The sequence below is a fragment of the Perna viridis genome, chromosome 1, assembly GCF_037379345.1.
Source record: "Perna viridis isolate PV_CMFRI_1.1 ecotype Kerala chromosome 1, ASM3737934v1, whole genome shotgun sequence".
NCBI classification, from domain to species: Eukaryota; Metazoa; Mollusca; class Bivalvia; order Mytilida; family Mytilidae; genus Perna; species Perna viridis.
This window is the reverse complement of record NC_142445.1, coordinates 26,853,925-26,962,805: the sequence shown is the minus strand read 5'-3', so window position 1 is coordinate 26,962,805 and position 108,881 is coordinate 26,853,925. Positions and strand designations below refer to the sequence as shown.

General features: G+C 31.8%; 4 protein-coding genes and 1 long non-coding RNA gene across 14 annotated transcripts; 2 read left to right on the top strand and 3 right to left on the bottom strand.

Annotated features, from left to right (window-relative positions):
- Positions 1-9,927: 9,927 nt before the first annotated feature.
- On the top strand, positions 9,928-39,179 carry LOC148628017 (serine/threonine-protein kinase B-raf-like). Of its 2 annotated transcripts, none has more exons than XM_088583338.1 (16): positions 9,928-10,058; positions 17,351-17,452; positions 18,630-18,851; positions 19,715-19,818; positions 20,406-20,520; positions 21,709-21,872; positions 23,778-23,889; positions 25,932-25,968; positions 27,680-27,831; positions 28,554-28,750; positions 29,884-30,060; positions 31,384-31,430; positions 32,166-32,284; positions 32,865-32,996; positions 33,726-33,860; positions 35,180-39,179. In XM_088583338.1, exons 1-16 carry the CDS (start codon positions 9,954-9,956, stop codon positions 35,363-35,365), a joined length of 2,106 nt encoding a protein of 701 aa, XP_088439464.1. In that variant the 5' UTR covers positions 9,928-9,953; the 3' UTR covers positions 35,366-39,179. The 2 variants fall into 2 exon arrangements, with proteins under 2 accessions (XP_088439464.1, XP_088439455.1); XM_088583329.1 differs by lacking the exon at positions 23,778-23,889 and adding an exon at positions 23,173-23,344 and having other exon boundaries at positions 9,929-10,058.
- A 2,251-nt stretch (positions 39,180-41,430) lies between these two features.
- Positions 41,431-79,380, bottom strand: LOC148628016 (cadherin-like and PC-esterase domain-containing protein 1). 6 transcript variants are annotated; one of them, XM_088583309.1, is made up of 21 exons: positions 79,300-79,380; positions 62,492-62,824; positions 55,955-56,090; positions 55,648-55,718; positions 55,227-55,311; positions 54,815-54,944; positions 53,037-53,181; positions 52,248-52,372; positions 51,436-51,508; positions 50,903-51,040; positions 50,373-50,471; positions 49,628-49,857; positions 48,677-48,735; positions 48,194-48,410; positions 47,388-47,559; positions 46,507-46,639; positions 45,460-45,817; positions 44,816-44,917; positions 44,124-44,211; positions 43,570-43,716; positions 41,431-42,687 (listed from the first exon to the last, which is right to left on the bottom strand). In XM_088583309.1, the coding sequence occupies exons 2-21, from the start codon at positions 62,774-62,776 to the stop codon at positions 42,574-42,576; spliced, it is 2,907 nt and encodes a 968-aa protein (XP_088439435.1). In that variant the 5' UTR covers positions 62,777-62,824; positions 79,300-79,380; the 3' UTR covers positions 41,431-42,573. The 6 variants fall into 6 exon arrangements, with proteins under 6 accessions (XP_088439435.1, XP_088439411.1, XP_088439402.1 ...); XM_088583285.1 differs by lacking the exon at positions 79,300-79,380 and adding an exon at positions 78,940-79,081; XM_088583276.1 differs by lacking the exon at positions 79,300-79,380 and adding an exon at positions 73,043-73,182.
- A 1,836-nt stretch (positions 79,381-81,216) lies between these two features.
- Positions 81,217-87,850, bottom strand: LOC148628015 (uncharacterized). Its single transcript, XR_015919329.1, has 3 exons — positions 87,685-87,850; positions 84,880-84,938; positions 81,217-81,350 (listed from the first exon to the last, which is right to left on the bottom strand). It is a non-coding gene; the product is annotated as an uncharacterized LOC148628015 (long non-coding RNA).
- Positions 87,851-89,270: 1,420 nt separating this feature from the next.
- LOC148628014 (uncharacterized) lies at positions 89,271-99,437 on the bottom strand. 2 transcript variants are annotated; one of them, XM_088583254.1, is made up of 3 exons: positions 99,301-99,437; positions 93,981-94,121; positions 89,271-93,049 (listed from the first exon to the last, which is right to left on the bottom strand). In XM_088583254.1, the coding sequence occupies exons 2-3, from the start codon at positions 94,017-94,019 to the stop codon at positions 92,780-92,782; spliced, it is 309 nt and encodes a 102-aa protein (XP_088439380.1). In that variant the 5' UTR covers positions 94,020-94,121; positions 99,301-99,437; the 3' UTR covers positions 89,271-92,779. The 2 variants fall into 2 exon arrangements, with proteins under 2 accessions (XP_088439380.1, XP_088439387.1); XM_088583261.1 differs by lacking the exon at positions 99,301-99,437 and adding an exon at positions 96,726-96,835.
- A 96-nt stretch (positions 99,438-99,533) lies between these two features.
- On the top strand, positions 99,534-108,372 carry LOC148628013 (uncharacterized). Of its 3 annotated transcripts, none has more exons than XM_088583242.1 (4): positions 99,534-99,632; positions 101,106-103,274; positions 104,273-104,440; positions 105,268-108,372. In XM_088583242.1, exons 2-4 carry the CDS (start codon positions 101,141-101,143, stop codon positions 105,972-105,974), a joined length of 3,009 nt encoding a protein of 1,002 aa, XP_088439368.1. In that variant the 5' UTR covers positions 99,534-99,632; positions 101,106-101,140; the 3' UTR covers positions 105,975-108,372. The 3 variants fall into 3 exon arrangements, with proteins under 3 accessions (XP_088439368.1, XP_088439360.1, XP_088439354.1); XM_088583234.1 differs by having other exon boundaries at positions 99,534-99,651; XM_088583228.1 differs by having other exon boundaries at positions 99,534-99,693.
- Positions 108,373-108,881: the final 509 nt, after the last annotated feature.

Genomic DNA, 108,881 nt, shown 5'->3' with positions numbered 1-108,881 from the left:
TCCTCTTAAACTGCTATGTGGAATTTGATTAAACTTTCCCAAAATGCCATTGCGCAACGCAATCAATTTGTTCCTCCGACTACATGACTTTTGGGTCTCCTTAAGATCTATCGACCAAGGGCCATCCTTATGTCAGCAACTTCCCTTACAGCGCTAATTGACTGCCATATGAAACTTTCTCAAATTCGAAAATTTCTAACCACATGAAGCAATTTTACTATTTTGGTTTTTTTCATTACGAATGATGTTTTGGTTTTCCTATATTGTGTCTATGTGGGAACATGGCAGGGTATGAATAAGTGGGATTTGCTCACATTTCTTTTAGGTTTTTTTGTCTTGTTTGCTTTTATAACTTTTTATATACTTTTGGCGGGAGGGGTGACTAATTATAAGAGACCTTTAAGTGTATTACTTTAAATAGATATAAGATTCAACGCTGAAATTAATATTTAAATTTACTTGTGAAATTATTGTGTCACTCTTGTTGCAATTATATGAAGATTAACTCGAAAGCGCGAATAACTATGATATAAACACGAATGTCGAAAATTACCCAGATTTAACGAGTGAGCGGAAATACGTGGGTAGTTAGTTTAGGTTTTAATGGCATATAATAATAGTTATGTGTTTTTATTTTTAAGTTTTATTTTCATGTGTTTATGTGTTTATATGCATTTGTTTTTATTTCACTTTTATCTTGATATACACATGTGTGATTTAATTCGAGTTTTCAGACTATAAGTATTTCATAAGAAACTGTATAAAAGTATGTCATAATACAGCTAACCTCCAAAAAGTTCATTCATGTATCTTATTAGTATTTCAAAGTTGTGATCCGTCTGAAAATAAAACGGTTGTGACAGGTCAAGTTCAAATAAGTTCCTCTGTATCTGGAAAGTTGCCATTGTAACACCTTCCACTTGTACAAAACAACTTCTTACAATAATTTTTTCAGTACACCATTATATCAGAGTATTCTTGTTTATGTCATTTATATTTGTCACACTTCATCTAAGGGAAATCAAAAACCAGGATTAGAATTGTATTCAAAAAGAACATAACCAACAGATAAATACTAGACAAAGAAAATACAAACATACAACCAAAAACATGGATATACATAACATGAAATAACAAATAACCAAAACAACAGAAACAAAAACGCATAGAAACGAAGGTCAATGACCAACCTGGGCTCCGCTAAGAGATAGGGGTCATCGACGTGGTGCACCGTTACAGCAAGCTTTTTTTATTGTGTTTTTATATTTTTTCTGTCCTGTAAGTGTCAGTCTCTATCAGAAGAAGGCAGTGGATGGAACATAGAATGAAGGTCATTACTTTGACAATGGGATTTAATTGTTTCTACAATAAAAATCACTGAGAAAATTATTCACATTATTTTGATAAAATGAGTTATAATTTAATTGGAATGCACTGCAAAGGAACATTTTAAGAGCAGATAACTCAACCAAAACCTCAATTGTGTAATATTCTAATGAAACTTTATTAAAAATAACCAACAATTCAGAGGATAGATAATGTCTTTTTTAAATAGAGAAGTCTTTTGTCGGAGAAATTATCGTTGCTTTCTTTTACAAGGATTTTTCCGGTTTTTCTTTATAATTTGCTAGGTCCTTTTAACATCTTACTTAGGAATAAGAAGCAAAACAAGGATGGTACTGCTTTTCTATTTGTTAATTTTTTTTAATTTCTTTTTGTGGAATTAGTTGGTTTTGTTTGTTTGTTTCTATCTTTCTTTCTTTTTTTTGTTTTGTTTTGTTTTTTTTTTTTTATTTCTTGTTTTTTGATTGTTGTTGTTTTTTTATTATGATTATTTTTTTGTTGTTGTTATGTTTTGTTGTTTTGTTTTGTTTTGTTTTTGTTTTTGTTTTTTTTTGCGGGGGGGTTTCGGAAGTATTTTGTCGTGTTTTGTTGATCTCATTTACCGTCAATAAAAAAATCTTATATTAACAAATGGTAAACATATATCCGTTCTTGTAAAAGTCATTTTTGTATCTTTTTTTAATGGATGTGATGATTTTACTGGCATATAACTGTGCATGTTAAGATCAAATAAGTTCTACAACAATAGTTATTATGTACGAATAAACCTTGTTTTTGTTGTAAATTTTTAACATTGATATTTTGATATTTGTTTTCTAAAATTAATCTTGTTTAACTTTATGGAGGTAAAGGGTTGCCTTTTCGAAGTGATAATTTTCCGTCATTACTGAATGTTGTAGTTTTTTTTTAATACATTCGTACAAAATAGCACATATTTTCTGATAGCTCTAACAAAAAAGAGACATTTGCAAAGTGGGACTTATGATTAAACAATTATTGACATCAAACCGTTTTTCTTGAGTTTTAACAGAATCACATTCGGAATCGGATTTTTTTTTATCTCAGAGCCACATATCAAACAGTCAATTGGAATTACAATACAGTGTTATAAAACGCATCCTAAAGACGTGTGTCAGCATCCTAAATATCATTATATCATTGAATTAAACTCAAATATTCGTTAACAACACAGTACTTTTTTAGATTGTCGATCTTATAGCCGCAATTTCTATTAAAAAAAGAAAGAATGAGTTCTTAAATAAGGTAAATAACAAACATCCAACATCAGCTTGTGTAACTTAATTTTACGTAATAGAAAGGTAATGTTGACAATGGTCATTTCAAGAGATAAAAAAAGTACCGTATTTTTCAAAGAGTAATCAAGGGAACCAAGATTATAGCGGTAATCAAAAGAATGTAATCCAGAGACAAAGACCAGACATGGAAAACAGACACACACAACAAATAACATAAAGTACCTAAAATCATACATACAAAGTAACAAAAGTAAATGAGCAACTCGGACTCCACTAAAAACTGGGAGTATGGACCAGGTGCACCGGTAGGGTAAGCGTCCTCTGCTTTTCTAGAAACACCCGCCGAGTTACTCATAAAAAGTCAAGTCCGGGGTAGACAAACGAGGAAAGGCAAACTATGACCCGTTGAATAAATCAGTTTTCATGGTACTGATGGAAACATCATAACGATCCACGAGTTCATGATGACGACCATAAAACTTCTGTAGTGATGACTTCAATCTTGTAGCAACGTAACCTTGTTCCAGAAGCCTATTTGTTAGAGTTCTAGCGCGATACAAAAAGTCTGCGTAGTTTCGGCAAGCTCTGGCATAACGTATGAGTTGTGATATGAACACTCCATACGCAGGAGCCGAAGGGATGTTGTCACAGATGAAAGGAAAGTTGACAATTCTGAATGAAAAGTCATCGTGTTTGTCGTAAAGTTTGGTCAATAGTTTTCCTTTACCATCGATTTCTAAGTGTAGGTCAAGATATGAGGCTGACTTCACAGTCAAACACTTGAATACTTGCCACAAATGTGCGGATTTCATTATTACAAACTTACTCTTTGCAAAACCCGTTGCTCTCGAAATTTCTTTCATCTGAATATAGCTTTTTATAAGCAAACTAACAGAGAGAGGCGATAAAAAAACAAGTGTATCACATTCTGTTTTGGAGAATTAATTGATATAGTGTTGTATATACAACAGTTTTAATTATTTTTGTGTTGTGCACTTCAATTATGATGAATCATTAAATATGTCCTCAAATTGACGCCTCCGCATCTCAAAAACAATCTAAGATTTTAAAGAAGCTCGAAGAAAAAAACTGTTCGTGATGAATTTAATGATACAAAAACTATAAATGTCCTGAAACGTGCCATAAATATATCAGACATATGAGTAATGATATCGGAAGCATTTGTACAATGTGTATCACCCAGAAAATGAAAACATGGAGTTAAGAAGAATCAACCACGGGATCCTTATGCGATCACGCAACCGAATGTTAATTATACATCCAAATACATGTATTTTATCTTGATTTTCCGACAAAATGTTAAAATAACCTGGGATTTACCACATAGGCGTTGATTATATAACAAGATGTGCTTAAACTGTTTGAAATAACCCACTCGTTACAATCTAAATATATATATCCATTTGTTTGTTTTTTGGTACTTATTGCTTTGTTAAGATATTAAGATATTTGGAGGCGTTATTATCAACGTCACAAAATTATTTTAAAAATTGAATAATTTAAAATTATAAAAGAAAAGTAATAAAATTGTTCTATCATACAAAATTCGTTACTTCCATTTATTTCCATATTTTTTTTATTAGTTTCTTTATTTTTTTTTTTATTTTTGTTGGTGGTGGTGGTGGTAGTGGTACTTTATAAGGGAAACCATGCAGAGATCCTCTATCGGTACTTAACTTAATCATACGGAATGCCCTCAAATTTTGGCCTCCGCATCTCATTAGCTAGATTTCAAGAATGATACAATACATTGAATTTTGAAGCATGTGCATGAACATCTAATCATAAAGCCGGCCAAAACTATGCATCAGCCGTCCTTTTTTCTTATTTCATGTTTTAAATTTGGATACTTTTTTTCTAATTCATTTTTTATCCGTACGGTTAACTGAGTCATGTAATTTATTTCTTTTTAAAAATTATGCACCTTATTTCTTTTTAAAAATTATGCAACTTATTTCTTTTTAAAAATTGTAAGTTCTGTTGTTTATTAATGTTTCATATATTGACGTCACCAGAAGAACCCACTTACTACTTAATTCTTATATGTGGCATTCGTACATCTATCCCAATCTTATTCAAGGTTGTTAATACAAAGGTACGGTCGCGACAGTTTATACCATGTCAAGTTCAAATTGCTTTCTCTTTAACTGCAAAACTGCATTTGTAACTGTGTTCAGTTAAGTGTACAAACCCACTTCTTACAATGAATTTTGTTAGTAGGTTATTACATCAGAGTATCAGCGCTTACATCATTTACTTGGTCACTTTTTACTAAATAGATTTTTATCTTGTTTATTGTTGTTTAATATTTTAAGATTGTTTTTGTTAACAACAAAGTAATAATCTTGCAATATAAGTATGTCACTTTTTTATTATTATTTTATTGTGTGTGTGTGTGTGTGTAAACGGGATATTTTAGGGCACTGTTTCACTGTTTTGTAGTGATCTGTCGATCTTAATTTTGCGCCAATCAATGGGCAGGGATTCTTTAGTTTTTGGATTAGCACTGATGCTAACCATAGGCAGATGTATTTTTTCTTGTGAAAGTCTATCTTTTTAACAGGTGTGATGATATTACTACCAATAACTGTCCAGTAGGATTATATAAGTTCTATAACACAAAATTTTATACTCGAACCAACCGATTGTCTGGACTATTTTGGTTGTTCTTCATAACATGTTTTTTATAATTCTACTGAGTAAATTGTTTTACCTACTAAGTCTATTGGGGATAGGGTGTTGTCTGTCAGAAGAGATTCGTTACGGCTCGACATTAATGGTTTTGATACTCTCTTGAACTTGTTGTTTTGTGACATGTTTTGTGATTTGCTTGGGTGTGTGGCATTCTCATTAACGTCAGAAAATTGTGTAAAACTGAATAGTTTAAAATTATAAAAGAAAATTAAACATATTCATTTCTCATACAAAAAACGGAACTTCGGTTTATTCAAAACTTTTGTATTTGGGTTTAGTTTTTATTTTTGATCATTTTATTTGTTTTATGTTGTTTTTTTTTTTTTTTTGTTTTTGTTTTTTTTTTTTTTTTTTTGTTTTGTTTGTATAAATGAGATTATTTGGGACACTGTCTGTTGGGATTTGTCGATCTTTCCCCGAATCAATGGCCAGGAATTCTTTAGTTTTTTTTTTTGCGACAAATATGAGGCAGATTTACTTTTTATAGGAAAGTCAATCAATTTAAAAAATGTGATCAGCCATTCTTTTTTAAGAGGCTGTCCATGTAAACATCAGATAAATCCTGTGATATAAGTGGCACAGGGAAAATTTTATCCCACTTTTCAATGAATTTCATTGTTTTCTATGCAATTTATTTTTCTTTTATCGTTGCAATTCAACCAAAACCAACATTCAATTTTGAAAAAGAATGTATTTGTGATATGAAATGGGGGTTAAAAATAAAATTTGTCATGGGCCACTCACTGTCTGGTTTTTTGTATGGTCTTAAATGTTTTATTTGTATTTATATATAGTTGGATTGTCTTTTAAAATTTATATTCTTTTCATCCATACGGTTATCTAAGCAATGTCACAATTGATATGTTAGTTTTGTATAAATATGTATGTTCTAATTTCCAAAAATTGACGTCATTATAAGAACTCACAACTTAATTCTTATATGTTGCATACCTACATCTATCCCAATCTTATTCAAGGTCGCAAAGGTTTAAAACCATGTCAAGTTCAAATTACTTCCACTGCCATTGTAACAGTTTTCAGTTAAGTGTACAAAATCCACTTCTTACAATGAACTGGGTTAGTAGGTCGTTACATCAGAGTATCTTTGTTTACATAATTTCCATGGTCACTTTTTATCTTAATAGATTTTTATCTTGTTTATTGTTGTTTAATATTTTATCCTGTTTATTGTTGGTTGATATTTTATCCTGTTTATTGTTGTTTAATATTTTATCCTGTTTATTGTTGGTTGATATTTTATCCTGTTTATTGTTGGTTGATATTTTATCCTGTTTATTGTTGTTTAATATTTTATCCTGTTTATTGTTGGTTGATATTTTATCCTGTTTATTGTTGGTTGATATTTTATCCTGTTTATTGTTGGTTGATATTCCATTGTTGTTTCCGTTAAAACAAAGTTTTAAACCAGCAATTAAGTATGTCACAGCTTGTTTTTATTTTTGTTTCGTTTTGTTTTGTTGTGTTTTGTTTTTTGTTGTTGTTTTTTGTTTTGTTTTGGTTTGGTTTGTTTTTTATGTTGTTGTTGTTTTTTTTTTTTTTTTTTTTTTTTTTTTTTTTTTGTTAAACGGGTTTTTTTGTGAAGGGATTGTTTTGTTGTTGTGATCTGTCGATCTTGCATTTATGCAAATCAGTGCACAGGGCTTCTTTCTTTTTATGATAATACTGATGCTAACAATGGAGCTACATTTTATGTACAAGCAAATCCAATATCTGAATTATTTAGTTTTTTGTTTTGTTTTGTTTTGTTTTGTTTTGTTTTGGTTTTTTTTTTCGGTTTTTTTTTTTTTTTTTTTTTGGTTTTTTTTGTTTTTTTTTTTTTTGGTTTTTTTTTTGCTGTTTTTTAGGGGGATTTATCGATATTTTGCATTTATGGTTTTGTTGAATATGATCACATTAAGCCATATCATTCATTCTAATTGTTTTAATTAAGAGATAAAAACTTCAAAAGTAAAGGAAGAAGGTTCATAACAAGGAACAACGACAGCAAAAGTACAAACAGGGGCCGGGAAATTATAAAGCAAAACAATGCTAGACACACCAAAGGAACATATGAGACAATATGAAAAGAATAACTCGTACGACACAAATAAATAATAAAGAGAAAAACGACCAGCACGAAATCCACTAAAAATAAAGTGATTCTGCTTCGTGAAAGCCACCTGCCATTATGACAAAGGTAAAGATTGTTTTGCTCATGTTTAATACTAAAAGTGTTGGATGTTGATTACATCTTTCTCGGCTCTACACGGTTGTTCTTACGTCGGACACGCAAAAAGGAGAGTTTGTCAAAGAATAATAACCAGATTTACCGTCAGCCATTAATTTTAAAAGGGACGCCCAGCACAGTCTGAACATCAATGGTGAATCTACAAGTTTGTCTGTACTTAATACGCCTTGTCCAATTCCAGCAGAAGATTTCCGCTATTGATGCCTCCCTCTTTGGTCACGAAAAAATCACCCTTTGGAATCGCACAAAATGGGCTCTCTGTTGAATATCGTAGACTGAGTAGACTTTACCTCATGCAGTGTTTTCATTTGCGTGTTTTTTGGGGGGTTTTTTTTTGTAAGACGATATGTGAAAAAATTAATTGTCTGTATCAATGTCGCAATGGACGTATAATTTATGTATTATTGTCCTTTTGGTAACTATTTTTACCAGGATAACCCATGAAAATGTTTTGTTAATTTGTTTTGCTTTTTTTTTTTGTTTTTTTTGTTTTTTTGGGTTTTTTTTTTTTTTTTTGGTTTTTTTTTATTTTTATTTAATTTTGTTTTTGTTTATTTTTCGTTTCGTTTTGTTTGTTTCTGTTTTGTTTTTTTTATTTATTTATTTTTTTTTTATTATTATTATTTTTTTTTTTTTGTTTTTTTTTTTTTTTGTTTATTTATTTATTCGGGTGAGTAATTTTGTTTATGTTTATTTTAATTATTTGTTGGGCCTATTTTATGCAATATACGTTTCTGGGATGCAGGCGTCCATTGTCAGGGCTGTGAGTAAGACATTAGAGGGTGGTGGTCTCATAGTATATACATGTTGCCTTTATCCACCGAAGGCGGAAAAATACTGTATTCGCCAGGTTGCTTCTGCTTGGAATATTGTGTGCACTGGCCTGTGTGACATCGTTCCTGGCTTGGACTCTGTCATTGCTTCTGGTTCGAGATATGTCTTTCTTCCCTATGTGTTCGGTTCTAGTGACGTTTGAGGCCTGACTGGTTGCTTCCGTTGCTTTTTAGGCTTTATTAACACAAATGGCTGTTGGTTATCTTACGTGTGTGTGTGAGATTCTACGGCGGATTTCAAGTGGGTCATCGCTAGTAGATGTGATTTCAAATTACATTAGCCGTGTCAAGTTTAGTGAAGCAAAGTGTAAGTTTAGTTGATCAACGTGTTTACACTGGACGGGTGAAATTAAACACTTTGAGATTTCGTGCTGGAGAACTTCCAATAGAAATCGAATACGACAGAAACAATAGATACTTATTTTTCCCTTTTCCTTTGATTGATTATAGTTATACCTCTTTCTAAAATATTCTCTGATTGGGGGGGGGGGCTCTCCCTCAAAATTGATAAAAAAAAAAAAAAAAAAAAAAGATAGAATCTCCCACATAGAAATGAATGACCATGAAATGTGTAATCTATTTTTAAGATTTTAACTGACACTGTGAAAGGTGAAGTATGATATTTTGAATATTAACAATACAACCAAAGACATAGTTAAATGTCTCTGCTATAACTTATATATTTCTAAACAACATTTTAGATCTCGTATACGTTTGGATTCATAAATATATGTCTCTGCTATAACGTATATTTCGAAATAAAATTTTAGATCTCGTATACAGGGGCGGATTCAGGTGGGGGCGTGCGCCCCCCTAAAATTTGCAAATCATGGGTTGTCAATGGTAGATTTAGGCGGTTTTAGGTTGAAATTTCTCGCTAATTTTACCACAAAAGATATCTACATTGCACCCACTCTAGAAGAATATTCAAAAATTTAACCTCAATTTTTTTTTGCTTTCGAAATTTTAACTGGGCATCCCCCTAATTTAAGATCTTGGGATCCGCCCCTGGTATACGTTTGAATTTATAAATATATGCCTGTGTTTTAACTTATATATTTCTAAATAACATTTTAGATCTCGTATACGTTTGGATTTATTTTTAACTTTCGTGATTTGCATAAGACTATTGTCCACTTTTTTTCTTTTTCTCAGTAAGCATGCTTTCCCATATTGACTTCCATTCTTGCCGACTTATTAAGTCAAACCTCATCATTGATTTTGTAAGCTTAATTTTGACTTTCTTCCACAAATATAATCCATCAATAGTTATTTTTATCGGGATAGCACATTGTAAAACTATACAAAGAAAGGTAACTCTTGTGGCTTTAAGTATTCCCTGTGACCCAATGCGGACGTCGTCGAGAACACCCTAATAAATAAATAATCGTTGTTGAAGTACTTTTATTTTGAACTTTAAGAGCGCAAACAATAGTAACCTTTTTTTTTATTAAAACGAATGCTGTCGAACTTTAAGATATTCAGAACTCGTCTAATTATCGCGTGAAAATACGATAATGTAAGAAAGGTCACGTGAAAGCCTCTTAAAGAGGCAAAATGGCGGTCGTGCACCAAGTGACAATGCCGAATGGGGACATTCAAGACCTGTCAAATGCACCGCCTAGAGACGACACTTATGAAATTGCAAATTTACCAGACCAGGTATTAATTCTGTGCCGACCAATACCGGTCTGAATGAGAATATTTCATGGAATGCTGATGCTGTTGTCATTTTATTGAGACGACATTACCCATAATTATTTGGTTTCATTTTTGTTGACAATTTTTTTTCATAAATACAGAATACTTGATTCATCGAATGACAATAACATCTTCTCAAATGAACTGTTAAACGTCGTATTTTTAGTTCTCTGGTGTCATTTAGATGAGTAAACTTTGGTTATTTATAGCAGATCCCTAAACGTGTGTGACAGCCCGTTTCCCTGAATCAGCTGTCTAGTTGTAAAATGTATACCCTTGTTACAAATTTTTACAAATCTGCCATTTGCAAATAAATGTGTGCATCATATAAATTGACGTTATTTGAAAAAGTTAGGTGCAAGCATATGTATTTATGCATTTATTGTGTAATGTTTAAGTGGACAGATGAAAGTGTTGAGCATGGAAATTTTTGAAAATATAAATTATTGATCAGATAACCAGATTTTTTACTGTACACATTTTATAACCAAAGGATGATAGGAATATCAGATCCTTATTTTCAACATACCCTCATTTATAAAAACAAAAAAACTGTATATGGGGGTTACCACTCTCCATTTTCTTGTGATCGTAGTGTGCTAGTGAAATATTAAGTTGGCCACATTTAGACCTTTTCATTGATGTGGAAACTAGATGCTTTCTTGTGTTAATCTCTAGAAAATGTATTTTACCAATGCTTTGGTGATTGTTGTTAAATAGAGTAACACTATTTATCAATCTCTTATGTTCCCTGTGGAATACTTACACTACACTCAGCGACTCTTGTTTTGCTAACACTCAAGCTGAAGTTTTAAATCCATGTTAGTCGGTGAAACACTGTGTCAGTCAGACTTTTTCACGTTGAAATGTGAGTGATATACCCACCCATCTGGAACATAGTATATTCCGGTTGTTAATATTGTATGGATAATCACTGACCTGAGTGTAATATTCACCCAGCATGGTCAGGTTTATCTCATTGATCTCCGCAGACAATATAGTCATAAAAACCCTAAATCCCAGGTCACTGATATCCAAAATTCATTGGGGACCCCTAAAAATCACAACAGGGGAGTCCGAGGAATTTGTGAAAATTCTTAATCCAATCACCGAAATCCATACTAGTAACACAAGTCGCTAGTTGATTTGTCCAGCTTCAATCCAAGCCATCGGCACACAGGGGTTCGTACAATAAAACAGCCAACGAGACAATGAGCATGTGGTATTAACGATTGACAAATATACAATGAAAATCTTTGAAAAAAAAATATTTATTGTTGATACATACTTCATAACTGTCCTGTATTGAATAATAATTAATTGTAGTCCATTTGATGGGTAGACACACATCAGAGACATATTGTAAACAATGTGTTCATTTATATTTCTAAAAATAGACAACTATATATGTGTGAGATTCATCAAGGGATTATTTTTATTCGGGAGTAAATATAGGTTGGCATCAATGAAAGTTTTATTGATTGATTGATTGTTGGGGTTTGACGCACGAGCGGCAGTATTTCAGCTATGTTCAGGAGATGAACATGTAAGGGATGACAAAATGAACATTTTATATTTCTAAAAATAGACAACTATATATGTGTGAGATTCATCAAGGGATTATTTTTATTCGGGAGTAAATATAGGTTGGCATCAATGAAAGTTTTATTGATTGATTGATTGTTGGGGTTTGACGCACGAGCGGCAGTATTTCAGCTATGTTCAGGAGATGAACATGTAAGGGATGACAAAATGAACATGAAATGATGTTGATGAAATGAAAAAAGGGATGGGACACAAGGATAATAGCATTGATAAATTTTGATTGCCACAAGATAAAAGGGAAGGATGGGTAGGGTCGGGCAATTTAGCCTCCTGCGGCCACAGCAGGGTTCTTGGGTCCTCATGTGTGAGGAACAAGGCATCTTTCCCAACACAGTGCATCACTATGGTTTGCAGTCAGGTTTTCCATATTATAGCCTGACAACCCCAGCATGTAACATGCCAGGGGTACCCCCCCATTCCACCACCTGGGGCACACATTCCAGTTGCTCTGTGGGCAGAGCACCTAGCCCCTGGCTAGGGTTCTGAGCACTATTAATCGCCTTTTACAACAAGCTTAGCCCTGCTGCAGGCCTATTCTATTGACACCCGGACCTGCACGGGGAATGAAAGTTCGAAATCATTGAACAAAACCTATCACTAAAATAAAGATACATGTAGGTTGTATTTGAAATGTACTTTAAATAAGGTATGTGTCAAAGTTAAATTTTTTGCAGTCGAAAACAACCGGCTGAGGTCACCGTCTTGTCCTCAAATGGACAATGTATTGTAACTTATAATTATTACTGACAATGTTCGCAGTCCTGGTTAAGGGCTTCTACTTTACAACTCCTGTGTACACATGATAAAGATGTCTTTGCACGTGTCAATTAGTTTCTTCTATTTTTGGAAAAGCCTTTCAATTATTAAAATTATCAGAAATTAAAAGTGTCACCAGACTGTTTTTACAAGTCTGTCACTTGAATCAAATTACAACAATCAATACTTTCAAAGTGTTTTATTGATAATTATAAAGAGTAATTATCAATTTAAAAGTGCAAAATTAAAATTTCAAAAAATTGCATTATTACTTGATAAAAACACAAAGTAGTATTTCTACATGATATCTCCCACTCATTGGACTAAATTTTTATCTTAACTGGAGTGCTCCGAACTACCTGAAAAACAAAAACAGAATATCTTACAATGTTACAATGAATTCCCTGTTGTGCTTCATTGAATTTTACGACTATTACAATGTACAAACGGTCGGTGTTGGTTAGTTGGAATCTGGATGTTAAACACTCAATATGTCGGTGTAACAACCGTTACCAGGTTTCACTCATGGCAGACTTAATGTTAGAGAATCATTCCACTCTGAGTGTAGTGTATTTTTATACCCAGTCTTTGAAAGTGGGAGGTATAATTGTGTCCATGGTGTGTGTCCATTCATTTGTTCATTCATTTATCTGTCAAAAAACACTTCTGTAAGTTTTCTCTGCAACTACTTTCACAGAAGCTTCAGCAGTTTAAATTCGCACGGGTCCTAGGTTTAGGGCCACATATTTCTGAAGAAGGAAATTTCATTAATTCAGGATATGGACCTGTGGCAGGACAGCTGACCTGCATTGTAGTAGGTAGTAAGGTTTTTAAAAATAGCCAGTAAATTGACTTGGTTAAAGGATTAATTCTTTAGCCAAAACAGTTGTCGCTGGCTTGTCACTGAGCCGTCTGGGGTTCGATCTTTGTTTGGCAGAGTATAATTTTGTGAGTCCAATCACGCTGTCCCATCACATATGGCACCCAACTGAAAAATCCATAGGCTTTGGATAGCTGCTTGAGCTAGTTTTGTAAAAGTTCTACATGGAATGAAGACTCTTGAGGTGGGGGAAGAGTGGCAGGACAGCCTACCATCATTATACATGTAGTAGATTGTGAAATTTAAGTAGCCAGGAAATTGACTTTGCTTAAGAATTAATTCTTTAAGCGAATTGGTTTGTCGCTGACTTGTTACCTAGCAGCCTAGGGTTAGATCTTAAGTGGCAGAAGTATAATTTTAAGAGTCAATTATAGACATACATTTTGTACCATAATTTACATGACTTATAATTGAGGACCTTTCACCCTTTTCTTGTGGTCTTTTCGTTTAAAATGTATACAATGCATTGAATATCCATGACCTTTCACTCTTTAAAGGAAATTGAACCCCTGAGCTTTATATAGGTACAAATGTACAATGTATGCCACATTAACTACCTGTTTGAAATATTGTTCCAGCTAGGATTTTAAAAAAAAGCAGGAAGAAGTTCTTTAAAAAGGGCACTTTATCACATAAATTATAATGGCAAAAAGGGCACACCCTATTACTCTACATTAACAAGTATAATAGAAAATATTCAAGCAACTCAATAAACTGAATACATAATATTTGACATTGTACATATATATTTATAATTCCTCAAACCAGGTAATATTTAATTTTCTTATCCTTCATTATGAAAATATATAATTGCTCGAACCAGGTAATATTTAATTTTCTTATCCTTCATTATGGAAAATTTTCAACCACTGTGAACAACACACTGTAAACAAATGTCATCACAGTTGAGTTCAGATTTACTTGTAAGATTACGGTTTCCTGGTTTAACCAGTTTCTATGCTCATTTTTGACCAATTTGACTATAAATACTCTCCACCACTTTCAACATTTTTTCACCTGGTCCATGCTCCTAGTTTTTAGTGGAGTCCGAGTTGCTCATTTACGTTTGTTACTTTGTATGTATGATTTTAGTTACTTTATGTTCTTTGTTGTGTATGTCTGTTTTCCATGTCTGGTCTTTGTCCCTGGAATACATTCTTTTGATTACCACTATAACCTTGGTTCCCTTGATTACTCTTTCTATTTGTAGAGCTGATCTTTCATCTCTTTCATCCATAGTGGAAGGGGCTGTTCCATTTCTGAAAATGTTTAGCCTTTTCTTAATATCCCATATTTTTTACTTAATTTTTTAATTCTCACTACTCAATATAACACAAGTTGGCACAGCTTTTTTAAATTTCTTATTTTTTTTCTTTTTATCATAAGGAGTTCAATATAGTTTGTCATTACCTTAATTTCATATCGTAAGTTCATTTTGGAAAGTTGAGAAAAATGGAATTTTTCACAGAGTCCATTTGCAAACTAAGAAATAGTCATAGAAATGAAATAGGACCAATGTGAAAATAAATTCAACAAGACTCACAGCAGCTGAAGAAGTCATTCAGACTGATTTTCCTCTCTCAACCTTCTTTCACACTTGGGTATTTTGGCAGAAATGAATGAAATATCATCCAACACCAAATTTATTCATTTATTGAGTTCAAATCACCTTTGGTGTGTTAATTACTAAGATCAAATCAGTATGCTATCTGCTTATCTGAAAATTGCTAAGGTAAACAGGTCAATATTGTTTAGGCCTAAAAAAAGACTCTGTGTTTCCGGTAACATCTCCTTTAAAATTAGGGTCGGTAAGCTGGTGTTTCAATTTTTTTTAATTTTATAGATTTGTGGGACATTGAAACCTACTGGCTTTGCGGCCGCTATTATGACACCGCTGACTACTGAACTAGTCATGGCCATTGCCATGTGGTTTCAATTTTTTTAATGAATTTTGAACCTTCACATCAGAGGGCAAGGCTGTTCTAGTAAAAAAAATCATAACGAAAACGTCAGAAAGCAGTGTTTTTGGGTTTTTTTTCTCTTTTTTGTATTAAAAAAATTAGGGTTACTGGAAACAGAAATTTTTTTAGGCATAAAGATGTGTGTGCAAAAACAAGAAAAATGGCAACAATGAATATAAAATTTCTGATGAGAAATCAGGAAAAGTGCTGGTGGATTGACCTCTGGAAAGGGCTTAGTTGTAACACACTATATTGTGATGGTTTAGTTTATGCAGGGGTATTCTTTAGTGTCCTTTGCTAACAGTTCTTTTTGTTTGTTTGTACAAATATTTAAAAAATACTGATTTAAAAAAATTGGGATGGTTACATTCCTCCTCCTCTAACTTCCTGATTCTGGAACCATGATAATGTCTTGTCTTGTAAAGACTTGTCATCATATTTTTTCTAGAATGGAATGAAGCAGAGAAACTAGAGACACATGGATCTCCCATCTTTGCAGCATTATTATACAGGGATGATTTTTTTCTGCTTTTTAGCAGAATTTCGCTATAACAAATCCGGATTTTACTGTTGAGATTCTTTTTTTACTGTATATTTACTTCCAATTTTGCCAATTTCTGCTTTGTTCGTAGACCTTGTAAAATGATCCCAGATTATATGAACGTCTTTAGGACATTGAACCCTCCTACATAATGCTATTTGGAGAGAGCACAGAAAATTTCAAATAAAAAAATATTTCCACTGATCAAAAGTAAGGATAATCCTAAAGTCTGTGATGATATAACTACAAGTAAAAGAAATTGGCAGGGTTTTGGTCTTAGATTTGCACACCTTAAAACTTAGATTTAACTCATCATTTTGTTTGAAAAGCCTGTACCAAGTATCAGCTGCTCCGATGGTGTAATATCTTTTTTTTTCAAATTTTAATTTGGACTTGATTATGGATCAGATTAGTGTTTGTAATTTGTTTAATGACAAGAAATTTGAAAGGTGGAATGATTTGATTTTAATACATAAATTATCATTGTCATGGATGTACAAAATGTTGAGCCAGAATGCAGATATTTACTTCATATTTTCCTAAGCATCTAGGGCCTTTAGCAGCATCCAGACCCTATGTAGAATGGGTACCTCGTTTATTTGAGGGTGCAAGATTATTTTGTGGTCCCCATATTTTTTTAGGGACGTATATTGCCAAGAATATATATTTTAGGCTTCATCTCTTGATGCTTGTTCCATTGTAAAGCTTTCATACTAAGAGTTGTACAATAAACTAATTTTTGTAAAGATTTGATCTGGTATCCATGTAATATTCAGCTTTGGTTGACGTGGATTATTTGTAGTACTGCTTTCTTCAGAGTACTATATGACAAAGTATTAGCAATATTGAAGGTGTATTTACATGTAGGGAAGCTGATAACTCGACCCCACTTGCAGCCCATGCTTCCTGACTTTTAAATCCAAACTGCGTATTAATACAATTATGAAGTTTTGATGGTGTTTTATTATCACCAAATCTGTCTGTTTTTTATGTATATGTACCTCGTAGTGGCAATGGGTTTGAAGTAAACTTTAGATCAAGGCTGAGTAGGCATGCATTAAGCAAGATAATTTGGAGTTAGGCTTGTAAAGGGAGATAATCCAAGCTAAAGGACATTTTGTTTTTAGACTGTAACTATAACTCCTTTTAGACAGTTCAGTGGATTTTGATGATACAATCTACATGTATCTATGTCTTCTTGAAGTTTTATTGATTAAAAATGATTTTCCCATAAATTCTGCTCTTAGGTTTTGATGTGATGTGTTTGTAGTTGCAAGTTTAAATTCTGAAAATTCTTAGACTTGGAAATAGGAATTACTTAATAAAAGTAATTTAGTCTTTGCTATTCTTTAAGTCAAAATCCTGGAAAAAATTGTGCTGAAGGGACTTTCCTTTCCTCTAAATTTGTGTTTTATTAATTGGTAGCATTATATTTCGATGTCTTTGATAGATCATTCTCATATTTGTTGCATGTCTTACAGAATAAGTAATGGCAACCTTCATTTTTCAGATAAGAAATGTACAGAATTTACTCCGATTGACTAAAGAAAATTTAGAGGCTTTAAATGCAAAGTTTGGAAGCAAGCAGCAGCCTGACCCTATGTATCTACAGGTAAAATGAGTGCTCTGAAAAGTAATAAATGTTACTTGAAAAACTTAGAATTGTAAAGGTTCAAAGTTCAATTCTTTAAATCTATATGTTTAAAAGTACTGAGTAGTAATTAAGAGGTGATCTTCACTAACTTTGAAGTGTGTAGACGAATTGAGAATTTGACATCTGATTGCTTTTGAGTCAAAATAATGCATCAGAGGATGAAGGTTTTTTTCTCATACAGTCTTTTGTTTTCATGATACATCAACTTAAAAATCACTTCAAAGTATTTGTTTAATGAAAGCAAGGCTTATCCTAAGTGCACATATCACAGTCACATTGCAGAATGCATGAAATATTTAGGAATGGAAATAAAACTGTAATCAATCAATTGATTATTGTTTGTTTCAATGGTAATTTAATGTGATGAAATGAATATGTACAGCAAATATGTATATCTTCTTTCAATATGAATTGCTACATATATATATGATGATAATGAAGTAATGAAGTTGAAAATACATGTACTTCTATTGGCATGTATCTGATTCAAGTTAAGTCATCATGTTAGATTTGTACCTCAAACAAGATGAAGGCTAGAGGCTTCATGAAAAACTGCATTTTCAGGGCTTTATTTAGACTTCAGTGACAAGGAAAATTTTTTGTAAATTCTATTTGAACAATTATAATATTGGCATTTTTGTCTTTGTAATCTATCACTAAAAAGTAGGAGTGTAACAATGTATTTTTTCCTCAAACAATACATATTGCGATATTGGATATGTTTATCGGTACATATCACGATACATTTTACGACGTGTGTCCTTCATGAGCGCCCGCCATGTTTTACAAAATTAAGCCGCTTATGCTCAAGGAAATAACAAATCATCCCAAAAATACCTTGATTTTGGTACATACAGTGAATCATTTCCCAGATACAAAAATGTAGCACAAACAAGGAGAAGTTTTGCTTATTGCTTCTTCTGGATTAGGCCCTGCATTTTGTTATCATATGAGGTACCTCACATCTTCTGCTTTCAAATAATATTATATTTTTTAAGTTTCTAAGTGATTGAGACACCGTGTAAATAGCATTTAATATTCAAACATAGATCACACATGTATTTACTTCCCATTCATACATGAAAACAAACATTGAGAAACATGCATCCTTACTGAATGTCTTGCTTTGTTTTAGGAATATGATGCTTTAACTAACAAAATCCATGAGCTGCAGGAGAAAGAGTCTCAATTACTGACAGATTATGAACAACATAGTAGTGAATCATCACCACCTGAGGATCCTGAGCCCCCACCCCCGCCCCCGGGGCCCAAGTTATTGACAGTGACTCAACAACCAAGTCCTACTCCTTCTAGACCTATACTCAGAGTGAACTTTCCTAATGACCAGGTTTCTTCAGTAAGTTGTTTTGTTTGTTTTTCTGAAGAGGCAGATAAAATGTTTGTGTTTTTTTTTTTATATTTTTTTTTATTTTTATTTTTTTTTGGGGGGGGGGTTGGTATGAACTATGAATGTACATAAAATTTCATGTAGAATTAATTAAAAAATGTTTTTATCCATGTTGATAATCATCATCAGGGTTTGACACTAACAGTAGTCTGGTAGTCTGTGCCTACCTATATTGTAATTTGTAAGAGGACTGCCTTGAAATGTCAATGGGTAGTTCTTTAAGCTACAACAATTACTGTATATACTCGCCTATAAGTCCGATTTTTTTAGGCTGATCAACTTATACTCGAGTGTATTTAGTAGTTCTTACAATTTCATTAGTCCTATGAGTTACCTATCAAAACAAATTAGTGTCAAACTCTATCAATGTAGGATTTTTGTACTGTTGTGCCATAGAAACTAGGTTGTCTACTTTTGTACAATGTACATGTAGTTGGTATTATGATGACTTCCAAGCATCTCTTTAACAACCCATTCTAGTATGATTTCAAAGACAGTAACAGTGCACTGACTTGACAAATTCTTGCATCAAAGTTTTTGTCAAGTCAGTGCACTGTTACTCTGTTAATACTACAACAAAATTTGAAACGAAAAATCATGTATTAAGCAGTAAAAACAACAATTTTTATTCGAAGCAGGAGACATCCTTTCAACTTCAAAACAAAATGATGTTTGTGACGTCACAACAGAAAGTTATATTCAATCAGTGACCGTATATCACTTGTAAATATACAGTTAATGCATTTTGACTACTCAAATAGACTGGATGCAGTATATAATGAAATTCCCTGACATTTTGTACTTCTGTACAGGTTAGAATAGAGGCTGGCAAAACACTGAAGGATGCATTGAAGAAACCAATGAGTCTTAGAGAAATAGAACCTGAGAGTTGTGAAGTCTATGATGTTAGAACTAGGTAATCTACTATTCAGAAATTATTGCCAGTATTTATAATTGCCAGTTTGTTGTATTTAATGTGATTTTATTTTTTGCATTTGTAAACAAATTTTCTACATCCATCATGATTTTTTTCAACATGCGAGTTATTTAAGACAATTGCATTTTTCACTAGAATAGGAACATAGCTATAAGTTTTGAATTAACAGTACCCATTCGTGGAAAGTAGTACATGTAAGGCATATTACTCAATTTTTTAACATGTGATATGATATAGCCTGGTTTGTGGCAGTTTATACTTAAAAACTGCTAAGTGGTTTGTAAAAAAATGTATAAAGTGACCTGAAGCAGGTTATTTCATAGAATTTATTCAAAAATTAAAAACCTTCTGTATAATTTAACTTGTAATGGTGTCCAGTCTGAATATTTATTCATTTGGTTTTGTTATCTTTAGTTTAAGATTGGAATGGAATTAGTGGAACTGCTTTACTCTATAACTGTAAGAATGCAGACTTGATAAAGACAATTGCAATCAGCATGCTTATGGTAGAACTATTGCTTTTCTTCTAATGGTAAATCACATGTTTTTCTTCCTTTATCCTATAGGATGCCAATATCCTGGGATATAGATATAGGTAGTTTAGCCAACAAAGAACTTAAAGTCCAGTCCAAATCTCATAGACTACAGACAGTGTCTCTACCTATGTTTACACACAATATTGTAAGTAATCTAAAAGACCCCAGACAGTGTTGCTACCTGTGTTCACATACGACATTGTAAGTAATCTAGCAGACCCCAGACAGTGTCTTTACAGATGTTTACGCACAATATTATGAGTAATCCTATAGGTTTCAGACAGTTTCGCTTCTGCTGTTCAAACTGAACATAGTAAGCAATCTAACAGACCTAAGACAGTGTCGCTACTTGTATTTACACATAACATTATAAGTAATCTAACAGACCCTAGACAGTGTCTCTTCCAATGTTTACACACAATATTATAAGTAATCTTACAGACCTCAGACAGTGTCGCTACCTCTACTTACACACAATATTGTAAGTAATCTAACAGGCCTTATACAGTGTTTATACCAATGTATACACACAATATTGTTAATAATCTAACAGACCCTGGACAGCGTCACTACCTGTTTTCACACATAACATTGTAAGTAATCGAACGTACCCTAGATAATGTCTCTACCGATGTTTACACACAATATTGTAAGTATTCTAACAGGCCTTAGACAGTGTGTCTACCAATGTTTATACACAATATTGTTAGTAATCTAACAGACCTAAGACAGTGTCACTACCTTTATTTACACAAAATATTGTAAGTGATCTAACAGACCTAGGACATTGTCTCTACCATAGTTTTCACACAGTATTGTAAGTAATCTAGCAGACCACAGACAGTGTCTCTTCCATTGTTTTCACACAATATTGTAAGTAATCTAACAGACCTAAAACATTGTCTCTACCTATGTTCACACACAATATTCTAAGTAATCTAACAGACCACAGACAGTGCTACCTGTGTTCACACACAATATTGTCGGTAATATTCACAGTATTACTAGAACACTAACAGACAATGTTTTTGCCTCTCATTTTGTGCCTAAAAAACTTTCCTGAAATGAGAAAAGGCATAAAATTCTTTCTTAAAACAAATAGTTGAACCATGCCATGTTAGAAATTAGTGATTTTTAACACCACCTTAGATTCCCTTATGTTCATTTCAGTCATAAAAAACAGCATACATTTCAAAAGATGCCCTCACATTAGGTTAGGTGACAAAAAAGCAAAATGTACATCACAGAACATATGGTATAAAATGTTAATGTATATGGTAATGTCTTATTTGATGACGTCTTAGTGTCATATAAACAACTATTTCCATTTCAGGTTCGAAAAACTTTTTTGCTTTTAACATTCTGTGATGGCTGTGGGAGATCTCTATTCCAAAGTTTACGATGTCAGACATGTGGTATTAGGTTCCATCAGCGGTGTATCGACAAGGTCAATCCTGTCTGCTCATGGGATAGCATGAAGGACTGGGCTCGGCACAAGTATGTTACAGTTGACTTGGCACAACTTTTTGCATGTGCCAATACTGTGATGATTTTACTGTTTTCAGTCTTATTCTGGCTGGAGACCAAAACAGAGATTGTAGTTCTAGTTTTGCCTTACAACTTGTGCTTGTCAGATGGAAGAAAAATTGTCAGGACAGTAACTCGGGGTTCAAGTGGTTGGGTTTTTTTTTTTTTTTTTATAAAATCAGAAGGATAGCTATGATTATGTGATTTTAAAAGCTCATTAAGGAGGTAGACCTAGGGGTAAGGGACACAACTGTTAAATTTCATTGGTACGTTTGTATTCAGAATTTTACATCAATCTTATGTAAGCAACTAATTGACTTGGATGAATTTTATTCTGCTTCAAACGAAAGCTTGAGAGGTTTGGTGAAATTGATTATAATACAAACATATCACTGATTTCATGAGTTATGTCCCTTACCCTTGGTCTACCTCCTTAAATTGTTTATTTCATCATTCATTATATGATATTATTGGGAAAGGTTATGTATTAGGGAAATGATAATGAGTATACTATTCATAGTCTTTATCCTAAAATTAAAGAAATAGTGTTATACAATATGTTATGATCTGCAAACTGTGAAAGAAATTTTGTTCTGTGACCCCAATTTTCATGGTTTTCACACATTGATCAAACCACATAATTTGCATCACAGTATTTATTTCACATAGACATTAACCAAAGTTGTATCAAATCAACAAATCTAAGATGTGGGTGTTACAAAGCCTCAGATTTAAATTTTCATTTGTAAAAAGGTCATGCAAAAGGAAACATGACAGTTTACTTCCACCATTATAAACTGTCACAGAAAACTGTTGTCAGACTGAATACTTTGTACAGTTCAAAATGTCAGTAGGATTTGTAATTCTCTTACTAGTTTCATTTTCCTTACTGGAACTTTGATGTAGAACATATTGAAATCCGAAGACTGATTTGCATTTTATTGTTTACTTTCGGGATCCCAGGATGCTACAAAATCTTCTATTTATTGCTTTTTCTAACAATTTTACCATGTAGAAATATCTATCTTTCATTTTTGATGGTATTTTTACACACTTAGAAAGATGCTTTACTTTAAATTCTGAACTCAATGCCCTGTTAATTACAAAGTTTCCATGCATTTGAATGGTACATAAGAACCCATTCTTGTTGATCCACAGAGTCACCTGACGAGACTTACAAACCCTATACATGTAAAATTGTAGGTTCCCCATTACTATTCCCTTTTTATAGTTACTAAATAGTTGTAACTGTCTGATGTTTAAATTTCAGTAAACTTCCAGTGGATACATTCACTCCGTCTTTTCAATTTCACAGCCGAAATCAGGCCTTACCTGTTATGCCACATACACCTCAGCGCAGCAAACCTGCACTGGGGCAGAGAGATAGGTCCTCATCTGCTCCCAATGTGTGCTTAATCAACCCGGGTGAGATCTCCAATGAGGTAGGTCGGCCCCCCTCAGTCTTGCTGTCATGTTGTACTAGTAATTATTTTAATTTTTTAGCATTTTTCAAACAGTAATTTTTACTGGTTCTGCGCACAGTGCACGCCATGGCTGTTTCTTAATGGTTGCAATTTGATGCAGACTTCTGTGCATACTAATAAAAAAATCCTAAAATCTGTTTCGGCTTGGATAAGTTTGATCAGGGTTCCTTCTCATCAATTCAAAATTAAAATTTTAGAACTTTCTTATAAAGTGATTGTTAAACTGGAAAAAGAACAGTCATTTGCTGTGTTTCCACAACTTGCTGAATCTTCCTGATCAAGCCTCTTTAAGCCTTTTTTCTTGCCAGTGCACAAAAATTACTGTTTGATAAAGCTTGTTCTTTTAGCTATTTATTTTTAGACACTAACATTTTATTTTTGATTTGTGTAGATTGCCGCCAACAAATCCAACACCCAAGCTGGTATCTACCGGTACTCCATTACGGCATGTTTCTCGATCCGAATCTGTACCCAACGTTTTTTCTCTAGTCCAAAGTGAAGAGGTATGTTTAATGAGGAGGGAAATTTTTTAGGACCAGGATCAGTTATTAAAAACAGCTCTTTAGATTTGGGTATTTTTAGATGAATATAGGATATTAGTTTGGTTTTGGGACCTTAAAAAATTTTAATTGGAATTAGGATTAACTTTCATATTATTTTCTTTTTTAAAAACATTCAACCTGATTGAGTTTGGGTGCTATCTAAAAAGTTCTTTGAATGCTTCAGCAACTGATGGCTTGCATGGGTATTGCATCAACGCTAGCTTTTCTGTCTATTAAACAAAGTTGAAGAAAACTGCTCTTCTTTTCTCTAATATTTATTAACAAATGAAAATTACATTTGCCTAAATTTTTATTAAGTTGCCTTAAGTTTTTACAGTAGCATTAAGGTGTTCAATATGGCACTGAAGTAAGAGGAATAGGTAAAATCAATGTGGCTTAATTTGCCTGCACTATTATAGCAGAATTAGATTTTTCATTTGAATGATATGCTTGCAATTAGTGATTTTTTCCTCCCCAATATATAGCCACCTAGCATGAAGTTTATGTTATAACAGATCAAATTCCCAATGTATTGTTGTTATGATTTTTTTTTGTTCCGTCCTTTTGCTTAATTAGATACATGTACATGTATTACCATATCTTACATAAATTATTTTTGTATGTGTGCTATATGAAAATGTAAAAGTAATATACTTATGAAGTTTTCTTGTTTTAAGGTGGTAAAAGAAACTTTTATTCATTTATATAATATTTTATACAATATTTTCTAAAATAGACTTAGGGTAAGGGACACAACTCTTGCCAATCATTGGAACGTTTGTATTCAGCATTTGGCATCAGTCTGATGTAAGCATCAAGCTAACTTGGATTGATTTCATTCTGTTTCAATTGAAAGCTTGACAGGCTTTGGTGAAATTGAATATGATACAAACATCACTGATTTCAAGAGTTATGTCCCTTACCCTAGGTCTACCTTCTTGAGCAATATTTGCACCAAGTGGTCTGTCCTATTGAGATCAAGAAGTGACTGTCTAGATTTTGGTTAGCACAAAATATATTCTGTATAAAACTGTGTATGCACTATGGTGTAGGATTATGCAAAGGAAATGGTCTATGAGGACACATTTCTGGCTCTTGAGATGGTTCTGTATTTTAAGAATTAATGCTTCAAATGCTTTTTGAGTGCATGTTTGAGTACTTAACAACAAAATAATTTTTGTCAGAGTTTACATTTACTTTCAAGAAGGAATGGTCAATGACCTTTTTCAAATTTCCAAACAATGCTCCTCTTGCAGAGAATCTGAGGGCATCAATTAAGTGTCAATGAAAATAAAGGAACGTCCAGGTCCTAGGAAAGTTAATTTCAAAGGTCCATGGTTAGAAATTGAGGGGCCAAGACCATTGCTAATTTGGATCCCTGTACAGTATAAAAGAAACTTTTATTCATTTAGTTCAAGAATATTTTTCTAAAATTGTGTTAATTGGTAAAGCAAGAATTTTGATAGTTACCACAATGTAATTCAGAATTTTCTTGGTTCAGTTTGAACAGTAAAAAAAAATCATGGTTTGAATTAGGAGATGTCTTGTCACTGGTACAATTCCATAATTTTCCCAGCTATTTTGGGTTCCACATCTGCAGTCATATTCTGCTGCACTTGGTGGATTGTATTGGTGAACTTTGGGGTATGTTACTTTTTAACATGCTCATTCTTTCAAATGATAACAATAACATTTTACACTGGTTTCAGACCATTAGTCATGTTTAGGAAGGCTTGCCTATCTATCTAAACAAATTTGTTGCAAACAGATCTTAAGAACTTCTCAGCAAGTATGAAATAGTCAGAACATGGCTCAGTGGAGGAGCATCAGGCAAAATGATTGTGTTTACCTAAAAACTGATTATTTCTTTGAAATCGTCTGCTGTTGTCTGGAATGAGTTATGAATACTAGATCCTGTTTGGAGCTTGTATTCCTACAAGTAACTGGGTCACAAATGCTTGATGTTACATTGTAATGAAATTGACCATTCTCTATTATTACAGGATAGTAAAGTATTACAGGAGGTTACTAACCATGGAGGTAAGTGGTTGATGTTTACTGAACTCAGGTAAAGTAACGATAAGATTACAAAGTTGAATTATCATAAAGTACTTTTTCTTAAATTTCTAATATTAAGTTTTGTTCATACTAAAAAACATAGAATTGTATTTTAGTAAAATCTTCACCTGGTTATAATCAGAAATGGTATCTGTGCTGAGTATTTTTAAGACTGCTTAGTATGCTTTTTTACCCCTTTCCTGAAAATCAACATTTTTGACTATTTGGTTTATATCCCTGCCTTCATGAATATTTTAACTTTTTTCATTATCAAAATTTATTAAATTGTACATTGTAGGTAAGTTCATCTACATAGAATCCAAATTATGTAGCAACATTTCATGTATAATTGTGTCACCCTTCTTGCATATTTCACACACAATGTCAAACATTAACATTATTTTGTCTCAATAATAAATTGCTTTAATTGTATCTAAGCACTTTTAACATGTTTAATCTCATTATCCATTTTAAGTTTCTTAAAATTTTGTTGGAATGTCTGTACACAAGTTACAATGTGTGAAGTTAACATCTGTGAGTTCAGTACTTTAAAATAAACCCAACTTTTTTTAGATATAAAATATTTTCAGGCCATAATATTTATAAGGCAAAACGTCACCAAAGTGATGGTGGCAAGCCTTTACACCGAGGTAATTCAAGTTTAGCTAGTGTGGTTATGGAGTGTGATCATTAACATGAGTTATCTTTTGACCTTCCTACTAAACTTTTCTAAAATGCAGCATGACTTTGAAGAAACAAAATGTTTTTGGTTTATACCTTATTATTTTTGTTTTTCTTGAAATGATGGATTTTTATCAAAATAACTTTTATCTAAAATTTGGATTTTTTTCTTATTGTAGTAGGCTAATCAGTTAGAAGATATTCATTGCTAGATTTTATTTTATTTGAATGACCATATACATTTCAGTTCCATTTATAGCTATCAATTTATTTAGAAAATTCTGTTCAGAATTAACAAAAACTGGAAAATTAGTTAAAAAGCAAAACATTAAATTTTGAAAGAAACTTAAATTTGTTTTTCACATCATCAAAAGTTCCTTGATTGATAGTAATGATAAATTTTTTGTGACTAACTTTTTTGGTGTTCTTTTATTTCCCCATGTAATGAGCCCATTCATCTTTCCAATAAATAAGTTGTGTGTGGTTTGTTTGCCGTTATCGACCATTATTTATGGGTTTTTTTTGGTTTTTTTTGTTTTTTTTTTTTTTTGCCCTTAGTTGTCACCCTTTGCTTGATTCTGGGTTTAGACAAGTTGAAAAAGAAACCTTATTATTATAAATTGATTATGTGGTGATGATTTAGGGCTAAATGATATAAAATCAAAATAAGTCTGGTTCCTGCTACCAGCCAGAAAAAAATAGGGTTGGTAGGTTGGAATTTTTTTTTTTTTTTTTTCAAAACTTGAAAAGGTATTGGCACTGGAAATCCGAAAAAATTCAATTTTGTAACAATTTGTTAAAAAAAAGTAAAAATGGGTCAGTTGGGTAGCAGAAAAAGACTTTTTTTTTTTTAGCCTCATTAAAGTTCACAAGATGTAGAAACAAAATTTTGGCTGTAAAGTATTTTGAATTATGTACATTATCATCTATGAGAGTTGATTCAACTTTTAATGATTGACTTAATTTTATAGATGTCAATTACATCAATTTTCGTAATTTTCTATGATTTCAGGTCATGCTGGTGTTCATACATTACCAATACCTAGTTCACACCATGGACATAGTCCTGGAAGTAGTCCTACGGGTAGTTCACAACATTCACCGACGGGTGGCGATAAACGACAGAGGGCAAGCTCTGTTGAGGCTGACCCAGGAAAAATTAGGGTGAGTGAAGTGTGTACTATACTATCACTTATGAATGTCCTTTCAGATATTCTTTTGAGTCAATACTATTTACTTTATATGATGCCATAGATATACGTAAGGATTTGCAGTCTTAGGAATTTTTAATATCTCATTGTATTTTACAATGAGTGCACAATTCATTCCTTGACATAGTTTTCTTACGAATTTTTAGGATAAAATATTCACCTTTTACTTCAGTATTAAAGAAAATTGTTTATCGTTTTATTTTTTTATTTTTTGCATTCAAACAGAAAATTACTAAAGTTAGCATAGTGTTAAGAAATTAGGTTGCTTCAAAGTAGACAGTTTTTTTGAGCAAGGGAGATATTTTGTAGCTTTTTGTAGTCATTCTGTTATCATTTATTAAAGAATCCCCTTCTTGTGATGTCGGAAAGGTTATTTAGCATTTGGGAACAAAAAATGTCATAAATAGACTGTAATTTTGGGAATAAGCATGATTTTGTAACAAATTTGCTATTTGAAACAGCCTGTATTTTTCAGGTATATTTGAAGAACAGCAGCTCTGATTCCCTAATTTTTTTGTTTTAAATTGTGGTCCAACAGGGGTTTGTTATTCTGTATTTGATTCAACTTGAGGAATGATCAATGCATTTTTAGTTCATTATATCATGGTCTTTTTCCAGAGGCTTTTATTGTTCATCTTTGATTTTAATGTAACAATACCATTTTCTGCTTTACAGAGACAAAGGAGAGATTCTAATGAAGACTGGGAGATAGCTGGTGATCAGATTCAATTATATTCCAAGATCGGATCTGGTTCCTTTGGAACTGTATATAGGGGACATTATCATGGCTTTGTAGCTATTAAACGGTTGAATGTAACAGATCCAACACCTCAACAGTTAAAAGCCTTTAAAAATGAAGTAGCTGTGTTAAGGTAGGATTCTAGTACTATAATTTCGACTTAGAAAATTGATTGATGATATGATTAGTGGCTAAATATCGTTCAGTATTCATTCTTGCACTATCAGTGAACATGTGTAAAAGAATGGTACAACGACTCCAGAGATCTGGCGAACGGAAAGCAGTGTCCAGTAAACTTTGTTCTGGTCTAGTAAAAATTTTACAACATGAATTCAATGTATTGCAATAATGTAGAACTGCTGTTAACCTATGTAAAATTTCATGCATACATGTCCATATGTTCATAGCTTTTATAATGAGTTAAAGTTGAATATCGTAAAATATCAACTCAGGGTATTTAATTTCACCATCAAAACAAACAAGCCTCACCGAGATATGATTTTTTGCCATATTCAATTATGAGTTATAAAAACTTTTTCTCTATGATGCCTTTGGAATATTTTGGACGCTTGACATTGGGCATCTAACATGGTAGAAACACTAGCAGATGTCATCATCAATAGTGTCAGATGAACAAAGTCACTTTCGACCAATCAGATTTTATAGAAAATGCTACACAATCACACAACCAATCACAACGGTGAATTTTTCATATCACTAGTTTATATCATATCGTCCATGGTGTGATATCATAAATATTTAGCTGCCCAAGTAGATAATAGGATAAAACCATAGAGAATATGCAATACATGTTTGCCAGAGTGTTTGTCACAAAATAGAATTGTTGCTGTATAACATAAAAATAAATATCTACGAAAATGAATTGGTTACATTAGACAGGTGGTCTTTATATAAAAATAATTTTACATACATGTTGAATCCACTTTATTGAAGTAAAAACAAAATATAGCAGGGCAGACAGACATGTCTAGTAAAAATATAGCAGGACCGACAGACATGTCTAGTAGAAATGTAATAAATAGTTTTTTTTTTCATTTGCCCAAATAGTAAAGAAGGAAAGTACAAAGTATGAGATTCGGTCTGGTAATCTCTATAACTAATTTCGCATACACTGATATTGGGATATTTTAATCATAGTCTTTGAAACAAGTTATTGCTAAATAGAGGTGGTGGCTAAGACAGGTTTAACTGTATAAATCAGTGTAAACTTGTTAACTGCACTTCTTTTACTTTATTTTATCACAGAAAAACAAGACATACAAATATATTATTATTTATGGGTTGGACGTCGAAGCCATGGTTAGCTATTATAACACAGTGGTGTGAAGGTTCCAGTCTGTATAAACATCTTCATGTCCAAGAGAACAAGTTTGATTTGATAACACTGATGGAAATATCCAGACAGACAGCTCAAGGCATGGAGTAAGTTGTACTAGTGTTGAATGTTTGACTATTGATAATGGGGGCGTATAGTAATTGGGCTGTCCATCTTTCTTTCTGTTCATACTTCCTTCCTTCCTTCCTTCCTTTGGTAAAACAGAGGGTACCCATCTCTTATCTGTTATACCACTGAATGGTATTTAAGGAAACTTTTACAGAATATTTGTTTTTACCATTGTGCACTTTCTTTTAAGATTTTGATCCAAATTGGTTCACTTAGCAAAACATGGACTTGGTCATTCATTAATATGGTGAAACAGAAGTACCCATCTTTAATCAGTCATTCCTCCTTTACCATTGAAGGTTATTTAATAAAACTTAGACAGAATCTTTATTACATATTCCCATCAACAGATCCTATTTTTAGTTATAAATCCAAACCAATTGGGTGGTTTCACATAGCAAGACATGGACTTTTCATTTATGAATATTAGGACACGGGAGTATACCTATTGCATACAAGAATCCTTTACTCTTACTACACCAGAGAATTGAATTTAACTGAACTTTTACAGATCTTCATTAAATGATGGATATGTGTACTTCCTATTTATGATTTTGATCGGGATGTTTTTGAGGTTTTACTTAACAAAACATTGACTTTGTCATTCCCTGACATTGGGGTACCCATGTTTTATCCGTAAATCTACACCCCAGAATTGAATATAATGAAACTTTGACAGAATCTTTATTGCATATTCCCATTGTGTACCTCCTGTTTTTGGTTTTGATCTAAAAACAATTTGAAAGATCAAAAGATGCAGTTCCATACATTAGTTGTGTTCTTCCTTTACACTGTGAAAGAAAATAATCCATCAGCTTGAACAAGTGAAAAAAAAATCACAAAACATTGATATTGTCAATTGTATATAAATGAGAATCAGTTTAGCTTAATGGCAATATCAGTATAATTTGTTCATATAATTGAGTGTTCACATGCATTTCGTATTCTAGAACCTTGTTTTTTATGTATTTGCTTAATACATGTAGGTAATATTTGGAAGGAAATTTGACAAAGTTAAAATATATTTTATTGATTTTTTGTTGTTGAAAAGGTTAAGATCATCAAAGACTCATGAGTTTAATTTCAAATTACCATAGTACAGCTTGTGTATTAATATCTGGTCAATTTTACAAAAAATTGTAAGTGTAAAATTTGTAATTTACGACTAATTTTACATGTACGATTTTTTGTGAAATTGCCTGCTGTTTCTTTTTTAATGATGAAAAATACTTACTGGAATGAGTCAAGTAGTCTTGCTAATGAAGTAGAAATGTAATATACTGGTAATGTTTCTTTTTCAGCTATTTACATGCGAAGTCAATAATTCACAGAGATCTCAAATCTAACAGTATCCTTTATAGAAGATAGATATTAAATCTCAAGGGTATTATATGGAATTGTTTTGAAAAAAATGAAAAATAACTTTACAAACCTGCATTGAAAGTACTATTTGTTGATAATTGTCCACACTTGCATCATAGCACTACTTTTTAGTGATGTATAAATACACTTTATATTCAGTTATTTGTTTATCTGTTATTTCAACTTCCTGTCATAAATTTGACCTCAAGAATGACCCAAAATCACAGGAATTACCAGGCTCTTTTTGGCCACAGTAGCACTAAAACAGCCTGTTCTTCAACTTAGTTATTGGAGTGAAAATCCTTCTCTGGCATTTAATGCAGCTCTTTTCTTGTATTATATTGAATAATGATCTAATGATTCCATCTTGCTTGCTTTAGTTTAATACATGAGCAATAACATTTACCTGACTTCGGAAAAGTTGATTAAAAATTTAGGATATTCCACTTTAAAAAGTAAGATTTGTGGGAGGATTTTTGGTTAAAATTACATTATTTTCTGTAACAAATACTAAAATATTGAATTTTTTGTTAAAAACTTGCTTTTACGTTTAAATCTCCCACATCAGAGACAGTGTCAATGAGGGAGAATTTCCCACATGTTAATATGTATGGGAGATACACAAAGCTTTCCAAAGCTGGATAAACAATTTATTTAGGTCTGTAGATTAAAGTTACATGTAAATTTTTATAGTTCAACATTTCCTTTACTTCTTCCTCAGACATATTTCTAACAGACATTTTAACAGTCAAAATAGGTGATTTTGGTCTGGCAACGGTGAAAACACGGTGGAGTGGTTCACATCAATTCCAACAACCAACAGGCTCAATATTGTGGATGGTACGGTTTAAGTTACAGGATCCCCTTGGAAATACAATTTCTTTCATGTTTTGTTTGAGGCTTACGAAAAAATTTCATAAAGGTCCATTGAATTCCATTTCGACTACAGAGGTTCAAAACTAAATTAGCCTGATTTATGGGACAATGATCCTCTACAAATTAGTATTAAAAAGAACAAAAAAATGTCGCTTGTGCATGTATCAATTTTTCCCAAACTGGTTAAGAAATGATAACATTTGCTTAAAATTAAAAATTAGAGGTAGGCTACTGTATCCAAAAAGTTCTCTACGCCAATTTATACACAGGAAAAAATGCAACATATGTTCAGGACTAACAAATAATTCGTGAAAAAAAGTAAATAAAAATCAAATGGTAATTATGTCTTCCGTGAAATTTAATATATGAAAAAATGTATGGTTTCATATAATTTAGAAAATCTTTTGTCTTCATGTGATTTTATAGGCAAAAAACAAAAAAAACTGTATCCATATGTCTTAAAACATAAAAAAACATATGATGTAATTTTTCCTGTATATGACTAATTTGGGTTTACTATGTTATCCTTGTGTTTGTTTTCTAGGCACCAGAAGTGATAAGAATGCAGGAAGATAATCCCTACACAAACCAATCTGATGTGTATTCCTTTGGTATTGTTCTGTATGAATTAATGACAGGACAGTTACCATACACAAACATCAGTAACAAAGATCAGGTAATATGCTACTGAAGCTGGCAAATATGACCAAGATGCCAAATTTGATATACATGGGGTATTTATACTCCTGCTTCGAAGGATGAGGCTATACTGTTTTACACTTGTATATCTTAGTGGGGGTTTTGAAAAAAAAGATCTGTAGCATGACGGAACATACAACTAGATATCTGGGGTTACATGACTTCATGTGGACAAATCAGCTCATTTCAATCTTTGCACATTCAGAACACTGACTTTCTTAAGACCAAGAAAAATATTTTGTTGGTATAAAAGGCCATTCTTATATTATGTAGTTAAAAGTCACACTATTGGAAGTTGAACATACCTACCACTATTGATTTATTTGACACTTTTTTTTTAAATGTGAAAGTAAGATTGATGTACTTTCAATAGACTTGACTACAGATGAAATATTTAAACCACCAAATCTTTATATACTAAATTCTAACAAAGTTATAAGTCCATAAGACAGAAATACTGTTGTGTCCAAACATCAGAATTTCTTTGATGAGTCAGTAATTCAGTCAGTACTGCTGAAAGATTGCATTAAAACTTGAAAATAATAATGATGAGTTTTGTTTTGAAAATATTTTATTTGAAAGTTTTGAATTCACAATTTCATTTCTTGCAATTGCATACAGAAGGTTAGTTGTTCTTTTTATCAATATATAAATATTACCATTTTTTTTTTGTCATGTAACTTGAATGTGTCATTTTTCTTTGTAGATATTATTTATGGTTGGTAAGGGATATCTGAGACCAGACTACAATAAGATAAGATCTGATACACCTAAAAGATTCAAGATTTTATTTCAAGACTGCTGTAAATTCGAACGAGAACAGAGGCCTTTATTTCCACAGGTTGGTTATGTATACATTATGTTGTACACTGGGATACACTTAAGTAGATGTCTTTGTAAGAATCATGCAAAATCTGAAAAATGTGATACACCTCAAAAAAGGCTATATATTTTTATTTTTGTAATTAAGTTGTTTTATGGGTCTGTATTGTGAAATATGTGATAAATCATTCATATCTGCATGCTCTTAGGAGATAATCTACATTGAAAATCCAATAGATTTTATTGTATTTGAGTGTCATTTACAGAGTTAATTTTGAAATCTATAGTGCATTCTATATAATTTTTATTTCCTAAGAACATGGATTGTATGAAAAACCACATGTTACTTTCTGTTTGCTATGACATTTTAAACAAAATATTAAAAAAAATATGTAGGCTTTCCAACCATGAATCACATTTTGCATGATTCTTAGCTGAACTGCTACTTAATTGCTTACCTGTTAATTACATAGGAACTAAAAAAACAAAAAAAAAACATTTCCCATCTAATCAATGTAAAAAATGCTGGGTTTTTTTTTTGTTTTTTTGTTTTTTGCATAACATAAGACCAAAATCAAGAGAATTTCTCTTAAATGCATAAATATTTTTCAAAATTTACTCAGTAATGTATCTTATTAGGTAAAACAACAAAACATTTTAGTGAAATCCCACAGTTTTCTTAAGAAGTTTGTTTTTACCTCATTTCCTCTTTTTGATGTCTATACATGGCAGGAATCTAATTGGGCATGAGAAAAGAATATTTCCCAGTTAAACATTGAAAAGATTGCAGATTTTCCTATGAAATGACAATTTCTGTTTATTGCATTTTCTTTCTGACAATTTGGGCTACCGACTGTTGTAGTATAGTAACTGGTTTGTATTTGCTAACATACATGTACAATAACCACACTTAGACTGCAGAAGGTCATGCATTCAATCTTTTGTAGCCTTAACTAGTCATTTAAAAAAAAGAAGTTGCTACTCTGCAGGTCCTTTTGCAAATAGGAAGTAGATATATGGTTTTTAGCTACAGTAATATGTCTTACAAGGATAACATGCTTCTGTTGGCTTTAACTTCTGTAAACTGTCTCATACATGTAAAGGAACATCATTAAATATAGCTAAGGCTTGCAAAATTCAGAATTAGCTCTGTTAATCAAATGCTCCTACTTTAATATAGGTATAGAATTCTGCAAATTGCAACATGCAAGTTTCTATTTGATAAAAAGAAAATTACTTCACAAGAATGCTTTGTATTTGATATATTTAGAAGTAATGGTGTTTGTTTGCCCTCTTTTTCAATTACGCCATCATTTTTTTTTGACCTTGACATTACAGATTTTGTCAGTGCTGGAGACCTTGGAAAGATCGTTGCCCAAAGTTCATCGGAGTTCGTCAGAACCTACATTAAATCAATCTCACACAGAGGACTATGATCTTATGTATATGTGTGCATCTCCAAAGACTCCTATAAATAGCCAGTACTCGCAGTTCATCTTTTCTTCACCTACGCCAGCTTATTGATGTTTAACATTTTCTACACACTACCAAGTCTTTCTCTTTTATGTTATTGATCATATGTACTATTCTTAAGTCATGGGTTCATGTGTACTTTTAATGGTTAAGTTTGTAGAAGTAGGTATAATAGGTGTATCCTAGTATCACTTTGATCTATATGTCAAGTGTTATCATAGTGTCATTGTAATTATTTTGTTAAGTGCATTTGTGTCTTTGAAGCTTATATCAAAATTGAATTTATTTGTTTATGTTAGTGTTCAAAATGAATTTTTCAACTTAATTTATTTTAATTTTGTTTATGATTTCGATAGGAAGATCATGGTACCATGAAAAATTTATTTATGGGTACAGATTGGTTTTGGTTCCAAAGTATTGTACCCTTAATTGAAAGTACAGAAGCTTTTCTTGGTCAGTCCTTCTGTATATTTAGTGTTGACAAAATGGACTTAACATTGAAAGAAAATACACAAGAGTATATTACTAATATTTCATCTTCAAGGGATTGATTTTTCACCAGTAAACAATATACAAGTACAAACTACTTTGTTAATAGTTAACTGAATGAACTTACAAGAAGATGACCTTATGTCTCTTTAGACATCTGTACTTTTAAGTTGATATGAATGGAATATAGAAATAGTCTCTTAGAAATGTAGCTTATCATCTTACACATATATGTCAGTACATTATGTACAGTTATGTCTGAACATAATATGCTTAATAGACTTGAAATACTTGTTTCTAGATATTCTGTACAATATTTGAAAATGAACTTTTACAGGTTTAAAATGGTGTAATTCCATTTTGAGTACACATGGTCCTGACTTAAGCTGTTTGTATTGTTAATCTATTTATTTATTTTATTGTATATAATTCATATGTACTAAATCATTTTTATTCCTTGCTTTTTACTTCCTTAATACTTGTGAAGGTCATGTCAAGGTTAATTTCATATTCATCATTGCCGCAGAAGTAAATTTTCGGTAGGTAATGTTGCCTGGAGCCCAGTCCCCATAATTTAAACTGATATATTGACTATTGCTATTGTGGAAATTTTTGCAATTAAATACATGATAATTTTAAAGAGTTGCATTTGCTAAACTGTTTTATGTGTTTAAGTCTGGTATAATACGGCTTATAGCTTTGGGAGGTACCGGGGGGTCATAACAAACTCCCCTCCCCCTTGTGGAAGCAAAATAGTTCAAAAAACTGTTATAAACAAGCTTAAATTACTTATAAAGCACTTTTAGGCAGAAGATTATTGTCTAAATACCCCCTCTTTAAAAAATTCTGGCTACAGTTTGGGAAATCTCCTCTACAGATAATTATTTTCAACAAATGAGTTTTTTAAGGACTGTTATGTCTCCTCAAATGGAAGTGATATTAAAGTAGTGTTGTACTTTAAGAGCTATTTATGGTCAGGTCTCTGACTGAAATGTTTACAGTTGACATTCCTTTGAGGCACATGTTACTTTGACCTTTAACCTTGAGGATACTTCTATATGATGTTGAACTTTTCACAATTTGAACATTTCCTTAGGTATAGCTACGATCACTACACCCACAAACAGCTTTACTATCATCCAACGGGTTTGCCTGAATATAGCTGAAATATTGCTGCTCAGGCGTTAAACCCCAACAATCAATCATCCAACAGGCTGAAGGTGTTTTATACTGTTAATCTAACAAACATGTGAATAGGATTATTTCAATATAACATTTCATGCCTTTAAAAAAGAGGCTATTTCTTAATCTTCAAGGATATGCATTGTCAGATTCATCCTACCAAACATATCTTTTCCATATATTTGATAAAATTTGAGTGGTCCAGAACTTGTAGATGTAAAGATTTACAGGCTTGCCTATTGGTAAAATGGCCAATCCGTGTCAAGTCAGTGTTTTCATTATTTTACAGAAAAAAAAAAATTGTGTCAATAATATCATTGGCTCCTGAGTCAAAAATTCCTGGATCTGCCCCTTGGCTAACACAGTATTAAATATGTAAAGTAAACACTATAGTATATCTTGTAGAAACTTTTCTTCCTTGTCTCTTACACCTTGAGCTGCAATATTCATCAGATAATTTGAAGGGTTCTCATTTATTTTAAGCATCATTCTCATTGATAAGGCATTATGATGAATTACAAAGACTTTACTGTGATTTTTTTTTTTTTTGTCTTTGTAAATAGTCTTGTGTGTTTCTGTATATTTAAAGAATTTTGTGTGTGTGAATGATTAGTTACGTTTTAAACTTCTGAAGTTTTTAGTTGTATTTGTCTTAATGCTGATTTTGTGTTGCTGGAAATGTTTAGGAATATGTTGGTTTCTTGAATGTAAAAAGAGACAAAGAGATTTATTGTTTGATCATGCGATCAATAAATATGTATGATTTGGTCATGTGACTAGTATGAATGGATTTTTAGGTCATGTTACTGATATATCAGGTGATTTGCTTTTCAAAGTACCTATTCTCCATTTTGGTACTTTTGCACTGATATCAACTTGTATTGTAAGGGTCATGTTCACCATAATTTATGATGGTATCAGGTATATTAACTTAAAGCTGTAGTCAATTTTGTGGTTTGTTTACTGATTTTAAGTGTGAACTTCTTTTTCAATGTTGAATTTTGCTTTTTTAATTTCAGATTTTACACACACAAAAAAATTAATGTATTTTACCAATTTAGGCTTTGTTTGTTAGGTCAGTGATTTACTGGTTGAACTAATTTTAGAGAAACATTATGCATTTCTTTTGCAGAAGCTTTTTTGGTAGAAGATAGGTGAAAAAAAACAGGGAAATTTATTTGTCATTTGTTTGAAATTACTTGAACATTGACTTTGTTTTGATGAAGCTGTTGGAAGGCAATGCATCTGAGTGTTAGTATACAGAGGTCTGTATAGGCAGTTAATTTTATAACTGTGGGGTATTTAAGAGGAGAGGGAGTGTAGTGTGCAAGGATTTGTGTTTTATCAGAATTTTCTTCCTGAATGTTTTAGCAATGTTTGGCAGGGTGAATTAGATGAACTATTTATTTGTACATAAAACTATTCCAATTTTAACAGAATTTGTGCTCACATGGTTTTCATTTTTTTTGTGAGGGGAATGTGCAATGTCTGAGGCATCTACACAAGCATTGTAGCCATGTGTCTCATGGGTGTATGGTTTATGCCAGAATGTATGTATTTTATGGATGTAGGCATGGTTGTATTTTGTGTGGTTATATAGTATGATAGTTGTTGGGAGTTTTAATACTTTTTGTTAGTTTCTCTTTGAATGCTACCGAGGTCATGTCAACCAATGGTCTGTTTCAAGAAAAAATGTGAGTGGTAAATATATTGTTTTTATCACAATACAAAAAATTGTGATGATTTGTAACTGATGAACAGTTTAAAAAAATTAACCATTGCAGAACAATTTTTTTTTATAAGAAACAGGTACTTGAATATTTTGGTAGTGACTACAGTTGTTTCATTTAAAACCATTGGAAGCAAGAGCAGTCTTTAAAAAAAAGGGGGGAGGTCCCATTGTGTATTGGACCTGATTCAGAATAATTTTTGAAGTTATGATAATTTCTTGTGACTTTACTTATTAATACTTTTAAGTACAAGTATTAATTCACGTTTAATTGGATTTTCGTATTTTGAGTTATCTTTCTTTGAACCAATTTGGATTTTGCAGACAAATTGAGGAACTTTTTTTTCAATTTACAGTGAAGAGTGTAAGCTTATAAGAGTTTTTATTTATGGTGTATTTGATTTGTGGATGAGAAGTGTGACTTCTTGAGTGTAATATTTAAATGCAAGTAAAACATTTCCTTTATGTTTTGTGTTTATGTTATTGTCAAGAACTCCTTCATAGTAAAACAAGGGCAGATAATTTGTTATAATGCACTGGTCTATATTCTTTGCCCCTTAGGCTTCTATAGTATACCTTAAATTTTCATGATTTTTTTAAAAAAATAAACAAGGAGTTTCAATCTAACATATGACCATGTTTTTCAATTAAGGAAATGTCAAAAATAATTTTTAGGTCCATTTTAGAAAAAAAAGGCACAAACTTTGGTATACCAGGACAGGTCAAACTAAAAATAGACTTTTTCTACTTTTACTTTTATTTTGAGTTCTTAAAAATAAACCCCTTTTCTGAAGTATTATTTTTCATGAAAATACTGTTTTTCCTCAAAAACAAGTTTTTTGTGTCATAGCTTGATATTTACCCTGTACTTCTGATGAAAAATTAGTCATTTGCCAAGGAAGAAATACAAGAAAAGGCAAAAAGGAAGCGCACTATATTTTTTAGCCTCTATGTTTTGATGTACACCCACTCAGGAATATGTAATACAAGACTGATACCTATTGAATGGCATGGTCATGGCCCTAAGGTATGAGGTAAATGAACTAAACTAGTCAAGGTAGTAACAAAAATGAGGGACAGGTATATAGGAAAAAGTCATATCTAATTTGTCCAACAGATACTCCACATTAAGAACATAGAAGGATAAATCCTTATGATTAACACATCAAATTTGTTTTATCCTTGTGAACCATCCTTTCCAATACAATGTACAGTAATATTCCAGCTGCACATGCATATGGAGATTTGGTCTCTCAACTCGTACACAGAATCTGTGACCATTAAGTTTTGAGACAGAGATCAGCAACTTCCACATGATTTGTTGCCCGTAGTTTCACAAGTTCTACAGTCATCACCTACACCAATGTGGAGTGTCTGTTTCCAAATACCTGTCAACTAGTTATGTTTAACATTTTGTCTTCCTCTATGTACATTTTATACCCTACCACACAAAATCGTAAGGTACTATACTAGTTTAACCTATTTCTGGTGTAATTACAAATTGTTTTTTTTTTTTTTGTAACAAAGAGCATAGATTGTATGTCATTAAGGTCAGGTCAAGGGGTGTTTACTAACATAACATAAATCAGCTCAACATTCCATATATAGTATAATATTCCTTTTACAAGTTAGCCATTGTGATTTACTGTACACCCTAAAAATTGTACGCATTCAAAATTAAATTAAAATGTTAACATTGATCTTCAACCTACAATAAATTAAACAGAACTGATTAATAGTTTGCTGTGTAGGATGCATTCGTCACCGAAGTCGGATGATAATAAAATGTACACATGACCGAGAATTTCACCTTTGCACCATAAGGTGTCCATAATTGTCGTTTTTAATTTTGATCACAGGTTCAATGTATGGACTACCGGAGTAGGGTTAACCGGTTACATGTGCGATCCTCTGAAAGGTTGAGTGTCCATCCATATAAATACTATGCCTTTTAAATCCCTATTTTTATAACTCAACCAGAAAGTTGCATATGTGGTATTAGTTATGTGGCAAGGCTTAATGATATAAATTATCTGATTTGTTCAGAATGGCCACTCAATAAAAGTAAGGTTTGGGGGTACATGTATTTGAATAGAGAATATGAAATTGTATTATGTTTAAAAACCACAAATGGATAGCTGGGATTGATTATGAAGTAATTTAAATTGTTGATGAAAAAGTCCAGACATTGACCTGTGTAAGTGAATGGATCTCTTTGAAATTGTTGTCATGCTGTGGATGATTTAGGTTTGTGACCAGGCTTCAAAAGCCATTAACTAACATATTCCTGATGTCTGGACAATATCTTGAGTAAAAGTGAATTTATTCAATGTGGCATATCACTAAACAATGACTAGGTTAGATTTTGATTAAATTCAAAGCTAAATCAAGGTTGAATGGGTGTCCATACTTGCCGCGACTGTTCAGGGTTCGACCTCTGCAGGGGTTATCAAGCAGCACCCCAGGAAGCATTTTATTTCTAATGAAAGTTTAGCATAAACAATCTTAAGAAGGCAGTAATTGTGGGTATGTAGCATTGTTTTGACAATTTGAACATTGTACTTTTTGAAGTATCTGCAAAACCTCGTTGCCTGAAGATTCTGGTAAAAGATGAGAAAAATATAAGGGTAGTTTGAGTATTAGATTTTACTTAGAATAATTTTTCAAAGTTGTTGACATGATAAATACTGAAACATTAACAATTTAATAAAAAACCTTTAGTATTTGAATGCTTTAATTGTAAACATATAAATATATATTGACAGATATACACAAATACAAATAATCTGAAAGACATTTGGTTATTCAATAATGGCATTACAAAAATATATCTGTAATATTTTAGGCATCAGGTTTCCTCCAAAAAAAATTAAACTGACCATTCATTATCAAAAGAATAGTAAGACATCACATAAAAAATATTTGTTTAAAAACTAACCAGTTTATGTTAGCAACATAAACTGATATCATACAATTTCTGCAATTGTAAACTTAAAAGCCAAAAAACTTTAGAACAATTTTTTTCATCAATATATCTGCTTAATCTAAAAAATCAGCTGATGAATACTTGAAGGTATGTGAAAGTGGTTAAGCACTGAAATTGACATACCCCTCCCCAAAGACCTCATTCTAATCTAAAAGGGGGTCAATTCCCATACAGTATTAAAAAAAAATGATTTTCCCAATTTTCCAGATGAATTCACTCTCAATTCAATTTCTAGAATATTGTTTTTAATTTGACTATTAAATTACCAAAAAAAATCAAATGATGTTTAAATAAATGATTTAATTAATTTTATTCTGAACATAATTGTGCAAAAGAACATAAAGAAAGACTGTTAAAAAAACTTTGGCATCTTTAAAAATTAACATGGCACAATTTGAATTTAGCACTGTTCAACAAAGGACTATCCAAGGCATAAAATGAAATTAATTCGATTAACCTAAGCTATTGGCTGATCTAGAGGGTTAGATAATCCCTAATACGTGCTTGTGATTGAAAGCAGTCTTCATTTTGTACATTTTGAGGGCAAAATTAACAAATATTTGCCTGGCACCCCCCCTTTCCAAAATTTCTAAATCTCCACTTGATGGTACATTGTGTTTGTAAATTCTTGGGTAATTCAGAAATTCTTCTGACATTTTTACTTCAGTTGGTAATGTTAAGATGAATTTTTCTGGATCTCACACAAATTAAAATCATATTTTGATCTTCAGAGACAAAATCACAATAATAAAATGCGCGCAGTCAGTACATGTATTTAAATTTAAAGTGATAAAACATTGTTGATGGACACTCCAGGTGAATTTGCTCTAGAATAGCCCTAAGTTTCAAAGTTTACTTGATCAGTAGCACTTTTTAAACAGAATGATCATGACATATAACATCAATAACTATATCTGAATATGCTGCATTTATCTCCCCTTCTATGTGGTACTGTTTACGCCCATGCATATTTCTCTTCTGTGTTACCTATGGAGGAGAAAAAAATAGAATTATACACAGTTAAACAACAGTCTTAAAAGGTCAAATATGAACACTTAACAGATTCACATAAAAAAAATATTTTGAATAAAAAAAACAGAACAAGTCTGCAGTTAACATTGTAGCTAGAAATTTTTTAAGGGATTTAAAGGGGATTGTTGAACAATTAAATGTCCCCAACTTTAGAAGTACAAATGTACTCCACTCAATTCAAGTTGTTTTTTTAAACAGTCTTCAACTCAAAACACATTTTAACATCCAAAGGAGTGGGGTTAATCTACATATTCCTGCCTATGGGTACATATTTTACATTAAGTAAGGTGAGCAATTTGAAAAAAAAACAAGATATCTGTATGGGAACAGTTATCTTTGAATGTTACATAAAAGTGAATTAAGTGGTTTAAAAGAAATTTCACATTTTATTTCGATTTCATCATTTTAGACAAAGATATAACCCTTGGAACATCTTAAAAAAAAATCCCATTTAAAGTCAACCTTTAAAATATACCAAAATGCCATCATAATTATTGCAAAAAAGCAGATAAGGGGGTGACCGTTTGACTCTGAGGTGAGAGGAGGGGTTGGCAGTTTATGGAAATAAATGTTCTAGTCCTGAAAAGTTCAGAGAAAAAAAATCTTGCCCACACCTAGAAAATAAATCAGTTTTCTGATCTCAGTCCAGATACTTCATACAGTGAAGTAAGTGGAAACAGATAATCTTGCTCTGATGGGGTTCAAAATGAATTTTCTGACCCGCAAAATTTCAAAAATAAATATTCTGCCCCCACAAAATTTGCCTGCCCCTATGATTATGGTTGTGTCCAACACCACCATTTTCGACATCAATAAGAGGATGTAACTATCACATACCTTGTGGAAATGACAAGCACATTTTCCTTGAAGAAAATCTTTGTATCTAGACATTGTCATAGCAAATGTAGGTATCACATGAAAGCCATGTCTGTCTGCATATCTTCCTACTTCTCTTTCTTGAGTGTATAACCTCTGTTGGTGGTCCTGATGTAAAATTTAGGATTTGTACAATTTTGATGCAATATAATGATATTAGGAGTCATAGTTAATACAATGCATTCAGATAAACTTGAAGTTCACAGATTGTGCAAACATATTTTTTTAGTAAAGCATGTGAAAAAATTACACAATTTTTACTGGGAAGTCATGTGACTGACTTCTGAGTCAAATAACCATCTGATGTCAATCAAAAGGACATATGTTTGATAACCGCCTTAATAGTACTTCCACCGTAAAAGAGATAATAACTGACTGTCAAAGAAAAATTCAAATACATACCAGTATATAGAAGATTGATTAATATTTTTCAATTGTGTAATTTTGAAGTTACATAGAATTTAAGCCAAATTTTCTTTTTTAATTCATATTTTCTATAAATCAACACCCCTTACCAGATCAGCATAATGTACACCTTCTACATGTTGATGGAAACCAGCTCCATGTCCTTTCATTACCAATCTGATTCCAGTTAACCCCTCTCTAAAATGACCAAAAACATATGATTGAAGAAATGTGCCAAAGCTTTACAATTAAAAAGTTTGGTTTCAATTGGTCAAGTAGTGTCAGAGGAGAAGATTTTTTTAAAAAAATAACATTAAAATAGCAAAAATCGTTGAAAAAGGGCAATAACTCCAACATGGCTTAACAGATTAAAACCAAAATTTGACCAGAGATAGATCTCATCATGCTGAACACTTTTATACATGTCAGAATTCAGCTAAACCTAACAGTTCAGAAGATATATGTGAAGAACCACTGTCTGACCCCTATGTTCTATTTTTAGTAATGGCGGCCATGTTTTTCGACGAATAAAAAATCCTCAAATCAGTTCTATGCAGGATACCCCAAGAAACATTCATACCAAGTTTGGTTCTAATTAGTTAAGTAGTTTCAAAGGAGAAGCATTTTGTATAATTGTTAACGATGACGACAGATGCTAAGTGATAGCAATAGCTCACATAGCCTTTGGCCAGATGAGCTAATAAATAAACTGTGAAGAAACAGAGTTATCTCTCCTATCATATTGACATACAGCACTCATGTTTTTTTCTTGAACATAGGTATTAGAAAAAAAGTAACTTACCTTTTCAATGCATTCAGAATGACATTAATATGCTGTTTCCCAAGCCAATGAACTCCTCCAACAACTAGAACTGTATTACTATTGTTTTCTAAAGGTGAAGTCCTGAAATATATCATCATGTATATCTTACAGGGACATATGCATACTTAGGCCAATATTTTGGCAAAATTTCATATAGAAGAAAAATAAACTACTAACAAATTTTAAATGGTAATGCATAATATCATTGATAGAGTATTTTAATACTGTAGTTAAAAAATTATTGCTAAGTTTTTTTTTGTTGCAAAAAATGTTCAAATCATTGAACATTTATCATAACAGATGCTACATTTTTCTCTTAATCATAAAAATTAAAATCACTTTGGCAAAAAATACAAAGTTGCTTACCAAATACAAGCAATAAATTATAAAATTTAAAGTAAATTGTGCTTCATGTCATGTGTGTTGATGAAAAAAACAGCATGCCATTTAAAAATACGATTTCATTGGTTCACAAAACCTATCAAAATTAGCATGGTGAACATTCACAATCTGAAATAGCAGCTGATGATAGTATATTGTTTTTGTATTCCAACATCCTAATTTTTCAATCCTAAAATGATGTACAAAGAACCAGTATTTATGATCAGTTAATATATTCTTACCATTTGATCAGTTGATAAACTGCCTTGTCAAAACCTGGTCTATGGTTATTAGGCAACCAGAATTGTGGGTAATATGCAAAACTCATTGTGGTCTGTTTGTTATTAATGCTGGTATACATTTTTAAGTCATGAGTTTTATCCCAATCAGTTAAACTTCCATTTATTTTCTCTAGAATGTAGTGCATGATGCCTCGATTAGTTGAATCACCTATGAAAAGAACCTTCTTTCCTTTAAAACACTCCTTGATCTCTGCTGCATTGTGGGATACATGCTGACATGATATTGGCTGCCATCTTGCTTGTTGCCAGTAGCAACTATTTTGATCTTCACATGATTTACATGGAACATTCCAAACAGCTGAAAATGTCAATAAAATATATATATGAATGCTGTGTGCCAGGCTAACCTTACAAAAATAGATACATGTTTGTAGTATTACCTTTAAAAGAAACTCATATATTGGGAATATGCCAAGAACATCATATCAGAGACCTTTCAAGGTCATGTATGTATTTTTATCAAAGGGAATCATGGTTTTCTTGATAAAATGTGAAGTATAATTCACTCCACTATAAATTTCTTTTACAACTGATATATCAAATAATGACATAACAAGAAAAGCACTTTTAACCTTGTTAAACTAAATAGAGGTACTCATATTACAGGCATTGTAGATGACTGTTGTAGCCTTATAAAAATTAATTTCATAGAATGGAAGTGAATGAGTACAGTACATGAACCGATCCATGCAACTGTAATTGCGATCGAAAACTGATTAGTTTGTAAATATGTGGATCTAATACATGTATCTTCAATTTTAGGTAAATTTAATATGGTATTATATTGGATTCATTCCAGTTGAAATTCTCAGATTTTCACGAAACAATCATCTGTCAGTTTACTTCACAAAACTGTGATTAGTTCGGTCACTGGTCATCAGTTATCAAACCATCAGTGATCAATCAGTCAGCCGTTATCGATCTGTCATATAGATCACAGATTGGTTCTGGGATGGTACCTTTACAAAGTTTGACATAAAATGTTACCATCGAATGAATTCAGGTAGTTCTTGCAGTATGGTAATCTTATAGAAGTTGCTACAAACTGGTTCCAGGTTTTAAACTGTTCTGATGGCTTTAAACCACATTCCTCACCAGGTACATATTTTAATGCACAGTCCTACAAGGAAACAGTTTTTGTTTTATAAATAAGGTAAAGTGAAACCTGTGTACACTGAACCACTTTGGAACATATTTTAATTCTGATTAATCAGGTGATTGAATTACTTAGGTTCACAATGAAAATCTTCAAAGAGTATCTCATTTAGACAGGTTTTTGGATTATTCAGGGTTCAGTTTAGACAGGTTTTTGGATTATTCAGGGTTTGGTTTCGACAGGTTTTTTTAATATTCTGGGTTTGGTTTAGACAAGTTTTGGATAATTCAGAGTTCTGTTCAGACAGGTTTTTTGGATTATTCAGGGTTTGGTTTAGACAGATTTTTGGATTATTCAGGGTTTGCTTAGACAGGTTTTTAGATAATTCAGGGTTCTGTTTAGACAGGTTTTTTGGATTATTCAGGGTTTTGTTTAGACAGATTTTTTGATTATTCGGGTTTGGTTTAGACAGGCTTCACTGTAGTTAAATTGCTGAGTGAATTGAAAAATATCATAACTAGACTCTGTTAGAATCCGTCCTCACAGATTTGGAGAGCAGGCAATTTCAGCCTAGGTCTTTTCAAAATATTTCCATCAAATATCAATTTACAACATCAGGATGATACTGCAAGTTATGAAATTGTTGCGGGCTTATCCTGTTTCAATATTTGCAATAAGAAAAACAATGTACTTCTGGGAAAAAAGGTTTGTTTCATACATGTATTCCATGCTCATGATACAAATGACACTATGGAAGGTTTGTTCTTTATACCTGCTTGAGGACACAAGTTCTGAGCACTGACTGGGATGAGCCTGTCTGTCCACCATACTGTCTGTTTACATTCAATGTGTATGTGTTGATTATTACTGGTTGTCTATTTCTGGTATCAACTACATGTATCTTAATCATATTATCTCCTAGTCCAAGAGTATAGTTACTCTGTCTACAAAATATACAATAGATTTATTAAATCAAATCCTCTCTTAATAGACTATTACATAAAAATCAAAATGGATTGAAAAGAAAGTAATGGTAAAAAAGCACTGATTGATTATTTGAAATATTTTAAATACAACTCAAACTAAGAATCGTGCAGAAGATGATAATTCCAGATTTTTTGTCAAATTTTTATGTAGTGTAAATGCATCCAGTATGTCCCATCTGAAATTTAAGGGCTAATAAAAGTTACGAAAAAAGTTGGGAAAGTGAAGAAATAATTAACTGATTGAATAGGGGAATCGGACATTGTGCCTCATGATGAATGGTACCATCCAAGGATGGTTAAAAATATGCCATAACAATGTACAACAAAGATAATGAATGTCGTGTTGTGTACTTTGTCAGTCTGGTCACCAGCTAACATCAAATCAAATTGCTCAGTTTAAACACATCATCAGTTCAATGAATTAATGAGCTAATTATAATCTACATACATAACTGTAAAAAACTGACAAAATGTATTTTAGGGTAGAAGAAATTGCCTTTGGTATTTATACAATTGCTGACTACATATACATCCTGTTAAAGTCATGAATGATAATTTCATTTGCAGCCTGTACAATAGCAACTATGCTTACCCTATACTACCACTAACATCATCAAATCTGGCTTCAGAATGGCATCCTTTGGCCTTTGCATGTAATGTTAGAACTATATTATCATATTTGACCTTGATGTCATAGTTCAAATGGTAGGGGTCAAAGTCGACCTGGTGAGATGGGTTGACTTTTAAGTGGCTCATTATTGCTGCATCATCAGGATGCATACTGCATATGAAGTCTTCATCTTGGTATTCTGAAAAGAAAATAAGTACCAGTAGTGTATAAACTTAATTTTAATAATGCAGCTATTTTTTAAGCAAGACAGAAATACCCAAAATTTGTTTTCTTTAAGTTAACAAAAGGTGTAAATGCCTGTTACTTAGCATGTGAACAGACAAGAAAGACAGAAGGAGACACAAATGTTGTTTCTTTTATTCTCATAAAGCTTTGTTTGGAGGGAGGGGGTTAAATTTGTTTCAATTACAAATGTATTTCAAAATGACTTATTTGATAACATACCAATGTAATCCTTTTGATCATTGCTCTTCAGATGTCGCTTGATGTTTGATACAGGTAATCTGGAAAATGCATGTATAACTACAGAAACTCATTTTATAATCAGGTAGGACATTAATGTTGCAAAATTAGAGCCTAATGATAGGGTCTATGACATTGGTCATATGTTTATCAAAATTTTACCACAGCTGTGGTCTAAGGACTCCTAAAGCATGAAATCTTAGAATGGTACATAAATAGATAAGTTATATGACAGTCGACTCAAGTTCAAGCACAAACATTGACTAGAATGTTCTCCATTGAGTGAATCTTAATTTCAAATTCAGATTATTATTGATATATTTCAGAGCTAAATGCTTGTCGATGGGTTTTTTATGCAACATTTAGAACTGTTCTTCTTCAGAATTATTACTTTATTATCTTCTGAGTTATAAAGAATTAAAGTACAGTATGTTACTTTGTAATTTAGAAAAAAACAAACAATATTTTCAGGTTAACTCATACCTGATAACCCCCCACCTAAGGGGGAGACTCCCAAACAATTAATGAAAAACTTGGAATCTTTTTGTATTAAAATTACTATATTTTCTGTGAAAAATACTAAAAAAATTGAATTTTTACATAACAAATTTGCTTTAAGAAAATATCTCCCACATGAGACATTGTCAATGGGGGAGATTCAAGCTACCAAATGAAGTACTCCTAAGGTTAACAGGTATGGTTCACTACATCTAATAATATCTTGGACTCAAGCTGTAATCTGCTTTTCCTTCAACAATGTCTGACCAAGACAAAATAATATTGTATAAGCATATCCTACAGCAGAAACATGTACTGACAAAATCAAGGAATTGAAACCCCAAATATTTTTAGAAGGTAGCAGTTTCACAATCAAAGAAAAATGCTCCTTGTGTAAGATTTTTGCATATCAATGATTATTTTTTTGGGACGTACAAGTTAGATCGCAGTAAGTCCTCTTCAGCATAATCAACATTTGATGAGATATAGCTCTCCACCTGGTGAATGAGATGATGTATATCTGGTGTACTATGGAATTGTGGGATAGCGCTGCGGTATTGTAATACTGTCTGGTCTTTCAGGTTTTTCAAGGATCTATCAGACATCCAGATCTGCTGTAGTTTGTTAATAACAGGAGAAAAGTCATCTCTCAAGGAGGGATATAACTATTGGTAAAACAGAAATACTATGTATAATTAAATTTTGTATTTCATAGCTTCCATATTAACAATGTATTTCTGACACACCCATATTTCGTGATACTGCACACTTGACATCATGATTACAAGTGATATTGTACAAGTGACATCAGTTGATTACATCCACGATGGGCCTCGGTCAATATCTGTTTTAAGTGTCCCATAAAACATGATAACACATGCACTGAGCTGCCATAATTGTATACTATTAAAATTATTTGAAAGCTGTATGTTGAATGTAATATCTACAAAGCAAACCATAAAATACTGTAAAACAGATATATGTTTATGAATACCAAAGCCATCCCCTATGCTCACATTGCATTTAAATATATTCAATTTTCAAATATGTATCTAGAACATTGTATATTCAGTATGGTACATTTTTATTTATAATTTGTTTACCAAGAAATTTGTCTTTTCTAATCTATATATGAACCGTTTCTAAAAAGTTAAAACACTCACACCACAACTGTCATTACCTTTACAAACTGACCACCAGCTTTACTTTCCATGGCATTGTCTAGTAGGTATATCATATCAGATTCCAACAAACATTCACCATAACTTCTTACACATTCCTAAAATAAAGTACTCTTAGTATAGTTTAAATGAAAAAATGAAATGATACAAGTTTTTAGCTTGACTTTACCGAAATCTGATCTTGTGTTGGAAACATTACTTCCAAAAGTTATTTCCTCTTACACAATAAGGCTAACAAATTACAAATATTACAGTATTTATGATGTTCTTGTATGTAAAAACACTATAAATTTCATAGATGAAAGAAATACGGTGTTCAGTCCAAATTAAAGCCTGTGTGGCCCAAGCAGTTGAAATATGAAAATATTTTCTATTAGCATGTGTACCTGTACATTTACAACTTTTTAGTTACATTTTTTACATTTTTCATGAGCTATGCTTAACCACATTTAAATTTACATATATATTGACATGTTTATGAAGTGATCCACAGCTCAGTGTATACAATACATTAGAGAATTCTACTAACCTGCCTTCCAACCAAAATCTTCTTGTTATTTTCACCAAGAGCTATGGCTACATCCATAGACACATTCTCTTCTAACACCAACATCATTGAAATGTCCCTCATCATGTCAGGATTATTAGAAAATGCATACGGTTTTACCTTGAAGTAAATTTAATATCAAAAATTTCTTGGGTGTTCAAACTGGACATTAACCTCTAGAATACCTGCCGAAATGGATACAACAGAATAGTCACAGAGGCGTAGCAGCCCGAAATTGATTGGTACTGAAGAAGGAGTTAATTACCATGTTTTGTAGTTTTTTACAGAAATTTTAGGTACAGAATGCTGTACCAAAGAAAATTATTGGTACTGCTCTAAGGTGCTATGCCCGTCAGTCATTACAACCTATATATAAAGGGCACACCAGATTTCTGAGATACAAAGCAAATATTTTTGGTTTTAAATAGCAGGAATTTTTTTCTTACATATTTCTCCTCTACATCAAGAAATTACTACACGTTGTTATTCTCGTTCTAATTGCTTAAAATACATACCTTTAGAACTATAGGCTGTAATGATGATGTAAACACAACATGGTATTCTAAAGTTTGAAAACACCTACACTCTCTGTAAGTATATAGGACAAAAATACATTAGAATAAAAATAGTACTGGTAAGACCATAATAAAAAAATTCTTAGATTCTCATCCCAGACCAAACTCAATTTTTCATGCATGCCAAATTTTTTTATTTTCGAATTTCCAGAAATATTCCATGTCTTGTCCCGACCTGGTTTATAACAGTTATTACTAAGTCACTTTCAGTTTGTAAAACACAGTTTTCACTGTTATTTTTTAGAAAAATTGTTTCAAACTGATGAAAACTGATAGTAACTGGTGAAGAAGTAGAGACACATATACTTTGATAGAGCTATATCTATACATTTGTGCTGGTAAAATCTATCATCAAGCACAAGTAAATGATGATAACAACACTAGTTTCCAGCTGGATGAGAATCTAGGAATTTTTTGGTAATGACCTAAAGCAAAAGTTTCATTATGCACTTTCATTTTTTCTACTACAATGGATGGGTCAAAAGATGATTCTCTGATGAATTAAACAAACACAGAAATGTAGTTATTATCCAAAGAAAGCTTATCCTAACAAAATAAATGTAATTCAATAATAATAATAATAACAATAATAATAATAATAATAATAATAATAATAATAACAAACACAAAGCATCATATATCACAATTCATTGGATATATGTTAATGTAATAAATCAAGTAATTAATTAGTGGACACTCTAAAACACTGCAATTGTTTGAACATTTAAAATCTAATATAAGAATTGTCATACCCATGCATTTGTTTGATGTTAACAGCCAGATATTCTGCGACTAATAAACTGGTCACTATTGACTGCTTCATGTTTTTATACCATACTGCGGCATCTATCTCACCATACCTGCTTGTTATAAGGCCCTGAAAACAATATTCAAAACTTTATGAATGTAGCAAAGGAAAAATGTTTAAAAGGGATATGTGAATATTTTTAAGCTATTAAATTAGAAATAGTGTTAGAAAATAAATTTGCAAAATTGAAGCATTTACTATAGGCAGCTTTCAGACATTTTCTCATTATTAAAAAAAAAAAATATTTGTAACAAAATAACAAGTGTATTGTACACAACATTTTAAACTGCAATCATTGACTGGAAGCATCCAAATTAAACACAAAAGCAAAATTCAAATATCTGAATGAAAGTTGCAGTAACAAATATGGACACCTATTGTGATAGTACTATTATACGTGGGGTACAATTATACATGGGGTATCAGTTTTCTTTTTTTTCGTGTTCAGTTCCCAACAAATAGGAGATTCTCTTTGATGTGTTTATTGAAAACCTCAAAACCACAATTTCAAAAATCCACGAATTTGTGTTTCTTCCCTAATCGACAAAAATTAGTACCCACGAATAAAAATACTTTCACAGTATTTGGAAATCTTGAGCTCATTCTATATCTACATTTAAGGATCCTTTTAGCTTGAACTACAAGTGTTTTTGCTATAAATCAGAAGTCATTAAGTATCATCCCTTTTTTTCAATCATCTTTAAACTTAAGCTTATTTTTGAATAAGTCTCACCTGTATTTTCTCTAAGTGTCTAATAAAATGCATGTATATTCTCAGTGGAAAAATAGATGTTACAAAAACAGGAATCTTTAGAATTATTGCTTCTCCATCAAGTTTCAACAGTTCTCTCTCAGAATACCAGATACTATTTGTAGATCTGAAATCAGATGTTTTTGTAGTTATCAAACTAAAACATCATAATGGGTATCATCCACAACTCCAAAATTGGTATTGTCATTAGTTGGATTATCTCCCCATACAAAAATGCAACTATTTTAATAAATTGTTTTCTATGTGAGGCATCTTATAAAAAAAATCATAATCTATCTTGCCTTATTACACTAACACCATAACATAATGGTACAGGAGACCAAAAATTAATCAAAGTGCTGATAGCACTGGCAGTTTTTGATTCTTGTGAAAATTATAGCATTGACAAAATTTCAAAGATTATATGATGTAAAATAAAATTGTGATCATACATTGCATTTTAAATAGTATTAAGAACTGTTTTTTTTTTTAATATGTATAAACTGAAAGTCATCTATACTACCGATCCAACTTCACACACATTTACAAATTTTTGTTCCATTTCACCTTTTTCCCAAATTTTAAATCTATCCAAAAGTTAATGTCCATTTACATTCAAAAGCTATATCAACAGAGTATTTATCCTATATAACAATTAGACTTAAATAAAACCAATATCAGCTTAGGAAAATAAATTTCCTTAACACGAGATTTTCAAAAACTAGACACTTTTATCAATTTGAATTTTGCCGCCAATTTTAATTGTTTAAATCACTGCTCTTCATTTCATGTTTACAAATAGCAAAAAATTAATGATAGGATGGATAATTTGCCTTATTATTGTGTTAAAATGAAAATATTTAACACATTTTATTCTTCCAGACACATTACTGCAAGAAATAAATTCCCTAAATGTAAATTTATTACTAAATATCTTTCAAGGCCAAAAAGGAGTCCCCTCAAATCTTGAGTTGATATGAAGACTAGATCTTAATTTAATTTGCATAAATAATAGAATATTATTGAGCAGATAAATTGCAAGAAACATATTTACTTGTTATAAAAGAGGTATTGAATGATATAAAAGAAATTACATTTGGAATATATTTCTGTATAGTGTTCAGAAATAGTTGGGAAGTTCCAGTGATAGACTGGTGACATAAGGTATTTTGATCCTGAAGGATCAAATACCCCAAAAGGTTCAAATTTTGGGGGCATGGCTACCTTTGGGACACTGTAATTTATACACCATAAGAGGTACATCTGATTGAAAAAATAATTTTTTAATCATGAAAACAAGAATATTATATTATTACTATTGCCATAAACAATGAAAGATTTCACTCATGCGCAGAACAAGTTCCACACTCTCATTAAATCTAGACATTCTATGGCACTCATGATCATATTTTGGTGACTGACCCTTTCCAATGAACTACCCATTATCATTACTGCAAAGAGTATTTTCTAGTTTCGATGAATGCATTTCAGAAAAAAAAGGTTCGCAAAATATTTATGTGTATCACTGCCTACCCGAATCTAATATGGACCTGTCCTTAATTATTTTCTAAAGCATGTTCAAAAACATGTGTAGGTTATCACATCAAACAGGTACCTGATTAAGAATGATAAAAACAAATATGAATACTTTTAAGCTGAATCAAATATTCTTGTTTATGTTAACATAACATAAAAACCCAGAAGAATGTATCACTGTTAATTTATAGGGTGAAAAATGATAACCTTAAAATGCTTGATACCTGATTAGCTCCAGATCTGATGGCTTCTTTAGTTGTAGTTCATCACCATAGGTAAAATATTTGTAGTTTTTGGAATTTAACTTCTCTGGAATATTTGATGATGCATCAATGCAGCTTGTGTTGTATCCTTCTGAAAGTAAATCAGGGAGAAAAATGTCTGATTATAAACAGACATACAAGATTGTGTCTTGTTTAATTTTTTAGACATAAAACATTAATAAACAAAAAACATTCTATTTATGAATTCAATACAAACTTTAAAAAAATAAATAGCGAACAGAAAACTTTAAGAAAACATGACTTAAAATTTATGCTTAATGAATTACAAATTCAACTTTTGACTTGTTTATGTTTCATTTTAAAATAAAGTGAATTATCTCCCTTTGAAAGGGAACATACAAGCTGTTCTTACCTGTTATTTTACGGTGTACATTATTTAAATAGCACAAGTAACCTGGACTTCGTAACACTTTCTGCAGGACTGGAATATGGTTGTACTGAAAATGTCAAAAATCATAATAAAATATTTAATATTACCAGTAGTTTTTGTCAATACTACCTTAACAGTTATGGTAACTTAGAAACTGGAATATTATCAAAAGTCCTAACTGAGTCATAACTGCAGTAATTTGAACTAGCACTAGTTTCAATATGATTTTTTAATCAAAATTTTATCAGAATGACACATGAAAAAATGGCAGAAGTAATCCCTTATTTACAACTATAAGGATTAATATCTTTTTAAATGTATCATAAAATCTAATGATTATCAATTTCTTATGGTTTGTTTTAAATAATCATGTCTGAACATTTTTTTTTCATATTTTACTCACTTTCTGAAACTTTTGAATTCCTCCATCATATGCTTTGGATGTCCAAACCATTGACCAGTTCCCATTTGTATCTAAACGATAGAAGCATCTTAATAAACAATACATTATTTCTGTCAAATTCCAAAATATAAATGAGTTTTCAAATATAATACTTTTTTTTTTCCACTTAAATTTAGCCAAACTAGAAGTAGAATTACTGTGACCAAGCTCAGCAACAAGAACTTCCCTGCTCACTTTAATATATTAAGTAATATAAACACATGTAACCCCATAATTTTATTTTTTTTCCCTATAAAAAAAACCCTACCTATTTTACTGTCCGCAGAAGCTACTGTATAATTGATGTTTGTGAAGATCTTTGTCAGAACCTGTGTTTGGTTGGTACTTAGTCCTGAAGACAAGACTCTCCTATAGTTAGAAACTCTCTGTAGTCTTGCTTCAACCTGTAAAGGAATAATTTTAACAGTTACTTAAAGTTCAGTTACTTAAAGTTACGTTCATCATTCAATAGAAAAATTTCCTTAAAAAACCTGCACAACTGTACCTTCTACTTCTTATGCACAACCAATGCTTCTTACCTTTGAAAGAATAATAGGTTTTCACATGAGTGAAGATTAAACATCTTTCAGGAGTTTGAGAAATACAAGTCCTTTTCACGAGCTGTGCATAGCGGAACCCGTGAAAAGACCAAGATTTTCTCTAATGAGTGAAAGATAACCTGATCTTTGATCTGCAACAAGTATAAGTACCTGTTTCTTCTGTAAAAACATTTATTATTGGTTGGCTTCTCCTATACACCGCAGCAATTTCTGGAAATTTTTACACAGCATATAGTGATATCTAAATTTCTCTTGCATTTGTTTTGAATATGACACTGCACTATTAAGACATTTCATTGGATAAGAAAATGAGTTAAGATGAGTGTGTGTGACCTCATCTTATGCAGGTTATTTCAACTTGCAAAGGGCCATTTCTGGAAGAAGACTGTTACCCACCTCCCATCCTAACTTCCGATCAAACCATTTAACTAAAAGAAAATATTTCTTATGTAATCTTATGAATTTTTTATCTTGAACTTAAGAAAAAATCGTCTATTTGGGATATTTCTAGTAGAAAATCTGATGCTATAGGAGATCAGTTTATATGCTTTATTAAATGAACTAAGAACTTTTCTCTTGGCTGAACATCAAAGCCCACCCAACCTATAACTGGAAACAGTTTCATTTCTGGCTTTAACTTGAGCATATTGCGCCTGTTTTCCCTTTCTATATTTCTTATTTTCTTTTAATCTGTTGTTGTTGGGGTTTTTTTTGTCAGCATGAATTTAATTAAGGTTAGACATTCAAGAAGACAGGATGCAGAATTACATCTTACATCTCCACCTACTGTCACACAGGGAGACATCAGACTAATGTATGACAACAGGCGTAGATTTAATTCATACTAATTACAGTATTATGTTGAACTTTGAATGTTTAATGCATTGTAACCTGGTAATGCAGGCATTTATAAAAAATCCATCATTCATTTTAAGCATTTTTAAGTCTCAATTTGATTGTGTATACAGTACATTGAATCATCAGTTTTCAGTTTAATTTTTTTTTTTTTGGTTCAAATGAAAAAGGCAAGTCATTTACAGGGGAAAGTATGAGAATACATGTATTCTGTATGAATATTATTTTCTTTTCTTTTTTTTTTTTTGGAACAAATATCTTCATTTACCCGCCACAGACTCTTCAAGTAACAACAATAATTTCAGAAAGCAATAAATAGTAATGATTTGTCAGAATTGAAACTTTATAATGTCATAAATTATATATTGTAAAAAGCCCTTGCAAGAAGAGTTTCAAGCAGAAAAAATTGGTTAAGGGAAAATTGCTCATTATGATAGATATCTACATATAATACTAAAAATAAAAAAATAGAAAAACTTCTGGGCAATTTTTTATTGCAAATTTTTAACACAGCATTTAGTATCTGAAACCACAAAAAGCACTTTAAATTTATTACAAAATTTCATTTTATAGCTAAATTTATTACAAATGTGCCTTGTGGAGTGAGGAATTTAACAAGAGAAAAATGATGCGAACAATTAAATTGTCACCCCTAGGTACATAGCACCCTGGGGCACTGTGATAAATTGAATGTTTACAAACAAAATGACAGGTATAAATCACCTGTAAGCAGATAGTAATTACAGGTTGTAACATTTGGTATGAAAACAAATATCCCATGGAAAAACAGCTGGTTTCTAAGTCAATTATCCCTCCTTCTAGCTAAACCTACTTAGTATTCCATTTCAAATATTTTTCATCACTTAATCTATGTCCACCTGACCTTATTTTTCCTTCAAAAATGTCAATTAGTATTTTGATCATTGCTTAAGCTGTTGATGTTTTTTTCAAGTACATTATAATATAATAATATCTGGTGAAAGCAAAAAGGAAAAGAAAAATAAGCAATACTGTGAAAGTAAAATTGTTCTTTCAGTACCAATTTTTGTGGTTTTAGTGGAAAGGCCAAACCACGAAATATGGTTCCCATCAAAAAGGAGATTTCCTTTGATGTGTATACTGAAAATCTCAAAACCAAGAATTCAAGAATCCACTAACTTGTGCTTCTTCCCTAATCCATGAAAATTGGTATCCACAAATTGAAGTAATTTCACAGTATCTGAGGTACAATATAAAAAAAATCCTGGGTAAAAACAATAGCTGTAAAACCAAAAGGACAATGTGTATCCAACACTAACAAACCAAAAAGTACACACAGTAAAACAAAAAAGGACAAACCAACTAAAAACTGGGGTGACCTCAGATGCTCCACAAGAGTGTGCAGTTCCAGCTTCTTATAAAGCACCTGCCATGCTGATTGTTTAACATCAACTTTCTTAAAAACAGAAAATATCAGACTGGTCAAAATGGAAACAAACACTCCATATTGGTTAATCAAGTCATGATGACAACTGAATAACTTAAGATATGACAAATTTAATATATCAGAAGTGCATTATCCTTGTCCCTGTAGCCCTTATGTAAAATACACGTCAAACCATATCTTAGTGACCACCTGTATTCAGCAATAACCATCTTAGTGACCACCTGCATTCAGCAATAACCTGTCTTAGTGACCACCTGTATTGAGCAATAACCTGTCTGAGTGACCACCTGTATTCAACAATAACCTGTCTTAGTGACCACCTGTATTCAACAATAACCTGTCTTAGTGACTACCTGTATTAAGCAACAACCTGTCTTAGCGACCACCAGTATTCAGCAATAACCTATCTTAGTGACCACCTGCAAAAACCCTGTCTAAAAAGACTATGATTAGAATATCCCTAAGTAGTACATCCTGTGTAGAATCAACCTGTATATAAAGACCACCTGTCTTATGTAACCATGATTTTGCTCTCCCTTGGACAGTAATTTAAGGCAAGTTTTACTGTATGTTACTTTTAAATTGGGAGGGAAGGGAGGTAATTATAATGCAGTTCTAGAGACAGGCATGTACCTAAAATGAACTACCTGTCTGTTATTCTTCCATAGAACTAATGCTATTATCCATTTAGTATAAGAGTTTGTTTATTTCTTTTCAATTTACAACAGGAACTGAAAATCATGTTTGTCATACAACAAATAAAACACAATGATAGAATAATTTGCAATAAGAGATTTTAATGGATATTGGATGTAGTATCAAGAGATAGCAAACAGAAATAAAACATTTTTAATGGCATTGATAGTGTCATTTCTAGCCTTCTATCCTTTTTTTTGTAGAACTAATGCATTAACATGCTTATAGTCGAGAACTAATGAAAACCAACAGAAATATTTTGAGAGAGGTCTCAATATATTTAACAGAGTTATTCAAAATGTTATGGGCTCAATTGATACCTTATTCCAAAACCTAATGCAAAAAAGAAAATAGAAAACTGGACTTTTAACAGGTGTTATCACAGATAATTTCTACAGCTTAGAGAAAGGCACAACTTAATGCAGTTTATTATAAGGAAGATGAAAAATATGTGACAGCAGTTTAGTATGCTAAAAATTCAAGGAAGTTCAAATCAATGTTGTTATGTTTTCATTTTATGACAGTCATTACCTAAAAAAAATTAGCACCCCATGATAAAACAATGTATTCTTTCTTTGTAAAAATTGGAATGACTTAAGTTGCTACTGCTTCAGGCATACACTAAAAGATGGCTTGGCCAGGCTAGAACATAGGATTGGGAAGAGTGAATTTTTTTTTCTAAAATGCTTGGGCATGAGATAACAATACACCAGAACACTTCTACGGTTTGAGATTTGTTATAAAGATACACAATAATGGCACTGGAATGGTCATCCCCTTAACATAAATATTTTACATTTCAAACATTTAACTGTTTTGGACAAATTGGGTAACAAACACTTCACGTTTACTTTTATTGAAGGAAAGAGTTAAGAAAGGTTTCATGATAATCTCAAATGAAATGTTCAAGACCAAAAAATATTCATGCAAAGCAAAGCCATTAAAATATCAAGATCAAGCAAAAATTTCAAGTAGACCATGTTTAAGGGTATGCCAAAGCCTCCAACGAAGGGACAACAACCTAGTTTATATTGAAGCCTTGAACAGAACAATCATATTTTTCAATCAAAACATCAGTCAGCAGTCAATTTGGGATTTATCAGAATAAAGAAAACTTTCTAGAGATTTACAGAAGTTTTTATCACTATAATTCACATGTAGAAATTCTTCATTTTCCTGTTTATCAACAGATCCATCTGCTATTTGAACCATCATACCAATTATTCCATCTGTATTTCAGCCTTGATTCTATTATTAGCTTTTAAAAACAACACAAAGTACTCGAGTAGAAAATCCTCAGCAATTGGGAAAAATTTCATTGACAACTTGAAGTGTCCTCATTAGAAATCAGTAAACAAATGATACCAGTAACATTCTAAATAGTCTTTGATAAATTGGACTACATAGATGAAATTCTCCTGGGAAGTCTTTAATAACTCTCCAGCTAAGAATCATGCAAAATGTGATACATGGTTGGAAAGCCTATTATTTTTTATATTTTGTTTAAAACGTTCCGGTAAACAGAAATTGACATGAGGTATTTCATATTACTTATGGTCTTAGGGGATAAAAATAATAAAGAATGTACTGTAAAATTCAAAATTAAGGGAGATAACTCTGTAAATTTCTGTAAAATACAATAGAAACTGTTGGATTTTCAATGTGGATTATCTTCTAAGAGCAGACAGATTGGAATGAATAATTATACATTTCATCGTATAGACATATAAAGCAATTTAATAACAAAAACAAAAATGTGTAGCCTTTTCGGGGTGTATCACATATTACAGAATTTGCATGGTTCTTACAAAGACTGATACTTAAGTACTGTAAAACCAATATAAACAGAACCTCTCTCTGACTGTAGGACTTTTTCATTTAAGACAGGATTCTTATTTATACTGGTTTAAAAATTGTACTGTAAATTAAAAAGTTGTCAGGGTGTTTTTATTATTGATATAAATTTGACTGACTCAGAATCCCAGTATTTAAAAAAAATAATTGTGATATTAAATTTTAACATAATTCATTGGGCATTATTTTTTCTCAAAATCACAAAAATTAATGTTGCATTTTGGTCTAAAATGGCAAAGTTGCAATATTAAATGCACACTAATAATTTCTATTATATGTGTGATAGGATTTCAGAAGATATCTGATTTATTGAGGTTTTTAGTTTGATTCTGGATTTATTTTGATAGATTTCACTTTACATGTACCTGGGCAGAGGACATTCCATGGTAATTTGCCAATTTAGAAGCACTGAACAGAATTCCTAAAAGTACATGGACCCAAATACTTTATGGTGCCTTGCCAAGAAAAGTAATATTTAAGTTTGTCACCTATTCTATTGAAGTAATAGATGCATTGGGCAAGACTTACAAATAAAAATACATGTACATGCACTCCTTACCTGTAGGCAAAATGTTAAAGATGTTATCTTTAAACAAATCCATCTTTTAATCTCAAACAACTTTGAAAATCAAGTCTTTCTGACAATATACTAAAGCTTTTTGATATTTCATAAATTATAGTACATGATGTACTACTTTCTCTAATGTTTATTTTCATTTTGTATGGAAGTGACACTTTAAAAACCTATGTTCTACAATAAGAGAATATCTACTTTTTGCTGAACTGTATATGATTCTTCTAAAAAAACTAAGCTAAAATATTTTATTTTTTTCTTCTTGCAAAAGAAAAGTCAAACAAAAAAAAATATACAATTTCAAAATTTTCCAAAACTACATGTTTATGATACATTGTAAAAAAAAATACTTGAAATCATATATTGCATGCCCATGCTAATAGAGGCCTTTCACAACCGAGTGTCTGTAACATTGTGCCAAAGACCGGTAACCAGTTTCATGAAAAGTGCAAAAACTATCTTAAGCCTTGAAATCACAATATCTCTGTTATTTCATATCAGAGAAGAATAAGCTATTCTTATTGGTTAAAACATGGTCATGTGGTATTCATTATTGTGCATTAAAATGTGAGGACATTATCATGTGGTAATGCCTGGGTCATTATCACACAATAACATTGCCCTCTACTTAGTAGTCTTCTTTGAAATGAACACAATAATTCCTTATGAATAGGGCATCATTTTATGGGAAGTGATATTGCCTTCAGCGGCTCAGGGCATTTTCAATGTTTCAAGCAATATCACTGTCCTGCGGGAAGTCAGTTTATCATGATAATGCCCTGTAAAAAGCAACTGTTGCACGTTGCACCAGTAAAGAAATCTAGAATGAAAAAAACTAACCTGCTTAAGTCTAGCCAATATATCTGAGACCTGCGAGTTTTGGTGCCTTTGAATGTCAGGGTCCTTCCTTTCCAGTCCCTGTCCAACTAGTACAGAGTCTACATGGACCACTTCCTTCATCAACACACGGTTCATCCAGACATGGTGCTGGACTTCTATCTGGGTGTCTTCAGCCCATGGCAGTAACATTCCTATGTGATAAGTTACAAGAGATGATAGTCCAGCTATTATAATTAACCACAGAAAAGTCCTTTTGACTGTTGTCTTGGTAATGCACTTTGACATTGTTTAAACTTGGCTAAAACTATCCATCAAAATAATCCATGTCCAAGTCTGAAAATGAAAACAAAACCATTAGCAACAGTATGAACTTCTCCTGACATATGACCACAGTTTTGAATGCAAATGTTATGCTTTATATTAAAATGTTTCCTTTTCATTGTCTACAGTTTGCAAAATGCTGTTGACTGTGTCACACTGCAGACTATATACATTTGTATATATATGATCAAAACACTGTTTTTATTACATAGCACATAATAAAAAAATGTACTGCAGAGACAAGATTCTCCAATTAGAGTAAAAACAAAACTTTTGTATACTTCATCTAAAATACTAGAAGTTGAAACTTTCTAATCCATCAATTGAGTATTTCTGAATTTTAACCTAATCTGACACTTTTTGCTAACTAGTTAATTGACAATTTCATTTTTTTTCAACTTGTGTGTCTATTCCAGCAAGTCATCCTATACCCTTATACCACATGATCTGCCAGTTCCAAGATATATTGGAGTAATACTAATCTCCTACACAGCCAACCTGCACAAAGTATATTAGCTATTTTAATGTTTTTAGACCTCTGCCCTATTCAGTATTAAATCCCATTTTCCTATGTAAATTAATACAGTCTACCGAAAAAAGGCTTTCAGAATTACTAAGAGCTTATAAGCTAGTGGTGTGATATGTAGTACATCAGTATTTTGAAGGAGATACTACTGTATTTATATCACAGTACGCTGGACTAATATTTGGCAATCACATTTCCATCATGCCTTAAAATAATGTGACACCTACAAATTCCAGTTAAATGTAGTTAATGAACAATGACATCCTCAGTCTGCTACAGTGAAACCTGTCTGATAAAAACCAGAAACTATCCAAACTAGATTCCCTTTGAAGTCCATTTATATCAATCAGGGGTAGATTCAGGCAGGGGCATAGCAGGCATGCACCCCACTAAAATTTGCAAAGCATGGGTTGCCAGGGGTAGATTTAGGCAGTTAAGGTTAAAATTTCAGTTTCTCGCTAATTTTACCACAAAAGATATCTACATTGCACCCACTCTAGAAGAATATTTCAAAACTTTAACCTAAAAAAACTTTAACTGTGCACCCCCGCCCCCAATCTAAAATCCTGAATCCACCCCTGTCAATTTCAATATTATTGAAACTGTATAAACCATACACCTTCCAATACCAAACATATTTTTAAGTCCAATAAAAATTCTGATAAGACAGGTTTCACTGTATAGAATTGGCTAAAACTAAGCCCTAATCCAAGAGGAGATAATAATAATAAACAATGATGAACTGATATTTTAATTTTCTTAATGATGACAAGATTATATTCTAAACTGACAATTTAATGTAAAAATATGGCAATTATAATGGAGTAAGGCCCCTATCATTAAAATGTACATTGTCAAAACATGACAGGGGTTCAGATTTCGTCAAATTACTCAATGTTTTCAATAAAAATATCTGATTTCCCTAAAAAGATGACAACAGATAATGTTACTTAGTGACAAATCCTATAAAGCTGCATAATATTTACAATCAGGGAATTGGATGCATAGATTCTCCTTCAGTAATGAGTGCTTTAAATTATTTCTCCATTCCAAAAGGTAAAAACATGCAAGCTTTAGCGAGCATGTTAAAACTTAATTTTACTATAGAGAGGGGAGAACTTATTTAAATCCAAAGGCTTAAGGAGAACCCGTTTCTCAAAAGAAACCTGCAGAAACCTTGGAAAATGTAAAACAGTGGTAAATCTCTTGCAGAAATTAAATCACCGCCTGGTAGTTAAAAAGTCACCTGCATTTTTTATACCCGTCTAACAATGTAAAAAAATTACTTTTTTTTCTCTTCATCAAAACTTCTTCAAATTAATGGTACATGTATAGCAATTGGTATTGGCAAAGAAAGAAATGACAACTTAGTTTTATTCAAATATTCAGGTTTTACTAGTAAAAATTTCAACATCAAAGGAGAAGGGTTCTTCATGTTGCAACAAATTTATATGCATTACTCTACTATGACAAAATTGTTTTTCTAAAAACACAGATTAATACTTAAACTTCGAAATTATATTTTCAAATTGAAATTAAGCTTTTTGGGCAATACAATATTAGTAAACTACCAAAAAGACTCCCATAATACAATACCTAAAACTGAGCATTTTAAGTTAATTTATCTAATAAAAAAAAACATGACAAACCTTAAAAGTCAATGAAAAGACTATGACAATCCTATGAGAGTTACCCCCCTTTTTACATAAGTAAATATACAATGACCAACAGATGACAATAATGTGTTCCATAAACAACACAGGACATTTCATCATTTGTCAAAATGACCAATGTACACAGTGACTTAATCAAATTATACATATCTTTATGTCCAATTAATGTCACTTCATTTTGAAGTCAAGAGTTATTTATGTCCAATCTATTGAATTAAAAGATACATGATGTTATGTGAAACAAATGAACATGGTTTCATATGAAAATTTATACATGTAAATTGGAAAGTTTTCATTTCAAATATGGTTATCCATTTGACAATTTTCATTATTTCATTATAAAGACATCTAAAATTTAGCTGCTACCAACAAGAAAAAGCACTTTACAAATAAATAAAAAAAAATAAAATTTCAATTACCATAATAAATTTGTAAGTATAGTGTGATATTCTTGCACATTATTTCAAGGTTACAACATAATCCTCAATTTTAAAAAGCAAGCATTGTTTCCAAAAGCTTGGAAATAAAGAGTAAATTATGCAAATTTTTTGGATAAAATCTTAAGTTAAACATTGAATGAATACTAAATACATTACCTAATATAACAGTTAAACAAATCCCACTTGTATATAATGCTACATATTGTAAATATTTAGCCTTTAACAAAGCCAGAATACAATCACATTAAATTCCTTTAACAAAACATTACATAATGCCACAAACTTAAAACAGCTCTGTACAATTTCAAAACTGGAATTAACTTTCCTGACATAATCTAAAATTTCAACAAATTCACATTGTAAAAGCTATGCTCCAAATTACAAACAGGATATAACCAATCAAGAAACTGTATAAATTTTATCAGAACTTTTCCTCCCTATAGGCTGTGACTTATCATCCTCAGATAAAAGTCTTCACGGCTTTTAGTAATTTAGTAAGCCATGAAAGTAACAATTATAAGCATATCTTGGGTAACAATAGGTGAAATAAACACTGCCCCCATGACATAACCTCTTGTGACATCCCCTGCTGGTAAGCTATAATTACAATGAATTGGTGGGAAAATAATTCTTTAATTTTCAATAAAGGATAAATAACCAACAATTAATGGATAAATAACAGGGCAAAAGAAGTAAATTACAAGGGCTAGAAGTTATTTATAGAGGGATGGTGAAAATAATGTTTTTTGTTCTTGTAGACAGTTCACTGAGCATGAGAGCCAAGTGGCATGGCATACTCTGAAATCTGGAGTGGCATTTTTGGCTATTGATTGATTGTTGGGGTTTAACGCCCGGGCAGCAATATTTTAGCTATATTCAGGCGATGAATTTTGGCTACTGAACTTGTTTATGTGATAAGTTACAATAGAACTTGTTTTTTTTTTAATCTTCAAGTGGGGTCATTCTAATCCATTGCCATAGAACCCATTATGGTTAGTACAGCTTTGGAATACATGTACTACCTTATTGGCTGGCATGGATAACTGAACAAGTATTAACAAAGACACTTTACAATTGCAAAACTGCAGTAATACTGCTTCCAATCTACCACTATTTTAGTAGATGCTACACCTATGCAATAATAGACCAGGGAAAAAATAAAGTCAGGCAAAGCAAGGCCAGGCCAGACCTGATTTTAGAGAATGCCAAATGCTACAGAATGAACATGTAAGATCTATACATTTGTATCATTGTAGATAGCTCAGATCAATTTCAAAACAAGTGCCATATAAAAGTTACAATCCAACCTAAAATCTAAAATTACAATGTTTACCCATTTCCTCTGAAGTGAAAATTTTATCTTTTGAAACCATATAAAAAACCTTTACTGCTTCAAGTAAGGATTCAAATTTAATTCTCTGCAGCTGATAATGAAATCCATACAATTACATATCTGTTCCAATATCATATCAGTTTAATTCTCAATTTACAAAAAATTAGAGAAGTTGCAGTGTTCTTGGATCTTACGACTTAATGTATGTGAGGTTTGTCAATGCAGAAAGTTCAGGTTCAGTATAATACTGGCGGCTTTTATAGTTCGTGATCTATCTTTGATCATCTTAAACCCACTTTATTTACCTCAGAGTTTACAGTAAAACCTGTCTGAAATGAACCTTGGACAAACTGGAGACTTGACAAAACCAGACTCCTCTCCTTGACACTTCAAAACATTTTCAATTCATTTTGAACCTTGTTCTAACCAAACCAATCAGGGTTTCAGTTTGGATTTAAAATATGTGACAAACTGTCTAATCCATTCCACCAAGGGACTAAAAACCTATGTTGGCTAACGAAACAGGTTGTAAAAATAATGATGGTATCAAAATATGGAGGAAAAATTAATGGAACCAGAGTTTAAAAAATATATTCTTTAACATTGGAAAAGTGGTAAAAAAAAGGCTGACATACATGTATGTATGGGTTCTAGTTTGAAATTTATTACATTGATGATTTGATAATTATCCATGAACCATTGTGAAGGAGGTGGCCATGTTTATGCCCTTGTTGTTATGGTCTATATTCAATGAAAAAAATGGTCATTTAGAGAAAAAATAAATAACCTTACATTACATATCCATCATAATAAGCAAATTTAAAAAAGTCATCTAATATATATCAATACCATAAACACATCCTAAATCTTATGCATTTATAAAATATCCCATTTCATGGCCACATGTAAAAAAGCTTTTAAAATATGGTAATTCAAGACCCTTTAAATAGAAACAGTTAAGTTTCTTTTATACCATTCATCAAGATTTAGTGACTAGCCTCAAAAGAGAAATTTAACCTAATAATGTATGCCCCAGCATGCCACATATTAAGCTCGGTGATTTATATATGGAGTTTATACAATGTTAGGTCATCAATTTTCAGAGCTAATCAATGTAAAGTTTTCTATAACTGGTTTTCATCCATACCGATTTTTTTTTTTCACGAAATCATTTGTTCGTTCAACACCAAAAGTTCTTTTTAAATACAAGCAAACTAAGGTTTGCACTTATTGTGATACCACACCAATGGTGAAAAAAAGGGGATGGCAAAATGTTCAAAATTGCTTAACTCCAAAACTATGAAGAAAATTAGATAAAACTGCTGCATAATTAAAAGGTTTTCCACAGTGCATTTCAACTAAATTTGACCTATCAATATCTTAAAAAGGCAAACTTAACAAACACTTTGACAGTTATTTCTTGAGGTTATGAGGTATAAATAAATGGATAATGCCATGAAATCTCTGCATTTTTTCTTCATGAGCCACACTTTATACACATTTTGCCTGATTCTTAGACGGAAAAGTACTTAAAAACTTTGGGAACCAGCTCATTAAACACTATACCGAAATGCTATTGTTTTGTTATATTTGGTTATAATCAATCAAAACCAAAAAAGTTTTAATTCCTACCTGTATAAATATTACATGTACTAGGAAGTTTCCACTGCTTCTAGACACAGAATGAATACACACAACTCCTATCATACAATGTGATCAAAACTATCACAACCAGAAATTAATTTAAAATATAATTCCGAAAGTCAAACTGAGAATATTCTTACCTTTCTCAATTTAATTGATACTCCAGAAACGAAGTTAATCCACAATAATCACTGTTACACGAAAGATTAAAGAAAAACAGATTTCCTTCATGTCATGAGGTTACATGTTGTAAACATAGAGAGTAATAGACTGTGAAATGTTAAAGCTGGGAGGGGCGGTCATAATTATAATCCCTGACCCCCAGCAATAGTAACATGACAATGATAAAGTGCAGTGGGAGGGACCACCTGTACAACTTTGTAAACATTGTGAACAAGTATGGTCCAATTTGGCCAAAGGCATAATTTTCTGTATCACTTAAAACATGAATATCATATTTAAATCACACCGAGATTTTAAATTTCAAAAACTTTCATTTTTTTCAATAAAATGTGACCTCTTTCAACATAAAATCAGAAATTTTAAAATGGATGAGTTTCTTATCATCTCTGAATTTCTTTCTTAAAATGGTCAGTTACACTTTTAAAGAAAGAATTTAGTATTTTTAATTTTGTGTGAAATGTGTTGAAATTTGAAGCACTTGTAAAAACTAATTGGTTTCCTAAAAATTTCTTTTTTCTGAAGTTTTCTTAAACTCACATTCATCATTGTGAAATAAGATATTGTGTCAAATCTTGAAAGGTATTGACATCTTTCATTAAAAAAGACTTTTTTCTGTTGAAGTCTTGAAAGGTCATGAAATACTTTAGTTTAAGTACCAGTCCACATAAAATTCAGACACTGCTAATGGTAAAGTGATTCATGGTAAAGGAAAACCCACCGAACAAAAGATGCTTTTTTAGTCTACATATGCAATACTTTCACATTACGATAATCATTTCTGCACTTAGATCTGCACTTTTTAGAAAGTCATACATTCATCTCCCACTGATATCAACCAAATGAAACCAAACCAAGAATAACTCTTGCAAATTACCAACTTCATGTACAATTTAAATACAAATGTAATTTTTATCTCAAAAGCGCAACAGCCAAATGAAAAACTAAGACTGGTCATGTGATCAGTAACTGTTTCTGAACAAGAAATAAAACTGAATTTGATGGGTTTTTGATATCATTTTCTGTCTGATTTTCAGAAAGACTGGTTGTTAAGACTATGACAAGGAATGTGTATGGTGTGACACTGAAGAACTAAAGTACTGGTCTATCTGATCATCAAAAATCATTTTTGATAAAAATACCTAACCCCATTTTCTGATGGGGCAACATGTTACATCCCAGAAATCAAATTATGAAAAGTTATGTAAACAATCGCCTTACAAGATATGAATTAACTGAACTGCATGCAAAAACTGTTCAAGGTTTTGCATATGTGATTCATTAAATATAACAAAGAACATAGATAGAAATACCTACATATAAACCGAAAAATAGTATACAAAATGCATCCCTACGACAGAAGGGACACACATGAATGCAGGTAAAACTTTCGAGATTGAAGGAGATGGGGGAGGCATATTGTTTTGGGGCTGCCAAGTGGTGTGAGGGTTTCCTCAGCATTCATCAAAGAAACCATGGGTGGATTTCAGCTGGCATGTCTAATTCCAGTGGGGTTGTTGTCTCTTTGACATAGTCACCATATTCATTTTCCTTATATATTATATTAAAAACTAAAGAAACATTAAAAATCCTATTTTTGTGTAAAAAGGACACTATCAAGCCATGATGTTACAATAGAACTATTACATCAAAAATTGGTACCAATATTTTTGGATAATTACTCTAGCTAATTATTTAATAATCCATATTCCTAGTAATTAAATCAGAGCTATTTACAAGTAATTAATAATAAAGTGACACAAGAAATGAAATACAGAGGTAAAATCCCATATCACTGATAAACACACTAAAATGTTATGACAATGTTTGTAAATACATAAGAAAAATCTTAGAAGCAGATTCTTAGACATGCTGTGAAAAGATGAAAGGTATGCACTTTCATATCTACTGTAATCAAACCTTAACAAAACCCATGACCACCAGAAACCTGTTAATCACCCCCTGTCTATCATAAAATTATCTCCCCTTATATACAGATGCCAGTGGAAAAATGAAATACTAATGAGGTCTATCACTATTAAACTGTCTCTAATTATTAGATCCTATCTGATTTATATTCATTATGTTACAAGTTATTACCATACTGTTGAATGTTCATTTTAATCACCACAACAAATTCTAAATATGAGCTTTCTGCATTATGGGTTTGTGGTAAACCATATCTGATACTTAATGCAACCACAATGGTGCACTGTGGTTACCACGTTCCTCAAGCTTGCCATGGCTTGGTTTATGGGTGATAAGAAAGATTAAAAAATTAAAAATATGACTTGTTGAAAAATGTTCACAACATTATTTTTTTACTCAACTCTTTGCTCTATCGGTCTGTGTTCTGCTAATGTGCATAAGTAATGCATGACAACAGAAGAAACTAGAAAAAACTGTGAGTAAAGCTCACTTGGTGATACCCATGCTCCCCTCAAAGTAAACTATATAGGGTACCCATGACGTTATTTAAGCATTGAGATGGAAAAACAAATTAGGAGGTGCACAGTGGGATCATGTAATCAAGAATCTGTGAAAGTATCATCAAATTTTATTGCGTGATTTCAGAGCAGTTGTAGATGAGAAGAGGGGACAAACAGACTAATAAACCGACAGACACCATGATCACTACATACCTCCCACTTCACAAGCAAGGGGTAGAAAAAGTTCGTAATATTTAGTAGAGAACTGTGACAAATTTAACTTATCAATATCTTTTACCAATTAATGCAAGTTCAAGTAGATACTGGGAAAGTACTTTTATTTCAATTTCCCAAACAAAAGGACATTGGTTTGGGAAATCAAACATTATTTTTTAATTTCTATATAAAAATTGTTAATTGAAATGTATTTACTGCATACAGTAAAGATTTCAATATTATACACTTATTGATAAAAATATTAACATTGCCCAATTCAGAGAAAATTTTCAAATTCATTTAGTACTTTTACAAAAATAATTTTACCCATATATCTATTAAAAACACCTTACCTGTCCAATAAAGTGTCATAAAGTTTTCTCTTCACATAATCAAAATAAAAGCTACAACCGTGCAAATAAGTACCCGTAATTCTATAGACAGAAATAATTTGTTATTACTTCTCCTTTACTAGAATAAACACCTTCACTTTAAGTATTTATACTAAAAATCAAATAGAGAATTTTACCAATAGTTGAACTTGAGAATTAACATACAATAGAGGCTGCATCTGTGTTTAATAAGAGATTAAAATTTGTTAGGTTACTACCAAAATAAATAATCATCTCTGTCACTAAAATGTTTATTGAACATTTTTTTTGCAGTTAAATTCAGCTTTTATTTTCTTTCTCCAGCCAAATAAACAAACAGCTGTTTATTTTTTCTGTTTCCTTTCTTTAAGATTGGTATATAAAAACCACTATTGTCATTGAGTCATAACAGTTTGAGAAAATGAATATATAAAATCCAGAATACAGCTATACATTGTTGTATTAACCATAACAAATTTCAGTGAAATCAACTTCAATGCAAAGTTCTAATTCAATTTGAGAATCTAAGAAATTTTTAAAAACTATTAATTAAAAAATGCAGTAAAGTAAGATATAAAACACAAGGATTATTATGCAATGCTAAATTCTGAAAGCAAAAACAAAAATTAGAACTATATTAAGAAACATGAATAATGGGAATGAGTGACTTGGGAGCATTTTTAAGACCTTCTCCCACAATGACTCACAATACAGAGTTTGTATGGTGCATCTCTGGAAATTGTACATCTACTACTTATGATGCTGTGGCAGGGCAAAAAAGAACGGATGTACAGACTAACAGACTCTGAAGTGGTGCTGGATATTTCATGCTCCTATGACTAAACCACCACTTCATCACTCTGCCTACCAGCTCATTTGTATTTTCATGTTTACAGGATAAAAGTGTAGTTTTTACATGAAATATTGATTTTCAACAAACTTCTCCACAAAATGCTTGTCTCTGCTTAGCAATGTTTTTTTTTCTTTTCTAAAGTACCCGGTAGTGTTTGAGTCAGGGTTATAGAAGCATGAAAGGTCTTTTCAAGCACCATTTCTGAGTCTGTCAGTCTGTACTCTGACCAATTAATCAAATCAGTTACAGTTTTGTAAGTTTTGTACTAGACTGGGTCTGTATAATTGTTTTTACAAAATACTCAATCAAGTGCATCTAGATACCTAAACACTTTGAGACAAGAATGGAACTATTTATGAGCTTGAAACATGACTAGTTTAAACATGATATTGTCTCCATCACACAAAATATTGCTTATTACAAGGGTACATTCATGGCTTAAAATTTAGTAATTGATTTCCTATGATTTCTTTAAATTTTTAATGAATTAAAAAGATACATTGTAAAGCTATATAAAATACATAAAACTTAAAACTCAAAACAAAGTGAAAGCTAATCATCCTACCTGCTACAAAATGTAGGCCAAAAAAAGCCACCACCAAAAACAATTTTATATTCTATAGTACTCCAGCATTTATCCACAATATGCATTGAACAAAAACTTCACTGATATTAACAAATGACTCTGTTTCTTCCAATTATCTGCAAGAAGAATATTTAATCTTCAATGGGATAAGAAGTTTTAAAGACAAGTGATGAAAACTTGACTTGACATGGCACGGCTGATACTTGTCATATGATACAGTCCTGGTTATAACATATACATGTTCTGGAACATGTAGAGCAAACTTTAACTGTTTCTTAAATCATTAGCCTTGTCAAGCTAGCTAATTACTAATTATCTCAATTAAATATAATTTCCATAAATTCATTTGTCACTTGGTGAAGAAAATGATAATGGACAATAATATATAATGGCATGTATTTCTTCATGTAAACATCGAGTACAGTAAAACCTGTCTATGCAATCATGTATTAATCTAGAAACCTGTACAATCAGACACCTTTCGAAAAAGAAATAATAGCAATTTATTTATGTTACGGGTAATATAATGGCATGTATTTCTTCATTCAGTAATATGTTGAATTGAAACCTGCCTTGTGCAACACCTGTATTTAACCAAACACCCCTATAATCTGACACCTTTTGAAAAAGAAATAATAGCAATTTATTTATTTTATGAGTAATATAATGGCATGAATTTCTTCATGTAGAAATATGTTGATGTGAAACCTGGCTCATGCAATACCTGTATTAACCAGACACCTCTACAATCTGACACCTTTTAAAAAAGAAAGAGTAGCAATTTATTTTATAGATAATATAGAATGACAGATGTTTCATTGTGTAGACTTATTTCTCTGAAACCTGTATAATCCAAACCTGTATTAATCCAGGGACCCTATACAATCTGACACCTTTAATAAAAATAAATGGTAGCAATTCATTTATTTTATGGATAATAATTCAGAATGACATGTATTTCTTCATGTAGACTTCTGTTACAGTAAAACCAATCTAATGTAATACCTGAGTAGTCCAGAAACCTCTACAGCCTAAAATCTTTTGTACAGGATTACAATGTAAGGATATATAAACAAGACATTTCCCCTAAAAGGACTAATACCCCTGCAGCCTGTTGAACCCTGAACATTTGGGGACGAATGTGAACATACTATTCATACCGGACACAATTTTTTATGGGGGATTGACTAAGAACTCCAAACAAATATCAGTACAATTTTTTTGTTGTCGACGACACAGTAACAGAATATTACTGCAAATTTACTGTAACCATAAATTTCTGACAATATGCACACGGCAATATGATAATCGAACACTTCATTGACTTTCATTACCATCCTGCAATTCATCCGAGAGGAGCTGTGTACAACACATGAGACCAAGATTTGCTGACAGCGTCATTTCTACAATTTTTGCCCAAACATAAATTTCTGCCAGTATGTACATACTAATATGGCAATTAAATACTCCATCAAGTTTCATAACAATTCTGCAAGTCATTTACCAAATTTTGCTTAAAAACAATTAAGTCTACCAGCCGTTATTTCTACAATTTTTGCCCAAACTTAAATTCCTGACAGTATGCTCATCTCCATGTGGTTATATTTCATCTCACAAAGTTTCATAAAAATGCTGCAAGCTACTTAGAAAATAGTTGCAGACAAACAGACGGACAGACAGGGGGAAACCTATGTACCCCCACCCAAACTTCATTTGCAGGGATTCAATTATGTTTTATTTCTGTATTTCAGTAAAATGTCTAATCTGATTTAATTTGGGGACTTAGAAAACTTAGAAAGCTCTTCTCATGTCCAGATCGCCCTGTACTTTCGGTCCTGTAATTCATAGCACTGAACAATCTAATATCATTCTGACTAAAGCCAAAAATGAACTTTGCAACACTTACACCAGTGAAAACCATGTGATCTCAAATGTATAGACATACAGGGTTTCACAGTTAAACCATTTCAGTTTCAATATCCGTGAGATTTTTTTGAGAATTGCCTGCATCCTTTACATTCCTTTCAAAGTTTCAATCTATAGAAAATAAAGTACTAGTATTTCTACCAACATCTATCACTGTAATAATCCCTTATCATAACAGTATCGTATAAGGAGATTACAGTCCAATACATTTCTGTGATTTCATATAAACATTAAATATGATTAAGTGTGTTAGACCTAATCAAAGCCCTACTTTTTCATGAAGGTATTGTTAAATAAACTATGCAACAAGAATTATATCACAGTTTTTATTAACACTCAGATCTTAGTTTTCTCAGGTGAAAATTTTAAGTTTAGGTCACCATGATGTGTTATGCATGATGGTAAGCTTCTCTATTGGAGACTGAAAACAAATTACACAATGTTCTGTTGTTTTTTTGTGTTTTTCTCTTCTAAGTGAGCAACCATTTGAAATTTATGTGTGTTTGTTGGGGGGGGGTGTGGGGTGGAGGGAGGCTATGATGATTTTTCTATCCTGCTTTTTTCTTGTCTTTTTCTTAAAAGACAAGTCCTGCCATTTTATTTCAAGTTCCATCCTATTCCCCACAACTCCTCCATAACACCCCCATTAAAATCAAATGGTAGTTCCCTAAGTTTATTATAAAGCTCTCACCTGTACTTTTCAGTCAATATTTTTTTCAAGATTAACATCAAAAAGTACATGTACAGCTGTTCTTAACCTTCAGGATGAAAAATGCATTAAAAAGTGAATTAAGTACCAGTCCATATAAAATTCACTGCCAGTGGTAAAGTGATTCGTGGTGTAGAAAACCCCACCGAACAAACGATGGTTTTTCAGCCTATATATGCTATATTTTCACTTAACGATAATCATTTCCTTATTTAAATCTGCACTTTTGAGAATACCATATATTCATCTCCTACTAAAATCAACTAAATCAGGAACAGTAACTCTTGCAAAGTCCTAATTTCATGTACAATCTATATAAATTTTATCTCAAAAGCACAACCCCCAAATGAAAAAATAAGACAGGTTATGTGATCAGTAACTGTTTCTGAACAAGAAATAAAACTGAAATTGATGGGTTTTTGACATGCATGAATCACCTCCCATCTGATTTTTGTAAAGACTGCTAATTCATATGTGAACAACATGTGGATGACAAGAAGGCTAAAAAAGGCAGAATTTATATATGCCTTACCATAACAAATTCTAAAGAAAAGCTTTTTTTTGCAAGAAATTATTCCATCCTAACATTTCATCAATGATGATGACAGTGAGGAATACATTTAAAAAAAAATAATGAATATGTAATGAACAAGAAATGATTTAGCATAACACTGTACTTAATCTTTTTTCCTCTAAAAATATCATGGAAGTGTTAAATTGCTCTGCTTTTTCCCACATGAGTAACAAATCTTGAAATATAATAGTCATTATTTCAAATGCTATCCACTTGACTCAAATTATTAACCTCACGACACTGGACAATACGAATATCCTGGTTAGGACAATCCTTTAAGCTTTAATGCTACAAACGTGATAAATCCTTGGGTGGTCAGTGACAAGATAAATTAATCTTATAATTCCAGGTTTGATACCTGTCCCTAACGATTAATTTACCTTTCACAGGTGTTAGGTTTGACAAGGGATACTAGTCATTTTGATTAAATTACAAACTTTTCCATGTGAAATATGTTCATCTTTGACCTCCTATTGTTCACAGCATCTTCATAATAAATTGACAAAAATAGGATCAATGGTTTTTGGCCACCACTGGACCCCTAATGATTCATTATGCTTCCCTAGCACCTTCCTTCATTATGGTACAAATTTAATCAACCATAATCAACCGTAGGTTTTTAATCATGGTTTTTGCCTTGTGTCTAGTTTCTCTCTGCCAATGAACAACATTCGGAAGATAATTTTCATTATGTAACTAAAGATGTGATATAACTTTTCCAATTAATGAAACTGGACACCTACAGGTTCAGCCACTTGACCAACTTCATGACAAAGATCAATCTGTATCATTACTTGAAGCCAAATGACAACATTAGAAGTATAAGTTTTAAGTTTCTTAATAGATACTTTCTGTCAATAAATAATCTTTAATTTCTATGATCATCTTTGTTGTGTTTACTGAGGATATGATATAACTTTACCAATTAACGAAAGCAAGAACACCCACAATCTCCGTTACTTGACAAACTTCATGACAAAGCCAACCTATATTTTAAACCAATGACTGTAAGAAACAATGGTTACCAAAAGCATGCAAAAACAGTTGCATGGCAGCCATTATCCGATTTAGGGCGCTTCCCTAAAAATATGAGGGGAAAAAGGGTTATATCCCCTTAAAGCTCAATCCCCTAACCCCTGCAGTTTTGGATTTATATCCAAGAAGAATATAATGGTGCCTTTAAAGCTAAGTTTTTCTCTTGCATTTAGTTTCTAAAATGAAAGTAAAATTACTAAATTGATGACATATTAGGTAACTGACTATTTGCACCAGTTATCATTCTTGATTTGGTTTGATCTGGTTGATTTTAGTGGGTTATGAATGTGCAATTTCCTCAAAAATGCAGATCCACATACAGAAAACTATCATCCTTACGAAAAGGAATAGCATAAGTAGACTGAAAAAGCATCATTTATTCAGCGAGTACATCTACACAATGAATCACCTCTACAATGGGCAGTGTCTAACTTTTATATGAACTAGTACTTGAGAGCTTAGAAAAAGGGGGTCTTCATTTGTTGCTACAAGCTACTAAATAACCACACCCATAATACTTTTTTTAAATAGTAAAAATGCATGTATAGTATGTAAGAGAACTGTTTTTTTATTATTCAAAGAAAGTTGGTAAATGAGTCTCAAAAAATGTGCTAGGCAAATTTGTACATATGATGCAAAAATGCAAAAAAAGTTTTCAGTTCTGGCAGTGAAAAGTTTTCTTCAATTATAATCACCAACAAACTATATGAATATGTCACCTAGAAAATACTAAAAGATAGACCTACATTCCATACTTTAATTTTACCACAAAATTAAGGAGTTTATATGACAATCAATTTAAGATATTATTCTTGGGAAATATGAAACTAATACATTCAGATAGGTGGAATGTTTTCATAACAAATATGGAAAGTTTACTCAACATACCCAATATGAAAGTATAATATTAAATCCCAGCTATCAATCATAATTGAAATTTTCATAAAAATACTTCAGATTAAAGTTTTAAACTTACTCCAAAGGTCATGTCCTTAACCTCTGCATCAAATTTCATGCTGGTTTTTCATACGGATCTAAAAATTATGCATAAAGGTTCACTTTCACAATGGAAAGTAAACAGTAATAGAAATTTAAGATGATCACCTTTTGATCAATGTGACACAAATGTGTCAAAGTACCTGTATTCGTTTGCTTGAGAAGAGAGCGACAGAAACACTTCAGCGAGTCTTTTCATCTCGTAACTTATTGTACCATCACTCGGCCATCATCCTATAATCGTTTGTTCTAATTATATACAGTTTCGCTATTTTGCAATTTATTACATCCAATACATTGATGTTATCAGTGTAAAATATGATTTTATTTCTGACATGAACCTTTGTAGTTTTCTCAAGTTTCTAACTTAAAGTTTCATAACTCACCAAAAAGAATGTAAAAAATTGGCATTTAAAGATTATTAACAGTGGCTAGATGTGGTTTAAATATGCAAAAGAAATACTTATACAGTAAAACCTGTTAAATTAAACATGGTCAGTCAGTAAATAGTAGATTCAAAAGGGGAGGAGTGGACACTCATCCCCTACCCCACCTCCAAAATTGTGAACCCCCAAATAACATTTTGCACAATGCACTGCTTGGAGATTGTTGAATTTACACCCTCTTCCAACTTACCTCAAATCCTGGATCCATCCCAGTAAATGACCAAGTTTCCAATTATGCGTTTTGTTGGACTGCATGGTTTGAAAAACAATTTCACTAATTTAAGTCTTAAAACAACGTTAGTCTTATTTATCGCTATTTTCTTTAAAATCCCTTTGATCTTGCCAGACGATAATTTTCAATCTCACACCAGCGGAGTGAGAATGAAAATTATCACTAGTTTCTATGTCCTCACATGATATACAATCAACAGCGTAGGAATATTGGACGACCCAAATAACTGTCTGTTCATTTACTGCGTGTGTAATAATACAGAATTTGTGGCAATATTTTCTCGTCTACAATGGATAATGATTTAATACAGTAACTTACCCGATTAGAATGAATAAATCTCAAAATTATTCCAAAAATTTTAAACACGACCATCATAGTTAACCGATTTTTTTTTTCAAATAAAGTGTATCACAGCTGCACAACATACGTGACATCACGTAGCACATCACCTAACAATAGAGTCCGAAAGGAAATTTTGCAGCGCTTATAAAACTTTCATATTTGGGTCAGAAATGAAAGTAAAAGAAAATTAATACCTTACAATTCAGCAAAACAGAGATAAACAGATTATTAATATTTTTTTCAACTTGCGGGAGTTTCTCATGCTCATCTCATCTTGCGTCAAGGCTGCCCGACGAGATAAGCATGAGAAACTCCCTCTCGTTGAAAAAATATTAAATAATCTAATAGTCATACTCAGTTTTTTATTTCTTTGGTGAATTCAAAAGGAGCAGATACTGGTAAAAGTATTAGTACTAGGGGCCATATTACATTTGTAAGGAAAAAGAAATTGTAGTTTGACCAATCTTACATGAAAACCATGAAAATTGGTACCAAATAAATAACAGTTCTTATTTAAATGTCCATTTACCTATTACCGAAAACCTTTTTTTTTCTGTGCAAAAATATCCATTTTCCTTGTTATAAATGCAAACCATTTCCTGAGAGTCCCTATACCCTCATAGTATAAAAACTAAACAAAATGAATGTATTATTATTATGTACACTAGACAAAACCAAAAATTACAGAAAAAATGGAGGACTTCCCCCCGAACTCAATTCTAAAAATTGATATCCACATAACTTCTATTAATATCTTTCCAATTACAAAGAAAATTGTCCATACAATGCATATATAAACTCTCCTTATTACTCCAACAATGCATTACTACTAAAAGCCAAGAAAAGATAACTCTGACAAAGATGAAATAAGCTTTAATGCCTTTCTATTCTTTCAAAGTAACACTGATTTCATGACATTGTGTATGTTTCACACATTTTATTAAAAATATTGTTTGATTTATGGCCAAGAACTAAGGATTGGCATACTCAAAACTGCACAAAGACAGCTGTTTCAAATCTTTGTCATAAAAGGCTACAGTTTCTGTGTATCAAAAGACAAACACTTTCTAAGATGACATAATACATGTGTATGTCTGTACACCAATAGATCACCTAAACCCAAGGACAAGAACTAAAACACCATAGTTTTCTATACAAATAAAACTCCTGATCAATGTAGCATAGATTAGACAATAGTACATCCTTTAAATAAAGCAGGATACATTTAATAAATAAAGGACACATTTAATTGATATGGTGAAGACTTGTCCTTAATTTCAAGCCTTATGACATGTACAGTAAAAAATTGTCCAAACTCCTTTGGACTTTAAGTACTTCTCCATCTAAGAATCGGGCAAAATGTATATACGGTGTGGCACATGAAGGGAAAAAACGCAGATTTTATAGCATTAATCAATTAATTATACCTGATAACCACCAGAAATAACCATCAGAGTGCTTGTAAAAATTGCCTTTTTAAGATATTGATAGATCAAATTTAGTTGAAATGTACTGCTGAAAAATGGCAGGAAAATTTTCCTGCACTTTCCCTATATAAGCAGTCAAGATATATCTATGTTACAGATGCTTCAGGATAATCTATATTAAAAATCACCATTTCAATGCTTCCAGACAATTTAAAATATAATTTTGTCAATTCAAAATTTGCTCAACATATATTTTTCTTCAAAAATGTCAACAAAACATGCATTTACATGATGAAGCAAAGTTCCTTTTTTTTTCAATGTATTTAAATGTAGTACATGTAAATACATTGCATCTTTCATTTTTTCTCTCTTTTGAAATGCTAACTATATGGACCTCAACAAAAAAGTAAAATGATATATTTCACAAACACATAATAATATCAGTTCAATATACATACCATTGAACAAAATACAAGTACATGTAATTTATTCCTCAACCATCTCCAGAACTCATGCAATATCTGTACAATATTTGGACAACAATAGGTAGAACCAATGACCTACACATCTCTTTATCTGATAAGTAAAGCATGACAGCTGCTGAAATAAACAGATAATTAATTTGTATTAATTAGAAGGAAATTTACTTGAATTGATAAGGACCATTCATCCAGAATAATCAATGACATGTATTTAATGTTATACACCTGATGTGACGATTGTGACACTTCAGTACAAGATGCAAGTATCTGTTACACAATTATCTCTGTCAGCTGATAATGGACATTCTGTATGGACAATATAAGCGTTCATAATAATGGCAGGGAAAATATCAAATAATGGAGTTAGGCTATTTACTTCAAATTTTCAGTTTTACAATTAATCTTTCTTAATGTAAGAAAGTAAGAGGAAGATGAAAATATTATTTACTCTTTCCAATTTTCAATTGCAGATGAAAAGTATTTGGATAAAGATTATTTTTTTCTGAATTTTAACAGAAGGAAAGGTTCCATGATGAAAAAATAGGGCATTAATGGTACATATACACTGAGTGATACTCCACCAGTTAATGGTGAAAAAAGGGGAATGGCAAAATGTTCAAAAATCACATTTTATATTTTGCTGAAAAATGAACTGTATTTACAGTGAAAATGAAACTGGATATGTTAAGTCTTTATAAAAGCTCATGAGAGCTTATGTTTATTGTTAATATGAAACATGACTATAAATAAAAAATACTTACTTTCTTACCTACTTTATGATACTAAACAAATATGTAAAGTTTCCAAAAAATTCATTTATCCATTCTCTATTTATCATCTAGAAGCTAGCTTTTGGGGGAAAGACAGATATGTAACTTTTTGAAGGGTATCATTTTGTGTGACAGGGTATAAAAGTAAAATGGGTTTGGTAGGAAAAAATGCATCTGATGAGAGACAACATTCAGACTGATCATAAACAGGGATAAAGATAAAAAGGCCCTTCAAAACTGGAAATTGTTATACTGGTATTTGCAAATTTAATTTGTTGCTTGTAGCCATTATATATTTTCACATTTAATGCTTTGCAAAAGGTTCAATGTCTACAGGAGGGAATAATTGCCATTTACATACATTATTCAAGACCATCAAAGCCAATGCAACAAATTATAACTGTTTAATCTTATCTAAAATCCAAATATTTTATGTCTTTTTAGTTCACAGAGATTTCACATAATGTGTCTTAATAAGAAAAAAGGGTATTAATGGAACATTAAGTGGAACATCCCCATGTAATAGTGAAAAAAGGAGGATGGCAAAATGTTCAAAATGGCTTAACTCGAAAATACATTTTGGATTTTGCTGAAAATTTATTTTAACTTGTATTTTGTTGTATAAAACAACTGTGCTAAGTTTTAAAAAAAACATTAGTTGGGGCAGACAGACAGACATCAGATGGGCATGCAAGTTTCAGAGGGTATATCATAATTAATACCTCCCCACTTGTGTGGCAAGGTATAAAAACAACTATCAAGAGATTGTAAGATAATAAATAGTTGAATACCTTTAAAACAGTTCTGCAACAACACACAAAAACGAAACGTACACTGAAAAACTATATTCAAAATACAAAGCAAACAGAAAAAACAATGTACCCTAGTAACATTTCAACTTGTACTTGAAATTGGGATTATATTTCCCCATAAAGTAAAAAACAGTGCATCTAGGTGCTTTTTTGTTTCAAAAATAATCTTGATCTCTGGAAATTTAATTAATTTTAAGGAAATATCACTATACTGACAGGATGAGATAAGATGAGAGATTTGTTAGGGCATTAAGTATCTACTACTTTTATGTTTTCTTCTCATGTTATGGAATATCAACAAAAACTGAACATTTACAACTAACTCTGTCAGCTTTCCTGTTTTTCCTCCAGGCATCTTTGATAATTATTACATTAAGTTTAGGGTGAAGCATTTTCATGTCTTGGTTTCAGAAATCATGTCATATCAAATAGATGATTGTATACATGGAAGATTTCTCCATTTACTAATTTTGAAAATTAAGTATTACCAGGGTTTAATATTTACTTTAAAATGTGAAAGGTCCTGGACTTTATTCAGGGTCCACTTGATGGAAATAAAAAGTTTTAAAAAGGTTTGACAGTCCAGGACTTAGCTAACTAAAAGTCCTAGGTCAGAGGTTAAGGGTCCTAGACCTCTCACCCTCACTAATTTAAACCCACGATTACATGTACTTCTAGTTCTCAATACAAATACTTATATACATGCGTAGGTGCTACCAACTTAACAGTACTCTACCAGCACAATGCATTGTAGTACAAAATATACTGTATAAATTTTAGTTTTCATGGATGCTCTTATTTGTGAAGTTTAAGCAGTCAATTCTCATATCAGAAAATGTTTGGCATTTTGTGAAATTTAAGCAGTCAATTCTCATTTCAGAGAATGTTCATGCAATATCTGTACAATATTTGGACAACAATAGGTAGAACCAATGACCTACACATCTCTTTATCTGATAAGTAAAGTAACTTTCAGGTTACTTGAACAAAGTACACATTTTTTCACATTTCCTGAAAATCAAGTCCCTTTACAGCCAATTATCTCCAATTTAAATTCAAATTATAACACTGTATTTGCTCCTTTATTGCAAAGGTTTTACTTTTAGTGAAAATTACTTCTTTCTTTATTAGCCCTTATGCTCTGTCAAATCTGTTACCCCCCCCCCCCTTTACAATGAACAGGTAATTTTGTTACTTTATGATTACAATAGCTTTATCTTCCTTTATGGGGAAGGTTATTTTTCTTTGTGTCTGTTACTGCTCTTCATAATTACAATTTTATACTAAAAACTTTAGTTACCATTTTTGTTTTATAACATTAGGAAAAAAGATTCATTACTAATTTCAAACATAATTAAATGCCTAATTGTTCAGAAAAAAAAATTATATTATGATCATGTTTGTAAAGATAAATCTTTGATTTCTGCTCAAATACTTAACATTTCAAATAGGAAAAATTTTAAAAAAAGAATGACAGCAGTAGTGAAGTTCATGCATACAATCAACTCATCAGTGACAGATTAGTATTGTGAGTTGCTCTACTTTTTTATTAATTATAGATAGGCAATATTCTAGGATTCCACTTTCCCATCACCGGAGACAAGTGCAATTTCAGCATGTGAAAGTTATTCATATAGTTCCTTTTTTTTTGCAAGTAGAAATCTTGATTTTTTGAAAGGATATGTTAAGCATGGAGAGAATCCTTGCATGTTGTGAGCAAGTTAATTTTCATTTGGACTTTTCCTGCAGTAACCAAATTTGTTTTATCCTTAAACACTGGATACGGTAGATAGCTTAAACCAGCTTTCTACTTTAAGATCCAAATATTTTCAGGAACAATAGTCAGACCAGTTTAAACTGGTGTTTAGCACTCACAGAAGAAGAGAAACCTCAGCAGCACAGTTTCTTCCACATAAAAAATGACCTTTATATTTCCACAAGTGATGAGAATCCATTACCAGCTGATGGGTGTGTGTTATAAAGTGATTAAATTTACAAGCCTTCATTTTACTTATAATAACAGCTGAGATGTGGGAACAGCAGTTTTAGGGTCATATTTCATTACCTCATTCTCATCTGACTCCTTTGATTATCTCCGTCTTGCTGCAGCACAGTGGTACATCTCTAGAAGAGAGAATTAAAAGAGTTGCTAAATGAATTTGCATGTTTCATCAATAGCTGCTTTTTTTTTTTAATAAAACTCTGTTCTGTGTAATAGTAGGTGTTGAGGAACATCACAAAATTAAATTTTAAGTTATACATTACATGTGCCATTTTGCCAAATGAAAGGGAGATAATTCAATCTCAATTGCAGGAAAACTGTATCACTTGACACTTCAAGTTGGTTATTTTAACTGAAAAGTTAAACTGAAAATAATTAGGCTTGTACCTCATTAAATGATAATTCGGTGGCATTAAAACAAGGTATATTACAAGATGCTACATCTATTTAGACAGCCCACTTAGAATTAAATATATTGGAATATGTATTTTTCAAAGCTACACAATTTATCAATTTATACATTTTTGTTAATGCTTGTGAGAAAATCTGTAACTGATCTAGAAATTTTCAGAAAAGAAGTGTTTTGTTGACTAATAACTTTTCAAAGTTGGCAAAAAATATGTTTTCCTCATCTAATACCAACTAGAAATAGCTATAGGTGAATGATTTATTTTGTAACATGTAATTGGTCTGAATGTCAGAAACCGGCAACAATGATGATGTTTTTTTTTACCTAGAGCACAAACAAATAAAAACAACAACCTGGCTCGTAATTCAAACCAATTTTTTAACAATATAGAATTAATTAAATTTGTATCCATTTCTACAAAATAAGTGAGGTACATGTATCAAAAACTTTATGTGTGTCATAAAACCTACTGTTCTTGGGTAACCAATTATTGTGGTTTTTGTGAGTAGGCCAAACCATGATATTTGGTTTTCAATGAAAAGGAGATTTCCTTTGATGAGTATACTGGAAACCTTAAAAACCCGAATTTAAGAATCCACAAACTTGTGTTTCTTCCCTAATCCACGAAATGAGACTGACTGAAATAAGACTTTTAAGTCTTGTTTCTGAATCCTGTAATTAATTTGCTATTGTTTGTTTCATTCTATTATTTTGGCTTGATGTAAAAATATGCAAATAACTTACTTAATAAAATATGTTTGAAATAATCCACAAAAATTGTTATCCATGAGTTAAAGTACTTTTACAGTACTTATGAAAGGTTTTAAAAATGATAATAAAAACCTGGAATGTTGGATCATAGAATTTTGCTTTTTATTTGGTAATATTAGATCTAGAGGAGCCTGATGGGTTATTTTTATTCTTTGTGATCGGCGCATTTTCGCTATCGTGATCCACTTTTCTACAGATTTATTTTTCGTGATTTGTGATGAAAGCATTGTTCGTGAATCATTTTCATTGGAGTTTTATGTTCATTCTTTGTGACTGAGACATATATTTCGTTCTCGTGATTTTTTTTTCCATTTTCGTGATCCGTGATCATGGGAATTTATTTTCTGTGAATCGTGACGAGACACCCCCATCAGGCCCCTCATATTACAAGCTGTGCTCAGATTTGTAAGTTTGGAAAGCAGATTTTAATTGTTGACAATTTTTGTCTTTTGTTACTCCACATAACATCTCAGTAGGAACAATAGCTGAAAATTGTGTTGTTTTGATTTTTTTTGGTTTTTTTTGGAGGGGGGGAGGGCTTATACATCCACATTTACCATTATATTTTTTATTCTCTAGGCCTTTAGCAATTAGTCCTAAGCCTTAACTTTAAAAATCGAATGTTCTTCCATTAATATATTAGCCTTACCAGAGACAAAAATATACAGGAGATTTGCAACCAACTGAAATCTCATATTAACACGCAGCAGGAAATGAGACCTCATACTTACCAGTACTTAATCAACAACAAATTGATTTAAAAGATCATAACTAAAAAAGCAACATTGCAAATATTGAAATAAAACTTTCAGTTTTCCATTCTACTATAATTTAGCTTCATGTTAACCCATACCAATATTTCTTTATCTCTTTGTATTATATATCTTTGCAGGGAGTGTGTATTGAAGGGAGAAGTCATAGATAATAATCTATATAGAACACTGCCATTGCTATTTGGCTGTTTGTTAGCCAATTTTCTCAAATTTCTCAAATTGAAAATAAGGTAACTTTGCCAAAAAACTTTGGATTGATTTTGATGAGTGATGCGCCAAATTAAAGACAAAGGACTGGAGAATGGCAACAAATATATTTATTAATTTGAAATAAGAGGAATATTAATATTTCCCAATTAAAGTCAGGTCCTTTTAGACAAATAAACAACAACAAAAAAGTCCATTGTGTGGCATAGGTCATCAACTTTAAATCATCTTAACATTTCATAATGATATGAAGATTAGTGAATATGACATCACAAATGAGATTGGTGAACTCTCCAATATACAGATGTGCTGCTGGAATGGATCTATTTTTCTATAGTTGAAAGAAATGACTGGGTCATAATGTTTTTCCCTTTCCTGTGTCAATGGGCGTGTCATTTATCAGTGGGTCATTTTTCTACAACTGTTCTACAATTAAATGTATAATTTATTATTCTGCAACCTGCTGGAAACCTAAATGGTCTCTTAATTCAAAAAGGAGTAAGGTACACACAGGGAGTGAAATATGAAGTCCCTGGTACACAGTTACTATAGTAGAATATATCAATGGGTATGTATTTCTTGCAGACAAATATATGAATGGGGTGTTTTTTCCAGCTCCAGCTGCACCCTGTACCAAATTTACACAAAAGGGCCCTACCTCGTGCTCTGCCCTTACATATATGTATCTTAAATTCAAAAAAATCCTACCATTGAAATGCGATTGTATTGATCTTCAAGACGATAGTAAATAACAGCACAAAAGCCACATGAAAAAACATTTGGATTTTCGTGTGTATTTCTTCACAGCACCCAATCAGAACGACCCAGCATTACGTTTTTCTTTTGTGTAACTAGAAAGGCTGCGGAGTTCTGATTGCATAGTACCAGAGAAGGGTAACCGGATGTTTCTTTTATAACAAGAAAAACAAAGACGGGATTGTTCTGGTTTGAAGTCGGAACATGCTACTCGAGACCAGCGAGGCGGTTATTATAGATCAATCGAGATTCATATTATGTAATATGAGGATTAAAAAACTGTGCGAAGTCTTAGTGCCATCTCACAATAAAAAAAATCCAATCTCGTGTGTTTTTAACCAAAACCTTTCACTGTTTTGTTGTTGTTTCAAACCGTGAGGCATCACACAACAAAAACCTAACTTATTAAAAAATAACCAGTTCCTTGTGATCACCAGTACTTTTTTACGTTCATTTTCGTTTCAACAAACTTTTAATCATCACGATGAAAAGTTGCTTTTGTTGCTTGTCTGTCTACGAATCAGGCAGAATGTGTAAATATAAGGTGTGGCAGATGAAGGAAAATCGCTGACATTTTATTGCATCATCCATCATACCTCATAACCTCCAAATATAATCATCAAAGTGTCCATTTTGTTGAAATGCACTATATGGTAATATGAAAGGAAAATTTTCCCACCCTTTTTCCCTAATCTTTCTTAAGAACTTCACCGAACACCATTGGACTTTATCATATTAGCTGCATGATGATTGATACATGTACTAGAATATATCAGTAGAAACTAAATGTGAATGGTGTTTTAATTACGGGTACTGGTGTTTGATTTTAATAGTGAATTTGAGTTATAATATTCAGTGGTTACTACACTTTTATTTCTGTGAATTGTGGAACTCATTCACAACAACTAAAGTCAATCTTTTCAATCATGTATTTTCAGATAAAAGTATAAGTATGATTGATAAAAGAACGGATAAGGTGAAACACAACGAATGCACCAACCTATATCCTTAATACAAAACAGTAAATACTTTCAGAGACCACTATAAAGTCTTTAACATTTTAGATGACAGAGGAGCAATGTCAACCAAACAGCAAATCATAAGAGGAATACCAAGCAAGTATTCAGATCTCCACGTGGAGAGATCCCACAGTTGTAATTATAAAGTTGATATTCATGTTACAATTAAAGCAAACTGGAAGGCAAAAAATGCAGGAATCATTTGGAGAGGGCGACTTACAGAAAAAAATTAAAAGGAAATTTATGACACATTTAGGGGTATACAGAAAGATATTTTTCAGTTAACATGGGAAACAAGAAGCACACCTTTACTCTTTTTCCTATTTGAAGCCCAATAACTCTGAAGCAGAGAAAGCAAAACAATGAAAATGAAAAAAAGCTAAGTGCCATAAAGACAAAAATTGTTCCAAACCACCGTTAACATCCTTCAAAGCATTTTTGTGTTATCAAAACATGTGGACAGATGGACAGACAGCAGTATACGAAAATATTTTTAAAATTGAATAAAAACTTATTGGATTCGTTGTTTAATGCTACTTTATTTAGAAAATTTTAAATACATTGTATAATTTCTATTTTGTTATTCAGTGAAATCACATTAATGTATAAAAATATCTCTGCTAAATTAAAACAACTAAAGAACACTTGTATATAGTTCCCTGCTCCAAAAAACATATAACAACTTTCACAAACACATTTAAAATGAAATACCTACAATGAGTTGTTGGATTAACCAACAAGAAGTATCTCAGTAACATTAGAAGGTAGATCCATTTAGGGAGGAGAGAGGCACAAATCCACATAGGGGCAGACACAGCATAACATCCCCAAAAATTGGGAAATTTTGGGCTTGGTGGGGGGAAATCTATCCCCAAAAATTATCTTGCCTTGCTTCACTCAGCATTTAATTGTATTAATGGTCCCCTCATCTGAAATCATGGAATCCCCCCTGGGAAAGGTGGGTTGGGGGGGGGCAATTTATTGTGCACCCCAAGAATCTAATAACTGAAAAAAACATGCAGAAAACATGCATGTAAAAATAAATGAAAAATTATAAAACATGCATATCCTTACATATCCTGTTTGAAACCAAACAAGAACATATCATTTATCATGTTCAGAAATCATATAAAATGGATGGACATTTGAATTATGTAAATATTTTAATGTAAGCAACCTTTATTTGTCATGTTCAGGCAACTTTTGATATTTACATTGCATATAGTTTAGCAACTATCTAAAATTTCTGTTCTCATTATTTAATTGTACACATACTACACTCTCATTGAGAAAAGAAGTTTACGTCAGCAAGATATGAAAATTCAGATGCTAGCATTCATTATATACTATGCAAAATTATAGTTCACAATTTGGTGAATGGGATGAAATCAAAGATAAAACTGAATGCATATAGGTCATGTTTTACTTCACAAACTATACATGCAAGGTTATTGAAATTAGTGATGAAGCAATATCAATCCAACAATGGCATTGAGGTTAATTTAGCTGCTTTTAGACCTTAAAGATGAGCCTCAATTATTGTTCTTAGAAATGCTTGATTGATTTGAAAATTGCTACTAGAAATGATGGTTGAGTCAAGGGCATTCGAAAAGGTATTGTAAATAATTCGGCCTTTACCGGACCCCAAAAATTATGAGGGTAAGCTACATGTGCATTGCAAAAAGCTCTGCAACTTTTTTTTATGCTTTGTGCCCAACAAAGAAATTAAATTAATTACATGAAAAATTTAAGACCATAAAATACCTAAAATAATATCAGGAACAAAAAACGAACTAACAACTTAATCATAACTCATGTTTTCTTCATAAACTATTGCTATCATAGCAGTAGAGCAAACACTTTCTAACACTAGTTGATTCTGAAATTGTCAAAGTGGGGATCCACAACTGCATTAACTGTATCCATAAAAAAGTTTGAAAAATACTGAGTACTGAAACATTTAAATCAAACAATATAACAAAAGAGGGATAAAGGCTTGGACCATTATGGACTCAGGATCAACAGTGGGCCAGGTTCAATAAATCAAAAATATTCAGTTGAACCTTAGGTTACAAATCCAGTTTAAGTCTGAACTTCAGTCATGGGTATTACAAATCTATATAATCAACTTGAACGAACAAGTTAGTGCATAGAGATTTAAATTGCTACTAGCTACACCATACAAATGGAAAATTAATATACCAAACAATTCAAATTTATATTTAACAAGTATATGGTGCGGTATATAAAATCATAATCAATAATAAAAGGACACTTGATAAAAAGCATTAATTCAAAAGTCAGTTTGGCAAATATGTTTTAAATGATTTATTGACACAAGGACACTTTTGAAAAAAAAAGTACTCTGATAATATTTGTAGATAAAATTGAATTAGTTTATTTGGCTTATGTTTCCAAATGCTGCTTGTATAAATAATATAGCTGTAATATAATGCTAGGAACTAAATATTATGTTAGAGTATGATACAATACAATGCTGAAAGGCATTTTTGCAAAAGCGCATTGTCCTAGTGACTACTTTAAGAATAGTATTTTTTTAACATGCTTGGTTTTCAAGTATTTTGCCAGCACATTGATATCTTCATTACCATGGTAACCAACATATAATATAACAATCACCAACAGACAAACAAGAAGGCAAGATAACTTTACTACAGCATTCTATAGTATCAACAGAAATTCTTAACAATCATACTTTGAAAAACATGTACTAAGGCTGATGAATTCATAATTAAATATACAGTAACAACAAATAAGTACCACTCTCTGTAAGAATTAGGCAGTGGGTGGAAACAACCAGTCTGAAAAAGGAAATTAACTTTACTAGTATATACTGTTATTTTTTAAATAAGTAAAAACTTTGTCATATTTTTCAAGAAATGTTTTTTTAAATGAAATACACTGCAAATGAAACTCAGGAGCAGATAACTCAATCAAAACAAAAAAATAGGTTATACTGAAATAAAAATGTATTTCCAAATTTTGCACAGTTGTAGAGGACATAATTCACGGTACAGAAGGCCACTTTTAGAGAACTATGATATAATATACTGCAGAGTAGTTGGTTATTGACATGATGTTCAAATTATTGCATGGTTCTTACAGATTGAGACTTCAATTAAAGAAGGCATCAGAAAAATGTAAAAAAAAATTAAGTGAAAAGCTTAACTTTAAAGTTAAGTTTTCATTGTCTGTAAAAGGCACAAATCATCCATAATTTAGCGGACAACATGCTCAATAATTAGTGAATGTTTGTATCAGTGAGAGAGAGTGCCTAGATTTCTATTGATTTTATTTTATTTTTAATATTTCTTGAACTTTTTTCACAAGATTGGTGAATTTTGTGAGGGAAGTTTTGGGTAAACAGACCTTCATAGACTAGAGACTGTAGGCCTGGGATAGGGGTAAATACCCTTATTTTATTCCACTGATTTTCCTAATTATTTAGAAAAGTTGGAAAATTTCATAAAAACAGTTGATTTTCAATGAAAATTACTTTCACTTGGAAATATGATTTGACTCAAATTCATCAAAATTATAAAAAAAAATTGTACCCAATGAAGGCAACAGTTCCACAGCAGCATCATAATCTGTTTATTTATTTAATGACTAGAAGTTTAAATTATTGGTAATTACTGTACAGAAATAGTGAGATTCTTACTATGCCTAGCATATTTCTAAGTTGCAAATGACAAAACAAAAAACTCTCCACTCTTCATACATGACACATATTAAACAAGCAACTTTGGCAGCGTATGTTGTAATTTGGCATCTGAGATGACTTGTGTAGTTAAATAAATAATAATACATGTGTACAGTACATTCACTTTGTAATAAAATTATTATTGTTACATGTGTACACATTTAATCGCCATAAATTTCACACATTACTCATCTTACATCCATGTCTTCACTAAAGTTCTAGAACATAACAATCTCTCTTTCATTCTGTGGCACATGGACATTAATTCAGAATAAACTAATTTAAATATCGTAAAGTGCTACTCTCATTTCTTCTTCTTTTTCCCCTTCTTTCCTTTCTTGCCTTTTGGTGCATCTGGCCAACCAAATCCTCTTTTGTCAAGAGCATCTGCAGCATCATGAGCTATGAAATACAGATTTTCCATCGCTGGTCCACTCATAATATCAGGAGGTCCCTCCCGTTCACTCTTTGCTGACTTTGCTGATCCTCTAGCTGATTTCTTACCACTCTTCTTCCCAGACTTTTTGCCCGACTTCTTCCCTGATTTTTTACCTCCTCCTTTTTTCTTCCCTGGCTGTGAAATTGAGAAAAAATAATAAATTGGTTTACAGGTTTGTTCAGACTCCTAAATTACTCATCCTATAATGAAATGCCAAAATCTCTTGTCATTGGAATACCATTACAGTTTTTTTAAACAAAACTTTTGGAAAAAACACAAACAATAGCTAAACCTGTCTTTTCCAGCACATTGTGTTAAAACCAGAAATTGTAATGGGTAAGAAGTTGTTTAAAGAAAGTACAGAGATAAGAAACCAATGAAGGCATCAATTTTATGGTACCATAAAGAAGTGATTTGGCAAGTTCAACTGTATTCATATTTATAAACAGGACATATAGTGTACTTAACCCGAACACACCGGATACAGGCCTGATAATATAATATATTAGGACCATAGTGCCATTATTCTCAAGGAAGCAGTGAAATTTTGATGTCCATGGTGCATTCATAAATTTACAGGGAAACACTTAAAAAGCCACATTATAATATATTTATTTTTCATGAAAAATTAGCTTCAGAGATTTTATTTTTTTTAATGTACATCAACTTTCATATAAAATATAACAGTCAGAATGTACATTGAATTAGCAAAATAAGTTATCTCCCCATATTAGAACATGTCAATGAGAGTAGGATACCTTTGGTGAATTTCAATACTCTAAAGCATTCTTGATATATTTTGAAATAAAAACTATTTTGTGATCTTTTGGCCATAAATTACTCCATGCATGATTGTTAATTGGTAGGATATCTACTTAAATGTCTTGACCAAAAGTGTGATAAGTAAGATCATCCCTTTAATATAGATCTATGAAGGTTGTTGTAAATCCACCAATAAAATCATTTAAATCAGCTAGGATGTCTGACACACTGTCTACAAGTTTTGGATGCCTGTAATAACAGGTTAAATCAATGTCTCTATAATACATGTTCAATTACGACTTACCATATTTTCAGTTACAGCTGAATTTGAAGGGATATGCATTGAACACTGGGTCCCTTGTCAAGACCATGTATACAGGTATTTGTTAGTTATGTCCAAATATCAGTCTGTGCTAGCCTACAAGGCTAGATTCTGTCATATATTCTGAAATTATAAAAAAAGAAACCAACATACTTTTAAAGGCTACTTTTGTATTGGTCTTTTAAATATTTTCTGTAAATATAAATCATAGTAAACAAAATCTCTAGACCTGATATAATTGTGAAAATATTCTTATGCAAAAATTCCTTGTTTAAAAACTTTAAGACCTCTGACTGCAAATTTACACCAAATTTGCAAATGTACCAACTAACAAATCACAAAATAAAACTCCCTGAAAAATTTCCATGTTCAACGTATCTGAATGAAATATTAAAAACAAATTTTACCCCGTTGCTTTCAATGCCAAAATTAAATCAGTACACACAGTCCTTTCACCATGGAATCAATAAAATAAACTGACATTAAACCTGTTTTAATTTCAAGTTTGCAGATTCATTTCAAAGACGGCGAAATATCCCATTGACAGCAATCAAACATATCTTAGATACGATACAGTAAGATCAATATGACAATGGTGATGACATTATTGAAATATTGCAATATTTGTTTTGGTGATGAAAGTTATTTGTGACCATGATTCAACACTATTCTGATCAAATATTATACTTTTGTTAACTTCTGAAAAGAAATCACTACAACAAAATGAGGTCCTATTGATTAAAAGTCAAGTACTGTCTATACATGTAACTGATTAAAGCAAAAATTCAAGTTGCAATATTCTGATTATACAATTTAAACAAATTTAAAACTTTTGCAGCAAGTTTAATATTGCAAAAAATAATTTATGCTAAGGGAGGGTATATCAAAGAATTTTTTTTGAGAGTAATTTTATTCAAATCTATGTAGCATTCATTCTATATATTTTCATATCATCAGGGATCGAACTAACAGTAGTCCAGTAGTACTGTGCCACCCAAATATTTGAGCGGACTACTTGAAAATTTTTCATGGTAGTCCTATGGACTATCTATATTTTGCCTTATTTTTCATAAGATCTAAGAAGACAACCGTCATTACCGTCTTGGGACTACCTGTTTTACCTCTGAAGAAGTCCTGTTTACCACCAAACAAATGTAGTTAATGTCAAAACACTGGTCATAGTTTGAGACTGAAAGATTCTTGTCCTACTGGTTTTGTAAACAACAGCCAGGTTTGCAGCTAATTTATGAAATAAATGCTGGTGATATATCATAACAGTTATAAAAATTACCCATAAAAAATCAACAAAAAAACAGTGAACTTTGTCAAATGACATTCCAAGGGAGATCAAAATCATAGTCACATAAGGCAGGTGGTCTTTATATACAGGTAAATAGGTTTGTATGCAGGTAGATAGAATACATTGCTCTGGGATATTTGAATCATAATATATTTAAGACAGGTCACTGCTGAATAGAGGTGGTCACTAAAACAGGTTTGACTGTAAGTAAATGCAACTTTATAGAGATTCAAAGCCATGTGGGAGTAACCCAAGTTCCTTATAAACAAATTCCTCCATCACATATTTTGCAATCAGAATTCATTTAGTATCAAATTTCATACCAGTATTTTTCATTGAATTTCAACACTTAAAAGCATTTTAAAGGGATAACATCACACATTAAAATTGCTCATAAAAGTCAAAATCTATTAAAGTGCTTAAAGTAGCATAATAGATAATTATCACTTTTCAATAACCTTTAATTTTACAACATGAATGAATGTAAACATTAATAAAATATTTTATTCAATAGATAAAGACCTACTGATCACGTTGTTGATATTTAACAAATGATCTTGATCCTTTTCTTCTATCTTTCTAGACACCAGATTGATCTAGTGATATAGATGCACTAACAATCATCAAACAATAAATTGAATCACAAGTTTATACATGCTTTAAGCATGTTACCATGTATAAGAAGATATTATCTTTATCAGACTAACAAGTTGAAAAAGTACAAGGATAGAAGTAAAGACCAGTAATTAAGCCACATTTCCTTACTCTGACCAACATGACCACAATGCATTTTATCCAGGGGAGGGTGAATCCAAGAACAGGCACGTGCGGCATATGCCCCCTTAAATTTGCCCTTTGAATAGGGAAAACATTTTTTGGCATTGTTTGGGGCATGAAATCTTGATTCTTTGCAATTGTCTTGTCTTGTCTTGCCTTACTTCAGTTAACACACTCTCCCCCTACCCCACCCACCTCCTGACACTCCAAAGCTTGCATTAATTTTAGATATTGTCAGGGACAGACACTAACAGTAGTCCAGTAATCCTGTGCCACCCTAATTTTGGGGAGGACTACTTGAACATTTTTTCATGGTATTCCTATGGACTAGCTAAATTCTGCCTTATTTTTTGTAAGATCTGAGAGAACCATCTTTACTGTCTGGGGACTACCTGTTTTAACTCTGAAGTAGTCCTGTTGACCACCAAACAAATGTAGTTAGTGTCAAACCCTGATTGTTTACTAAGGGAAATAATTTATATTTGGAATTTATTTATGACCTACAAAAATACTTATTTTGGACCTGTAAATCAAAAGTTAAGCGTGAAGACTTTTTAATATTTAAAATCACATTTAATTTTTAATGGTTACAAACTAAATTTTCAGAAATTGTACACAATTGTAAATAATTAAATACATTTACAACATACCTGATAAATAGCAAAACTTCCTTTTCCAAAAATATAATCTACCATGTTAAAGGGATTACATCTTATAAAAGATTTGTCAATGTTTTGACGCAAGGTTTGTTAGAAACACGTTGTTTTAAAATCAATTTGAATAGAGGTTTGTGAAGTGTGACAAATAGACAATGGCTTATGAATGACGAACATGGTGTCAAATGTCAAAATTCTTGAAAGTAAGCATTAGTACTTCAAAAGAAAAATGCACAATATACTGGTGTGCTTATTATAAAATATAATTCAAAAGATACACTGGTCAAATTAAAATGACACTATATCTGTTTTTACTATACATCCAACTCCCAATAGCAATATCATAAATTTAATAAAAAATCAAAAAGAGCTTACAAACTTTCCAAGCAAAAAAACTATTCAGTGTGACAACTTGAACTTCAATACTAAAAAACCAGAATTTTTAATCACTCAGCAACAGTCTGTTTTCAAAAGGAATACACATATGCCAAAATCAAATCCTTACTTTGACAAGTAAAAACTGTATTCATACATGTACATGTCAATAGAACAAATGTTTACACATTTATCAACAAAGATATTAATATTCAACTGAAGATTATATTACCTAATTGACATTTTGGATTGTTTAAAAAAGTAGCAACTTACATTAGATGGGACCATTTCAATTTTGTATAGCAGTATTACTACTATTACTTACAATTTACCGCCAAATCCAGACTGCTTAGCGATAATCTAACCAAAAAATTCAAATCCATGCAAAGTTTAAGTTTAAAAAATAACTGCTAACTTAGCAGTGAAGTTTGAAAACAAAAAACAAAAAACCAAGCATACCATGTTTACAAAACTTTTGTAAATATGGGATGCTTGGTTTTTTTTTTTTTTTTAAAGGATGAGAAAATCCCTGAAAATTCATGAATATGTCTAAAAACAATCCAGTTTTAGCCAAATGAGTTAATTATAACAAGTTTTCAGAAAAAAGTAATTATCATCCCATTAAACAGAAATACTAAAATGTGAATATCCTTGGATTTTAATCAGAGAGAAATAATAAAGCAAGCTTGATGAAACAGAACGGTTTGCTAATCTGAATGTCTTATTAAACAACAAAAGAAATCTGTCCTAGCACCATTTTCAATTAGAAGCAAATAAAGTAAGACAGACAAAATTTAGTGTAGAACCATCACAAATGCTAAGGGAGTCCAAAAGATGATATTTGAATAAAGTATAGACTTTAAAGAAATATTCTTCAGAAGACTTTGTTGCCAAATATGTATTATTTAATACTATAAAGTGTTTAATAGCCCAGATACTAAAGATGGTCAAAGGAACTGCATAAAAGTATGTCACAAAATAGTGTAATATATGATACATGTATATCAAGAATGAGATATAAATGCCACAGAACAGTTAACCACACTTACATAAAATTGTATAAATTTTCTTTCTTCAGTGTCTATCACATGTACATATATTTGGATAATAGACAAGAAAAAAGCAAGTGATTTGTATTGCTCCTTTTATTACAAAATAATAAAGGGGTCAATAATTTGAAATAAGAATAATGTAGACATTCTATGAATGTGATTTTAAGCTTGGTCATAAAACTTTTAAAAAGCTAATCCATGGCAACATTGCTTAGGAAAGCCGATTCATTCATATATCCAATTTAGCAAAAAGTCTGACAGCCTGGCAGCAAAATCAGTTGTAGACTTGTTAAATTTTGCTTTTTAAAGCCCAAAGGGCTTGCAGATTTTTTGCACTCTTGTCTTTGGAAAGTAGTGCATGCTTTAAAGTAGACCATCAGTTTGTGCCATAAATTTATATGTGACTATAATTTCTAATGTAAACTGGATCTTGTCAAAGAACTCAGTCTTTCCAAAGGTTCGTCGGACCATCGGATATCACTGGTAAAAATCTGGAACGCCAGACTGGAAGCCGGGAAAATTTCCGATATTAGTCATTCTTAATTCAGGTCAAAATCGACAGTAAAACTTGGTTCTGTCCTGAAAATAGTATGTCATCTTAGGACCAAATGTCCTGATAAAAAACTGAACCTTTGGAAAGACTGAGAACTGTATAAAAGCAACTATATACTATATTACTAGTACATCTCTTTGGCTTGGATAAAACATTTAATAGTGTAAGTATATACTATGGTGCTGATATAAGATTTACACATCTGATGTGTTCCCTAATAGTACTTTGTTGTTTGTTTGTTTTTGTGTTTGTTTGGGGGTTTTTGTGTGTGAGTGTGTGTGTTTGTTTGTTTGGTTTTTTTTTTCATCTATTTGGTAACAAGGTCAATAAATTCTTCTTTCAACAGAGAAAAAAGGGGTACTTCAAAATTAACGACTCCTTATCGTTTAATTATTAAATTAATTAAACGAATTCGCAATAAGAGCCGTATGGAACTTGAAAGTCCCAAACTGGCAAAAGATCTGATGAGAAGTTCGTCTGCAATATTTTTAATTTTATTTATTTTTGTTTAACAAAAAAACAACATGATTCTTACGTTTTGTTGCATACTGATGAAGGAAAAAGCGTGTATGTGAGCCAATTAACTTACTGTCGATTGCATTTTAACAGCCAGTTATAATTGGTTTAAAGGTCGAAATCACACATAAAACTCCCAAATCCTTCTCATCGAGTCGTAGTAACCATGAGCAACAACTTCCGCTTCCGTTTTGTAATAAAGTTTAAAAATAAGAATTATTTACCTCATGAAGTGTTAGTGTTATGCTAACATAAAAAAGTGAAATACATAACATCAACATGACAATTAAGGATCTGATTTAAACAAAACGAGTTATTTTTGGAGACTACAATATGACGTCATTTCCGCAAGGTGGTTCTTATTGCTGGGGACAATTTCAACGGTTGAAACGAAAACCTTTACAGGTTCATATCTGGGGAAAATGTCAGTTCACCAACACTTATCAAAAGTCAGATAATTTGTATTGTAAGGTTCTGTTTTGGAAACTACCCCAGTATTATATTTTTGATTTGTTCTTTGTTGTTCATTAAGACACGTCAACAAACAATAAGATTAAGAATACATGTCACATATGATATGTAGTTTGCACCAAACAAAATTCAAAAAGAAAGAGGGGGAGGACAAGATAAAATTTCTATTAAAAAAAACACCAGTGGCAGATGCAGAAGGGGGTTTTAGGGTTGGAATCGCCCCCTTTTGTTGGAACATGGACAAAAGTGAGCAAATGAATATCATTTCATTTTTTAATCTGATCCCTCTGATCAGCTAATTAATTTTCATGTATTTCAGCAGTGGTTGACCCAGAGAATCATGTAAGGGGGCACACAAAAAAATTCTTGATAAACACACTATTTTTTTTAATGTTGCAAATTGATAAGGTGCTGACCTCCCTTGGATTTGCCTATGTACATGTACATATCAGCTGATGCACATACATGTATAAGAGTACCTTCATTTAAGAGAACATGTCGCAAAATTAAAGGAATCATCATTGAAAACTGTAAGGTGACCTGTAGAAGTTCAATTGTTTGTTGCTTGGTATTTGTTGGATGACGGTCTCTTTGGCAATCGTACCGCATCTCCTATTTTTATATTAATCAGCTTAATACATTGTACCTGTAAGCATAATTTACTTAGAGTACATGAAATTGACAACTAACATGGAGAAAGAATTATGAAGATTATATTGTGTGGACTATGCTTACAAGACCCTTTTTAAGTAGCTAATATTGTTAGCAACTTCTTACACTCATTATTTCAGTACTTTACATTGGCGTATGATTTACATAATTATATATTACTACTCCACATTAAGTTGCTGATAGGTGCTGTGTTTACTATCATAACTTAAATATCATACACATGTGTTCTAGGCGTTTTTTTTTTGCTAGTATGAGAACAGGACTTTTACAGTAAAAGATGAAATTATTTGTTAGCATTGAACATTACCCTGTTTCCTATTGACTATATAGGTCGTCTACATTATCAGGGCCCCAATATATACATGTATATATATACATAGCCATTGCCAGTTGTTTAATCTGCTTCCTAATCTGGACTATATCATAAGCAACCCAAATTCGCTAAAAATATTAGATAAACTTGTGGAAGGAAAACATTACCCACACTTCCTGTTAATCAGTTGTTCTGCTTGAAAGACATTCAGGTCATGGTTACAAAAGAGTAATCATATCAAGGGACCCAAGATTCTGGTGGAAGTCACCCAATTTAGAGCATATGACATTCGTGCCATTTCAGATCTTAAAAGCAAGCCAAAATCAGTGGCATAGAATATTTGACAATGAGCAACTTTTTTTTTTTTTTTTTTTAAATTTAGTAAGACTTAATTTCATAAACTGTGTTTTTTATCTTTACAGGCTAGTTCCAAAACCTAATTAAGAAGTCACCAAATATGTCTTATAATGCTGGTGATCCAGGAAACAGTCAGCCAGTTTACACTAGTTCTGGAATGGATGCCTCCATGATTACAGCCAACCATCCCCTTGGTTACATTCCTGTCACTAATAACATGGATATCATCCCACAGAATGTCATGTTTCAGGCCAGCTTGGGCACAGGTTACCCTCCACCTAATTCTTCCATCAATACCAGCAATGTTGCTAATGCAAATATGATGTCTATTGCTGATAGACCAAAGCCACCTATTATGATTCTTGAACGCTACAAACAGCTTCGAGATGAGGGGAGGTACTGTGACTTGTTTATTGATGTAAAAGGAATGAGGTTCCTTGCCCACAAATCTCTTGTAGCAGCTTGGAGTCCATACTTTGATGAAGCTCTGACTTGCACAAATTATGTTGAGAAAGATTTGTTGATTATCCACTACGATAGTTATGAAGTTTTTTCAGATCTATTGGAGTTTCTCTACACTGGTTCAATTGCACTGAGGGAAACAAACTTTCTTCAGCTGTTGCATCTTGCAGTTAGCTTTAAGATTGACCTGCTAAAAAGTTACTGTGAAGAATTTTTACGATGCAATTTACATTTAGGAAATTTTATCAGTACATACTTCCTCTCGAGAAAGTATAGCCTTGATGAACTAGAAGAATCGTTAGTTGGATTTCTAGGTTCAAATTTGTCAGATGCTGTGAAACAGAGCGAGTTTCTACAAATGAAAGCTGAAAAATTACATTCTTTGCTGTCAAAGGGCAAAATGATCAAACTGAAGCCCGAAATGAAACTGTTTCTAGTTATAAGTTGGGTGGGCTTCGATGTTCAACCAAGAGAAAAGTTTTTAGTTCTTTTATTAAAGCACATAGACTGGTCTGCTGTAGCATCAGACTTTCTACTTGAAATAAGTCGAACTGACAATTTCTTCACTACACACGAATCAAGCCTGTATTTATTGCTCCAAACATTACACAGCTCTGGTATATCACTAGGGCCTTTTTCAGAGACATTCACATCATTGAGACACACTTATTCTCACTTACTGACTGAGGTTGTACAGCATGGGGTTATAATTCCAGAACCAGATGACTTTGTTCCAGTCATTGCTGTAGGGGCTACAACAAGGAAAATTAAATTAGATACAGCTACAAATACAGACTTGAAGTTACCAATCAAGGAATTTTCCCAACCAATTTTTCCTGAACCTTATTCAAGTAGACCTGTTCAAGAAAATTTTATTGAACCATCTACTTTAGTAGGAGAAAATCAGGCATCCTCTGAAAATGTTGGTGATGAGGACAAACCTGTTCTTGAACTAAAATTTCAAGCTCAGCCTCAGGCACAGACTGATTCATTTGATACTGTTACCAGAATTGAAAATGCAGTAGCACCTATGGCTGACAAAACTCCAAAGCCAAAGACTAGAAAACCACCAGCAAGGAAAAAGAGAGGTCAAACGAAAAGAAAACAATCAACGTCTCCATTAGAGTCAAGGGAGGCACAAGTTTCTAAACTGGAACATGATAATGAAGTTTCTCAAGAGCATCAAATTAATGATGAAAATTTCACAACAGATGGGAGGGAGCTTAAGCAAACAGAGGAAGACAAGGAAGATGATGAAATTGTTGAGAATGCTATGGAAAGTAGTGAAGGTAAAGATGAAATTGAAGACAATGATGAAGATTATCTGGAAGAGGAAGAAGAAGAGGAGGAGGAGGAGGAAGAAGAAGCCTCAGATACAGAGGTTAAGATCAAACCTAAGAGGAAAACTGTAAAAGAGGTGCTGAGTAAAGTGAAATTGGAGTGTTCACATTGTAAATATTATACTTACATTAAAAGAAGACTAGAAAAACATGTAAAATGGAATCATGAAAATGATATAGAACTGAAATGCACTGTCTGTAATGCATTTGTTTCAAAATCTAATCGTAGCTACATTGCTCACATGAAAACTCATTTTGATGGTCCACCCTTCAGTTGTGAAATTATGGGATGTGATTATGTAACTGATAAATTTCCCATGCTGCTGACTCATAGAATGAAACATTTCGAAGACAGACCATTTTCCTGTGATTTATGTGGTGCTAAGTTTAGAACCAGGAATAATGTATATGCTCACAAGAAAATACACCAAGGTAAGAATTGTTATTTTTAACATGCTTTTATAACCTATTTAATAGTGGAAAAGAAAGTAGGGGGGGGGGAAATACTACATGTATTAGACAGCGATGCATGTACAAAATATACATGTACATTCCTTTATAGCAAGTAAAATGACCTACAGAGGATGTGAGAGTGTGGGTGAAAGTTATATTTTTTTCCCTTTTCTATGTTACATGTATATTGAAATATTTCTATAGTATTTAAAAAATGTTTTTAATACAGTCGACTCCACTTAATCGCATATCGCTTAATTGCATATTTCGGTTATTAGCATAATTTTCTCCTGCACAAAACCATTTCCTATTATTCTATTAGAGAAAAAATCGCTTATTTGCATAGGCCTTGGAGGTGCATTTCGGTTTATTGCATAGAGAATTTTGTAGTTAGTGTTTACCTCTACTTTGTGAATCTTTGAAGATACCCCAATACACCATGGTCATGTGGTGATGGCTAGGGTTTTTTAATATAGCACAGTGCTCATAGTGCATTCCAACTAAAATTAATTACTGATAGCACCGTGCTATGGAAATCATAGCACTGCAAAGTACAGCGCTGTAATAGTGTGGGGAGAACACTGTGTTGAAATGTAAGTACATGTTCATTATGAACATGTATGACAGTTCATTGTGTATTGGTAACTCAATCACAAGAAAATGAACTTTATCCCAAGAATTTTTTTTTTATTTGCTGTGAAAATTCTAGTTGAAATAAATCAATCTGAGAACGCTCATATAATATTTTGTGAAATTGTTAAGAATAATATACATGTATATTTTGTTCACATATGCATTATAAGTGTAGAAGAACTTTAACAGTATGTTCCAACTACATGTGCATTGTATGCATCTGTAGATTAAATACCAATCTTATTTAAAAAAAAAAAGTAAATATATATGAAATAAAAACACATAAATGTTCATACATTAAGTGTATATTTATCAGATGCTTGTGTTGTTTTTTTTTTTTTCAGGGAAGAAACCATTCAAGTGTCCTTTCTGTGAAAAATCATTTACTTTGAAAAATACTCTTGATCAGCATTTGGTGATTCATGATGACCTTCGACCCTATCTATGTGACCTTTGTGGATTTTCAACTAAGTATCAATCACATTTAACTGCCCACAAGAGGACTCATACAGGTATGATTAATATGTAAAATGTCTATGTACATGTACATGTAGTTAAGCAAAGTCTATGTATGCAGTTGTAACTGTTGTACACCGACTAAGGCTTTTTTGGAGTTAATATCTTGAGTCATTGGCCATTTTTCATGAAATAACAATGAGAGAGGAAAATGTTTATTTTTTACCTTTTTATTGCACAAAAAGTGCTTTCCACATTGTTCATAGCCTTAGAGAATTGAATTTTGGTTTTTATTTTACTGTTACGTCTACAATGTATGTTGATAAAAATGATTGAAGAGGCACCATCAAAAAAGGCAGTGAATGGCATGAGAAAAGTTAAGAGCTATTCTTTAAATTCAATTGGTATGAAAATAACAAAAGAGAGATTTTCCAAATAAGAATACTGATTTTACGAATGATTGTCACTAGTGTCCTGACTTCCTTTAAAACTCAATATACATGTAAATGTTATTTAATCTATTCCTGTGATAAACATAGTACATGAACCAGCCCTGTGTTCTTGGATTTTCTGAAAGTCTAAATGCAGATTAACTTTTCCCCACATTTTAAGTTTGCTTTCTACCTAAAAATGAAACGTTACTACCAGTTGAAAACTTGAATATGGTATTTCTTTCAAAATTACATTGATTAACTGTTTACAAGGCGTCTTTTACATGTAATGTTTATAATTTTAATTTAGAAGTTAAGGTTTTGTCTTTTTACTTAATTATACTACAGATTTCTGTTGAAACGATTAAATAATTTCAAATAACAATGGATTGGAGAAGTTTGGAAAAAAAGCAACAATGTCCCTGCCTTATTATGTTTTCTTTACTCCATAGGAGACTTGTTTAAATGTGATCATCCAAAATGTGATTATCAATCACCAAAAAGAAGCCAGTTAAAAGCTCATATGAGGATTCATCTAGGTATCCGTAGTTTTACTTGTGTTGAATGTGGGAAAAGCTTCATAGAGAAAAGTCATCTTAAACGGCACATGACAATACATCTGCCTGAAAAACCATATAAATGTGTATTCTGTGACTACGGTGCAAATAGAAAAGATAAGCTCAAGTATCACATGGAACATACTCACAGTAAAAATGGTGAGAAAAAGCCAAAGGGTCGAAAGAAGAAGGCAAAACCTGAACCACTTCCTGATGCTATATATGTACACAGGATGAAAAATACTGATCATATGGGATACACCATACAAACTGTTCCTCTGGAACCGAATGTCATTGGAATCGAAGAACTTCGACGTAGTGGTTTAAGTACCCAAAATCTTGAAGGAATAACAATTCAAGTGCCAATTACTATGGATCAGCTAATGAACAATGATGCACCAAAATCTTCAACACCACGCCCACTTCCTGCTACAAGTCCAGTGACCCCTGTCACATTGATTCCAGAAGATCATCAAATGTATATTCAAAATGTGATGACGCAGGTTCCTGTAACCACTCAACAACAAGAGCAGACGACAAATCAAACCCAAGAATTCAATTCAGTCAATGCATTTATGTCACTATTTGGTCCAGCTACATAGTGTAGTTCATCAAGTTAAACAAAGGTTTAAATACAGTTGCTGCCATTATTTTTTTTTTTGGCAAGGTAAACCTAGAATTTGCTAATCAGTTTGATTTCATGATAAAAATTAAATTTTGGTTCAATTTGGAATAATAAAAAAAAAATATCATTGAGATGAAATTTTAAGAAATAAAAAAGGGAAATGAAATGGTACTTTTGTATTACTCAGATTTTGGAAATTATTTTTTTTCTAGAATCATAATAGGATAATTATTTTGAGGGAAAGAATAACCAAAATATTATCACGAGTGTCGAAGAATGCCTAGATATAACGAGTGTGCGAAACTTGTTCAGCACACAAGTTAAATCCTCAAGCATTCTTGGCACGGGTGATCATATTTTGGTTATATATGATAACCAATTGATTATCCTATTTATTATATGGATTTTCTTCATAATTTATCGATATTTCCAACAAGAATATGAAATTCTGTGATTGGTGGATTAATATAAAAAATGTGACGTTTGGGTGGGAGAAAGTCCAAGAGTGAAATTACCTAATTTATTTCACGGTGTGAATTATCGTAATTTTTTACACTGGGAACATTCAGTAAAATTTAGCTATCTTTATTATATTGGTTATTGTTAGGAGACATGGAAAGTTCATCAAATACATGTACATCTAATTAGATCTGTGTTTTTATTTTCCTGATGCTTGTATGTACATTTGTATATTGTATCATAGGGTTGAGAAATAATGTACATTATTAATCATTCAACATGAGTTTTGTTGTAAGTTATAATGTCACAGTGGTATTTCATATTATGACATCTTTACTTACATTTAATTTTAATTGTAAGACTTCTTGTGAAATCAACTGCTGGTTTTGAGAACTTAAAAGCATGTTCAAGGTTGTATGTTGATCGAAAACATTCAGATTTGTGTTGGACATGTAATTTTGTTGGTGGTTGCTTGCCTTTTGCTAGCCACTAGCCAAAGCCCGGGGCTAGTAAAAATTGTTTCAGCTAGTGAAAGGATCTGTACTCTTCTTGCTTCTGTCTAGTTGAATCATTTACACTCCTCTGTTATTTAGGCTAATCTTTGAGAATTTTGAAAGAAAGGACTGAAAGTGTGTGTGTGTGCTTGTGTGTGTGTGTTTGTTAGGGGGGATGCAAAAAACTTATAATGCTTTAGTTATTAAAGCTGGCAAATGTGATTGTCAATGACTCATTGTTATTTTCATGGTCATCTCATGATATCTTATTGTTATATAATACAAATGATAATTTTTCTTAATAGCTTGTAAATAGTCATGATCATCTGTGCAATCTGAAATTAATTACCTGTATCAACTCTAGTCATTTACATCATTTTAGTAGACATGCACAAGTCACAAAAAAGAAAAGAAATATTTTCTTTTACCAGTAATTGTCTGTAGAAGCAACACAGCGATTTAAGTATCATTCTTTAAAAAAATCAGATAGTAGGTGATTCATGCATGTCAAAAACCCACCATTTTTTTTATTTCATCTTCAGAAACAGTTACAAATTACATAACCAGTCTTAGTTTTTCATTTGGTTGTTCCACTTGCGAGATAAAAATTATATAGATTTTGTATAAAATTGGCACTTTGCAAGAGTTATTATTCTTAATTTGGTTTGGTTGATTTTAGTTGGGTGTTGTGTGGTTTAAAAAAACAGGTCCGAATTACAGTAATGACCATCATTATATTAAAATATTTTCTATGCCGTCAATCACCAGTACCATAGGCAGTGTCTGAATTTTATATGGACTTGTACTCGTAGTGAATTCATAAATTTTGTTCTTTTTTTCTTGTTTTTTTTTTTCTTTTCTTTTTTTTTTTTTTTTTTTTATTTTTTTTTTTTTTTTTTTTTGGGGGGGGGGGGGGGTAAATATAGTTTATTATATATGTAACTGGGCAATACAGTTCAATCAATACTTGCCCTTTTAATATCTTATGATTTGCAGTGTTACATATTCATCAATTTAATTTCTAAGGAATAGTTAAAAATATGATACATACCTTGATGTCTGCTTTCTTTTACTGAATTATATTTTGTACTGAAACTGTTCTCTTATTAATGACTTGTTCTAAAGATTAGAATGAAATTCATGAAATACAGACAATACACACACCATTTCCCACTTACCATGATAAATGTACTTTCAAGAAGAAATTTATTTATACCAAAAAAACTTGTTATTTGTTCTATTGATAATTTGTGTACAATGTACATGTACATGTCATGAAGCACCTTCTTTGGTGTACATTGTACATGTATTTATACTTGTGGATTGTTCAATGTTTTTTATATGTATTTGTTAATGGCTGTATTTTTTTACCTACAATTTGTTAAACCTTTCCAAATAATCAATTAAAATGAAAAAAAATGATGATCATTTCTTTACATTTGCCCTATAATATTATCCAGTTGCAGATCCTGGACAGTTGTGTTGAGAGTTGAGTCCTAAATTTGGATAAAAATTAACAAATAACAGCTGGAAACCCCTTTTAAAAATATACTGATCCAGATTGTTAACATAAACATCAAAGATGTGAATCATTTTCCTTTACCTTAAAAATTCTTTACACATTTTTTCTGAACACAACTTCAAGCATGCACCTTACAGCACACTTTTTGTCTGAGTTTTTCAGAAAAAAATGTGCTATGCATCTGTGTTCTCTTCTCTGTTTCAGTGAAGTTTTTCTGTACTAGTCTTGTTCATTTTACTTTGTTACGTCAAACCAGTTACATATACATTGCTTTGTACTTGTACGACACGACTAGCCTCATGTTAAAGGTACTCGTTCAGCAATTCAAGAGCTTGCTGGAGATGTTTCCGTAACAGTTATTTGTTCAGCAAATGCCTCGCTTTACATTATAGTCTTTATTTAATGCACC

Bases quoted from the DNA above. Each gene is read 5' to 3' on its own strand.
- LOC148628013 (XM_088583242.1), top strand. From the start codon at position 101,141: ATGTCTTATAATGCTGGTGATCCAGGAAACAGTCAGCCAGTTTACACT. The intron at 103,275-104,272 runs GTAAGAATTGTT...TTTTTTTTTCAG, and splicing joins TCACAAGAAAATACACCAAG to GGAAGAAACCATTCAAGTGT. The intron at 104,441-105,267 runs GTATGATTAATA...TTTACTCCATAG, and splicing joins CCACAAGAGGACTCATACAG to GAGACTTGTTTAAATGTGAT.
- LOC148628017 (XM_088583329.1), top strand. From the start codon at position 9,954: ATGGCGGTCGTGCACCAAGTGACAATGCCGAATGGGGACATTCAAGAC. The intron at 23,345-25,931 runs GTAGGTCGGCCC...CTATTATTACAG, and splicing joins CGGGTGAGATCTCCAATGAG to GATAGTAAAGTATTACAGGA. The intron at 32,285-32,864 runs GTACGGTTTAAG...TTTGTTTTCTAG, and splicing joins CAGGCTCAATATTGTGGATG to GCACCAGAAGTGATAAGAAT.
- LOC148628016 (XM_088583309.1), bottom strand. From the start codon at position 62,776: ATGTCAAAGTGCATTACCAAGACAACAGTCAAAAGGACTTTTCTGTGG. The intron at 54,945-55,226 runs GTAAGAACAGCT...ATTTACTTTCAG, and splicing joins TGTACACCGTAAAATAACAG to AAGGATACAACACAAGCTGC. The intron at 51,041-51,435 runs GTATGTATTTTA...ATTTACTTCAAG, and splicing joins TACAGCCTATAGTTCTAAAG to GTAAAACCGTATGCATTTTC.
- LOC148628014 (XM_088583254.1), bottom strand. From the start codon at position 94,019: ATGCATATCCCTTCAAATTCAGCTGTAACTGAAAATATG. The intron at 93,050-93,980 runs GTAAGTCGTAAT...TCAATTTCACAG, and splicing joins CAGCTGTAACTGAAAATATG to CCAGGGAAGAAAAAAGGAGG.